At 41.7% G+C, this 142,065-nt stretch overlaps 9 protein-coding genes and 2 long non-coding RNA genes across 21 annotated transcripts in view; 2 read left to right on the top strand and 9 right to left on the bottom strand.

Annotated features, from left to right (window-relative positions):
- tll1 (tolloid-like 1) overlaps positions 1-42,147 on the bottom strand; it is a 47,732-nt gene extending 5,585 nt beyond the window's left edge. The window contains exons 1-19 of the mRNA XM_047579573.1: positions 41,912-42,147; positions 40,043-40,528; positions 22,819-22,941; positions 22,533-22,613; positions 21,151-21,324; positions 20,944-21,061; positions 18,673-18,851; positions 17,524-17,629; positions 16,537-16,661; positions 14,984-15,099; positions 14,751-14,853; positions 13,669-13,785; positions 13,284-13,429; positions 11,782-11,977; positions 11,555-11,680; positions 10,459-10,619; positions 10,174-10,354; positions 4,853-4,978; positions 1,743-1,870 (exon numbers count right to left, since the gene is read on the bottom strand). Of these exons, the coding sequence (XP_047435529.1) occupies positions 1,743-1,870; positions 4,853-4,978; positions 10,174-10,354; positions 10,459-10,619; positions 11,555-11,680; positions 11,782-11,977; positions 13,284-13,429; positions 13,669-13,785; positions 14,751-14,853; positions 14,984-15,099; positions 16,537-16,661; positions 17,524-17,629; positions 18,673-18,851; positions 20,944-21,061; positions 21,151-21,324; positions 22,533-22,613; positions 22,819-22,941; positions 40,043-40,223 (2,487 nt within the window). The 5' untranslated portion in view covers positions 40,224-40,528; positions 41,912-42,147. The remainder of the gene's footprint in view (positions 1-1,742; positions 1,871-4,852; positions 4,979-10,173; positions 10,355-10,458; positions 10,620-11,554; positions 11,681-11,781; positions 11,978-13,283; positions 13,430-13,668; positions 13,786-14,750; positions 14,854-14,983; positions 15,100-16,536; positions 16,662-17,523; positions 17,630-18,672; positions 18,852-20,943; positions 21,062-21,150; positions 21,325-22,532; positions 22,614-22,818; positions 22,942-40,042; positions 40,529-41,911) is intronic.
- A 4,625-nt stretch (positions 42,148-46,772) lies between these two features.
- LOC125004651 lies at positions 46,773-53,011 on the bottom strand. The gene is made up of 5 exons (XR_007112371.1): positions 52,898-53,011; positions 52,300-52,328; positions 48,895-48,992; positions 47,805-47,860; positions 46,773-47,012 (listed from the first exon to the last, which is right to left on the bottom strand). It is a non-coding gene; the product is annotated as an uncharacterized LOC125004651 (long non-coding RNA).
- A 1,101-nt stretch (positions 53,012-54,112) lies between these two features.
- cpe (carboxypeptidase E) lies at positions 54,113-69,660 on the bottom strand. Its single transcript, XM_047577498.1, has 9 exons — positions 69,256-69,660; positions 60,210-60,406; positions 59,837-60,004; positions 59,223-59,340; positions 58,668-58,850; positions 57,887-58,026; positions 56,958-57,057; positions 56,603-56,721; positions 54,113-55,271 (listed from the first exon to the last, which is right to left on the bottom strand). The coding sequence occupies exons 1-9, from the start codon at positions 69,494-69,496 to the stop codon at positions 55,173-55,175; spliced, it is 1,365 nt and encodes a 454-aa protein (XP_047433454.1). The 5' UTR covers positions 69,497-69,660; the 3' UTR covers positions 54,113-55,172.
- Positions 69,661-70,853: 1,193 nt separating this feature from the next.
- Positions 70,854-75,812, bottom strand: msmo1 (methylsterol monooxygenase 1). Of its 2 annotated transcripts, none has more exons than XM_047577499.1 (6): positions 75,670-75,812; positions 74,634-74,927; positions 74,389-74,537; positions 73,118-73,244; positions 72,837-72,991; positions 70,854-71,687 (listed from the first exon to the last, which is right to left on the bottom strand). In XM_047577499.1, exons 2-6 carry the CDS (start codon positions 74,886-74,888, stop codon positions 71,498-71,500), a joined length of 876 nt encoding a protein of 291 aa, XP_047433455.1. In that variant the 5' UTR covers positions 74,889-74,927; positions 75,670-75,812; the 3' UTR covers positions 70,854-71,497. The 2 variants fall into 2 exon arrangements, with proteins under 2 accessions (XP_047433455.1, XP_047433456.1); XM_047577500.1 differs by lacking the exon at positions 75,670-75,812 and adding an exon at positions 75,487-75,616.
- Positions 75,813-76,464: 652 nt separating this feature from the next.
- On the bottom strand, positions 76,465-88,940 carry klhl2 (kelch-like family member 2). The gene is made up of 15 exons (XM_047579567.1): positions 88,537-88,940; positions 86,645-86,764; positions 86,452-86,558; positions 86,215-86,336; positions 84,117-84,279; positions 83,801-83,910; positions 83,595-83,711; positions 82,013-82,162; positions 81,789-81,906; positions 80,384-80,581; positions 80,176-80,277; positions 79,863-79,991; positions 79,561-79,701; positions 79,331-79,474; positions 76,465-77,980 (listed from the first exon to the last, which is right to left on the bottom strand). Exons 1-15 carry the CDS (start codon positions 88,602-88,604, stop codon positions 77,952-77,954), a joined length of 1,818 nt encoding a protein of 605 aa, XP_047435523.1. The 5' UTR covers positions 88,605-88,940; the 3' UTR covers positions 76,465-77,951.
- Positions 88,941-90,929: 1,989 nt separating this feature from the next.
- med28 (mediator complex subunit 28) lies at positions 90,930-93,883 on the bottom strand. Its single transcript, XM_047578603.1, has 4 exons — positions 93,670-93,883; positions 92,034-92,100; positions 91,828-91,940; positions 90,930-91,517 (listed from the first exon to the last, which is right to left on the bottom strand). Exons 1-4 carry the CDS (start codon positions 93,868-93,870, stop codon positions 91,314-91,316), a joined length of 585 nt encoding a protein of 194 aa, XP_047434559.1. The 5' UTR covers positions 93,871-93,883; the 3' UTR covers positions 90,930-91,313.
- A 656-nt stretch (positions 93,884-94,539) lies between these two features.
- Positions 94,540-100,978, bottom strand: lap3 (leucine aminopeptidase 3). The gene is made up of 13 exons (XM_047578460.1): positions 100,775-100,978; positions 100,434-100,549; positions 98,238-98,292; positions 98,054-98,159; positions 97,816-97,975; positions 97,571-97,735; positions 96,531-96,689; positions 95,890-96,014; positions 95,713-95,801; positions 95,525-95,627; positions 95,313-95,392; positions 95,099-95,211; positions 94,540-95,006 (listed from the first exon to the last, which is right to left on the bottom strand). Exons 1-13 carry the CDS (start codon positions 100,865-100,867, stop codon positions 94,820-94,822), a joined length of 1,551 nt encoding a protein of 516 aa, XP_047434416.1. The 5' UTR covers positions 100,868-100,978; the 3' UTR covers positions 94,540-94,819.
- A 560-nt stretch (positions 100,979-101,538) lies between these two features.
- Positions 101,539-105,168, bottom strand: clrn2 (clarin 2). The gene is made up of 3 exons (XM_047578876.1): positions 104,664-105,168; positions 103,493-103,672; positions 101,539-103,345 (listed from the first exon to the last, which is right to left on the bottom strand). Exons 1-3 carry the CDS (start codon positions 104,914-104,916, stop codon positions 103,077-103,079), a joined length of 702 nt encoding a protein of 233 aa, XP_047434832.1. The 5' UTR covers positions 104,917-105,168; the 3' UTR covers positions 101,539-103,076.
- A 1,514-nt stretch (positions 105,169-106,682) lies between these two features.
- On the top strand, positions 106,683-118,856 carry tapt1b (transmembrane anterior posterior transformation 1b). The gene is made up of 14 exons (XM_047578238.1): positions 106,683-106,906; positions 108,342-108,472; positions 108,567-108,685; positions 110,158-110,320; positions 110,412-110,547; positions 112,029-112,126; positions 112,203-112,272; positions 112,460-112,540; positions 112,737-112,846; positions 114,543-114,602; positions 114,956-115,024; positions 115,128-115,204; positions 115,303-115,475; positions 116,629-118,856. The coding sequence occupies exons 1-14, from the start codon at positions 106,729-106,731 to the stop codon at positions 116,880-116,882; spliced, it is 1,719 nt and encodes a 572-aa protein (XP_047434194.1). The 5' UTR covers positions 106,683-106,728; the 3' UTR covers positions 116,883-118,856.
- On the bottom strand, positions 118,554-119,816 carry LOC125003963. The gene is made up of 2 exons (XR_007112295.1): positions 119,678-119,816; positions 118,554-119,444 (listed from the first exon to the last, which is right to left on the bottom strand). It is a non-coding gene; the product is annotated as an uncharacterized LOC125003963 (long non-coding RNA).
- An 80-nt stretch (positions 119,817-119,896) lies between these two features.
- On the top strand, positions 119,897-141,029 carry prom1b (prominin 1 b). 10 transcript variants are annotated; one of them, XR_007112287.1, is made up of 29 exons: positions 119,899-120,463; positions 127,832-127,893; positions 128,206-128,232; positions 128,338-128,543; positions 129,487-129,607; positions 129,695-129,758; positions 129,867-129,956; positions 131,023-131,046; positions 131,265-131,482; positions 131,569-131,643; positions 131,742-131,805; positions 131,918-131,926; positions 132,068-132,227; positions 132,410-132,562; positions 132,976-133,099; positions 133,258-133,361; positions 133,462-133,546; positions 133,640-133,786; positions 134,813-134,884; positions 135,052-135,144; positions 135,463-135,480; positions 135,653-135,706; positions 135,805-135,885; positions 136,744-136,812; positions 136,932-137,021; positions 137,946-138,061; positions 138,818-138,915; positions 140,012-140,046; positions 140,156-141,029. XR_007112287.1 is itself a non-coding variant. In XM_047578237.1 (28 exons), the coding sequence occupies exons 1-27, from the start codon at positions 120,193-120,195 to the stop codon at positions 140,031-140,033; spliced, it is 2,619 nt and encodes an 872-aa protein (XP_047434193.1). In that variant the 5' UTR covers positions 119,899-120,192; the 3' UTR covers positions 140,034-140,046; positions 140,156-141,029. The 10 variants fall into 10 exon arrangements, 2 of the variants coding, with proteins under 2 accessions (XP_047434192.1, XP_047434193.1); XR_007112288.1 differs by lacking the exon at positions 131,918-131,926 and having other exon boundaries at positions 119,898-120,463; XM_047578237.1 differs by lacking the exon at positions 138,818-138,915.
- Positions 141,030-142,065: the final 1,036 nt, after the last annotated feature.

Below are 142,065 nucleotides of genomic sequence, written 5' to 3'. Positions count from 1 at the left end.
TATGAAGTGAATTTAAACAGATTCATGATCATATTTAAGGTATCATATATAATTATTTACTGAAACTCATGTTCTGACCACTTTATATTGAATTTGTCTGCACTTTTTTTGTAAGAATAAATAAATAAATATTATTTAGGGAGGCTAAAGAATATTTTAGGAAGGCCCTAAAATAGGCCGAACGACGGCAGTGCTGAGTACAGGTGTGAACATACTCGAGATGCATTAACTCTTTAAAACGAAACTGATTGCCAGGGTTTTTGAATTAACTTGTAACTCACAGTTGTTTGCGCTATTGACAAAATTCAAAGAGTGGCTGAACACTGGGAAGTTGTGCTTTTGTCTGGAAGACCTCTGTGACATCTCAAGGGTGTAACTAACTTCGTTTTTACCAACAAATTCCTCCAAACAACTCTCCCCAACCTGCAGCCGACAGCAGCGGTGCGTCATCATTACCACCACATTATTTTTTATTTTTCAGAAAGCACAACTTCCCAGCGTTCAGCCACATTTTGAATTTTGTCTATTTGTGAGTTACGATAATTCAAATACCGCAAGCTTTTTTTTTTTTTATCCACGGACGGATGTTTAGATCTTCTAGAGTTAAAGAGTAATTTCAGATCTCACTGTTCAGGCCACTTTCAGAGCAGAGTTGTGTTACCTATGACCACATCCTCATAGCGGTACCTATGGTGGTGTTAAAGTGTCTCTTAGTCAGTAAATGTTTTGTCTGCTATGGGCTACCGTAGAAACATGCTGGTGAAGAATCTGTGAAAGAGGACCCGCTCCCTACCCATAGGAATGAAAACACAGTCATGGAAACGTCTTTGTGGATGCTGCACTAAACATTTGCCAACAGATCCCCCAAAGTTTGAGGGCTGCCATATTCCCAATTCTCGGATATTTAATCGACACAAGTAATAATGAGTAAATGAAAGAAAAAAATAAACACACAAATGCAATTGCTACTGAAAATAACCAAACCTTTTACCTATTAGTGTTTCTGTGGAGTGTAGCTGTGTGTTAACAACGACAATTTCACTTTTGTTTTCTCACACTTGTTCTGTTTCCTTTCGGCTGAAATGTTAACACTTGTTAAATATTACCGCAAAGAATGAGCACGCTCAGCTTCAAGTACAATATTTAAATCAACGTTGAAGTGCATATGTGTGTGTTTGTGTTCAGACCGCTCGAAACAACTGAACGCGTCTGAGTCAGGAGAATCTTTCTCCGCATCAAAGTTAAAGTACTTTTAAGCTAATTTACTGTCAGACGTTTGCCGACACCTCCTCTATACTTTGCGGGTGTCTCGGCATTGGACGTGTAACCACGCAGATCTGAGTTAGAGCTCATTTAGCCACGGCACCTCAACTGTAAGCGCGTGAAGTGATATGTGTAAACGCACCGAAGTGCAACGAAATGGAGAATATGGAGACGACTCTCGCACACATAGATGCATGCAGAAAGACACGAGGACACAGATGGCCACTGCCCAAGGCCTCTTACTAACGCATGAGCACACGCTCGCAATTAGCCCGACTATATGAACGTGCGCTTCCCCCCCTGACTCACACTTGGGTTTTATAAGTGGAACATGAAAAGGGAGATCATCGCGCAGGAAGAGGGGAGAGCGGCCCCGCGGCTCCTACACACAAGACAAACCAACACACACAGAACGGTGCATTGCCAAGAGGGTGGGAGACAGATAAACATGTGTAGCCTGCTTCATGCGAGGCACTCACAATCTTGACTCTGTGGCCCGGCGTGGCCGTGATGTCCCAGGTGCACTCCTTACGGCTGGGGTACTTGTCCGGCCAGTTGGGGCTGCTCAGGGTCCCACTGGGGCTGTGGATCTTGTGCTCACACTCGGCTAAGCACGCACGCACACACACACACAAAAACACACACACACACAAGGAGGAAGTTAAAATCATGGCTGCACAGGAAAAAGGTCGGAGGAAATGGAAAGGGAACAGGAAGGAGAGAAACAAGAGAAGCAAACGAGAGAGAAGATTTCAAAGAAACACATCCTGGTCACAAGTTCAGTGTGAATTTCACATGGAGGCCGCACGCATGCTTTGCACTTCACAGACTGCAGTCAGGACGCCGTGCCAACACTGACAACATCTTAACACAAAAACAACGACACGACGAGATATAAGTCACCGCGACTGTGCATCTGAGGAGGAATAACTCAATAAATACGCATTAAGTATTTAAAAGGATTTCTCCGTTTTGCCTTTATATGCAGCCGGTGTACACAGACATGTCCTCAGCTGTTCCTACAGACAAGTATTTGCTTTTTAGCGGGTTAACTCTGAATAAAGTCAGTGGTTATGTTTCATTCCTCTTCTCCAAACCAGCAAACAATGGAAAAAGTAACTTCTTTATGTCTTTATTATTATTATTTTTTTAACTTCTTTATTAGGTTTTGGGAGAGTTACAGTTTCAAGCAGTTTGGAGCGTCCACAGTGTTGAGTGACAGGGACAGAAGTCAAGCATTAAAAACTCACTGAAATGCACTTAAACACATCGTCTGATGGATGTTTAAGTCGCCACTAAGTGAACAGCTCTAACTTCTGCCCCAACACTGTATCCTCTGTGTACAGCATCTCCTCTTCCTGGTGTGTGCCTCCCACTCTGAAGATCACATTATCCCACAGCAGCCCTCTAAGTCACACATGGCATCTGCGTATGGCGCGATGGAGGCAGGAGGCATGCACAAGACAAGATGTGTTGGGTGAAGACAGCTTTTATTTCTCACACAAATCAAACCCACGTACAGGATGAAATTAATGAAATGGATGTTTTTTTTTTGTATAAAGGTGGGGTTTCAAACAGGCAAGGTATGAAATACAGATGTCAAATTCCACACACAATAGTGTCACAGAAAGTCTATTTATATAGATTTACACAGATATAACCTCTGACATCTTTTTCATTATCATCTTTTACATGGATTTGCATGACTCTGCAATGTCACTGGGTGAAGCCGGCCTAACGCACATGTAAACACACACACAAACACATACACACAGGAAGGCAGTGCTACATGCAAAGCTTTCAGGGTCCCAGATGTTTGAAACGTGAGTCTCTTTATGAGCGGCGCAGGGAGCCGTCAGTGAGGTGTGCATGTGAGTGCCGACGCGGTGTGTGCGTACATGTTCAAAAGTTCAACTTCAAAGGGTGCAATATGTCACTTCAACAGTTTTCTCTGTGTGTGAGTGTGTGTGTGTGAGTGGGAATGTGCATGAAGCTTTTAACAAATAAAGTTTTGTGACAAAGTGAGCCCTCTCTGTCCGCATCTCTCGCACAAACAGAAATCAAAGCGAACACACAGCTTCAGTAAATCGTTGGTAAAAAGTGAGTTTTAGGCTAATCCAAGACACCAAGCTATGATTGATAATGTTAAGAAATGTACACAACATTTCCTCCGTTGTTTATCTGAAAGTACGCATGAGGCCTGTGTTGCGTCTTCATAGCTTTCAGGGAAGCACAGGTCAAGCAAATCATTTGAGACAGTTCCAGGTAGGAGTCTCAAGAACAGGAAGTCCAAAGTCGTAAGTTAAATGAACGAAGTCACAGCGACTAGGAAACAGAGCTGTTTTTAGGTTTTTCAGCCAAAGTCAAGTTACAAGTCACTGAAAACAAACCCACCCAGAAGTAAAGTACCCAGAACACCTAAAGTCTTAAAGCTGGAGCAGGAAATCTTTTTTTAGCATAACTGGGAAAAACTTGTATGTTGTAATTTTAAGTGGTGTGAGAGCGAGATAGAAATCTGCACTTTCTCCTCGGTCTGTTTTCAGGCTTTCGGAAAAATCTACCTTGAAACCAAGCCATCCTATCGGTTGCTCTACAAATGCAGATGTGCCTGCATGGAAGAATGTCGGACAATCATGTAGGAACAATGTGCTATGAGAGCATTAACCTACACTGCAAAGCAACTCCTCAAATTCATATACTGTCACGTTATGACATCACAATTACGATCGGGGCGATAGTGTCTGTGTGCGCATGCTCGGAGGGACAAAAAATGCGCTTTTACATCCTGCGATTTCATATTTTATCTGTTCCAGCTTTAAGGTCTTTAGAGTAAGTCTTAAGTCCTTAAGGATATTACCTAGTCCGCTAAGTTACCTGAAGCAGGGAGAAATCAAGTGACCAGATCTATAGTGAGTAGCAACCAGATGTCCTTTCGGCAAAGTAAAAAAGGAGGTTTAATTCATTTTTAGGCTTTCTGTGCGCAATAAATCCTCAAAATACGGGGAAACAGAACTGAAGTTCTTCTGTGCTCAGTGAACGTAATACAACAAAATAGTTAAAAAACTAAATGGACAAAAAAGATTGAAGTAAGGTGAAGTAATAGGTCTTAATAATCAAATCTGCAGTCAACATTTGAAAATGCTGTGCCAGGCCTAAAAACTAAAATAATTAGTATAATTCATTATTCAACGTAAATAAACCTGCCTGATGGTTTTATTTGGCTGTCTTATGTATTTCTACACGTTGTTCTAGTGAATCACCAGGTCAAAGCTTCAGTGAGCCAAGTTTCACACCTTTCAAGTCAAAAACACATGTTCAAATCCACAGGTTACAAGTGTATGCAAAAAAAAATCAAACAAAAAACAGCGATATCTATCTCTCTCTCTATATATAAAAAAAAATATTCAAATGTGGAGGGCCAGTGTGTCGTCATGTGGGTGTGGGTAGACAGAGTGCGGGCTGTGCGACGGACGATGACCGTGTTTGTGAACGAGCGCATGCTTGTGTGGGTGCGTGGCGGCGTGCAGGTGCGCTCCTCCGGTGTTTTTGTGCCAGTGTGTGTGCCGATGCGAATGTACGTGGAACCCACCTTCCTTACAGTCATGTTTGTTCTCATGCAGCACAAAGCCATGGCGACACTGACAAACGTACGAGCCCACCGTGTTGATGCACTCGTGCTGGCAGCCGCCGTTGTCCTTGCTGCACTCATCTTTGTCTGGTGAGAGACACACATGCAACACGGCGTCACTCGCGTGGATACATCAGAGGGTCACGGTGGAGGGAGGAGGGGGGAGGGTGGGGGACACGAGGGGGTGGAGAAGACGGACAAGGAGGAGATGTGAGGAGGAAAAAGGAGGGGATGTGACAAAAGGGTTAAAAAAAAGACAAAAGATTAACATGCTCAACTGCAACATTATTTAGAAGTTTTCATTACAAGGCGGAGACTTAAAGCTCAGCCGGAGCATTTCTTTAAGTGAGGTAACAGGAAAAGAGAGTTTAACATATTAAAATATTGTTGAAGCTTTGTTTTATTAGGCACCGAGAAGAGTAACACCCAACAAATAGTATGACCACTTCAAATGGCCTGAAGTTTGTTAGTGTGTGTGGGCCCAGAGCTTTGTGGGACAGGTTCACTGCCGCTATGTGGTCACACCCAGCCACAGCTCTGGAACTCCTCTGACCAGAACAGCAGTTTTCAGATCAAATCTCCAAAGAGTCAAACCGCTGCTGCTGCTGCTGCTGCTGTGTCTGTCTCATGTGTGGACCAGAATAGAAACCGTATCAGACAAAACATTCTGCAGGCCAACTGGTTTTTAATGCCCCCCTACATTAGCATGGTAGTTAAACTGATGTCAGGTTTTACAGATGAGTTTTTAAGTACGCACGAGGGCCTTATTCACTTTATAGCCACGTCTGTATGTTAAATATGTACAGTAGGTACGACCTGCAGCCAGCCAGCTTAATTAGACTGGAACCAAGCTCAAACAGCTGGCCGAGCATAGGCTATCTGCAAAACAGCTGAACCTCTAAAGTCAGGACATCAGGACACCCAACAAACCGCTCTGACACTATCATATACATTGATCAGCCACAACAATAAAACCACTGACAGGAGAAGTAAATGACATTGACCATCTTGTGACATTAAAATGCTCTAGTGGGGAAACTTGGATGTTATTTATATATGTACCACCTACCTAGACCAGACCGCAAACCCCCCATCCCATAGCAATCACGCTACTTGATGGCAGCAGCCACCTCCAGCAGGATGCAGCCTGACACAGACACACGCACAAAAATGTAACAACTCAAAAAAAAAAAAAAAAACTGAAAAACAGCACAAGGTGTTGACCTGGCCTCCAAACTGACTAGATCCCAAACTGATCAAGTATCTGTGGGATGAACTGGAACAAACCTGATCCCCTCAACCCATAGGACCCAAAGACGCCCACTAACAACACCCTGTTAACAGACCATCAGAAGGACCATGTCCATTCTCTGATGGGTCACAACTGTTTTAGAGGCACAAGGTAGACCTATACAATGAGTCACAACTGTTATTTAACAACAATGTTTATTTGTTTTACTCTCAATGGGCTACATATTGTGGTTGCTATGCTGTAGACATGGATGTAAACAAAATAGTTTCGCTAAAAGATCAAAATTGGTAGGAAATGTAAACTTTATCCAATTTTAAGAGCGTTCAAAGTCAAAAAACAGCAAATTCTCTCAATTTCTTCAGTTTTGTCAAGATGGTATGCTAAGCTAAGCTAAGAGTCAATTCAAGAAAGTAGCAATGATCCTTTTGTTCTAACTCTCAACAAGAAAGAAAAGCCCTTATGTCTTTAACAAACCATTGTCACAGTATCATGTACATAAGCTTCATGATTTTTAAAAGACTGTGTGTCATGTTTATGTATTTTTTACTTATGATTCATAAGTGAATTTATCCTGCATAGTTCATAAAATTACGTGATGAAGTCATTACCAGATCACAGACTTCCACTTCCAGTTCTTCTTTGACGAGTGCACATTTTCTATTTTAGGGCACTTCTGTTTCACCTGGCAACGGCAAATGCTATTTCCTGATTGGCTGATCGGTCGCTGATTATTTTCTGATTGGTCTATGGTTGAAGCAGCGCAGTCTGCCTTCGCCTTATCTATTCATAGATTACTAATCTCTTTTAAAGTGTTTGTACGGCGAGTTTTATCATTTTTCGGCGTGAGAAAATGTGATGTGTGGCGTTACACTTGAGAGCCCTGGTCATGTGGCTGCACAATTCTGTAAAATGCAACTACAGGTCTATTATACTATTTCACATACAGTTCATCCGAACTAGAAGTGATGTGTTTGGCATCTCTAACATTTTTTTTTAGGGGTAGATTTTAGGGGTCTGAGGAATGTTTGCACAGATTAGCCTAGCAGCTGGCTAATGGGTTTAAAAGTCTAAACTGTTGTGCGCTTGAAACAAAAAACTGAACAGACCAAAACAATCACGGTGTTATCTCACTTGTAAATCATTTCTCCTCCTTATCCGCTAATTTGTGGCTACTTTAAGCCACTTGGCTTCGCCTCCGAATTACTGGGTGATGACAAAAGCCCTTTAGCGTGGCCAAATACTGGGGCAACAGAGCGGATCACCGGGCGCTGGCGGTGGAAGGAGCGGGGAAGATTTGCGCTTGTGTGGGGCTTCAACACAGACAACAGTGACAGTGTCGTAGGGACGGAAAGAGGCAGGAGTGGTTGGGATGGACAGATGACCACACAGGAAGACAGAGGATGTACGGGGAGGGTGTGGGAGAAACAGATTCCCGGGAAAAGATGTGAGATTAGACACAGGCGCTGAGTCTTACCTCGGCACAAGAGAGTGTGAATTAAACTAGATCTGCTTTTAATGAAACCTCCAAATCCTCCTTCCTCTCGTTCTGTGTGTGTGTGTGTGTGTGTGTGTTTGTCTGTGTCTGATGTGGTATTACGGTGCTATTGTGGGCTCAGTCTCACCCTATCACGGGCTAAGAAGCTTTGCGGTCGATGCTACACAGTGTTCATTGTGGCCGTCTTCAGGTCAAGCACAAAATGTCCACACGCTTGCACATGCACGCACGCACTCACATGGATTAGTAGTATGTGGGAGGCTGCAGGGACCTCCCTAAAGCTGCTGGCGTCTCGCCAGCTAAACGCTATCCCTGGAGGCATCTGACAATGGTTGAGTCACACAGCAACTTGCAGCACGCCCACAGATAATCATACACATTGTCTTTATTTTGGTAATTCGTCCACAGCTGTGCTTTGAGATTTAACTGTGTGTCTGAGATTTAAGTCTTTTGCAGGTTCCTGAGATTTGATAAGCTTATCCAGATGACAGCTTAATTTGCTCCGAAGCAGGAAGTAGCCAAATCATGATTTCTTCGCCCGTCTTAACTGTCAGGATCTCCCCTTTTAGTTGTTGCTCTAAAGTAAATGTTAAAGAAAAGAGAAATCTGGATCTGTTATTCAAGAAAGCTTCCTAAAATTGTTATTATGAGATGTTAACGTCCAACAAATTCATCCCTGCTACAGCCAGTGGGGATATTTGTTGTATTTTTAGTGGAAAATTGTGACCGTGTCCCAGTTTCTTACTCATTAAACAAAAGCTACTGTCGTGTGTTTATGAATTGTAACAGTGTGATGACGCATACGACTAGTTGGCTACAGATTCCAGCAAATAATATTTTACTCATATTTTACACCTCAATATTCACACAGCCTTCACAATAAAAGCTAAATAGAAAATCTGAGTTGTGACTGAGATAAATTGGTGCATTGTGCTCTGATGTAGTACATACATTTTTTGAATGCAGCCAAAAAAATACTATTAAAAATACTGCTAAACACAAAAACATATCATAGCATGAAAAATGCAATAAAAACACTAATTTCTTGATAATTACAGCTCGTGTTGAGCAAGTCTGTAGAATGATATCATGCTGTAATGTTCAGATTAATTATCCGACATGATACTGAGTGCTATTAGTATTTAGTAAGAAACTGGGCCACAGCACATTTCCCTCTAGAGGAGAATGGATTAAACAATGATCCGCGTCATTAAAACAGGATCCATCCATTCCCCCGTCTCACACGTTGGACCAGAGCCAATCAGAGATCCCGATTGCGAGGTCATTTTACCTCTGACCTTCGACGAGGTTGCCAGCTTGCCGTTGACGCGGCCACGAGTCGGAGAACGGCCGCGCTTTTTGTCCTGGCATGACTCAAACACAAACATACGCTCCTGACACAGAGCCAGTCTGTCTGAGGGAGAGAGGGCAGAGCGGAGGGTGGGTGCAGGAGGCCGGAGCCGCCGTGGAGGCTCGGGGGACACGGCAGGACAGAGACACACAAACAGCTACACACACATACTGCACTTTAAAAGCAACCACAAAATTAGACATCTGTTGAGAGTTTTAGAGCATCCTATGGTTTACAAATCCCGAGTCTGCGCTCAGCCAGTGCCATCGTCATGTACTGTGATGTTACACTGTGGAGGTCAGTGGCTTTAATATCAGCGGTTCCAGCAACATTTTAGTATCATCATCATATTTTAAAACCAAGACTATGACAACAATCCTAATCCTAAAATTGTGATTAAACTAAACCAGGGGTGGGTATTGGCCAAGACTTCGCGATAGGATATGTATCACGATATGATACATTATTGCGATATTATGATATTACTTACATTACAATATTCTACATTGTTCACTGATGCATGTATATAAGTACATCAGATGACTTGGATAATTCATTGAAAAAATTGTCCATTTCCAATTTATTGCACTCCTCCAGAAAAGTGGATCGAGTTTCTTGCTACTTGAATGTCAAAACACAGTTTGCAAACTGCATACTCTTTGTCCAGCTTACTGGTTCCCTGATCCATTTGAAAGCCAAAGTGCCTCAAAACATCAGCTTCAGTGCTTTAGTTGCACAAGTCGTTCACAATCGACCCAAACGATCGTGATAAATTGCCATATTGATATTTTTCCCACCCCTAGCATAAAACTAAATGAATCATTGTATCTAAATGTTTTGGACTAGTAAAACTTGAGCCCCATAAATGGATATTTATAACGGTCTAATACAAAACTCTATGGATGCATGAGACCCTACCAATGCACTGGGGGAGATGTAATGTCTCCCATATGCGTATCTCATGTTAAGAGTGACTTTCTAAAAAAAAATGTGTCTAATTAGTATAAACACATCAAGACAGAGTTTCTGGCAGCTCCAGTGGATTCTAGTGGTACGGAGCATTTAAAACCACAAACCACCCCTGCACTACAATCCACTTCTCTCTGTACACTCTGGTTGTTCCAATCAAAACACACCACTCCCTCCTCCTCCTCTACCAAAACAAACAGCTACACATGTCTTACCTGAGAAGAAGTGAGCCTTGAAGCCTTTCTTGGAAACTGTGTTGTCCGACTTAAACTCAATCCTCATGTTGTTGTACTGTGAGGTGATGACCTCGGGTACTTCAGTGCCGCAGTATTTACCATGCAGCTTAGAGTCGGACGAGAGGCCACTCCTCACCTCAACGTAGTCGTATTTACACACCTGGACACACAAACATGGCTCTTGAAAGGCACGTCTGCACGGCGGCCGCTACGCTCTTGATAAAAATGTGCGTTAAATAATATCACACAAGAGATGACGCTGACCTCGTTGCCCTCCAGCTCAAAGGCCTCAAACTGCATGGAGATGCGGTACTGGTTGGGAGCGACCACCTGCCACACACAGTTCTTGTTGGGTGGATACTCCTTCGGCCAGCCGGGAGTGCTGATGGTCCCGTTCAGCTTGGACAGGAGGCCGCCGCACGCCGCTGCAAACACGCAGATGCATATTAAAAAACATGCAAATAAAAAATCTGACATTTCTACGCGAATGTATGGAAGTGATTTGGAATTTGTTGATTTAGTTTACTGTCGATTTTAAACTTAAGGGGTTAACAGAAATGATGTACTGATGAAGGACTGATTTCTCAGATGCAAAGAAGTTAATCATGGACTGTGGAAAGCTTTTAATTCATCAGATCCCAGCTTAAATATTTATCCTATCGCTGCCAGAATCAGAAAAAAGGACACAACAATATAAATATTGTTTATAAAATATTTGTACAGTAAATTTTCATATCAACGGAAAAAAGCGCTTTACAATGACATAAACTTTTGTAATAAATGTGCACAGAAAGTCAGTGCAAAAATCACATTTCAAGTCTAAGTGTAGCTCTTCAGCTTCTTATGACAACTAGGCTCATTGTTATGAGCAAAAACTGAATTTGAAACTCATACCAGTGGTATTTTGGTATTTCTTATCAACCTTGTACAGCTGGTACTGGTACATAGAGACTTTATACTTTGTTTTCCCACAAATTAAAACACTAGGGATCTAAAGTAACAGCAGCTCTTCTCAATAATTAGTGTAAACCCACAATTTGGATATTCTCGCTCTGTGTGTGTGTGTGTCTCACTCTGCCACAGAAGTGGTTCGTTCATTTGTTTCAGTATGTGGGTCATTACGGGTAGTTAATCTATTTTGTGGGATTAAAGGACCTTCATGGCATGCGTGGCACCAGAGCAACGAGGAATGCGGCTTTGTGTCAGAAAGATGTTTTTTCCTGTTGATGGAGGTCGTTTCGGATGTTGCTGTTTTTCTGCCGATTTCGACTCACATCCTACACAAACACGACGCGGCGCACAGAAGAATGCGCATACAGACGTTAACGCAGCACACGCAGACTCATGCACACACTGTTACCTTCACAGCTCTTCTTGTCTGGGGCTAGCTCGTAGCCCGGGTCGCAGGCACACTTGAAGCTGCCGAGAGTATTTACACACCTCTGTTCACATCCACCATTGTCTGGCTTGGCACACTCATCTTCCTCTGGGAAACACACCGCGTCACATCAGGTTACTAATGCTTTAGTCAAATGAATATCCAAGAAAAGCACCCACGCGGCTTCTTTCTCAGTCACACCCACACACCTTTGAAAAAGTTGGCAGCAAACCCGGCCTTGTTCACCGTCCCGTCCGAGACGAACTTCATCCACAGCGTGTGCGAGGTCGAGCGCACGTCCTCGGGTTTGTCGTAGCCGCAGAATCGGCCGATCAGAGGGCTCGTTTCGAGGGGGCCGTCCCGGACCTCCAGGTAGTCATAGGCGCAGCTGTCATGCCTCTCGATCTAATGGCGCACAACAGAAACAACTGCTATGAATATCAACTTCCACATATTTATATTTATAGTGTAATATGTATCTTTCTGCACCAGGAATCCAAATACTGGAACTCTCCTCTCACCCCAGCAGGTCGAGGCAGATGTCAGCCCACCCTGAGTCTACATTTACCAGAGGATTCTTCTTGTTAAAAGGGGATTTTCCTTGATGCAACTGTGGGATATTATCTCAGGATAAAACTGTTGACCAAGCTGGAACCTCTGGGTCTAAAGAATGCTGGCAATGAGGTCCAAAAAAACTCGAGGCTGGCTCCAAAACCGGGTCATGCCGGCATGTTAAAATCCCCAGCCTTACAGCAGAAATAAAGAGGAATGCGCTCAACTGCCAATTCCAAAATGCTTGCCTACTTTGGGAACCGATATGAGTACTTAACAAGTCTTTGAGGCAGCATTAGGCCAAGGGGGGAATGTTCAATTAAACAATTATGCTCGATAACCGCCACAGCAGGAAGCCTTCTCTGAGCCACAAACAGCCGGCTAACCTGCACCTACAGCTGAATGCTTCCTCAGCTCGGAGGTACGTTACTGCTACCACCTACCTGACATAAAATCACAGCGGTCGTGAGAAAAAGGAAATGTTTCCAGGTGGTATCACCTGAAGAAGTGTTGGATGAAGCTTGGTGTTTGTGCAGGCTGGTGCAAAACTAGTTTTGGTCTTTCGAGCAACTGATCAACATCCTCATACATGACAACTTTTATAGTACTCTCTCTTATATTTATAAATTCTACTAAGGCTTAAAGTTATGGATCATTTGGGAGGTGGTCACTTTGAGGCTTCACTCCTGCTTAGGTGTTAGTCACTGTATAGATTGTTAATGGTGTAAAGTTAACATAATATATGTAAAGGTTTGTTGATATTATAACCGAATTTTATTAAAATTGAACTGAATTATACAAACCCAGAATTCCACATTTATTTATCTCTGTGCTTAATAATTATTGGGCATATTGCTTTCTGTGTTAGAGCGCCACATTTCATCAATGAAACAATTGTGCCCACCTGTGTCTCAGCCAGATTGAGACGTTTAGCACGCTGACATTTTTACAGAGTTCCAACTATGAAACTAATCCTCACCTGCCCGCTGTGTGGATCTCTACACACACACAGATGCACACACCACCACCTTTATTAAGTTCCTAGCAGCTATACGAGCGTGAAATTTGACCCAGACATTCCTAAGCACACACACACACACACACACACATAGAGAGAGCTGGCAGAGGCACACACACACACACAAAGGTGGTGAGTCACCTCAAAAGCCTGGAAGCTGAGCCCGACATTGTATCCTTCGGACACCGCGATCCTCCACACACACTCTTTGGAAGGCCTGTAGTCGTCAGGATAGTTGGGAGACTGAATCTGGCCCGAGTCCTTAGTGATTTCCCCTCCACAGATCGCTGCAGGAGATTGGAGACGGAGAGGAACAGGATTACTTAGTATCAGCCACGCTGACCGAAGACACCTGAAACACATTCTCTGTACACTATAAATAATGAAAGCCACAAGGGGACGTCTCACAAAAGTCACAAGGTCATGAAAGTTGGAGCCTGTCTGACTTATTTCACAAGTTAGAGAGTTTACAGCGTGTGGATTTGTAAAAGCTGGCGATTCCATTTGATAGACTGATTGGTGTTACCTTCGTAAACGGCAGCAAAGCCTTTCCCCACCCAGTTGCTGCTGCTGCGGAACTCGATCCACATTCGGCTATCGGTTGAAATCAAGACGTCTGGGACTTTGTCTCCACAAAACCTGCCTGTAAAAAAACGCACACAACCAACCAAACCCCTTCACTCACGGTGCTTAACGACTGATGGCGGAAAATAGTTTCTGATGTGTGATGTGAATTTACTAGTTAATGTGGACGGTCGGTGCTCGGCCACGAGCCAAACAAATCCACACATTCGATTCAATTCAAGATCACTGCAGCTGGCAAAAAACTGTCTGTGCCCGGCTTCAGGTCTTTACATCCCTCCCTCAACATGATCCAGACCACTGTTGCTATGCAACCGACCAAACAACTGGATCACCTTGGACACCGTTTTGCTGACTACTTTTGTAAATTTGTTAATAATGCTAATTCTGTAGGTATTTTGATTACCCTATTTTATTTTACTATGCAATACGTATTTTTATTTTATTTGAATCTAATTATTTTATTTTATCTTTCATTTTACTTGTGGTTTCTAAGAGTGTTTCTTTTATGTGCAGCCCTCACGGATGGCTATCGTCTGTCTTAGTCAGAGTCTAAGTCTAAAGTCATCTGGCAACACTTTGTACCGACCATGGAAATACACACAAAAAAAGGAAAAAACTGCATGTAAAAAAACACTGAAGCACATGTTCTAATTCTACTGTTTACCTTGAAAGCATCACGAGGAAGAGATGCACAATTAAAAACAGAAGTCTCACGAGCCTGCACCGGTTAGCGCGTCTGTGTTTACACTTACAGTCACTATCTTCTACGCGTCAGGAACAATTAAAAAGACACTTTTAAATTAAAACTAATTAAAAGAGAGAAGCTTCCTGCTTGTTCATTAGAATCCGCTGAAACAGTCTGAACAGTGAGATAGTGTGCAGTCACAAAACTAAAACCAGGCTTTTTTTTCTTTTTGTGAAAAGTTGAGATTAATGTTTTAATGCAGTTCAAGTCTTCTACAACAATAAGACACAGGCTGGCAGAGAGATAGTCGGTCCTCCTCTTGTGTCTTCTGATCTTACCGAGCAGCGGCGCTTTCCTCCAGTATCCGTCCCGGACCTCGATGTAGTCGTACCAGCACAGGCTGCTTTTATACAGATCCATGGTGGTGAAGTTAAGAACGATCTGGCACAGCGGAGGAAGAGTGTGTTAAAACGGAATCAATAAACAATCATTTTGTCAGCGGTATCTCACGTTTATTGGCCATAAGTGCACGTCACTGCCGCAATGTGTGAGTCTGTGTGTGTGTGTGCACCTTTTCTCCGGGCGTAACAGATATTCTCCAGACACAGTGTGTGTATGAGGGGTATCCGTTGGGGTAACCGGGGGATGAGAAGTTGCCCGTTGACTCTTGGAGCGTCTCCCCGCACGCTGCAACACACACAGATGGAGTTACATTTTTGTGGTGGGTCCTGCTGTTGTGTGTAATCCTTTCAGCTGTGCACTGATGACTTATTGGTACATTATGAACACATGGCACTCATGGCTGTTGTTATTTTTTTTACTCCCAATCTGCACCGAATCCAAGTCTTTTTACTGCAGTGCACCAAAAATAAACATAAACACAGCTTATGTCTATGTTAACTGATCTCTCCACATGGGAACCGTTAGACACCTATTTCTAATTTAGAAAACCAGAGAAGGAATTAAAATTACTCTCCCAAACAAACTTGTGTTTCATGTTGCCTTTTGGCTCCTTCCAGTTTCTCATGTAGCAGGCTACAGTATGCGCGTGAGGTCCGACCTCAGTCACGAAGCCCCATCGTGATTGAGCGGTATTAAACATTCCCCAGTAGCTGAATCATTTAATGAGAGCGGACGGAGAGCGGAGGGCTCTTAATTCATCTCTGCAAAGACATAACAAACACAGCTGACGAGTGTCGGTGGAGAACGATCACACGATCGTCGGGAGTTTAACGCTGTCGCTCCCTCTCGAAAGGAGGTTAGCCAAATGCGCCCCTCCTATCCCATCATGCATGCTGTTTTCCCTCCACACTGCCCCACGGCCGTGTTCATCTGTCAGTGAATATGGTATCACTCAAATATGTCCTTATACGGTTGAAGTTGGATCTATTTCCAGCTGGGACACACTTCTTCCTCTCTCAAACGGATATTGCAGGATAAAATGACCACATATATTAGATAGATTGACTTGTGTGTGTGTGTGTGTGTGTGTGTGTGTGTGTATTTATTACGAATAAATACATTTATCTTTCAGTATTTATTAAGGATAAACAGACACACAAAAAAGTATTGAAATGTTATTCTGGTGAGTTTCATAAGACAAAACTTGCATGAACCATTTCATCTGTTTGCCTCGTGTTCTCTACGTCGTGCGTCCGTCATGACCAACAGTGTCATGTGTCTGTGTGCGCGTGAGCCAAAAGCCAGCGTTTGCGATCATAAACCTTTTTGCGATGTTACAGAACAGCCCAGTCAGAGACGATCATGATCACGTCAGAGCCGCTCACCAGAGACCAGAGGAACGCCAGAACAACTCGGGTGTGCGCAAAAGCTGACTAGAAAAGTGTCTGTGTGTGTGTGTGTGTGTGTGTGTGTGTGTGTGATGCGTCTGAGACCCCGAGAACACAGAGGGAATCATCACGCGGAAAAACAAATTACTCAACTTTACCTCTGTGCCTCTGGGAGCAGAGGGGCGGGACAATTATACGCCAAAGATGCGAGCAGATAAACAGAGGTCATCTTTTGTTTCATGGGTATGATGACAGAACAAACACACACCCACACGAAGGCTCGCACAAACACACACACACACACATTACAATCTCGTAGTAAATATATCAGTACCTGGACATCTATACAGCTTCCTTGCCTGTGCAATGTCTCCTTTACTGAGCCTGGTCCGCTGGCCGATCGCAGGCCGGACCCCGTTTTCATCTCTGGACGGGAGGATGGTGTCGAGGAACATCCCGCTTCAGGGAGAAACAGAAACTGAGCATGACAAGAACGGACTCTGATCTCAGCCAAACGGTGACCGTCCCACAAGTTTCAATATCAGCTAAGAGAGATTCGCATGTTCAAAAAAAAAAAAACAAAGACAGGAACTAACGCAAAACAAAGATGTATAAGAGTAAAAGGTGGAAATTTATGGACTTGTTTAGAAAAACTTTATACATTTTTTAATTTTCCCCCACAAACTAAAATTTCTTTGAATGCACATTAACATGAATCCAACATATTTTAGTAAAGGGATAAGGGACAATTTAATACTGAATGCAAAACAAGTAAAAATAAGCAAAACATAAACCACTTACAGTAAGTGTTTAAAATGATGCGCCACAAAAGTCTATCCATAACATGTTGCCCGAGTGAGACATGAGGTCAGCATCTGTATTATTTCCTGTACACAGGTGTTGCACACCTCCTGAACAGTAATTACACATCTGTCAAGTCTAAAAATGTTGTTCCCCTATAATTTAGCACGTCTACTGCGTGAAGAAGAGCAGTTATACAGTTATACAGTACTGCTTGTTGTTGTTTATGCATGGCTAAATTCTGATTGTGAAAATATTCGCTTGGTAAAACTATTGCCTAGTCACTTCAAAATGTTGCACCAAAGTCTTTATTTGGATGAAAGTTGGTGAAAAATGCCTCAAAAACTGCTCCCATGTAAACACACTGAACCAAATTTCAACACAGAGGAACACTGACAAATCCATCGGGGTCACTTTTTCTTACATCAGTTGAGTTTATTGTTGAGAAAAATGACTCCTGGCAGATTGAGAAGTTGTAAATTCAATAAATATCAAACGGCGAGAGGTCAGGGCTTCTTACCGTGAGAAGGTGTTCCTGGCGTAGTGCATGATGCTATCAAAATCATACGGCTCCCCAAGAGAGTTCACCTCCCCAGGCTCCATCTTGAGAAAGTTATACTCCTGGCCTGGAAAACATGCACATTTTATTTTTTTCTAAAAAGATACTGATGCAGCAACATTTGAGGGTTTATGGCACATCAACAATCAAGAGCACAGGCCTTCAACTGGGGGTCTGTGACCCCTAGTGGGTCCGTGGAGGTACTGCAGGGGGGGGGTCGCAAAATCTTTGGTTGATTAGACATTTCTTAGATATTTTTTCTTAGAATTTTCCTTCATAATTAATTTCACTGACCCAACAATTGGCTGAGAGCGTATTCAGTCCCCAGGTGATAAACCTGATGCACGCTGCAACATTAGCAGAAGAGAAGCTAACAGTGCAGCTCATGCCCATCAGCCAAATACTGAGGCCAAATACTGGTGATTCACTGTCCTTACTACATTTAGCCATGTTTAAAGTTGAAGCTTGAATCTGTAAATATATGTAGCATAGCATTTAGGTAGGTTTATGTCAGGTATGTTTAGGGCAGTTGCATAGCAGCCCACCTGCTGTACATGTTTGAAATAAAAAAAAATATATATTTGTCTATTATTGGAATATTGAATGAAAAATGATAATAATAATAATAATAATGTATATTTATAAATAGCACTAGTCCGAGTTTAATGTAGAACACATATAGTAGCATAGGGGGTCCCCACTTAATCTCTCCATCAGTTCTGTTTGTGTTAAAATGACAAAGTCGGACCAGAACTGTCATTTTAGAAACATCAAAATACTCGAAGTCAAAATAGAGCGGAGTTGCTGAAAGCTCTAATATGTTTCTATTTATAGTCGGGGTCTGATGGCCTGCTGTGTAATTTGATTTAACACCTGTCAGGTTGCATTGTGCTGCAGCAGTAGGAGTGTGTTTGTGGAGGCCTGACAGACAGCGGTGGCGGCAGTCTAGGTGACTTCACAGTCATTAAAAGGCTCATTCACACCCGCCCACAGCCAGACGGGAGCGTGAAGTTTGGTAACGTAGAAACGTTAAGTGTCGTCACTCGTCTTTGGCTAGAATTGAGCCTGAGCGACTCTAGCAGGGACCCAGGTGCTATTCCTGAGCCTCACCTGGTTGGATGTTATCCCGGATGATGGTCACATGATCGTCACGGTCGGGCCGCGTGTGCTCGTGCCAGAAGCCGATGACGTGGCCCAGCTCGTGCACCACGATGCCGAACTTGTCGCAGTTCTTTCCGATGGAGATGGCCTGGGGCCCGTTGCCACGGCGACCCACATAGGAACAACACCTAGTAAGGATTAGTAGGAAGATGATAGCAGGGAGATAGGCGATGTTTACTACACTTTTGGCAGTGGAAGAAGGCTTTAGCAGCGTTGTGTTCAACTTACAATGAACACGCTCACACACACACACACACAAAGACACACAACGTCTTTCAGGATTTCCTGCCCCGTACTACATCCAGCAGAGGAAAAGAGGCAGGATTTATTTACATACACACACTCCGATAACGCTGCAGTTTCATAACCTAATGTGAATAAGCTGTGAGAATTCACGTATCGCTGCTCACACACACACACACATTCATTCTCTCCTTTTCTGGTTAGCAGAGACATCCGTGCCAGGCTAATAAATCTGATTAAAGTTATCCAGGGAGCTGATTGCATGGTCAGGATCAGGAGTCACTGGAGTAGATAGAGTCTTTTCTTGCAGCATTTTGTAGCGCCAGGATAAGTAACTTTATACACACATGCACACAGGTGCCGCAAACTAACCACGGGCGTGTGTATTTAATACAAGCCTCTCTTTCTTTGTGGTCTCTTTCCCTGTCTCCTTTGTTCACAAACACTGCAGAGCCAAACTGCAGGATATTTATACATCGGCTTAACTGTCTAATCTCCGATGAAGTCTGCCTATCGCAGAACTCAAGACAACTAGCATCATCTGTTAACATGCAGATCTCCAGCTCACCTAAAGGTCTGCTGGTATTAACATTTAAAGATCAAATACATGTCTGAACTCGTCTTGCACAACTTGTTGACTAAAAAAAGCATGAAAAGAACAGCAACGCATATTCATCATCTTTACTATCACAGTTCACACCACAAACCTTCCATCAAGTTTGTTAAACATTTTGTTGTCACACAAAATTCGTTTACTGTTGACTCACACATTTAAGGTTATGAGCTCTATTCAGGATCAAGATGAAAAAAAAATATGCTGCCAATACAATAGATTTCAGAGTTCCTAGAGTCCAAAATATAACATGTTATAATTCACTGCTTTGTGCACTTTAAAAACTTGAAATGTTTGTATCTGTACAACAGAAAAATGACCTGTAGTTCCTCCAATGGCCACTTGAGGCAGGATCTAAAATTTTGTCAGTCCGCATAGACATGTATGTTAAAAAAAAAAGATGGTTGTGTGCAGATTATTGACCTCTATAACTAGACTCCCCATTTCTTTGGGCTGAATTTTTACAAAACTCACCAATTTAAATATTATTAAAGCTTAAAAAGTACAGTTTTCTTTCATTTGAGCCATTGCTACTGCAAGACACTATTAAATTTAACCTCACTCAAGAACATGTACAGTGATATCCTGCATTTAATCCTGCACTGTCGATATTTTAAAGTAAATTTACAACAGTTTCCAAGAGCTGCAAAGGTAATAGGTAAAATCCAACATGGTGGCAATTAGTATAAATAGGAATAGAAAAAAAAAAAACAAGGTACAAGGAATGAAAGAAAACTTACTGGAAATCAAACCGCTTCTTTAAGGCAACCCATGCTCCAGTTTCCTTTTTTTTTTTTAGTAAGGGGGGAGTCACGTACCAATGCCACCCACACTGAGCTTCAAAATTGCTTTTAAACTCAATAACGGTGGTGTGATGTGGTCCATGTACAGTCAATGGCTGGGAAAAAGAGCGCCGAACATTTATCGAATGTGAATCACCGCTTTTTCACTTTCTTTGATCAACACATTACTCCAGCAGCAACGCTGCAGATTCAGACGTAGCTGGATATCCTACTCTTTCAACCATCCGCACAATAATATCTTGGCCACTAAAACATCACAACTTACAACAAAGAGTCAGTGAAGTGTCACCACTGTACAAACACACTCTGACCCCACCGTGCTGCCACTCGACAGAACAATGCACTTCTGCAGAGTATGAAGAAAAAAACTGCTCGAACATACAAACACTTAAGCCGAGCGGCGTGATTGGTGGGACGGGGAAACAGGAGCAGGACAGGAAGGAAAGCGCGGCCATTGTTGAGTGACCGTATCGTCGCTCGCCGTGACAAGGTCACGAGTGAACTCTAGGTACACACACACGCACACAATCACAGAGACGCACAGGAGCCTTATAAACTCACCCGCACGGTCTGTAGGTGAAGACTATGTAGCTTTCTTCGTCGGTCTTCTCGATGAAAGTGACGCACGTCTGTTTCTCCCAGTGACGCATGGCCTGCTTGAACATGGCCCTCTGACTACCTGAAACACACACATTTTACATCCCACTTTTACACAATCACACGTCGACTGCTGAGCGGTACGGGCAGCGGTCCAGCGGATCTGCTTACCAGTGAAGTTTCCTCCTATGACGTAGGGGATGACTCCTCCAGGCCATATCCTCTCAGCTCGGGATGTGGCCGCTCGAGGAATACGGCTCTTCGCAACCTTCCCGGTCTTCCCGCCTTTCCCGGCCGGGGTCTTCACGCCGGCATCTCCCTTGCTCTCATTCTTTGGGAGTAAGTCTGAACAAGTGGTGGGAGAAGAGAAAAACCGCAATTAAATCTAGCGGCACAATAAACGACAGGGCTGTTAAATAAGACAAATATCAGCTCGCAAGTCCTCAAATTTACACGACCTTTTACAGTGTGCCCTGAAATCAAAGAGTAATAAAACTCAAACAGAAATAGCTCTGTCAGCACGATACGCACTTTGATTAAAGATTTAATTTAAATACGTTCATAACGTATGATGGATGAGCTGAGTGATAAAAAAGTAAAGCAAACATTTTGCCGCTCTGGATATCATTGTGCTTCCGTATAATATAAGTTGTGGTAAAACTTGCAGCATAAAGGAAAGCAGTCTTTCTATGGTCTGTTGATGCACTGAATACAAGTTCGTACTTTAGCTTGTGGCTGTTGTTTTATGTGGGTTGGACTTTTTTTTTTTTCCTTCAAGAAAAATCTGACAATACAGCAGAAATCCTAAATATATTGGTGGTTTGTATAATTAAAGTCTCGTTCACATCACAGCCGAAAGACAATGCTGTTATGTTGCGAGTACAGTACCACTCGGGATTCTTGAGGTTGAAAAAGGGATCGGCTATAAACCGAAAGGACGACTTGTGACGTCGGGAGATTCAAAATGCTTTTCTGCAACAAATTTAAATGCTCTTCTTGCCCACCAAATGTCCTCCAGTAAATTGCTATTCTTTATTTGCATTCGGACGCTGTACATGAATTCACCCTCAATCTTGGTTTGAAACTCGGCAGCATTTCCCCGACTCATACGTGAGAGGAGGACAGCTGTAAAACAGCTGTCAACCTTTCTGATAACATGAGCACATATTTGGGATATTAACTGCAAACTGCACAGTTTTATTATCTCACTTCACATTATTTCATTTCTCAAATCATTTGAGAAACTTTGCAGTCAACCCTTCATTTTGGCACATTTCACTTTGATGAAATTAGTTTGTAGATTTTAGATTTTTAGATTTTAGTTTAAACTTTCTTCAGATTGTCATTTATCATAGTGAACAGTTTCTGCACATTTTGCGTGGTTGCATTTGGAAGATGGGAGTAGGAAACCTCAGTCCCGCTGGAATATTCAGTCGTAAAATGCTTTGGAAAAGCGTCTCTAAGCTTTGACCTACAAAGCCAATGGTGTGATCTCCATAACTGTGTCTTCAGAAGCAGAAATCAAAGCATGTTGTGAAGTTCACTTTTCTTACCGAAGCCAAATCTCCGTATTCTTTCCAGCAGCAGATATAACGAGCCTCTCTTCTTCACAGTTTCATGTTCTTCCAGGCCACCTGACACACACAAGAGCCAGAAAATAAAAAAATAAAAAAACAAAAAACAGTGCATGATAAATGCTGATATCCAAAAGTGGCTTCCTGTCAACTTTATTTCTCTTCAAGACGCCCTGAGCTGCAGCTGCTGAGCAATGAAGCAGCTTCAGTGGAAACAAAAAGGGAAACGGCTACAGATTAACAGTGCAACGCTGAGTCCACTCACCAGACGTGTGGCCCTGTCTGGAGTGCGAGTGCATGTGTGTGTGTTGTCTCAGGTCTATCGTCCTGTCGATCTGGAACATGCGCAGGTCCTCCTCGTCTAATGCGATGTCGCCCCAAAATACAGCTGGAAGTGAGACAAAAAAGACATTTTAATTATCGCACATCAGCCTTTATCTGTGTCATCGTTCATCAATCCTGGAAACAAATCTTCATACTGGGAGCGATGTCAATGATGAAATGTGTGTATACGATTTAAACTTATTGAAACTTCCTGAACAGTGTAATGTACCTATGAGCCTCAAAGTTCTTCAGTCCAGATATGAGCCCACTGGTGTTAACCGATCTCCTCCAAGACTTGTACCACCTAATAAATCTCTTACACTCCTTCTCATGTTTATCCGTATAAGAAAAGCTAAACATGCATTACACTGTACTTGGTGCTGTGGTTAACTAAGAAGTGTCCACTCTGATCCAAACTGGCCAAATTGGAGTCAGTAAAGTTAAACAGCTACTCCATCAGAGAGCTGCTCTTCTACTGGAGCTACTCAGTCCTACGCGTAATCAGGCTGCGGCTCCATGTGTGAATGTGTGCAACTCCATCGCTGTGATCAACAACAGCGGAGGAACCGTAATTAAATAAAACCGTATGAATCGCCGGGGGCACGTTTGCACAAGTGCACTTTGTGTAACGGTAATTACTGTATGTCACGGTTTGCGTTGTCGTAAAACATTTCCAACAGTTTCTGAAAGCTGAGTCGTTGCGCTTCACAGCCAGTGTAATATGGTAATAGCACTCGCGCCGCTCCCAGAAGGTTATTACACTCTTCATCCAGCAAATCATCAACTGTGATATTGAAGGTGCCAGATTATTCTGGAAAATGGGCTAAAGTACTTACTGACGGGACATTTTCTGATGTTGCTAAAGTTCAAATAAGCAAACATTTTCAGGTTTACACTGAGAGGCTTAGGTGTCTCAGGGTTAACACTTCAAGACTCAACTTTAACGTTCAAGTTCAAGTTGTCTTAACTTCCTTTAATTAGGTAAATACAACAAGCCTTTGAATACTGGACAGCAGGCTGCAGCATGAAGTGAAGAGATCACAACAATAGCAACACGTTATACAACAGCAGAGTTGTAATTTCACTCTAGTCATGCATCTGTGTCAAACTTGTGTTTGATATTTGTCAGATATAATATCAGAAGATGCGTAAGCCTTTTTTTTGTGACACTCCCTCCTCTGTGTCCTGAACTTTTCCCTTTGGCTCTTCCATCCCTGACGTCTTCTACTCCTGCAGCAACTGTCACTCATTACGCTACTAGCTGGTCCACTCATTCACTCTGTTTCTAGTGGATGTAACGAGATCCTTACATGACTCCAGGTTAAGAGATAAGAGGACAACATCAACGGTGCTCATTTCTATTGAAATGCATTGTACACTGAATTGCCTTAAGTCATAATTGAAAGGTGTAAACCCATGCTTAATGTATACATACTGCCCTGAGATCAAAACAAAAAAAAGAGTCTTTACTGGAAATACAGTCTGTCAAGATGAAACTGTGGGATTTGAAAGAGACAAAAGGGGACAATTACAACAATTAAACAGCATAAACAGCATATAATTACCATCCGTCCACCCATAGACACAAACTGACTGTCACCGTCAACACTTATGTTTCAGTTTTAGGTACAGCTGTTAAATTGATTTTTTACCAAATCAACATCAAGAAATCCAAAATCCTGATTCTTCTTTGTCATTGTTGAGTGCAGACTGATGAGAAAAAAAATCCTTTACATGTGTTTTCTGAAACAGAGCAAAATGTGTTTGTTGTAATGTATAGTATATGTTGTATAGTATGATATGGTGCGGAAGAAATGAACGGTACCTCAACAAGGAAACGTGGCACTTAGTGCAACAGGAACAGTGTGTCAACTTTAATTCCAAGAGTTAAATGCAAGGTGTACAGGCAAGCTGTCATGACAAAGGTCATAACCATAAGTGACCTTTTCTAAATTATGCCTCAACAGCTTCAACCCTCATTATCATTTATGACTCTGTCACATCACCACACCACAGTCTGTGATCTATGTGTTTTTATCACACATAGCATCAGACAAAGCTCATATTGGGTCCCTTGTTCACCCTGTGTTTTTTTCCCTCCTCCTCTGTATCTACAGCAAAGCATGTCTGCAGCTTGTAACAATGAACAACTGAACGATAACCATCGCTAAATGATTAGCTGAGTGGTGTTATTGCCCTCCACGGGGATTCAAGACACTAATACGTTAACAATGGCATGGGAGAAGCTCGTCACTTAGCTAATCAGGATTGCCGCTAAAGGAAACGGGGGTCAGGATGCCATTGTGCTCAACTCTGCACCATTGTTGGAGACAGGAGCAAACCACAATGACCACGGGTTTCAGATACAGACGGTGGCCGACAGTGGTCCGATAGTTATGAAGATAATGTCTGGGTGAAAAGTTAAAGAAGACTGATACCAATCTGTAGACTAAAGCATTGCATAAAGACCGGGAATAGGATGGACATTAAGCGTCTCTAGTGGCTCTTACAGGTAGCAGATGTTTGGCCCCTTGATCAGAGCTGTTTGCTTGCTCTAAGCTAATAGATGCATGAAATGTTGTATTATCTAAGTGATCAGTTGGATCAGTAAAATCAGTTGGTCTTTAAAAAGTCTAAAGAGTAAAGGGTAAAGTGACACATTCATTGATAAAGTAAATGGATCAGGTATGTGCCGGCGAACACACCTGTGTATCGGCCGATACCAGTAAAAAAAAAAACGTAAATAAGCCGTAAACCCGGATATATCGGTTCGGTCGAAGATATATTGGGTTCATGCTAGTCAAAGTAAACGCAGGGGTTTGGGTTATTTCGTGAGAAGGTACATCGTCACACAGCATCAATTAGAAACCGGTCAAGCTTATTAGATTTTAGTCGAGTTAAGTTAAGAACCATATCAGCAACCGGATTTCATTATATGAGCGATGAGTGAACAACAAACTCTGAAGTAAAACTACATTTTTTTTCTTCAGCTGAAAAATGGAGCACTAAAAAAACTGACGCATACATATAAAAGAGGTTTTAACTGATGCCAAAGATGCTGATCTGAAGTCACGAAACATTTACACAGTCACAAAAGTAACACAATTATACAAGCACTTGTTTTAAGACGCGGTCTTAACAGGCCTGTTACAACAGTCAGACACCAAATTGCACTGTGGGCAATTCCAGCTGACACTCCCTCTGGGGTGTCCCAAACTGACATCATATTGAAGACCAAAACAGGAGCAAATACATGAGCAGAAAATCCATTTACACCTAGAGAAACCGCCACGTCACTGGCAAAAGGTCACTGTGAGAATCCTCGTATCAGGGATAACAGGGTATCGCATTGCACCTGCAGTAGAAACGACACTTCCCCCGTTGCTTTTGTTTCTATTTCTGCGACGGTGAGTTTGTGACGGTGTCCTGAGTTCACACACCTACTAGTTTTGGATATTACAGGACAACAAGGGAAACTACAAGGACTTAAAGTTTCTCCAGCGAAAACGAGCTGACACAAGCAGAGATACGAGGCGAGGAGAGGAGGGAGAGTACAGTGATAGTAGGTACGGCCCATTGATTGTTGGGGTCTTGTTAATCCATAGAGATATCCATAAATAGCACAAAGTCAAGCCAGGGGGCGAGGAGGGGTGAGGACAGTGAGGCAGGGAGATGCAGGAGGAGAGGTATTGATCCAAAAACTCCAGGACGTCCCCGGAGACCTACACGATGCTGACCATGGCCTTACTGTTCGCCCTTCAGGAGGGGCACTGCAGCAAACACACACAAAAATGAATGCACCAAACATAAACTGAGAGGAATATGACGGTCACGGAATATCCCGCCACGCTGGGGAGCAGGCCACATGTGTCGTATCGTACCAGGAGGGGTTGTACTGATCAAGTTCTCGGGTACACAGGTCGGCATTCGACATGCTCATCGTCGTACAACTGGATGGAAACGTGATTACAAGCGTCTACTTGGCTTTGGTTAGTTTGGTTGGTTTTATAGGGCAGATGCACGTTTCTTTCCAAAGAGCAGTTCAAAAAAACATAGAGATTTGAATCTTTTGTGAACTGCACCTTTTAATATAACCCATCAATAAATTGCTAAATTAGCATTTAATTAGCATTCAAGTAACACACAAACAACTACAGGCCGGGTGCACTAGTCAGCCAATTAAAAATGCAGTAACACACAGGTGCCAGAGATGGCAGTAGCTACCTACAGCAAAGCTCCTTAGTTAAAACTCTTGATGTGAACTTCAAGGAGAAGGTTTTGAAATATACCAAGGAAAACACAGGAGAGGAAGCTAAGAAACACTTTAATATTGACATGCAAAAAAAAAAAAAATATGTTGTTACCCTCTGGTACGCTATGGCCATTTAAGTTGCTGTAAAAAATTCCATATGTATATTGTACCTTTTTTTTTAACACCTTGTCAATTTGCTCAATAAATGGACCCTGTTTATTTTTCAAACTCTTACAATGGTTCATTTATTTGTTCGTCAGTTATGACCACCCGCATTTAGGCATTTATTATCCTGCCCAGCTGCTGTTGCGTGTGTGGTGTAACTGCTAAAGTGAAAAAATAAATAAATAAAATAATTTTAAAAAATAGCAGAGTAAATAAACTTTACAGGTATGTATCCCGCTAAATAAAGGCCTGCCTATAATAACAGCTGCCTCCAATAATGGCCGGGTGTTCTGGGCGGCTGAGTAAATAAAGGCCCCGGCCACTATTAGAGGAAATACGTTATTTAAAAATCATTTTTCTTGTACTATTCTTTTCACTTATTCATACACAATTTAATCTCAAAGTTTATTGGGCATTCCCATTTGTTTTCCGACTGTCAGACAGTGTAGGCTGGTTTCTGTACAGTTTTGTGTTGCCTTCAGTCTTTTATTATCAGTTGTTGTCATTGTGTTAGTCTGTTACAAACTCTCTTAAACCACCCGACACAATGTGAGCATTGTTAAATCTGGCAACATCCAGACTCCTTTGCTATAAAATAGTTTGTTTTATCCGTTTGGATATGCTCTAATTAATGAGGGTTCCTAAAACTGAACTGGTCACAGTTCACAGGAGACACGAGGAGTTGCCATGGTTACATTTAAATGCATATATTTTGCAAAGCGCGATAGCACACTTTAGACTTGAACCAAACTGTGTCGAATGATTTCTGGTGCTACTATTTGCTATAAATTTTGAGGATTTTGCAGTTCGTCGTGACATTAACAAACACCACAGCACAATACAGTAGAGAATTGTGCACTGCTGAGCACTCAAGCTGCACTCACTGGGGTGTATCTAACACAAACACACACACACACACACACACACACACACACGCCTCACTAAGCTCCTCATTAAGCAAATATAAGGTCACACTGTAGGTGGGCTAAGATGTGTGCGTGCATGCGCGTGTATGTATATGAGCCCTGGCACTTGTGTGATATTGTTGTATTGTATATAGCTGCTGCTGTGAGCGTACTGTAATATGAAAAAGAGATTATCTCGGCCCTGTTTGAGGATTTTCTCCAAAAGTAATTATTGTGCAAGCCGCTTGATCCACCTTAACCCTTCACCAGCTACAGCAGGTGCTGCCGTTTGAGTTTACTTTACGCCGACAGGGTTGAAGGCAGTTACAAAGAGGCGAGGTCCCAAAAATGTAGGCTGCAAAGCTGCACAGTAGAGCGCGCCTTAAATCTGAGAGAGACGTTAAATTACTCCATCCCTTAAAAAAAGTATTTCGTGATACAACAGCTGGAAATGTGACCATAAAAAGCAGACTGGGTGGAGGCTGTGGTCAGCTTGGATTTACAGCTAGTACAGTATTCAGCAGCGTAAAAGAAAATTTGTCCCAAAGTGTCACAACATTCATCCCAAACAGCCCTTTTTATCCCAATAATATGACTAGTTATCTCACAACTGCCCCAGTCCTGATGCAGCCCTGTTCTTAACTCATTTTTTTCTGGGTTCATTCCCTAAATGGCCTTAATACCTTTAATAAAACAAAATGAAAAGTTGATGAAGAAGAGAACAAGATAAAATCAAATGAGGAAAATGGTGAAAAAAATAACAAGAGGACAGAATATTACATAAATAGACATTTTAAACTTCCTTTGCAATAACTACCGTCCACGTTTACTAAGGAGCATCGGATCGCTTTCCTATGGGATACATAATATGGCTGTCCCGAAGGCATTGCCGTGACCACACACACAACAATAGAAATCCTACAGACGAGGAATGTCTGAACCCATCGCTCCCACACACTAGCAACCTGGGCTTCAGCATCTTGACTAAGAATACTTCAGCACGTGGAGGAGCCCTGTCATTAGTGGACAATCCACGTATAAGCTGAGCTACGGCTGCCAAATCAGAAGAGGAGAATGGAGACATTTAGGCTTTTTTATTTTATTTTTAAATTTCTCACACTGTATCTGCAAATGGAAACAATGGAGAGGTTAAATGGGGAAAAAAAATCATGCTATTAATAATGAAAGCAGCTAAAATATGTAACCTTATATATGACATTGCCAAAAGCCAATTGTAGGTAGCATGTGAGAAGTATGTGAAGTCTCCTCCGTGTACCACCACAAAGAGCACCTTACCCTCCGACTCGACCGTAAATCATGAAGTGTGGTAATTTGTAGGGACACTGAGCTGGATTATGCTGCATGACTTGTCTCTACGGATGTTTTATCACTACTAGAACCCAAAATAACTTCTGTGAAACCAAGCCGTCCACAGCCTCCACTGTCTGCCGTGGATCAAACTTCAACTCTAAGTTGCACTTTAAACTCAGACAGACATTTCCAGTTTCCTCTGTGAGACTTTGAGGTGGAATAATGATGAGCTACTTCACTTTGCAAGGCGTGGCAATGTGAAGAGATGCTGAAGCCCGTGTCGTCACTGGTCAAAAATGCAGACGCTTGGTCCAAGTCCATAACTGTTCCCCAGCCCCTCCCCTACCCTCCTGGAAATATGTCTGTGAGAAAGAGACACTAACTTGGAGACATGACCTTAACTTCTGTGAGATAAGATAAAATTATCATGAGCAAAGTTTTTTTATGTGGACATGGGTTTTCATGTAGGAAACTGAAACCACGGCCACTGCAAACATTTCAAGTCACCTGTAACGCAAACAGACTAAGACTGCTGTGTTGGACCTATGTGACCTCATAAATGTCCATACAAAAACAACCACAGGCACACTTTAATTACATATTTGTACCGGCTTAAACACAGCCCCGGACAATGACAAAGACCTAGTTACACGCCACATCGCTGTGTTTACCCTCCACCACAGTGTGTCTGTCTACAGATTACAATAGGAACCGTTTCTCCACGCATGTACACAGCTGAAAACAGATGCTGGGTCAACGAGGTGCACATCTGGACACCCGAAACGACCCGAAAAACGAAGGCCCAGACTGGTGATAAACAAGGCCAGTTAACAGCAGAATACTGTCCGGCTTTCATCGGTTGCCAAGTAGAAATATTTATTTTTACTTTTTGATGGATCTAATGAGCACCAAAAAATAAAAAATAAAAATCAACCCAAAATGAAATGACTAAAATGACTTGACATCTTCTGTGTCCATTGCTGTGCAATAACAGCATTCAATTTCAGATCTTTATCTAATTCAGAGCGAAGCAAAGGGAACATTTGTGAGCTCAAAATAACCGAACACTTACAAAGGCCACTCCAAGTCAAAGTGAAGGGGATAACAGGCAAAGAAATGCCTGGCATGAGACAGAATAACATAATATCATATGACACACACACACGCAGAGCTGCTGTAAACCCCTTAATCACTTTACTGTGACACTGAGATTTCTCTCCAGCCGGTCATGGGTTTGGCCAGACACCGTGACGAGACGTGATCGTGGCTCGGTTTACTATCAGACTGTCCTGGGGTGTGCACCCAGGGCGCATATGGCAAAAAAATGGAGAAATCTTAAGAGATGTTATGCAACTGAGAATCATTTTGTTTTGTTGACGATAGGCAGCCACACACCCTTTAAGTCCTCTAGTTGTTACATCAGACGTAATGGCACGGCTCCAGTAAGGAGGACTACTACCATGATGAGTGAGTTTCATAGATTGAATACATTGAATAATATTGAATTTAATTACACTGAATAAATCACATGGAATCTGAAAAAGGCGGGCTCATATTTAAGTAGCTTCAAACTGATAGTTTAAATAGTTTCAAACTGTTTTAAAAAAGGGGATGATGAAAGTTTGCATCTGGAAAGATAATTGCTATGTACACAGGCACTGGACTTGTCGGTCAGTTGCTTTAGCTTTCATTCAAAATACAACCAATTTTACTAATCGGATTCATCACACTGGTAAAAAAACACAGTTATTTCAAATGTAGAAGTAGACCGTGATCAAGTGATCCATTAAGTGACCAATCCCAGAACCATGAAACTGAAGGATTCTCAGTGAAACGCTTCAAAATATCATCTCAGTGAGATGTTCTGTCACTTATCCAGGTGAAGGGCAGGATAATGAATGGCCGATGTACTGATTTATGTGCTGAAGTTTGCTGTGTAACCTTATAATAAAAATAACAAGAACCATAAATGTTTAACTATGACATTAGGGGAGTGAAAACCTTGTTTAAAAGTGTAAAACGTAAAATGAAAAGGTAATTCTTTTGATTTTGAACAGTTTCTATGTCAGCAATTAACCTAATCACGTGAACTCCGAAAGACAAAGTGGTACCCTTCAACAAAAGTATGCATGCAGACGGATTCGATTGTTCAAGTAAATCATCCTGCAGCCACAGTTCACCTGTTTTAAATATTACTTTGGGTCAAGTTTCCAGCAGCTCACTGCATATTTAGTTCCATTCAATTTTGTTTAGTATAAAACAATAAAAACGGTCTCAAAAAAACTTAACAGAACCCAGAGCCTGAAACCTCCCTAAGCAAGCACAGGAGACGGAGGAAATAAAATAAAAAAAATAAAAAAATAACTGCTTTGGAAATGGAAGAAACCTTGAGAAACCTTTGGGGACCCATCTGTTTGAAAGCTGGCCGGGTAGAAAGAAAAACTAAAGAGGTGGGGACCGAAGAAAAAGGGAGGAGGAGGTGGAGGAGAGAATCAGAAGCGACACATAAATTCATACATGTGTCAGGACGAAGCGTATTAGCATACGTGTAGCATAAATATATGGTCCAAGCTACATAGATGGTGCAATGCAGCACTATCAGCAATATGTGATGTGACCTGTATGTGATGTTTTAGCAGCTGTTTCATTGTGTGTTTCATTAAACTCGAACATTATTAAAAATGGACAAAGGAGGATTCTGTGGAAATACTTTCTTTCCAGCCATATATCAGGGGTTTGTCTTGGTTTATCTGTGTTTTTAGAGAAGCCAATTGAGTCTGGAAATGAATTAAGCCACGGTTAAAGTCAAGTAGGACGGCGATACAAAACGACAAACAAAACACTTTTTTGCATTTTCCAGGCTGGGTGCAAGAGTGTGGTTTGCATATTTTTTGAGAGGGAAAAATACTTACTGCTTACTGCGGCAGGATAATGACTCCAAACACACAACAAAAGAAGTTTTGACCCCACCAACCTCAGTGGATCGTGCTGAGGTAACATACTTTTGGAGTTCATGCAGCTTGACTGTTGATGTCTTTAAAGAAAGACTTTGAGACCCTGTTATACATAATGTGAGGCTTACATGTACAACCAGAAATGTTCTCTTTCTTTGGTTGCTGGCAACACGGCTCTTACACTCAAATTCCAAAAATGAGTAGATACAGAGTAGATACAGATACCACACCCAAGTTTGGGTGTGGTATCTGAAACCAAAGACCACCAAACCTGATTTGTTTGTGTTTTCTTGACATTTCATCCAAATGGCTTTTTTAATACTAAGTGGGGAGTTTAGGGTTTTATTTGGAACATCTGTGGGTGTTGCCAACCCGAGACTCATATGGATATCTGTTAACACAATACTCCTACTTGGAAGAAGCTGTTTAGATTAGCCTGCGTGGTATCTTCTTGGCTAAATAAATGGTACTTTAACGGCCTATCAATGGCCCGAAACTTCCCGCACACAAGGTGTGATTGAGGTGAAACTTCTTGGAGACTTATGTTAAGACTACCTCAGTCTTCCTCACATGTCCAGGGAGGGGTTTTCCAATTTACATAAATATCTCCCTTTACGCCTCTTTCAAACCATCTGTCTCCTCTGGTTAAAACGTGTACATTGTTGTACAACCACCTCACAAATGCATGACTTTTCACAGAGAAACCAGTTTTTTAGCCACTTTTACCTGAATGATATGTCAAGATCCAATGAAGATCCAACGAGGGCTTTCTGATCGCAAGTGGCCGGAACATGCTGATCACAGACCACAGCTGAGAGCTCTGATCTCTGACCACATTTGGTCTGGGTGGCATGTGTCTGCATGTGTCTGCATTCCTTTGGTAGTGTGAACGCAGTGAGTCCTGAGTCACGTTAAAAATCTGCTCTACTCACCCTGCATCAGCAGAGTTCTTCCTCATTGATTCAGAATAAAACATACGCCTGTAGCTGTTAACAGCTAAAAATAAGTGAGGACACGAGTGTGATCCTGTGTTAAATTATTGATGCGGCCACGTTGATGGATGAGGAGCAGCGTGTGGTTAAGTATTTCTTAAAGCAGCGATGTCTTTATTTATCTTTATTATTGGAGATAAACAGGGGCGAGTATTAGCAAGGACTTCACGATACGATATGTATCACGATACTTGAGTCACGATACGATACATTATTGCAATATTGTGATATACTGCAATATTCTACTTAATTAATCTAAATGACTGATTTTCAATTATTGCACTTGTACGGAAAAAGTGGTGGGTGTCCTTCATGATTGGACCAAAATAAGACTTCTTCTTTTTCTTTTAAAATCAATATTACATCGGAAGAAAAAATATTGCAGTATATTGTCATATCGATATTTTTTCCCACCCCTAGAGACAAAGGTGCATATTGTAACTTCCATGGTTGGAGCTATATTTCTGAGTTTTGTGTAGGTCTAACCAACATCACACCAGAGATGAGTAAATGAAAACTTAACGTATGCATCAATAGCCATGATGCACACACATAACACAGTGCTGTCCTTGGTTCTAGACCAGGGGCCGAGATCCATTAGAGACAACAATTGTTCAAATATTCTACCAGATGATGTCGCATCTTAATGTCAGGTCTGGACACATAACCTACCTAAAGCTGGTCACTTGCAATCGTATTACTCGGATCGGATCCTAATGCAAGGTCTGAATAGGTCAACAACGTTCCTCCTTGGGGTCGTGGCCCAGCTGGGTCAATACTTAGAATATCTAGTTTGACTGTAGGAAAAGTGTGGCTTTTTTCCTCAGACATTAGTGTGACTCTGTGAATAATTTTCGCTGCTATAAATACCACCAGGAAAAGCTAGGTGACATAAAAGCACCTAGACTTTTAATAATTGAGCGATGTGTGGCAGGTGGGCGGAGTGACGGTGGTGCTGACTCATGGCTTCTGCAGCTCCAGGAACAATGACGCTCCAGAACAAACAGCCGGCTCTCTGCACGGCCACGGAGTTTGTGCTGAGGCGGGAATCCTGAGGAAGACTTCGGAAGCTCAATGGCAGGAGCACTCTGCTCGGGAAAATCCTGTTTAATATAATATGAGTGAGACCACTTGCTCCCTCGCTAACACACACACACAATAAAGCCGCGGTGTCAAACGCACACATACACACATTGCTCTAGTTTCCTTCCTACGGAGGAATGGGGGAAGGGGTGAACAGTAGCTGCTGCCCGCTGTCACGACATGGTAGGCTTCACTCTTGAAATGAAAAACTCAGCACACACACACACACATACACACACACACACAAGATAAATGGGAATGGACGCACACATAAACCTTCCTTTGAGGTGGAGGTGTGAACTCTGTGGTGGACGTGCGGCGCCGCTGCATACAGCGGAAGACGGGTGCATGTGAGCACAGCAAGAGCTGCAAAAACTGAAGCGCAGATGTGAATATGTGAAAGTGAAATGAGAAAAAAACAGGATAGTTTCACTCCCCAAAGGTGGCCTCTGCTGCAGATTCATTATCACTGATACAATATTCCAGATATTTATACATCAGACTTATGCGCCTTTGTTTGAACACTAAAATTAAAGTCTGCATAGCGGCCTTAATCATCTGCCCTTCATCACCTAATGTTGTGTACCGTTAACTTTTCTTTAAATCTGAAACTACCAGTCCACACAATGTGTACTGAATCATTGACCTTGCATCTGGAATAGGGAACAGGGTGCAGATGGTCCCACCAATGAGAAAATCGGCATGCAAATTGTGCAATTCATGTCACTTAAATACTGCACGGTTCCTGTTAGGAGACAAGTTTGTATTTCTTCTGCGAAATCTATAAAAGCAACAGTTTAGTCAATTTTTTTTTTTTTTTTTTTTTTTTTTGCCAGAAACAGAGCCCAAGGACACAGTACCGCTATTCCAAACTTTTCTCCTCTCATGTATCAGGGACTTTTCCCATCCTACTGAAAGTTCTCACAAGCAGTCCGTAACCTCTCCTGTCGATTCATGATGGATCTTCAACATCATGACACGAGTGGCATAACGTGTCCCTTGCTTCTTTCTGGTCTGGTCTCGGGAAAATGTAACTTCCCGCGCCAATTCAAGCCTCAAGGCAATTTAAGACAAACGGGAAAAAGCAGAAGCGCGTCAAACGATGCCTTCACTGCACGACACGCCTATCCAGTTTAAATTATGTATACAGTTTACACAACCTGAAAGTAAACCAGACAATGTGCACGGTGGTGATGCAAAGCTCTTAATTTTTTTGTGCAATAGATTTAATGTTGTGCATATCATAATTACATTCTAGCGTATTTTATTTGATGTATTAATCAAGAATGTGATGTTAATCTACCAACTGCCCATTATGCACCAACGAATGAATAGGTTACGGTCACTGTGATGCATCACTACTGCATTACCAGAAGAGAACAGTCATACGGACACTGGGATCCCTCCCGAAAGGAACAGCCCGCAGCGTTCGGACTCGAAGGTTTGTTTAGCTTTCACTCCGTGTGTGTGAGGATTTTATGAGAACAGTGATTTGGAAGGAAGCATGAATGACTCTTGAGTTAGCGTAAGAGGGCGTGCGCGTGCGTACGTGTGTGTGCGGGCGTGCGCGCGTGTGTGTCATCTCCAGCTGAGTGGCAGGATGCAGACAACCAGGAAGAGATAAGCGCGGGTGAATGGAGGGAGCCTTGCAATGTGTGTGTATCGAGCGTGTGCGCATGTGTGCGTGTGTGTCCGCGTGGGGAAATCACTTCACAAAGGCCTGGAAGTGTGTGTTCCCCTGTCTACCAGCGCGGGGACTCGGAGGAGATAAGCAGACAGCCAAATATTCCCCTTGTGTTTTCCCAGCAAAAACAGGAGGCGGAATACCAACCACTCAGACCGATGCCACAGGGTCAGGCCTGGAATGAGTCGCGCTTCCACTACTTACAAACTGAGCACACAAACGCACAACCACCAGCTTTTTTACGCGCTGAAAACAACGAAAATAATCTGTTGATAAAAATCGCGATCGTGATTGAATTACATCATGGTTTGGTCCAGAAAAAACTCAGAAAGCATGAAGGTTTGACTTGGATCTCAGCGTACATCACAAATTCATGCATGCATGTGCGCGCATGCAAGTGTGGTGCATCTGTGTATCTGCATTTATTCGTACAGTCAGGGTCTGTGTTTGATTGTGCACACGTAAACGTTAGATACCCAAAAGACAGCTACAGTCAATAAGGTTGTATAGATGTAAAGAAAGAGAAGAAGATTTAATTTGGTGATGTATTCACAAAAATAGGCATAAACACCCAGCCCAACTTTCCAAAGCTTAACTGAATGTGAGACGGTGTTATCAGCTTTTAACTGCTTATTAAAATAGTTTCCAATCTTAGCTTTTAGTTCAGTTTCCTTGGAATAGGTAGTTTGAGTTTCATTCAGCGCTATCAATCTGGCAGCGTGTGCAAACCTGAGATGAGTTAATTTTCCGTCATTCCACCAATCAAGCGGAAACTGTGTCATCACAACCGAATATAAAGGAGGAATGAGTGAAGTGAGCGAATCCTGCAAGTCTGGGGGTCTAATGACAGAGCAATATCTGATCCAGCAGAACAGAGACGGCCTGAAATGACTCAACTGTCACATCTCCAACAAAAACTAAACATGGCGTAAAGACAACATTACACACGCCGTTAGAAGATTTGTTGAAACGTGACACACGAGGTTGTTAAAAAATGAAAACAGACATTATTATTGCGAGCGCTAGAAATTCTCTGAGCGCGCGTGTGTGTGTGTGTGTGCGCGGGCAAAGGAGAAGCAAGAAATCTGACCATGTGAGTATAAAACATTCTTTATGTACATTGACATTTCCAGCAAATAAAAACATGTGGCTGTGTTTTCTCACTCAGTTATTTTAACCTATAAGAGTCGCCCAGTTCCTCAAGCGCACTGCATGTAGACTGACTGTCTCCCTGTAACCTGCCGGGCTTCCATCCAAACACACGCACGGTGAGTTGTTGGCATAGCTAAAAACCACTGGGATCGCAGGATCAACATAAAAAAAAACTCAAAAAAATCACACACACAGATCAGTGTAACATGCACATGAGCAAACACACACGTAGGCACACACACACACACACACCGCCCAGTGTCCAGGGTTGTCAGGTTTGTGTATTCGGTATGTGAGGAATGTGTGTTGGTCAGCGTTTGGACGCTCAGTGTTCTAGGTGGAGTTCTTATCAGTCCGACGTGTCATCGCAGACAAACATCGTGTATCGTTAAAACACATGAACGTACTCGCACACAAACACATGCGCAAGGAAGCACAAGGTCAGGTGGATGAAACCTCAACGCAAATCTGGACTTTAACTGGAGAGGAGAGGAGAGGAGAGGAGAGGAGAGGAGAGGAGAGGAGAGGAGAGGAGAGGAGAGGAGAGGAGAAGGTTCCTCTGCCCCATCTTCAGGGATGACGCTTGTAATGTTACAGTAAAACAAAAATCCAGACTGGACACTGCAACACTGGCTTTGCAGGTCACGACAAAGACTGTAAAAACCCTTTTAACAAGTGTGGTGTTTTTATGTGGTAGTAAACACGAGTGAAATAAGCAGTCAACACCGTGGCTAAGCCTTTCCATGCCATTTCCAGACGAGCAGGTTTTCCTATGAAACCAGTGCTAGAGCTTCCCATTCAGGCATCTTCTGTATTATACTTCCACCGTTTTCTGGACAACGTGTTCAGTTGCACGAAGTTGCAAAAGAAAAAAAGAAAAAAAAGATGGCTGTGAGCCATCGTGTATTACCAAAGGGTCTAAAAATCTGACAACAAATGGGTGCAGTTTATTTGGAAAGACTGTTTTGAAAAATTGACCAGAAACCAGATGGGTTTTGCCACTAAACTCAGATTGAAGTCTGAAGCCCCTCCATCAACATGTTGTTCAACTGGAGCAGTTTATTTTCTTGCGGGTTTATCCGACTCTGTCCAATGTGTTTGCCGTATAGCTGGATGTAGCTATGAGGATTTACGCCAAAGGTCGTTTAATATGACTCTGTGGTGTTGATGGAGAAAGTTGCAGTTTAAAAAAAAAAAGTTTGTTAGTAGGTTGATAGTCAAGTGCAATGCAAAAGATGTGGAGAGTGCAAATGTGCATGGTGTATTATTTCAATGTTACAACTTGTCACTGTATAACCCGGAGCAGTTTGACAGAGTCTGAGCTCACAGATCTGCACACAGTTAAACGGACAATGTGTCTCGCTATATCTAAGCTGATTTAAGGCAGAAAAAAGGATTGTATTTTTGTTTTTCTCAATGTCGGGTGCGACGCTTTAAAACCAGAAGACTGGAACGAAACTGTTCAGTGAAACTGGCTCTTCTTCGTGCTGACTTACTCCATCATCATATCATTCCTAAACCTGCAAATTAAGATTCTCGTTGATTAGGCAGTTAAATGCCAAAACAAAATGGGCTTATTATATTTAACAGTATTTGTTGTACTGATCTGAGATACTGGAAACGCGTTCAGTTTCTGTCCTATTATTGAAACTTGGGCATTGCATTTGTAGCAAAATTGAATATTTTCTATTATATTCCCTAAAAATGATAAAAAGCAGACACACACTAATTAATACTACACTCAGAGCTAACAGAAAGGAGGAGGGACCGTTTATTAGAGTGATGGTGTAACTTTTCAATCTCCAGACTTTGTGGAGAAACACTTTAAGTTTAAGCGAATCACCCAAATGAACATGAGTTCATTTGGGTGGAATGTGGAAAGACACCACAGATAGAAACACACCCCTATAAAAGACCCATAAAACACTGAAGACCAAGAATTTTATATATTCATTCGTGCATAAAACTAACTTTACAGTGTGACAACTGCTCCCTGGCACTGGAAAAAAAACAACTGCTGATTTCACTGCACACACTCCTAATTTCATTTGTGCAGAAATACCTCATGTCCTGTCAGAGCAAACACGGTTGCAGTTGTTCCACAGCCCAGCCTGTCATTAAATGTCCAACAACATTTTTTTTTCTATCACTGTGGTTGTGTGTGTGCATGTAACGGGGGCCTGTGTTGGTACAGTTGGGTCCAGCTGTTTCTCATCTTCACTGCCGCTTGATTTAACATCTGTAGCAGCGCAAAAAAAAAACGCACACACAGACACACAAACGCTCTCTCTCTCCCATCCATATGCGCGTCAACGTTTTGCCAGCATCAGAAAAATGGTAAAAAAAATAAATAAATAAATAAAAGGGTCCGAGCGCGTGATGCGCGAAAGGAGAAAGAAACTGGCTTAGCGGGACGATCGCCGGTCTGCACGTGGCATTCGTCTGATACCGACTTATCGGTTTTCAAGGATAGGGGATAGAGGGGCATCTGGACCAGCGCACGCATAGCTACACACGCGCGCGCTGTCATCGCTCATACACACGTACACGTGCCACCTCAGGGCTAGATGCGGGGGTCGCTGTGACCAGAGCGCAAAAAAATAAAAAATAAATAAAAAAAATTCTTCCTGTGTTTTGTGTTAAAATGAAGTAAAGAAAGCGACTCACCAGCTTTGCATGGGTCCTTGTAGTCAATGGCCTCCGCTTTGTCCTCTTCATAGTAATCATAGTCCGGCTCCCCGTAGTCGAAACAGTTACAAATGGACACTTTGCCCCAAAAAGTCAAGCCGGCAAGCACCAGCGTGATCCAGCGCATCTTAGCGGCCAGTGCCGATGGCACTCGGTCCATCTGAAGACTGAAATAAACAAATAAAAAGGCCCCTCTGCTCGTCTCCTCTGCCGCACGGGGATGTCAATCCAGTCTCCAAAGAAAGCGACGGCGGCAGGAATTTATCGGGTCATCGCGAAGATCGGCTTCTTCTCTGACAGTCTGGTTGTGGATACTGTGGGTTGCGGCGGGCTACTCTAGCCGGCTCTCTTCCATGGCGAAAGTGCGCTGAGGTGTCTGCCTGTCGGGTCCCGGTGCCTCTCAGTCAGCAAAGTGTCCTCCGAGGAGCTCCTCTGTCCTCCGCTGGGGCTTCGCAGGTGAGGCTGCTGTGGGACAAACGAGAGAGGGAAGCGGTGAGGGGATCGGAGGCTGAGTGATCTCTGAGCGTAAAGACGCACGGCTGTTTCTGTGTCTGCTTCACACAAGCTTTCACCTCGTATATTTCAAACCAAGTCTCTCTCTCCCTCTCCCTCCCTCTCCCTCTCTCTCTCTAGTGTCCGGTGGTGGTAGCCTACTGTCTCTTTCAGCCCCAGTCAGCGCACCGCCCTCACACACACACACACGAACACACACACAAACACGCACACACCGACTCATACCTGCACTGTTTCACATCAGTGCTGCAAAACCAAAACTTTTTTGTCTTCTTTCGTCTGTAGGCTACTCACTGAGTATAGACCACACACACACACACACACACACGCACACACGCACACACGCACGCACGCACAACCCAATAAATACACTAGAGGCTTCCTCTGAAGTTGGGGGGTGCGTATCCTCCTACCATTACAGGTTATTGTAGCTCACTCGCACAGATCCGTTACAGTAAAAACCGGTAGCGGTAAAAGTCACACGGCAGCCACAAATTTGCCCGTGGCTTTAAGTGGATGTTTTCTGGTTATTAAGGCAGGTGCCAAGTAGGTGACAGCCAAACCATAAAAACGACTAGGATGGCTTTATAGTCAGTTAAGTCAGTCTCTGTGCAGCCTCTTTACTTTACTGTTTTCGGTCACAGATAGGGATAATTGAGGGGAGAAATTTTAATTGGCAGCATTGGCTGCAATTTAAAATGTAAAGATTAAACCGACTTTGTGCGTAAAAAGAGGCGCAGCCCAGAGGCCACCGGCTCGATTCAAGCGTGCTTTCCATTGCATTAGTTGCCTAATTATTTATTTAGAAAATGATTTATTTCTGTTGATTCAGCGATGTAAGATGACTCGAGACAGATTCATAGGTTCACCTATGATGTCTTCTCTAATCGGTCATAACCTTGCCAGCAGTAGGTCGGTCAACAGCAGATGAGTGAAGCGAGTTCACGTGGGTTCATGATACTCCGCTGCATCCTTGTCCACACACACACACAGTGGAGCAGCCTCCACGCCTTCTACGGGTCTTTGTTTGTGCGTGTGCACGAATATCCAGCACTGGGGGTTTTAAACTGAGCTAAATTACATTTACAGTCATTTTAAATTTGCGTCTTTCGTCCCTAAATTTCCACGCACTGTAAAGTTGTCAACAACCACCTATAATCTCCCCGGTGCAGCCGATAGGCCCGAACAGACTCACGCATACACAGACAGGCAGTAAAAATAAAACAGCAACAGTTGTTGACAGACAAGCATAGAAGCCTGTGAACACCTTGCCAAGGTAAATCCTCCTGAGACGACTTCACCCTGCGTCTCCACCGCTTTACCTGCTGCGTTTACCTGCCAGGCGCGCGTCGGTTTGTTGCGGCGTCGCGAAGGGACCCATCGTGCTCCAAACGCAGGGACCTTCTCCGGGGGATGTCAGGGGTCCCTGCAGCGTCACTCGGTAGCGGCGGTTCTGAACGTCTCCCCCATTTATTACCGGGAGATTACCGGAGCGCTGCCTCTGCTGCTCCAGACTAATCCTGCCCTCTGGGAGAGGTAGCGGCGCGTTGACGTCACGCTATCAATCCAGCCGCAAGCTGTCCACCATGCACGGCCCAGGCCGTGCACACAAATCCCTTGCAGGCAACACGCATGGAATTAAATTAGTGTAGGTCAACACACTCCTGATTTTTCCCCCCCTCAACGCAAAATCAGTAAAGGTCTAGTTCAGATATCAAGAAGGTCTGAAGATTTAATTCCAGGTCCAGCGCTGGTGCAACTTGGAGATAAGGTCACAGATAGGGTCACAGTTCCAGGGCAAGCAAACTCACACTAATGCCAGTAATTTGGTTAACATTAGAGGAGTGTAATTAAAAAGCAACAAATAAGGCGTCATTGTGAGTTAGTAAATTTGAGTTAATTTTTTTTTTATGTCTAGAAAACATGAAACTCAGCAGTTGCGCTTGAAATCTCCTGCAGTACACAAACCTTTACTATGTCCATATTTGTTTGTTTATTTGTTGCATCAATTAGGATTGTGACGATTATTAATGTCTGCACAAAAGTTGACGGAAATCCATTCAGTATTTGTTGAGATCTGTCTGGACAGAAGAGGTTAACCAACTAAACAGCAGTATTACACACGGTCCGAAAAACTCTGGGCATTCCTAATGACAGATAACAGTAAACAGAACAGCTTAGTGGGTAAACAGTGTGGTTGTAAAGAAAATAGAGGAGCACCAAGGCGGAAAACTGGTTCTGTATGCAAATGGTGCATAACAAGTGTTAAAAATGAACAGAAAAACATTTAGTGATATGAAATTCACTCCTAAACCACACTTCAGTTGATACTTCAGTTCACTTGATCCGTTAAGTTTCAGGTCATTTCATCATTTTTAAATTGCAGAAAAGAAATAAAACTCTGTGTTCAAACGGTTTTGTGTATTATCACTAATGTATTAGATAACAATGTTGATTAGCATTTTACAGCTGTGAGTTATATCTGGTGGAGTGGTCTGGAGTGGCCGTTTCCCTTTCAGCCATTCCCACGCCCCTGGTGGCGGAGCAGTCCTGGAAGATGCTAACCTTCTATAAGGAGCAATCTCAGTTCAATTTCTTGCACGAGGACAGGTCAGCATGCAGAGGTCAGGGATCAAACGGCAAACCATGACTTCAGCACACATTTCAGTCTGTCATCTGGTGTGTTCGTGTGTGTGCGTTTGTGTGCATTTCCCTATTTGTGGTCTGGACTTCCCTTCAGACCAGTGGTTAATTACCCCAGGGGAAAGTCACTGAGTGGCGTTTTGCGCCTCTCCAACTACTTATGGTACATCTCTGTGGTTACCATCCAGCCAATTTATTCAGCGAAATGCCTCCTGCTTAAAAAGGATCCAGCTATTGAAATTAATGCTGTGTGCAGGTATTTGTGTCCCTATTTAAAGCATTTATTGATTCGAGAAACTCTCTAAAAGTACCTCGCCAGCATTCTGACCCAGCACAATGACCACCTCCACAGCCCCCGCTGAACGAGCACACACTCTCATATCCAAACACACGCGCACGGGCACACAACTAACAGGAGGAACCCTCAAACTAAGCAGCAGCCCCTCGAGACTCTCCCGAGTGCTGCGGTCTGCAGGTATTGAAGCACTATTTTAAGCTTTCTTTTCCTGAAACACACTTTCCCATCAATTCTATATGCAGCGGCATTGAACTCGGCAAGGTTTGCACTGCACCTTAAAGGCACACGTTGCCAAAAATCTAAATGTGGTTTGGCAGCGATTTGCACTTAGATAGCAACTGTCTATCTTAGTGGAGTTGCTATGTAATGTGCCCGCCGGTCATCAGGGGCAACTTCTGGTTTAGTGTCCTACTCAAGGACAACGTCCAAGGTCTGTGATCGAACCATGAATCCATGCAAGCAAATCCCGTCCACTGCGAAATTCACAAAAGATGCCACATCTTTTTTGTACTTTTATCTGAATGTGTTTGCTATAGCTTTTAAGCTTTGGCGTCCAAAATCTGGGCTTTACATTATGTAAAGTAATGTCAAACCCAGCCATCACTGCAGTTCTACTCAGTTCTATAAATTGTTTTAGCATCTTTTATTTAACAGTTTTGGCTTTGCAGCGTGACCGTCGTCTTACGGCCAAAGTCAGTATCAGATTTCGGAATAAACAGTCTAATAAACCAGCAAACCCACCTGACACAGCGGCGGTGGTTGAGCATTTAGCAGCCGAGGAGGTAGATGTCTCTATCGGGAGATAATGGAGATTTAATCAATGATGGTGCTCCAGGTGAATAAAAACACACACACAGCCTGCTCCATCTGTGAAAATCACTGACAGACTCATATACCCTCACATATTCACATCTAGCAGATTCCTCACTGGGAGAGTTGTTTTGTGCTTTCAACCCACAGCACCAAAAAGAAGGACTGTTAGTATGTTCAGGTTGCGTTTAACGTTCCCATATCAACAAGTGGTTAAAAAAAATAAAATAAAATGACATGAATCTGCCTACATCTATAAGAACGACTTGAATTGAATTGCATGAATTTTTGCTGACCTCCAGTGGTGTGATCTTCACTGTAACATCACTGCTGGCTGTGGTTACAGGTGCAGCACAGAGCCTGACCACGCTTTGGATTTGGTCGGAGGCAAAAAGGTGAGAGGATGAGAAAACGCCTTCGCTTTTCGGTGAAATATTTATTTGAACTTTACAGCTCAGATATTTGATTTTCTCGAAACCCTGGAAGGTCTAACACGATTTGACTTGCAGACGTTCAAGTGTGAAGTTTTTATACCACAGTGATAATAAGTGTAGCAAAGCAGTGGCCACTGAAACACTTCTAACTTCTAAGAACAATGCTTTGAGCTGGACAACATCATTTTAAAGGTCGGCACCAAGAAAAGACTTGAAAACATCTTCTTCGTAAAGACCTGACATGATTTGGACTTTCAGATTCAGATTCAGATATACACTAATCAGCCACAACATTAAAACCACTTGCCTGATATTGTGTAGGTCTCCCTTGTGTCTCCAAAAAGGGCCTTCTGAGGGTGTCCTGTGGTGTTCGGCATCAGGATGTTAGTCCTGGGAGCCTGTCTTGTGGGTGCTGTTGTGAGGTGCCTGGTCAGCAACAATGTTTAGATGAGTGACAAATTAACGTCCAGGCTGAAAGGTTTCCCAGCTGCCAGTGGTTTTAATCTTGTGGCGGATCCTATTTTTCTGAACACTCACAACTTTCCTTGAAACACTTTAAACATGACATGGGGCTCCTTTAAAGAATGCTTGGCCCTTGACTCTGACCTCCAGTGTGTTTAGCTCTGTGTCGTATTACCGCCTGACTCAGTGTTTAAGAACTTACAGAAGAAACGTTGCTTTATTTTAAGTTCTTGCATAGCAGAATAAAACCGAGCCTGTGTAACATTAATACTTGTGGTCATAACATGGTTGTCAAATACAATTTTACTAGACAAATATCTGAGGCCTGAAACACCACTGGACCACACCGGGAAGCCACAACATTATGACCACTGACAGAAGAACTAAACAGCAGTGACCATCTTGTGACAATTCAATCTTCTGCTGGGAAACTTTGACCTGGTGTTCACCCGTGTGCATGTGACTTACTGTAGACATGTACCGCCCGCCTAGACCAGGCGCCCCCGCCCCATAGCAGCCTGGAACGGACACACACACACAAGAACAGTTTAGGAGAAACTAAAAACAAAACAAAAAAACATGAAAAACAATGACCTGGCCTCCAAATTCACTAGAACCCAAACTGATCAAGTATTTGTGGGATGATCCACAGAGGCCCCTCCCCTCAACCAATCGGACCCAAAGACCCCTGACTAAAAACATCCTGTTGCCAGACACCACAGGACACCCTCAGAAGGTCCACGTCCATTCACGTCCATGAGTCACAACTGTTTTGGAGGCACAAGGGAGATCTACACAGTATAAGATAGGTGGTCATAATGTTATGCCCGAATGGCACCTACAATAGTCACTTCACATGCCTCTGCAGGAAAGAAAGTCGGGGGAGTCAGGGGAGGCAAAACGAAGACAAAGCTAAAAGGATAAGAATACCTGAGGTTAAAAAAAAATATTATGTCTTCTCTGAGGCCTGCTGACTGTGATAGCGTCTTAAGTGTTTTTATCAAATTCCTCCAGAGGGAGCAAAGAGGTGGCCAGAGACATCCATCACCTTTTTGGCTAAAATGCCACAGGAAGACAGTCTGCTGACACCACAACGGAGCACAGCAGAGGATGATAATGCTTAGATATTGTTCAGTGGCTTCAAAGAATGTCAATGCAGTTTCATTTTTGCATCACTTTCCCTGCTTAAATCTGATCTCACCTTTAGGAGGGAAGAAGGATAGTTATAATTGGAGCCAACTTCAGGGGAATATTGACCTTTTTTTTTTTTTTTAAAAAAGGCAGTCGCTGAATAACACCTGCAGTCAGCACAAGAAGAGCCAAAGTGAAACTTGGGAATTTAACTTTTAAGTTAAGCTTTGATATAAATGAGTTACTTGAGAGACCATACATATGCCCAAAACATACAAGACACACAAGCTAAGTGAAGTAGCCTCCACTTATGTAAACAGAGAGAGCGGAGGGAAGACGAGGTACAAGGAGGAAATCCTCTGTTTAAATGCCAAGCTGTGCGTGCCATTCTTTCTCTCCCCTGTTCTTATTTCCTCTTTTCTGCGTCTCTAATGGCTCACATTCTGCACCTTGATCTCTTCTCCGCTGCCCCTCTCGCGCGTTTCGTGCGTGCGTTTCGTGCGTGCGGCCTGTGCGTGGGGCCTGTGCGCGCGCTGGTGCGCGGCGGTCCAGGGAAAGATGACACGGGCCACTTTTGTCTCTGCGCCACCAGAATTTGCCGACGGGGGAGAAGAAGAATGAAAGCAGGATGCATGTTGGTGTGAAACTCTCGCTGCAGCTGCAAGGAGGCACAGATGGAAAAACATAGCGAGGAATAGTGGAAAAGGTGAGACGGTGACCCGGTGTCAAGTATATATTATTAAAATATACACGCCTCTCTGTAAAGTGCTTGTGCTCACTGAGGCTTAGGTCATTCGCCTGCACAGTGAGCATACACTATACTGCTTTCAAACTTCTTGTCGTTTTACATCACTGATGTATTATGTGTAATAAGCCTGTGCATATACGATTATACCTGCACTTGTCCGCACTCTTATTAAGTAGGCAATTTGTGAAGGGCAGCTTGAAATAGCAGCAATTTCTCTACAAAAATGACAACTTAATGGTCACAAAAAGTTGCCCTTTTATCGGAACATTTCATCAGACTGCCCACCTCTAACAGAAGACGTACAAGAGGGAAAACGAAAGTCAATAAACTTCTTCGATGCACTGCGAAGTGAGGCTTCGCTGGGACACGGTTCAACTAAACTCACCAGCGCTGCAGGTTTTTTAAAGACTAAACACAAAAAAATGTAAAGAGGAGGATGACATTTGGATAAAAGGCCGATGCGTTGGAGTGCTGAGTTGGATTTAATGAACTGGAGGGCGACAAAGAAGTGCACTGAGTGAGCAGCAGCAACTCCCTCACAGAATGAATCCTCCTGTTCGCACCACCTCACTACTCTGAAAGCCAAAGATGCTGAAAGTGTGTGCGTAAATGTAAACAGTAGCGCCTCGCTGACTTAGCACTTCTTCAGGAACTTGAGTTTGTGTGTGTGTGTGTGTGTGTGTGTACAGTTGTATTACTCACGTTGTGGGGACCTACGTGTGTTCACACAGTCACTCTTGGGGACAGACAGCGAGTCTCTGTAACGTAAATCATAACATTTTTAGGGTGAAGGTTTGGTTTAAGGTTAGGGCGAGGTTAAGTTCAGCAGCAGTGAAGGTAAGTCTCCAAGAACTTAGCGTAAGTCCGTGTAATGTCCTCTGAAAGGATGGAAACTCAACGTTGTGTGAGTGTGTGCCTTGGCCTCTGCACCCTGCAGATATGCTTCCTTTCAGAAATAAGCAGCAAAGACCTCCTCTATCTATGAGTGCGTGCGTGCGTGCGTGCGACTCGAATTCATTCCTGCAGAAAGACATTTCGGCCGCCACAAGCAACTCAGGTGCATTGTTAAAACCGGTGTCTTTCTTCAGTTCATAATTTGTTTTCTTTGCACATGTCGCACAGCGCTTCCTGGAAATCACTGACAGACTCGCGCACTGACACATTCACGTTTAGCAGATTCTTCGTCAGGGGTGCCGCTTTATGCCTTTCAACCTGCAGCACCTGTAAAAAACACAAAGAGCTGTCGAACATGCACGTACAAAGAGAAAGACTTGTGCTCGTAAGCCTGAACCCTGTGGGTGGGTCGAGCAAAAGGATTTACAAACTCTTAGGTCGTCACACGGCACATGACAAAGAAGTTCATCTCCAGAGCCGCGTGTTTCCAATAACTGGCACTTTTATATATCGCACTTCTTCTATTTTGCATGAATCAGAATTGAAAGTCACTGGAGTAAGATTAATTCATAATTAATTTAGGCTAATGACGCTACCAGATGGCTCACAGCACTGTGGCAAATTACACAGATATAACACGCAGATTTTTTTTAACTCGATTAGTAGAAGAGTTGATGTGGTTTCAGTCAAACAAGACTGACCACAGCGCTATATTTTGCAAAGCGTCTTGAGTGAGTCGGTTTGCCTGGAACCAGCTAATGAATAGACACGGCCTGTGTTGTTGTATTTGAGGTGAAAAGAGCCAAATTATATCAGCTACGAACACTGAAGATGCTATGTTGGGAAAGTAAACACACACACAGACTTAGCATCTGCTAAAAATATATACATAAATTACCGCCAACTTTATCCTTTGATGATTTGTGTTTTCGTGGTGCCTTCTCTGTGTTTGTTGGCCGGTTGCCTGACTGGTCCTTGGCCTCGCTTAATTCTTATCTGAAATGAAATAGAAACTCACAGAACAGAGGAGGGGATGTTTTGTGTGTTAATGTTACCTAATGATCTCACTGTCCGTGACTCCACTCAGTGCACTTTATCCTAGACATCAGATGAAAAAGATCATACACACTTTTTTTTTTTTTTTTTTGCACGAGCGCTGTTTTCCCTTCAGATGAGGTTTATTCAGTCGCTTTGAACTTCTGAGAGTCGGTGGGCTCTGTGGGGGCGGGGGTGGGGGGGTAAACCACTCTTTTAATGAGGAACATTCACAGAGTCCATAAACTCCACGACTAACAAGAACCACTTCCTATGATGAAAGAATGAAAGAGCTTCGCGGCCGCGACAGTGGATTCTTATCGAAGGTGGTGGAGGAGACCTCGGTAGAATACACCGAAAAAATTCCCTTCAGTGACAAAATCCTCTCAGTGATTGTCAGGTCATCAGCACGATACTGTCATCTGCAGGATTAAAGCCGTAATGACAAAGATGGATTTCTGTCGCACTGGACACACGTGCCACCATAAGTGTGAAGCTACAAAATAGCTACCTTCGTGGACAATCACAAGAAAAATACTTCATAGATTTAAATGCAAATGCACATGGCTACTGCTTAGACAGTAAATTATGTTAAAACTCAACCCGGTAAAGTTTTTCCTCGAAAATTACTTTCACTGATTATAAAAACACTAGCTTATTAATTTTCTTTCCATCATGTATTAAACAACGCACTTGTTTCAGCACTAATGTCGACACTCTTTCACAATTTCGCAGAATATTTTGAGTTGATTAGTAAAACAACACCTATTGTCTGAAACCTGACCAATGTTGACCGTCTGATTGGATTAATGATCTGTTCCCTCTCAGGTAGGTCTCCTCGGTGTCTCACCGCGTCCTGGGGCCAGAGCAGCTTGATCAATCGTATTGATGCGAAGATGCTAATAGCAGATGCTAATAGGGCCGGTATGACTAATAGACCGAGGTTGCCATTGATCTGCCGAGTTAGCATCTAATGCTAAAACAGCTGATTCAACCGCATAGTTGGGCCAAAAGTGCCACCGTTGCTCAGTGTCTGTGTGTGTGTGTGTGTGTGCGTGCGTGTGCTGGGTGGTGAAAACTTAAGGGAGCAACACATTCCTACTTAAGGCAGCCCTACAGTAAATCTTAGCTTCATGGAGTTTACAGTGTTCAGCATTTGTTTAAAATAACTGAGAGAGCTGTTGATTCTACTGTGTTTTCATGATGGAGGCTGTGGTTTGTAGTACCTCTGAGCTATAATGCGTTGTAACAACACATTTCTATTATTTTGACAACCCCATTTTAGTCAGTGGGCTGGGCTAAATAACAGAAGCACTTAAGTGTCTGCTTCAATCCACAGCGCCACACACTACATCCTCTAAAATGATCTTACACTGTTTCAACCTAAGCTGAAAGTTGCAACAGTTATAAAATTAAAATTTAGTGCAGGACTTATATATTAGAATACATTTCCTTTCACTAGTGCAATTAATGTTTTGGCAAGTCAGTGTAATTGCACAGTATGTGGAAGTGAAGAGTCGGGTTTCAACTTCAAAACTAAAGTCAAGGATCTTTCCTTACGCGCTGGACATTCAACGTCCTTTATTCTTTATGAACCGTAACATATTAGAGTTGGAAAGTAAACGGCAACTCGCACTTGAGAGGCCCTTTTTCACAACAAACATTAGTCATAGTAGACGAGTAGACACAGGTGCGGACACACGTGTTACTAATAAGGTTAACGATGGCTCTGTTCTTTTCAGAAATCCAACAGTGTGTGACAGTGTGAGAGTGAAGCAGCATGTACCAGACAAATGAAACTAACACATCTAAATGGAATTCAACCATAATACGTTTTATCATTTACACCTGCTCTTTTCCTACTTTTGCATGAGCTGCTTGCAAATGGAAAAAGTCAGGTCGTCGTTACTATATCAGAGGTTGTGTATAAAACTCAGAGCATAGTGAGGATTTCCACTTACGAGGCTGTGAATACCGCAGTGGGCTCTCATTCATATAGACTTGGTAAAACACGGTGAACAAGGCAGTTATATTGTTTGTGAGGAAGTCATACACTGCCTGTCCAAAAAATTCAAGCCTCCTATTGGAAAAAATGAACCTCCTATTGGAATATTGGATAATTACTGCATGGGCGATTATCTTTCAGCTAGCAACAAGTTATTTGATGCAATGAGTAGCTTCTCATTTCTTAAACAACCATGTTGACAGACACATCCTGTGGTCGTGGAAAAGATGTTGGCCTGTTTGAGAAGGGTCAAATCATTGGCATGCATCAAGAAGAGAAAACATCTGAGGAGACTGAAGCAGTTGGGTTAAGAACTGTCCAGCACTTTATTAAAAACGGGAAAGATAGTGAGGAACCATTGTTTTCAGGGAAGAAACGTGGTCAGAAATAATCCCATCAATTGATGGTGATCGAAATGTTTGGTGAAATCAAATCGAAGAAAAACAACAGCAGAACTCCGGGCTACATTTAATAGTGAAAGTAAGAGCATTTCTACATGTACAATGTAAGAAAACCACTAATCAGTGAGGCTAACCAATAAAAAAAGGCTTCAATTACCCTAGTGTCTACTGTTCAAGCCTGTGGGGGCAGTGCTATGATCTGGGGTTGCTGTGGTTGCTCAGGTCTAGGTTCAATGACCAGGTTATTATATCAACAGAGTTTTTCTACCCTGATATCATGGGCCAGGATGACAATGCCAGGATTCATGGGGCTCAAACATGGATAGGCCACCACAGAGTCCAGACCTGAACCCCATTGAGTATCTTTGGGATGTGCTGAAGAAGACTTTGCACAGTGGTCAGACTCTCCCATCATCAATACAAGATTTTAGTAAAAAAATTAATTCAACACTGGAGGGAAATAAATAAATTGTTACAGAAGCTTCTTATCGGAACAATTCCTCAAGGGAAAGGCGGTCCAACAAAATATTAGAGAGTGTGACCTGTTTTTCAGCCAGGCTATGCGTTTTGTGCATTCATGGAAAGAGTTCATGTTGTTCTACTTATATAGCATATGGTAAGGATTATGTAAAGTTCTTTCTGAGCAAAACAAGCAAGAAAAGTTTGTGCTATTGAACTCAGCTCAACTCAGAACGTACTCAGAACGTGCATCCTGTTTACGCATTTAATCCAATGTGCCACAGGTGTAATGCTGCCTGCGGAATGAAATAAACAGTCCACACGTCACAAAATGTCCTCAGCTTCACGTTCTATGAATAAAAGTAAAAAAAGGAATGAAAATCTACAAGGATATATAATTTACCTTGATCCCGGTCCCTTTAGGAGAGTCACCTGGAAGATATCCACAGTGAAGAAGTGTAATTATAGCATGGGGACAACAGTCAATTAGCTTGACTTTATATTTAACTCAGGACAGTGAACCTCACACTGACCTAATACAATGTGTGTCCTGTAGTTGTAGTCTAAATAGCTAAAAATGGTGGCTGCAAATATTTTAAACTCCCACAGCCAAGAAACACAAAGAAACCACAAAGCCACAAGATCATGCATGTTGATTAATATTACGGACAGGGATGTATACCTTTCACATTGTTATTTTTTAACTAACCACAAACCTATAATACCACTTTCACCAAAATGTGACTTGGAAGTCTGACTTGGACATTGTCATATATATATGTGTGTGTGTGTGTGTGTGAGAAAGTCAGACTTCTGCAGGACATGTACTCTGAAATACAAAACTGTCTCAAAGTAGGCTAATGTTGTTAGCAGTTAATAGTTCCTAGTCATGCAATTTGTTGTGATGCTGTGGCTAGAATAAAGGTTTAGGCCGGTAATTATTACTTATCTCAGTGGGAGGTTCAACCCAGAGATAAAAGAAGAGATGACGTTAGACTTACACTCCGCTGCACAGAACTTCAATCTGCTTTTCATCTGAGCGATGTCTAAGTTGACAACCATGTGCTAACGTTACCCATAACAAACCTGAGGGGTTGGTTTGTTTTGGTGATTTTTTTTTATTTTGCCCCCTAGCGGTCAGAGTCAGAATAAACATTTGTCTGATAAAACAGAGTCGGGGAAAGTCTTTAATTTTAGAGCCGCGATTTTAATCAGCTAGCCAGTTAGTAAACTATTTGAGAGTGTATGTTAACTTACACCTTTTTTTATTATTATTATTTCTTTTATACCACATTCAACTGCGTCGTGTCAGTGACGGTCACTGTTGTAGACATTTAGTCCTCATTACCCCTGAACATAGTTCATTCACCATTAATTATTCTGAGGAGTAGCTACTACTGGCACAGGTAGACGTATATAAAAGTTGTTTTTGTTTTGTTTGTTTGTTTGTTCGCTTGCTCGTTTGTCAATATCTAACTTAATTCCGGATGGGTTTGCATTGACGTGCTTTCGTCATAGGATACGTCACCTGTTGTTTACAGCTCACCTGGGTTAGCTAGTCACAAAGATGTCCCCACAAAACACATGGAGTCAGGAAACACTCAGGAAACACTGGTCGTGCTTTCCGTGGAGAGAAAACTAGTGAGGAGGAGCTGCTTTAAAAGAGAGTCAATATAGGTGGGTAAAGCAATTAAGGGAGTGAGTTATAAGCTGCAAATATTGTAGGCTATAGTAAGTAGTGTGGTTGAACTACAAATGTTTTATTGCACATCATAGACCTCAGTGTCACTGCTCACAAGTCAATTTAATTTTCATTAATGCTGAAGTAGTTGCCTAATAAATGGAAGCCATCCATTTGTGGTGGTTACCTTGTGGTTACTGTTGATATTGATACTACTGGGCTGAACATCAAAAAAATCAACTTACAATGCAATGTGATGACATCTGGTTAGGCCGCTATTAATTTACTGATTTCATGGGCAGCTGTAGACATCATGGCGACAGTTGCCCTCAGTGGGAGATGAAACTGGGGAGCAGTTGTCTTTTTTCTTTTTTTTCTTTTTTAAAGAATATACAGTATATAACATACAGTGAGCACCAGCGTAATGAGGCCTCGTCGTCATGATTGCGCTTCAACCAGTCACATTAACAAGGAAAACACACCATTTAGAGTGACAGCATTCACATAGATGAGCAAAAAGGAACAAGACGGCAGGTTGACAACATAAAGAGGGGATTTTTTATTCATCAGTTCATTCTTTGCATTTTGAGTCAGTTTCTATAGCTATACATTCAACAAATCATTTCCCTTGTCTCAAGCTGGGCAAACTGCATCCATACAGTCCTTTGGAGATTAGTGTTACAGTTATTTATCTTTGAAAAACACCTCCCGCCACGGTTCCTTATGTATTACAGTATTTCCTGTATAGTGCTCATACAAAGGAATGGCTTTGGGTAAACTGAGGACATATTTCTACATTTATTTTATGGCCTTATTTTCTTTTTCTTCTTTTTTTTTGGTTACAAAAACCACACATTTCTTGCTATACTTATTTCATAAATACAGTATATATTATAACCATTCATCTTGTGCTAAAATCAAAGCTGTGCTGCAGTTTAAAAAAAAAAAATTTCAACATCAATAACGTACAGGGAAATGAGCTTGTCTGTGTAGCCTGTTTACAATATAATGTTTACAGTGATTTTACAGTGTTTTTAATGTCCCTGATGATCTCAGAACTGTTGCATTGTTTTACTTTATATTACAGGAAAGAGGTGAAGTGAGTTTACAGTTAATCGAAAGGGCGTGAGCTATTGTGTGCACTGGGGTTGTTTGTGTATTTGTACTAAAGCCCGGAGAAACAGAGACACTTAAAACAGAAACAGAAAGGATTCTTATGTGGTAATGAATGACATGAACAGCTCTTTTACATACAGAATTACTCGGTCATTCATTGGTTATATAGATGGGTGCCATGGTTACCAATCACGTGTACGATAAAGAACACAATACCACGGAAATCAACACCAATCTCGCTGCCAGCAAACTACCTGCAAGTTCCTCCTCGGTCTTTCGCCACGTGTGCAGGATACTCAAACTATCTACAGGAGTGTGAGGCAAACCATTATTAAACAAATTAATCGATTAAAAATAATGACGGAGAGAGAGAACACAACCAAAAAGAGACGGTATATTCTTTTTAGAGTGGACGGGCACACAGAATGTCGACTATATTACATCGATGTGCGGACGGTCCGATCATCGAGACAAACGCTTTAGAAGTTCAGTGTCTCTGACATCATCTTCCACCAGTCCATCAGCTCCTCCCGCTCCTCCTCCTTCCTCTCCATCAGAGACTCCAGCTCAAAGTCCACCTGAGACAAACAAGACATGTTAAGAAATAAAACACGCAACTGCAGTACCAATATTTGGTAGAAGCGTCAAGACTAGGGATGTAACAATGTACCAAGAGACAGTTAAAAATCAATACAAATGTGTGACGATTCAAATCAGCCAAGATGAAAAATTAATCGTGATACACTTTGTAAACAGCAGAGGGCGTAATCTAGTTTTGAGTTCACTTGCTGACAGAACATAAAAAAGGGGCCATCTTTAATTTGTTAAAGAGAAAATATATCTAAATATATATGTTTTTTTTAAATGTGCATTCATAGAATCTGAGAAATATTCAAAATGAATCTTTTTGAGTCATAATTTTTCAGCAAACTCATTCTGTTAAAACAAATCGTGAGAAACTTGTATGAATTAACCCAGTACCGGGTTGTAGTGTGTATTGTTGTCGAGTTGTAGCCGACGCGTTTCAGGCTACAAGTGCCTCTGGAGTCTTGACTGGACTAATATTATTGTTTTGACTTTTTTGACTCAGTTTGTCCAATGCATTATCACTGTCATCTGATGCACATATATGCAACTTGTATTTTAAGCTGCATTTATTTCACTGTAGACTATTGCAATATATCGCAATATCGCAATAATGTATCGTATTGTGACACAAGTATCGTGATACGTATCGTATCCTGAAGTCCTTGCCAATACCCACCCCTTTTTAAATTGATCCTTCAGTTTTGGATTAGCATGTGTGTTATAAAATAATCCCAGATCCCATGAAAGAAAAGGTGACCTCATGTAATGTGAGTGTGGATCACAGGTTTCGCAATGATAATTTATACACATGCAAATCAAATGTTTCTTGAGTGATCCGACCGCACTTGGCCAGCCTTAAGTACAGGTGTGAACACAATGAAGGACACATTTGAAATCGGATCACGTCTTGTCCTATCACACGTCTTGATTAAATGATGTGGCGCTGTGTATAATTGTCCACTTTGATCTCTCCGCAGTCATCTGCTGACTTCTGGCCCACTGACTTGGATGGTGTCAAAGCCATCGATCAGGATGCAGCGCGTAACCAGAGGAAGAGCAACGAGCCCAACCACATCCTACACTGGAAGATGTCTTTAAATGGTAACGAGGGTTTGACATTTCACCCATATAAGAACATTTGCTATAAACAAGACAGAGCCAGTATTGATTTACACTGGATGATTATACAAACATATGTATATTAATGTTTATATTGTACTTTATATACCGACTGATGAATAATGCTTCAGTTATGTATCTTGTCGGGCTCGAGTCACCTTTTATGAAGTGGATGTGAGGTTCACTGGTTTGAGTGTCTTACCCTGGTTGCAGGGCTGTAGGGAATGGCCACCTTCTTGATGACAGTCAGGTACCCGGGGGCAGAGGCTGCCACTTTGTAGTTTCCTGGAGCCAGCAGGCGCCAGTAGTCTCCGTCTTTGGCTAAACACATATTGTTGCATATTAATACATGTACCAAAGCAACACACAAAGCAGATTTAATTATTCATTACGACCTCTGGGTTATGAAGAGATGGTAACAGAAGTGGTGCAGTACCCCCCATGTCCACAGGATAGAGACATTACACCGTTTTAACATATTTCTAACTCTTGTGTACTGTGTGGTGTAACGGAGTGTGTGTTACGTTTTGTCAGGATTGTGAGTTTGCATTGCCTACCTGTAGTGATGTCATGGTCAATACCCTCCACAGAGATGGTGGCGTTAGAGATGGCGTTTCCTTGGAGGTCACGGACAAAGCCCTTGACTCCACGGTGAACCTACACACAGACACACAAAGCGGCACATTAACTAATATGCATTCACGGAAAATAATTTGTTTGCGATTCAGCAGAAGAAACACTTTGAAGACGATAATAATAATAATAATGCACTGGTTTTCCATTTTTAGATGCTCAAAGCGCTTACAATTGTATGCATTATTCATTTACTAGCAGTCACACCCTGGTGGTGGTAAACTACCTCAGTAGTCACAGCTGCACTGGGGCAGACTGACGGAAACGTGGCTGCCAATGTGCGCCCACGGCCTCCGACCACCAACAACATCACTCACTCGCAATCATACACCAGGGAGCATACACCTGGAGGCAAGGTGGGTTAAGTGTCCAAGGAGGACAACCACTCTACCTCCTGAGCTACTGCCACCAAAGAACTGACTGCTGAAGTAACTCGTTTATTTTTTTATTCTGTCTTCTTGTGAGCCTGCTGAGTAGCAAAAGTGGAAGTAGTTTGATGTGGGAGGTTTGACACTATGAGACTGCAGTTTGTGTCCCAAAATAATCTGCAGTTAACAGTCAATATTACTTTTATCTTTTATCCCGATCAAGTAGTATTAGCCACCGTTATTGTAACTCAACCAGCCAAGATCTTAAATAGTGTCACTTTTATTTTTGGGGACAGCCAGAGGGATGAGTTCAAGACAAACAAGCTAATATGAGTCATTTTTCACTGTCTGCTCAACTTTTATTCACTGGAGACAGCACGTTTGGTCTATTTCTGGGTCGGTCACATCCAGTAGATCAATGAAAACAGATGAGAGCGTAGAACGTGATGATTTATAGACCTCTGCATTTATAGTTTGCTGTGTACCTGCTCGATGTAGCTGACGAGGGAGTTGCGGTTCTGCTCCCAGTAGTTCTTAAGCGTGTCTTCGTTGGGGAACTTGTCACAGCTGAGCTCCAGAGTGATCTCGAAACAGTTGCTGCTGAGGTAGTTAAAATCCTGCATTCCTGTAACGGGTTAGTTAAGATAAAAGATAAAAAAGATTTAAAAAAAAAAAAAAAAAAACAGAGGTAAGAGAGCGATACTCATACGAAAAAGGAAGTAGTAGAGCAGGGATCTTCAATATTTTTCAGGCCACGGACCCCAAACTGACAAAGAGATTAAGTAGGGACCCCCTACCTACTTTATGTATTCAATATTAAACTCGACCTAGTGCTGTTTATACATATACATCATTATTATAATATTGCATTCAATATTAAGATATTCAAATCATACACACAGGTTCAAATATTCATGTGCAACAGTAAGTGGCCCTGCAATGAACCCAACCTAACTGGCATATATAATTGACAGATAAAGATAATAATTTTAACTTTAATGATAGCTAAATGTAGCAGGGACAAAAAATCACCAAGCTATCTGATGGCACACATGCTCCCTGATGGGAAGCAGGCAACATCAGCGCCATATGTCCCCTTAAAAGTGAATCCAAACTAGATTCCATATATTATAATTATCTGAGTATTTTCAGGTCTTGTCCCGTTTCCGCTTACCCGGCTTATCAGCAGCTAAAGCATAAAAGATGCTGCATTCATGTTAATGAATCCCTGCAGTATCTCCGCGGACCCCCTCGGTTGCCTCTTACCTCCTGGGACACTGTACCACGCCCCGCCGTTAGTGATGCCATCTTTGAAGCTGGAGTCGTCATCGTTCTTGCGGCACGGGGGTCGGTGAGGGTCGGACATGACGGGGTTGTACATGGAGTAAGCTCTGGCCAGAGACTTGAACATCACATCATCTGGACTGGCGCTGTACTCATGGGTGGATCCTTAGAAGAGGAAGGAGAGGGGAAGAGGAAAAACAAGTGCACATTGTTTAGACAGCGGCTGTGATAAAGTGTCGGCCCGAACGCCTGCATCTGCAACGCATTAAACGTGCGCCTGCACAACACATTTTGTTTACGTTGAATAATAATGCAGAGGAAGCATCAAAGTAAACATATCCCATCTGATTTTAATTCATTTTACAACAGTCTGGAAAAAAAACTAATAAAAAGTTTATTGTTTATGTTAAAGCTCAGATACTTGCTTCATTAAATCTGGAGAAACATCCTTAAGTATTTATATACGGTTTAATAACCTAAACAGAAAAACACATGGTGTACATGAGATTGTGAGTTCAGGTGTGTATATGCACGTACCAGTGCGGGTCTCATCGTATGGATAGTTGGCCACGACATCTCCGCCGTGCAGGTTGGCTGAGAGGACGAAGGGGATGTCCATGATCCAGTGGATCACAGCCTTAGTCTCCGGAGCCAGCTGCAAAGGCAAAAACTTCATTTAAACTAAATTACAACCACTAACACACGCTCCTACAAACATGTCACTTCCAACCTGCATTGACCAGATTTTTTTTTTTATAAAATAGTAGAAGGAAGCTGCTGGCTTGGGTGAACATTTTTTGTTTGTAGGTTCATCTGTGGGTACATCAGCGACTACACAATCTGAGGAATACTCCCAGTCAGACCAAATATGCCTCATGTAACACCTCAGTTAGCTTCTTGGATTGGGATGTGTAGTTTAAACCTTTGGTAATCCATAAAATAGGATAAAACTATTAATCTGGAACATATGCTAAAAGAGCAGCCAAATCTTTAAGACATTAAGACATTAAGCATTTGGGATGCTTTATACGTATGTTTTTGACATACTCAGTAGGAGCTGCACGGCACAGACTGACAATCCACAAACTCATGTATTTCTCGTTGATTAACGGACCAGCCCCCTCCTTTAGTCGCTCATCCTGTGTCCGTACCTTGGTGTTTTCATCCACAGCCTTCTTCATGTTCTGTAGCAGGTGGTTGTTGGCACCTCCCTCACGCTCGTTGATGTAGATGATGCGGTCCAGGTCGGGGAAGTTGCGGTTCAGATCCACTCCCTGTGCGTTACTGCGCCCCACAAACCAGTCCTTGATCTCCCCAGGCTGCACAGCAAAAATCAAGGGATTGTTCGACCAGATTGTTTGTTAACCTAGACAGCATCTGGAGCTCTAATAACTACGGTTCTTGGTGTGTATGTGTAATTTAAAGCAAGGTATTGTGGTTACTAATCAGTGTTTATAGTCTTGTGATCTTAATCTGTCTGGTGTTAAATCCTTGGATCAGGTTTATCTGTTGCTATGATCTCACCTGCGAGGCGGCCTTCTCAAAGCCGTCCGGGTTCATGGAGGGCATGAGGTGGATGCGGGTGCTGTGGATGAGGTCGATGATGGTATTGTTGCCTTGCTGGTACTGGTTGCACAGGTACTGAGCCAGGTAGATGATCAGCTCCCTGCCCACCGCCTCGTTGCCGTGCATGTTGGCGATGTATTTAAACTCAGGCTCACCTATGGGGAAAAAGAAGCCCCTTGTTGTGTTACCATGTCACGGAAACACCAAGGATTTCACGGGACTCATAGTGAGAGAGGCAAATCTGAATTTGAATGAAGCACACATATTTCCAAAACAGGATTTCAACGAGATTAGCAATGAATGCCCCTTTGACTGGCTCGACCTGAACAAAAGAAAAACATCGCAATAGCGTCAGCATCCTCGTTAGAAGCAGCTACTTCAGTCAGTAGTCATGGTAACGACCCTTTATCTCCACGGGTCCAAGGCAGCATCGCTGATACAGAATTCCCATTTGTCACGGAGGTTACCCTGGACACACCGAGCTTTGGCCCAACTACAGCACAGGATGCACACGCACGCACCAGCAATGACGACCACGCTGACTCCTCAGCCGAGAGGTCAAACTCAATTTAACACCGTGGCTCAAAGTTCAATTTGGGGAGTAATGACTGAGACACAGTGGATTAGGGAGAGGCGCTGTCACAGTTTGTTCCGGCTAATAGTCGGCGCAGATCTGAGATCAGATTCACGGCATCCTCAGTTAAACCTGCAACATTTAAGATGTGGGGCGTTTTCAGGTTCATTCAGCAGCGAGACAGTATTTTTAATTTATCATACGCACTGAGTCTCCAATTAGTTTTGTTTTGTGAAAGTCTTCCAAGGCGCTGTGACTGCACCCACAGATCATTCTCCTTCTTCATTATTAAAAATCTGAAAAAATTGTCATCAATCTCCAGATCCCAAGATGTCACCTTCAGATATTGTTCAGCACTTCTGAGCCTATGAGTCATTTAGATTATGGCACCACAGTTGATTGCCATTGGTTCTTCCACTATTTTGTCAAAGTACATAGATATATTTTTCATAGTTGTTGCACCTCCTCCTTATCTTGGAGCATTATCTCTAGGCACTGCTTGTATAACATCTGGATTGTAATTGTTAAGTTGAACTTTATCAAATGAATTTCCTGCTATTTGTTGAATGCTAATAAACTAGCCACAAAATAAGCTGTTGAAAATCATCAGAAAGAAATTAGGTACTGACATGTAGGGAGATGAATTGTATGGTAAATCCATCCATCCATCCATCCATCCATCCATCCATCCATCCATCCATCCATCCATCTGTCTATCTATCTAGAGTTTTCCCTCAGCCACCAGCATCTCTAGATTTTCTTTGGGATCCACCTCTGTGAAACTTCCAAACAATTACCTTACACATTCATGTTTCCTCAATAAATATTCATTCTGCACGCAGACTTGATTACCTCCTTTCTAAACCAGTGACTTTCGTCTAAGCTCCTAGCACAGCGTTGCTAAATACACAGCCAAAATAGTACTTTGTACTTTGGGGATTCTGGTTTCTTCATTACTGTATAATTAGTGACACTTTCAGGTGATTACTGTTTACTGCAGTTGCGCAAATGCCAGCAGTAAAAAAAAATTTAAATTCAACGTTTATTGGGAGAGTTTTTAGCTCTCTGCACGACCGAGCAGCACCTTCTCACGTTTAGAAACCTGAGAATATTCAGATTTATTCCTTGACATAAACAAGCAATTGAAATAAAATGCGTAATCATCACTTATTCACTAATGAACTCATCTTTTCACAGTTACCTTTAATACACTTTGTGTACATTTATACACACTGTACCATTTGGGGGAGAGATCATTTTGGCCATGTCAGCTTTTTTTCTAAGGTGACAGTGCTCGTCTTACATATAAGAGCTATTTCTATGATGTTTATTCTAATGGTTCTTGATTCTGCCATCTGTTTGTACGTACCAATTAGTCCTTCCTTCTGTTCACTCAGACTCTTCATCTAAACAAATATATACACAACAACCACGACAAAGAGACTCTTAGAGGCAAAATAAAGTCCTTTGACAACATGGTGAAAAGGGTGGCTAAGTATGAGCTACAGTACGCTGCACAGACTCTTTTGATTAACTACAAAATAAGCATTAATAGCTCTCAGGGGCTGTGTGAGAACAAAGAGACTAGCTTGAGCGTTGAGGGGAAAAAATGAAAATAGTCTTTTGTTCCAAACAGTTACGAGTTATGAAATGTAGCTCACGATGGGCAGATGGTGAGGAGTGTGTGTGTGTTTGTGTGCGTGGGTTGGTTGGTTTGTGTGTGGGTTTGAAGCCAAATCGCCATAGGGGTCCTGATCTTACAGGGAGCTTTGGGTGTGTGTGCATGTGTGTGTGTGTGCACATGTAGAGATATCTTTCTGAGGACCAGTTTAAGGTTTACACCATTGGAGTGAGGACGTTTGTGCAGAGTGAGGACTTGGTTTAAGGGTAAAGGTTACATTTAAAATAAGATAAGATAAGATAGTACTTTGTTGATCCCCATTGGGGAAATTCCAAAGTTACAGAAAAAAATGAAAGAATTAAAGACATTAAAAACGACAACAACATTAAACGGGACAACAGGCAACAAACTGAAAAAAGTACTGTACAAAAAGTACAGTACACAAAGTACACAAAGTGACAGGGTTATGGTAAGGATTAGGAGGGTAAGAGTTAGGATAAGGGGCTAGGGAATACTTTATGTCAATGAATGTCCTCACTAAGATAGCTGTACACATGTGTGTTTGTATTTTTGCCCAGATTTGTCTCTTTCACTTCATTTAAATTAATTTTACGACTAAATTATTGTCTAGAAATAATGCTTTCAAGATGTGATTACATTTTAATCTCCCCTTTTTTTCAATTAATATTAGCTGACTTCTATTTGACTGTTTGATGTGTTTGCGAAGTAATGCCGGTGGCTTTATGAGTGAGTAGCACACACACACACACACACACACCGCCCAGCGCACATCTGGTAGTCAGGTTATTTTTAAATACTCAAATGTGGTTCCTCTCTTGAGTTGCTACTAATGATTTCAAGACTACAATTAACTCTTTCTGCTCTGACGTTGGTGAATGGGTTTTACAGGCTTCTTGGGCCCGACAGAGCTGTCAAACACACACATACACACACACACACACACAGTTTGAAGTCCTGACAAAGTGAGTTACTATGATTCAAGCTATTACACAGATGCTCGGTATCTGGAGACCTTTTCTTTCTTCCTTAAGAAACATGCTTTTCGGCTGTTGGTACCCGTGTTGGTGTGTGACAGACTACAGAGCTGAGCATGTTTTCTTTATGTAGAACACATACAGGAACCATTGTCGGTCGTCTCAGTTATGGATTTCAGATGCGTTTGGGTAATTCCTGCTCACGGGGCAGGAGGAGGGGTAATAATGATTCACTGCTTAAATTCTGCATCAGCAGTGACGATTAATGTGGTTATTTGTATTCATATCATTGTCATCTCTGCACATCCACTCAGCTCAGCTCTGTTTGTCACTTCCTCTTTATTCCTCATCGTTTTCAAACTGTCTGTGCTTTTATTCTTATCGTATGGACACACAAAACATAAAAGTGTAAAACTACAAGGCCAATGTGTTATTGTTTCACATATGAAACACATGTGTCTTGTTTTTTCAGAGCTCACTTTGGAAATTTAAGACGCTACCTGGTATAACAATAGTTTCATGTCATAATTCAAATAGTACAGTGGTGTTTTTTGTACAGTTTTTGTGGTTTTTGCAGATATAGTGGGCATCCATCATCCACAGTAACAAAAAAAAGACTTAGCACCTCAAAATTAATCACACAGTGTTTTCTTTCATCTGTCTTTCACGTAAACAGAAATAATGGATATTTTGTATCACATGATGACCTAATTGTAGGTCAAGTTTTACATATAAATGTGACCTGCAATTAAGTTTTCCGTTTTTTCGTATCTTCTTTTGTCTCCTAAACAGTCTAAACTCCAAATATAAAAGGACCAACTAATCTTTCCATTGTAGAATGATTTAGATACTTGGTGAAAAATTATTTTGTGGAAGTAATTGTTTAATATGGCCCTAAGATATTATAAAAAAAAAAAAAGAAAAGAAACTTGAGTTGATTTCTGCGTCCAACCTGTCAACGTTACACGCTGGACTGTGGCAAAACTCACTGCATCATCCTACGTCCGTCACAAACGAGCAGAGTGTCTGGCAGGTCATCAATACGGTCTCCTTGGCGACCGCGTAGTAATGACTGCGGCTACAACGTCATTTGGGAAGCACCGCATTAGAGTGCTCTCAGTCGTCGTGGCAACCCTGACAGGGGCAGGTGCTCGGAGGAGACAAATGGACTGGGACATACATCAAGCGAACGCACTCTCGCCCCGTCTGCCCGTCTCGTGTACACACACTCCCACGCTCGTACAGGAGCAGTTTGTTAGCTCGGGAAACAAGTGCCATCTCATATTACTGACGGCGATGCTTTTGAGTCACACCGTATGTATGAACTGCTGTATTACAAGCCTTCAAATTAGCTGTTACGTAATTAACAAAGACCTGGATTCTCCCTCAGCTTTTTACTTTTAATTAGCTTCCTTCTCAAACTGTTCTGGTCATTTCAGAGTCATACTCTGGGCACAGATGTGGCCACATACAAAAGTAGTTTAGTGCACAGAGTCTGGTTTTATTTAGTTATGTTTAACTTAAAGACAATCAATGATGAAAACAGCATCCTGAAGAATTTCCTGTTGAAAAATTGAATAACTAATTGTTTCTGCTTTCACATGATGCTACGCTGGTTCCCATTTAACCAGACTGAAAATGCAGCAAAGCCTTGTGGGACCTGTGGTTACTGATTGTCAAGGTGATTGTCTTTGAAATAAAACTACTTTTTCGATATCTTGTAAAATTACCTGTGTTAGGAAAAGCTTAGAAATAGACAGAAAATCCAGCAGTTTAAGAAAATCTTATGAAAGATACACCACTGTTGTCTGGAAACCACTTAAAATTCGGAGGGAGGTGCACGTTGTGAAGTTAAGTGTGCAAACAACACAATACTAAGAGGAGGAATAATAATAATAATAATGATAAGAGGAACATCAAAGAAAGAATGGCAGTAAAAGGAGAAAGATAACTCAGAGAACAGTGCAGTGAAGGCGGAGGAGGAGGGGGGAACGTGGCTGTCTGATCTATAATAAATGACCCCTCGCTGATGCCTTGGCTTTTCTCTCGTCCTCTTTCCGTTTCTGTCTCTTCTTTATTCCCTCAACGCCCCTTGGCCCCTCTCCTTCACACTTGTGCCCTTGTAACGTTTCCCGTTTTCTCAATCATCATTCCTTTCTTTTTTATCTGCCTCTTTCCATCAGCTCCTATACTCAGCTGTTTTTCCTATCTCTAAAGAAGCAGGATCCTCAAAGCGAAAACGTACAGTCTACCAGATTTACATTTTATTCTCTTCCATTAAAGCGGCCTCTAATATATTCCATTTAACAGACATTTTATGTGCAATAGATCATATGACACTGAATATTACTTATTCAGCAGTGCATCTGGCTGCTATATGTTTTAACCTGGCATCGGTGTGCGTGCTCACCGGGGATTACACACTTCCTCTGTCGCCTGATAAACCCGTCTGCTGTGGAGTCTTATGACGGTCTCCATCTCATGAGATTTGTTTGCAGCATAGTGGACGAAGCAGAGCCTCATACTGATTTTTTTTTTCACATTCAGACAAAGCCAAACCTATTACGAGATGGGGTTTCAGCTTATATTAGAAATGTTGTAAATGGTTCCAGACACGAGAGTCGAAAGAGTTTAGCCAGAGCTCCCCTCTTTTTCCCCGAAGAGAAGCCCCTCTTCTTAGTCCAAATATGAGCCAGCTGCGGGAAGTAAACACCTCCTTCACATGAAACAAAAAAAATGTCCTCCACGGTCAGCGCTGGAAATATTCGGGTCCTTTTCTTAATTACGGGAACATAATCACTGTCACCAAACTGCTCCTTAGGTATCATAAGGGACAACTTGGTTACCGTCTGTGCATGGCATTAGAAAAGGGTTTCCTCACATGTTTAAGTAGGTTAGATAAGGCAGATACTTTATTTATCCCGTGGGAAATTCAGAGTCCAAGTAGGTTCATCACATAAACAGTTATTTAAGTTATATACTAATACCAACGTACAATGTTATGATGCCTGACTGTAGTGTCGTGTAGAGGGTTTAATGAAGTAAAAAAAAAAAGTACAACCTCCATTCACAAATGCAACAAATAAGAGAAATGTACTTAAATGTACATTAAGGCTTAAGTTTGACATGTTTTCTCCTCCAAGAAATCAGGCTAATAGCAGAAGCTTGTTAACTAACAGACGCCTACGTGCACATCCAGCAAACTCTGAGCACAAAATCAAACAGTGACACTCCTTGTACCTCCATTTTGGTCTCCACCAACTCCGGAGAAAAGAAAATCTAGCAGCAATTAGCCGCTAGATGTTTTCCATACCGTGGTGCAGCAGCTAGTTTGCTAACTCCACTGGGCAGGTGTTAACTAGGAATGTTCTGCAGAAAATAAAGCTACAGTGAAAACAACATTATAAGAGTGTAGAGAGAATCAAAACCAAATTACTAAGCTAGCTGTCTGCCCATGTGTTAATCCATATGCCTTGACTTCACCTCATTTTTGAATCGTTAGCTACAGAGTGAGACCCCGACAAGATGTCAAAGTCTACAGCAGTCACACTAAGCTTCATTACCATGCTACATTGTCCAACTTTATGCGCATGATCACCTTTAGCAACACTTGTCTCATAAGAGTGGTCACGCGATTCAGTACAAATGAAAGAATAAGAACTTCAACAGCAGACTGTGTGAAACCAGTTAGACCGTGCTTCCCTTGTGTTCCACGCAGCACTCGCTTTATTTTAATATGTAACCAGTGTTGACTCTAAGCAGTTCCTGTGCCGTGGAGTATAACAGATGGCCGCTTGCAGACAGATGCATCAGCTCAGGCCCATCGTTCTCCGGTGCTAGTCGGGCAGCCAACCACGAGCTGCCAGTCAGCTCAGTGCACTAAGCCGATCTGTTGCCCCGGCAACTGCTATTTTGGCTCCACCTTATTTTCAAGACGTTGCAGGGTCAGATCAAATATTGATGGGACACCTTAAAGGAGATTGTTGCAGGTTGCAGGTCTTATTTGTCACGGCCACATATTTGCACCTTCCCTCCTGTTTCACTCTCTTTCTCCTCTAACGGTCTCCAGAGCTCCGCTCCTGCTTCCCCGCTGCGTTTCGTCCCGCTTCCTTCTGGCTGTTGATGTTTTGCTCGGCAGAGATGGGGGGGGGGCAGAGGAGGGCGGAGGCGCTACCCCTGTTGGTGGAGCGGCGGCTTGGAAACTCATCTGGTAGTAATAAGGGTTCCACATTGCTACTGTGACTCATGGCTGCGCACGCCCACCGGACTGTTACAGGCTTATTTAGCATGTACGGCCATTAGACCCTGCGACCATGCGAGCTGAGCTGCACACAGAGCAGAATGCAACCGCAGAAGAAAATACACCTTAGAGCTGAAAAGCTGCATGACACATGCAGTTAAAATCCCACAAGGTGCACCACTATATGCAGTAATTACAGAGTCTTGTCTTTATTTGAAGGCTCATTCTGAGCACTACCAAACCTCTAAATTAATCACCTCCTGGAGTCTGCCACAAGTAAAGCCTCTGTTTGGAGAGCTGGAATCACTGAACCGTTCCCAAATATTCATTAAAGGTTAAATGTACTACACACTAATCTGTTACTGTGTTCTTCCCTCTGTTTTTCACTGTGACAGGTTTTTCAGGGTTCGGAAACTGAGTTTTGGATTAAAGGATTATACAATTATATAAATAAGAGCGCTATATTTGTTAAGTATAATATCTCAGACCTCGTCAAGGATTGAAGAATAAATCAAAGTGGAATTACTTCCATCATTGTCCCTGTTGGTTTTAAAGCCCGCCGAGCTTTATTAAAATAAAAGCAGGCATACACATCCTAAAGCTGAGAAACAGAATAACATTCTCGGCAAAACACCATGAGGATGAGTTTAAAGGAGCATTACAGAAAAATGTGAACCTCAGTGTTTGTCACGCAATCATTTGAGGCACAAACTGTTTCTTTTTGTGTGAAAACTAGTTGTCAAAATACTGCCATGACTCTCGATTCAATTCCAAGAGGAGATCAAAGAATGGATCTAAGTCATAAAGACATCAAAGTAATTAGTTCCCTCTCTTACCACGCATGATTTTGGAAAATAAGTAGTGCGTTGCCCTCATTAGTAGTTCTCGTGCTTTCTGTGCTAAAAATCTCATTACTTGTGGTTTCTTTCATCCTGCAGTGTAATGTGGCTGGGATGGTGGCAGTATTCTTAGTAATGACAGCTTCTAATTAACATCTTAGCTGTGCAGCCCTATAGGGACTTAGCCGCTCATTTAATATTCAGTCAGAGCTTCCTCGTATGAACGCACATTGATCAGTATTCCCTCACATCTTGTGCCACATTTAATGTGCTTTCTAGATGAAAATATCTCTGATTCTAAACGCATCCCAATGAGCCGCGGATTTATTTACCCATTCGGGGTGTTTTTCCCAGAATCACGACACAGGATAAGCACGGAGAGATCTTATCAACCAGCAAAATGGCGGCTTTGCGAGGCTGATCCAACACTCTGTCACCTAGATTCGTCTGAAGTGATGGAGAGGGCCCTGCGCTCGCCGTTTTACGCACAGCACCGCACACCTGCGCCCTTTCTCTCCCGCTTTCCCGGGACACGGCGGCCGCACTGGTAATTTCTGCACGGCAACCCTCGCACGAATCGAGAACATCACCAAGCTGCTATGCGCAATAGTGCGTGATGTGTTTGTGTTACCGCTGCGTGTGGCGGTGACTTCCCAGCGAGGAGGGGGAGCGGGGACAAAGGGATCGGGATGGGGCGCATGTTCAAACTGGACTGTGTGTATGCGTAAAACTGACCAGGTTCGTGCGTCCCGGGATTGTCGGTCATCTCCAGCACCAGCAGCTCGCGGCCCTCGAAGCTCTCCCCGATGGTGTAGATGCGGGTGATGGTCGGACACTGCAGCCACACCGACACCAGCGCTTTCCGCAGCTCCTCATAACGGTGATACTCGAAGGAGATCTCGCCGTCGGTACCGGCTGCGTTGGCCAGGGCGACGAACGCGGCCCCGAACAAAACTGCTGAGAGGAAGTGTCTCATTTTGAAGCGTCCTCGATTCACTAAGCCCTGTCTGCCTGCGGCTTGGTCCCAAGCCTTATCTCTGTACTGCAGCCTCGCTCTAGGCTATAAATATCTCTCCCTCTCTCTCTCTTCCCTCCGTGAGTGTGATGCGCTGCTGTACCTGAGCGCAGACTCCCCACCAACCTCCGGTCAAGCCAAACGCAAGACTCACACATCCGGTCTTCGAAATTTTTTGTTTCAATGATAAAACGCAGCGGACGATAAGACTGTTTGCCTTTATATTGCATTTGCGTAAAAACAAACAAAATGTGAAGAGAGGAAAACAAGCCACTTGAGCATTTGGGTTTTTAAGTTACCATGAGTCTATTTGAACAATTTAAACCAAAAACTAAAGCCAACTAGTGTAGTTTTTGGTCTGCACTTTTAAATAGAAAAAACTAAGAGTCAGGGGTCCAATTTCAGTGCATGAATAGTATTATCTTGTTTAGTTTTTCTTTTTTAATGTTTTGTGTTTCGTCATATTTTATATGCAGCAAACGGCATTTAAACGTTGCTAATTTTACTACCTTTCTTTGCCAGGTTATCATGGTGATTTGATCTGTCAAAGCAAATCCACTTAGGTTATTATCACCATGAAGAAATGTCACTCAGTCATTCAGGTCACTGTATATCCAAAACCGTTTAAAAACAAACAAACAAACAAAAACGGCAAGTGGACTTTTTGAGAAGACGCTTTGCCACTCATCGAGTAGCTTCTTCAGTTCTAAGGGACCGGTGGGGAGTTAGAGGTTTCAAATAGGGACATCTGTGGGTTTAACACATTAGAAATTGTATCACTTGCTTTTTGGAAATCAACACAAGTCGGTGTTGTATTTACAGAGATATTCCAGATAAGAATCAGCTCAGCTCAACTGATTATTTTTTCAAGTCAATTGAAGCATGAATTGCAATCAGTTCAATCAGTTCAAAGTAACATTTCAAACATTTATTATTATTAGATAAAATCTGTTTCTTCATTTTGTCTGTTCACTAGTGCCCTCCTTCCATGTCCTTCACAATAAACTGCCTCACTTCCTGTTCGGTGCCTGTTGCCGCTGGATGACTTGACGCAGCTGTGTGGCGCTGGATGGTGCTGTCTCTGTAGGGGTGTGTCCACAGTGCAGCAGAGGTGATATGCATTCATCCCATATTCCCTCCCAGTATATGTCGCTTTCCCTTCAGCCCACTCTTACAGTGCCTCTCCGCAGACGGATACGCTGACAGAGCAGGTTTAGATTGTGATGTAAATCTTTGACAAACTGGCTACAGAAACATCTCCACGCGCCAAGATCCGATCTGATGGATGCGAGTCGAACCAAACACAAGCAGAGTCCTGTTAAATTTGTTCACAGATTTTAATCCAATACAAACAGAAAACAGTAAAACAGTATTTTGTGTTACAGCCTTAAACACAACAGGCCTGGACAGCCTGGATGTTCCTTATGAGCCAATCTCCACTTTCCATCAAAAATGGCATACAGGGATTTGCATCCAACATGTTGGACTTCTTTCAGAAGCCTGCACACTGAGCGACACGGTTAATCTCAAGTAACGGCCGCGTCACTGTGACTCGGGTCAACTCAACAGGAAATGCTAAAGTGCTGAGACATTCAGAGGTACTTTCACAAGAGAGTAATATGGTACAGCTTTTTTTTCCATTTGATGAAGAGCACTGCAATAAATCAATATTAGGGTTGTTTTTTTTTTAATCAGCCAGCAGCTGCCGACGAAAGCAACAATAAATCTTTATTAGAAAGGCACGGAAGGCAGACTAGAGTCAAGATGCAGTCAGATTCAGGATCAAACCATAGTGTTGCTGATTCATTTTTCGTACACCTTTAGTGAGCTTCATTAAGTGTACAGAGGAGAGAAGCAGCGCTTGTTTGTGTGCTCGCTGAGTGTCTGTACAATTCGCTGCCTCTTACCCCCGCTCCTGGCAGAGCAGGCGTGTGTTTCTACGAAACGAGAGGCTCGAGTGGATTACTGCTCCTTCTTGTCTCCCTGTTTCTGCATGTATCTGTTGTACTGGCTGTCTGTGTTCAGCAGCTTGTCCCACCAGGTGAAGGTGGAGGCGTAGTTGCCGACGAAGTTCATGTGGTGGAAGTCGTGGAAACGCGTGCCGGCGTAGAAAGGGATCAGGTGGAGCGGGTTGAGAGGGACGTCGTAACCGCTGACGGGAACAGGAAGGAAATGGACAAATATAAGTGACAATTAATAACAAAGATAAACATTTTATCAGTCCAAGACAAAATGCATTTCATCGGTGCCTGATGACAGAGCAACACGCTATGAATAATGTGAACGTTGAAGATATGAAGTGTCAAACAGATGCCTGACGCTAGAGGTCTGACATCATGTGCAACCTATTATAAAGTTGAGCTGGTTTCAGTATTTTTTTTTTTTTTGGATGTTCCAAAGGTGCGTTGGCAGGCGAAGGAATCAGATGTTTCACAAATCAATGTTTGGAAGACGACAAAAAAACATTCATATTTATGGCTTTTTTCACTTCAGCTCTAAGTTTCCCATCTCATATTTTGTTCCACATTTTGCAACTTTTTTTATTTTCTGTATCTGATATCTTAATATTTAAGAAAGCTTATGAATTGCAAGATGTTCAACTTCACTATAAGTTAACATACAATAATCATATTGATTACAATTTATCACTAGAAATTTGTTTAGCTCTTCAATAAAAATCTTGTATCAGAGAAAAATAAAATGTGAATAAAGTTTGCACACAAGGTTGAATAAAACCTTTTTATAGCAGCAGTGTGTGCAGGTAGTTCTGATTGTCCTCCATGTTCTTTACAGTGAATAAGTATGGAAATGTACAGCTCCTCTTTAATTAGAATTTTACATTGTGTAAGCATCATTTATTTTTCTGGCAATTTTTTGATAATTGATCATTTTTTCTTTTTAATGTTTTAGTGGGTTCTCATCAAAAATATTTCTTTTAATTGTGGCTTTTGTGTTGCTGCTGAGTTATTTTAATATATTAATTAATTTTAATTAATAGTATTACACAGAACACACTCGTTTTAAAGAACACGTTATATAAATAATAGTACAAAGACAAATATTAAAATGCAGTTCTAGTAGTAAGCCCATGTTCTGACAAACTGTAAAACATCTCCATTGCCCTCTAGTGGTCGGTGTTACAAGTTACAGAGTTCACATGATAAGGAACGTGCAGTTTGACATGTAACTATCACCCTCTGTTGTACAGAATGAGGCCGCTCTGTTTCTTGAATCCTTTCAGTAACGTAATAAGAAGAGGCTACAAGAAAGTGTGTATGCGATAACTGTTTCTGTGTCCCACCTGTGGACATCAATGGTCTCCAACAGACGGAAGGCTACCCAGGCCCAGAGTAAGAACACGTGGTTGCAGAAGATCATGATGCCGATGAAGAAACCGGCGCCCAGGATGATGGTCTCTGCAGGATGAGCGTATTCTGCCTGCATGCCGAACGGAGCCTGAGGGGACAGTGGGGAGTCACGACGTGTCTGTCTTCATTTGCACTGGAGCTGCAGCTTGTTTAATGAGTAACTCTTCGGTAAAGAGAGTGGTGTGGTGTTTGTTTATTGATCCGTTCTACTCACAGTGAACTCGTGGTGGACTTTGTGGATGTATTTGTAGACCCGTTTGTGGTGAAGCAGCCGGTGGAGGAAGTAGTGCCAGGTGTCCTCGACGACTGCACAGCCAAAGCACTGAGCCATGAGGTACGGCCTGGAGGAGAGGGCAACAAAAAGACGAGGTAAAAAAACACTCCTCACGCACTTCATGAAGCAGCACTGTGTAGGGTTTACTGGCAACAATCAAAAAGGTCGTAGCAGGAGAAAAAAAGAAGCTGAATAATGCCCCATTCAGACATTCAAATGTCTCATGAAGGAATACTGAGTTGGATTAAGAGGGGCGGTGTCAACCTTAGATAACAAGTCCAACAGGTAAATATCCACACCTAATGATCTCATAAAGACTTTATCCGATCTTTTCTCACTGGATGGAATAAAACATTTTTCTCTACATTTTGTCCCCGTGGGGAATAAACATCAGGTGATAACTAGTTTGTGGGATAGACAGAAACGTGTCACATCACTAATAATGGCATTTGTAGCATGAGCTTAATGAGATTAAGCCGTGCAGAAAGATACACAAACGTCAAGATTCTGATACTGGGAGGTTTCTGGTTCCGTAACCTGGCGCGACACAACATTTGGATTTCACTGGCGTGTTTCAAACCATACAGAGGAAAAAAGTATCTGCATGGAATTGGATAATCCTTCAAACAATCAAGAGCCATTCTGTTGTAAATTAACACCGCGAGGCTCTGTCCATCGCCACATAAAGCCTAAATGATAATAATAATGAACTCCCAACGGAGCGACTCCCGACTCTCCACCACAAGAACTTTGGCTTTCAGGCACCAAAGTTTTGAAAAGACTTAATCAAAAAAAGCATTTGGTTAATTGCCAGAATATAGTCTTTGTGGAGAGTAGAAGAGACAGAACGCCCTGACATACTTTGTCTGAAAATAAGGAAAAGTGTTACATATGTCATTAAATATGTCACGATTATGTTACATGAGTTCAAACCAGCTACTTGTGAAACCTGTTCGTACGTGTCGCCTCTAAACTTTGCGTCTCCAGTTGCTAGTCAAACTGTGAACTGTGTCTCTCTCTGAGAACACGAGGTCCTGGCCTGAATATCTGTTATCCATATATGCACAGGCTACACCAGGAACCCGGAAGCACTCGTCTTTGCACAAGACTCTGTGCTCTAAAGGAATAGATAACTATAAAAATCATGTGATTAATCAGCCCTATTAACTACTCTCTGTGTGTATGAATACATGTATCGTTCTTCCACTTACCAGCGTGGCATAGAGTCCCAGTCATAGGGGATGTTGAAGAACTCTGTGAAGTAGTACGTCCCACAGATCAGAGGCAGCTGGATGCAGAAATGGTTGAACAGCAGCATCTTGAAACATCTCCACTGCTTCTCCCAGGTCTCTGGCTTGTCCTGCAAGTCCCGCAGAGAGGACAGAGCTATTTAGAAAATGTTTCCTCCGACTTAAGAATTTAAAAAATGAACGAAAAAAACATGAAAAACACAAACCTGTTGGATTTTGTATTTTTGCATGAAGGGCATAAATTGGAAGAGGAAACCGGGCAGACAGAACAGGAAGTAGATGAACTCATGGACGATGAGCGACCCCCAAGTGGCAATCTGAAACTTGGTGTAGTTGTCCAGCATGTAGCCCCAGGCGTGTTTCAGGGAGGGCTGGAAGGGGTTTTCGGGCAGAGCAGCGTCTACGTACTCCACCGCGAGGTACGCAGTGCTCAAGATGTCTGCCGTGCCGTTCACCGCCATGATGGATGCTGCAAGGTGGCTGCAGGTCTGGAGAGAAGACTGAAAGATTGAAACACAGAATTATACATATGTACAATAGTTAAATGTCATATTTCAGCCATATCAGAGGAATCAATTTGAGGAAAAAAAATATACATATATATGTATATAAATTTTAATAAATAAAAACTTTAAAAAAAACTATACAGCTCGGAAATATTAATAATTAATAACTGTGTGGTTATACTAAATCGACAGAGAACTTGAAATGTAAGATAATAAAATATATTATCCCATTACCAAACAGTTCAAGTCAGTTGTTAACACTGCATTACTTTTTCTCCAAATATAAAAATACAAAACACATTTTACAAAGTAAATTGTGTTTTGAATAAATAACACAATTATATAATAAATACCTAAAACACCAATGAAATTAAAAACCAAATTCATGTAAGGAGTAAAAACAACAAAATGCAGTACACGAATAAGCATAAATAAGCATAAAAATAAGCATAAAAGTAACAAAATGAAAAGACCCAGGTAAAACTTTAGATCATTATTTACGTTCACGTATGATCCATGCGTTAAAACATTTAAGAATTAAAAGGTATTTTACCGGCAGGGAGATAATATACTACGACTCTTCCTGGTTTAGCTTCTGCTATGCTACATAAAATTAGCTCAACCTCCAGCCCGCATTCGCCTTTACTAGCCTAAATGTCCAACAGGCGTTTAATTTCTAAGTTTATAATTCGGCTAAATATCCCGTTTGCAGCTGACAACAACATCAAACCCTCACCTTCCGCGGTGCGTCCCGTCTACCTGAGCGAGAGGCGTCCGTCCGGGAGAAGTACGCTGTCACCGGAGAATCCGATTGGCCGAGAGGAGAGGAGACTGACGTCAGAGGGACGAGCGGCCGCGCTGATTGGTCCGAGGGATGGAGTGATGATAGTCAGACTGGAGGTCTCTGCGGCGACAGCCAATCAGAGGCGAGCTCTGCTTTCATAACCTTGGTCTGTATGCGGTAGAGAGATGGGGTGGTGCGTCCGGATAGCTTTGAGTCACACATGAATATCTGACTTTATAACACGCTCCGATATCAGTTTTAACTTTTTCAGTGCCGTGGACCTGAAAGTATATTGTACTATTAAGTTTTTGCCAGTTCAAAATTACTTTTACACTCAACTTTAGACTATTTAGGACACAAATTCACTGTTTCTTTACACATGTATCTGAAATCTTTTTTTTTTTAAAACTGTTTGTACCAGAACCAGACTTAACGTCTTCCTTTTAGAAATTCAAACAAGATTTTACAGCTAAAAAAATCTTAGAAGTTGAAGAAGCATGCAAATCCTCTTTAAGCCTCTTTAAGTAAAATTAACATTGCCATCAATAAAATCTACTAACAGCAGCAAAAGTACAAATATTTATGAAAGAGAATGCAGCAGAGTTAATTTTAGACTTTTGCTAAATCTCTAAACAAGTATTGTACAAGACAAAATGGGCTAAAACTTTAAGCTTTAAATTATGACGGCTCAATCCGTGCAAAGGATATAGTTACTGCAAAATCATTAAAACATCACACACACACAGCTTTCCATTTCAATGTTTTACTGATTTGGCAAAGTTTTAAAAATGGGTAATATCATTTCACAGCTTTAAATACAAGAAGCATATTTATTAATGATAATATAAAACAAGTAATTAAACATTTTCAAAGTCATTAGCCTACGCAACATTCCTCAATACACTGACAAGAAACAGCGATACCAGTTACTATTATAGCGAGTTTCAATATAGCAGGAGAAGCAAGAGAAAGAGACTGAAGGAAAAAGGAAATCAAGAGTAAGTTTGGTCACTTTCCAGAAAGAGAAAACAGATTAGTAGAGCAATAAAGAGAGACGGAAAAACGAAGAGACATATTAATTGGCACATTCATAGTACGTCAGGGTGTGCAGGGAGGGACGGCAGGTTAGAGACAGGGGACCATGCAGTGAGCTCAGGCTGCTGTTGTCATTAGTGGCTACAACCACGGTAAATATGGCTGCCAGGTGACAGTAAAGCACTGATACATCCAACCGTTTTCTATCTCAAACAGCTTCCACATCTGGCTGCCAACGTCAATGAGTCTTCTCCTTGATCGGACGTCTTCCGCTGAAAGTCTCCAGAGTTAATGCACACGATCAGGGTTCCTTCAACTGCTTCTCACGGCGCCGTCGTGAATTAACGCGGGCTAATGCAAGTGTCACAACACTCCCGGGTCAAAATGTGTTTGATTTATCCCAGAACAGCGAGTCCAGCTGTGCTCCATCGATTAACAGTACTCAAGGCTTAACATAGAAGAAGTAGAAGAAGAAGAAGGAGGAGGAGGAGGACGAAGAGGAGGAGGAGGAGGAGGAGGAGGAGGAGGAGGAGGAGGGAAGCGGGGTGTACTTTGACACTCAGGCACTCTCAACCAGCCACACTGCAACACTGTAAAAGGTCAGAGGTCAGACAGTGCATCCGTGCGGCGTTGGACCTGGCGTCACCGCACGCAGATGCGCACAAACACACACATCCTCACATGTGCAAGCACCTTTGTACGCTAGCACACACACGCAAATACACTTCTCAGGGGGATTTAAACGAAGGTGAACAAATGTCTGTCCTAAGCGGTCCTTGCGGGCCTTCCTCTCCCATAGAATCGACCAGTGGTCTCCCTCAGAGCTGGTTCATGTCAACATTACTAACGTTAAAGTAACTTTGCAGTTGTAGTAGCTTCAAATCAGTAGCGTTTCAGTGGCACTGCTGTGGCACAGTGGTGCTTCAGACTGGTTTGTCCAGTCGCTGCTGCAGTCCTGCCAAAAGGGGCTTACAACACAGGTTTGATCCTCTGCTTTGTTACAGCTCCCCCATTCAGGTAAGTGCAAAAATCTTCATCAACATCATCCCCAACAACAACAATCTTGTCATCATCTTCATCTTCGTCAGTGCCTGTGCTAATGCTGCCCAACACTGAAGCATTGGCATCGTAGACAGATCCAAGATCAGTATTCAGCAGAACACACTCTGCTCCGAATCAGCGGCAGGTGTCAAGAGCAGTCATAAGGGCTTGTCGATCACAGTCACACCTGTAGGGAAATAAATAAATAAATAAAGTCAGATGGATCACGGACATGATCACATTGGCGTTTTATTCATCAGAGACCACATAGAAAGTCAGTCATATATTGTTACGTTAACTTGCTACGTGTAAAACAAAGAAGAAATATTTTATCTCAAAAATCTAAACTTAAAAAGTTCATTTTAGTTGTATTCAGACATTCTGATATGTTGAGGTAAAGCTGGAGTCACACTACACAACTTTCACAGTCTGTACAGATATCGATAGATTAGAGTACACAATAACATAGGGCTGGGCGGTATGACCAAAAATCGGGGGAAAAAAATAATTAAATGTTATCAAGATGAAATCAATAAACATGGACAATTAGTTTCATTTATTTTGCCATATTTATTCATATTTAAACATATTTAAACTGCTTTATCTGTAATATCAATAGCAGCGCGCAACATTTTTTTCAGTCATTCATAGAAAACTAAAATTGGGGACATTTTTGGGGACAGCTTTAGCCAGAAATTGGGGATGTCTGGACACCCTAAAAGCAGCTCTGCCGCTTCATTTTTCAGACCTTTCCATCTTCACCTCGCCTTGCAGCGATGCAGTCGCACCACAAGTGTTTAGAACTGCTACACTGAAAATGGTCCGGTCTGAAACAATGTCTCGCAGTATGCCGGTATATTAAAAATTCGTATCATAACATTCGCTTTGTCTCAACTCTCTCCTGGTTTTGATATTCCAGCTACTTCCAGTCGTCTTCTGACACTACTTCCTGTGTCCCACCCTTTCCTTTCATTGGCTGTTGGCAGCATGTGTGCAGTTCGGTCAGTAATTACTTCACACCACCGGACTCTCTCTGGATTCGGCTCAAATAATTCAAAAATGTTTGATTGACTGCGACTGAGGTCGGGTCGGGTTTGTTCCCCTCACACACTTGCAGCTTTGCATTTTCACCCCCTCACAAGCTAAGAGATGTTTGTGCTAACTACCCATGCAGACTGTCTCCAACCACTGCAGACTTTGCCCAACTGGAAATCGAGGGTAAAATCTAGCAAAAAATCTTGTAGTGTGTCCTCAGCTTTAATCTGGCCGCAGCTACTGTTAAACTGTTACAAACATCAATGCATTATAATTATGATATTGTTTTTCTTGTATAGGACCTTTAAAACAAAGTTTCAAAGTGTTTTACAATAAAAAAACAGACAGGGCTAAGTCTCATGACCTGGACCAGATCAGACACTGATGCATAAACTAAGTCTTAACTAAGTGAAAGTCCCATATGTTAAACTGACCACTCTCACATCAAAGGTTTCTAAGCGCTTAAATCAACCTCGTGCATCTCAGCGTGTCGCGTACTCGCCTGCATAACTGCGTCCCGTGCTCATGCAGGTCGGCAGTAGCGTCCACTTGTCAGAGTTTGGATTGTAGAACTCCACCGAGGCCAAATTGCAGCTGCCGTCATCTCCTCCCACCACATACAGTAAGTTATTTACAGCGCACACACCTGGAAACACGGAGCAGCCGTTAATATCAGACGCATTAGAGAGAAGGTCCCGGTTGTGAGGTGGGCACACCGCGCATTTAGCGTACCTGCGTTGCGTCGACACATGTTCATGTCAGCTACTTGTCGCCAGCTGTTGGAGGCTGGATCATAAACTTCACAGCTTTTCCTCACCAACGGGCCGTCGTGCCCCCCCACAGCGTACAGTAAACCTTTTAAAACACCCACCCCTGAGGGAGACATTGCACGTGTGGTTAGTAACAGTTTCATTAGGTCATTAATTACACCACAACTGTATCTTTTCCTTGCTTCTTCTAGAAGTCTCCAAGAGGATACAGAACAGAATAATTAACTAAACTACACTTTCTGACATATCGTCACACAAATGCACCTGCTCCGCTGCGCCTAGTGCCCATCTCTGCAATGTAGCTCCAAGCGTTGCTTTTAGGGTTGTAAGCTTCTACCGTACTTAAACATTGCCTGGTGGCTCCGTCATAACCTCCGACAGCATACAGGATCCCTTAGTAAAAGAAAAAAAAAACAAAACTTGAGGGTTTAGTTAATTAACACTTGATAAATCATGAGCCTCATTAAAACTGTATTTCCTGCAGAACTGTAGCACTGTATTGTTGGGTATTTTTGCCAGTGTGTCCACCTTTTTGTTCTATTTCTGACTTCAAAAGGAAACTGGGAATCGTATTCACCATTGACAACACCCACTCCCACACTGCTGCGTCGGGTGCTCATGGGTAACACATGGAACCACTCGTCTGTCTTAGCGTTGTATGCCTCAATTGTAGACAGACCTGCAAACGTACACACACAGAAAATGGATCAAAAACCGCTGACATCTTATGATCTGACACAGTCACACACATTTTTAGAGCTGGTGTTAGCATTGCACTGCAGTACCTGTGCTGCCGTCGAACCCTCCCACAGCGTACAGGAGCCCATTGAGAACAGCAGCTCCGAGCGTTGACCGGCGGTCCTGCATACTGCTCACACTCGTCCAGCGGTCCATCATCGGGTCGTAGCAGTCGACCGTGCGCACACGTAAAGACCCATTGAACCCGCCGACAGCGTAGACGCAACCACCGACATACACCACACCTGAGGGAACAACACAAAGATAAAAACTAAATATATGCAAAAACTAAATAGCTGCAGGTGTCCTGCCCTTCCGACTGAACTATACTGTTTCTGGACAGTGTCCAACCAACTTGCCGTTGTTGTCCTTATCATAAACTCAAACTGATTTCCCTCTGTCCTCTATCGATAAGGTGGATGTTAGTCAGAATTAAGCCACCAGGGGGCACTGTAAATGAATAATGCTGCTTCTAGGAACATCCAAGAATGTGATCCACTCTCTGATCAAGTCTATTACACTTCTCAGTGAGGCCCTGGTTCAGATCTGGGACAAGATACCCCAGGACACCATCCGTCATCTCATTAGGAGCATACACGCAAGTGGGGGCCATGCAAACTACTGGGTACCATTCTGAGTTGCTGCAATGACATTTCTGCAAAATGGACTAGCCTGCTGCATCATTGTTTCACTTTGATTTTCAAGGTGTCTTTGAATTGAGTCCTCTGTACATTCATCATTTTCATTTCCGTCAAACGACGTGGCACCCTTAGGTTTCTACCACTTATTTTCTTAATTTATTTGATTTTATTTATTTCAGTGTAGATATCCAGTAAGATGTTTTCCCCTATTCAGATCTGATGTGTTTTCTTTTGACCAATGTACTTTAATATGCCCTTGCAATATAGAGTACACACTTCTGAGATCCAGAAGCAGGCTGGGATTTTCCAAAGTAGTTTTTATAGAAAACACATAAATAAGTTGAAACAAATAGGACGACTATCTAGTGTTATACAGTGAATACATGAGTGATGCAAATTCTCTGAAACACAGTCTTGTTTTCCTTTAGATTCGTTTTGTTTATATTCTTTGTGATTCATACAACCTCATAAAATCTGGGAATATCTCACAACTTCACCATATTTGAAGTGCTGTGGTTCATCAGTAATGGATGAACAAATGGAAATCTAAAATAATTAAGCGTTGTTGTTATCAGTACATGTTTAAAGTACTGCATACTGAACACTTTTCAGATTTTCTGCTGTATTTAAGCTTTATTTACTGTTTCACTGAGAGAGAAAAAAGACAATTTGCAAATTCACGAGCATCCCCTGAATGCACCCTTTGTGCTGTGATTCTAAACCCACTAATGCTTCACCAGGCGTCGTGGGGTCTTTAAGATCCTGTTATGAACCCAATATTGTTACAATATTGTTACTGAGGGTTTCCTACCTGCTCTACACCTCCTTGTTGGGAGTTCAGCCACTTGGTACCACCGCTGCTCCTCAAAGTCGTAACATTCAACGCTCCGGATAGCCTTGGGGGCCTGACCCCCGACCACCACCATAACCTAAACGCAACAGCAGCACTAACGTAAGAACAACAGTTTGAAACCAAATAAAAAGTCAGTGCAAGTGTCTCTTCTGCTCTGGAGACACTCAGAGACATATTGTTACCTTGGGACAGCAGGCTGGAGTCCTCATGCGCGTGCGCGCCGTCTTCATTAGAGCTCTCTGGTCAGCTGGCAGCAGGTGGTACTTCATGGCCTCGATCAGGTAGTCTTTACATGCACTGCTATTCTTAATAAGAGACTCTTCCTCCACCCGCTGACACAACAAAACAGTGAGAGAGGAACCAGTGAGCTGGCAGTATTTACAAAACACAAAATTATAGAGTACGCTCAAATGTATATTTGAATTAAAGTCAAATGTATGGGAGAGCACGACTCGAAAAGTCTAATTCCCAGTTAGCAGTTCTGTTTAACGTGAAAATCCTGTTTCAGTGACAAAGTACCTAGACACATGGCTCACTTTGCTCTGTTTGCTTACATCAGTGTTTGACCTCCGTGGATACACAACAATCAGGATATGATTAATTGATTTTAATTAAATCCTGCTTCCAACATGCGGTGATGACTTTGGTACCGCTCTCTTGTCTTGTGTGCACTTACATTTTATTGATGTTCATGTTGTTCATGTCTGTAATAAAAATGTGTAAAACAACTGTTCTGAATCCGCTGATATATCTGCTCTGTAAATGTTCCTCCTCGATCATTGAATTTTTTGGGAACGGACGACACCACCTAACAAAAAGCCCACTTTAAATTTGGACCAATGATACCTGGGAAGTAGCAGAGCCAATGGGAAAGGCTGACAGTAAGTGGTCTACTGTATCTCATGCCAAGCAACAAAGTTCACCTGACTTTATGCTTCTAGATGTCATAAATACAATATACTGTCAAACATTAATGCTTAAAAAAAAAAAAACATTGCTGCTGCTACTGTGATATTTCCCAGTTTGGGATTAATAAAGCATCTATCTATCTATATACTGTATGTGGTGATTAGTGATATAATGACAAACCACAGGCTGTATACAAAAGGTCGATGTAGCCACGGTGACAACACGCAGGATGGTGGTACAGTTTTGAAGGTTTTTTTAAGCCATGCATAGCCAGATCTGGATGAGAGCGAGGAACTGGGGAAGAGTGAGGGGTGGCTAAAACTGACATCCAGATCAAGACAGGCACGCACCTGAACGTCCCTCTATTTGAGGCTCAATATTTACTTTGTTAAGGAAGTGTTTTCAAATTGACTGCTAGCACTTGGATCATAGGTGAATCTAACTCATGACATCATAATGACTTAAAGTAAGGGTTAGGGCCCATTTAGAGTACTGCAGGACAAAGACGCCATGAACTACGCACATAGCCAACAGTGGTGCAAGCCATTTATATTGGCTCGGTCTGTAACAACCCAAACACTACTTCTTACTCTATCTTTTTTGCCAGTCAGGTTCATTTCAATGTCCACTTCCTGCTTCACTTTCAACAGTGGCGACTGAAACTTTTGCCTAAATACCGCCAAAAACAAGTCATTCAAATGCTTCTAAAGATTTTCTGGAGTAGTGACCATCAGTGGTATGGCACAATTCAACATGTCCTGTTAAATCTTCAAAATGTAACCCAGCCGCCTGGGATGGCGTCATGTGGCTACTGAGTGGACTCAAAAGCTCCGATAACAAACTCACAAACATTACCTGCACCAAGTATTCTCTGGAGAGAAGCGGCAGGCGGACGTGTTCCATCAGGTGAGCCAAGTGTTCCTGGCGGACATCTTTGTCGTGGTTGACCCAAGCTATCACCGCTTCAAAAACCTACACAGCAATGTAAAAGCACACGTGTGTCGTCATCTGCTGGTTGTCGTGTCATGCCTCTTTGTAATGAGCAGGATGAGAGCGTGTACCTTCTCCTCTGTGGGAATCGTGAGCTTGTCACTGGCGATGAGGCTGGACACTTGCTCCATGCCCAAATTGAGGAACTCCTCGCTCCCAACCACCTCGGTAAAATGTTGCTCTGTCAGCACAAACATAAAGTGTAAGCAGCTGCACACAAACACACCTACTTTCCATAACTGTGTTTGTCTCTGAACTTTAATTAATTACACCTGTCCTCATTCTGTCTCCTCCGCTGTCCTACATCCTCCAGGATACACACCGACTAATTTTAACAGAGCAGCAAGATGTGCCGCCGCGCGCACGCACATAAAAACGCACACTCACCTGCATAGCTGTTCGCCTGCGCGAGGAGCTGGGAGCAAGCGTGCAGGTCAGCGAAGGCTCGTATTCCCAGACAGTTGGACGGATGAAGCTGAGAGCTCAGGAACTCACAACAAGCCTTTTTCACCTCATTCAGCTGAAGCAGTCCTGCTGCAGGCAACAGCGCCTGACAAACCAAAACACAAGGTTCACACACAGGTGGAAGGTTTAGTGCAACATGATACTGACTGAGTAAAGGGCTGACATGGTGTACGGAGACACAATCGTGTAATTGTATTGTATCGTGTTGTATTAACAACTTTTTATTCAGGTTCAATCTTAGAGGACTGTTCAATGGATCAATGAAATAATTTTTACTTTTTTCTAAAGTGTAAACTTGCACTGAGATTGAGAGAGATTTAAAAAGACAGTCTGCTGTATTTACACCAATCAGCCACAACATTAGAACCACTGACAGGAGAAGTGAATAACATTGACCATCTTGTGATAATACAATGTTGTGTGTGCATTCATGTGGATGTTACCTAGACATGAACCACCCACCTAGACCAGACCAGGCACCCCCAACACATGGCAGTGACACTCCTTGATGGTAGAAGTCATCCCCAACAGGATGCAGACTGACACAGACACACGCTGAAGTGACTGAACAATGGTTTAGGAACGACTTAACAATTTAAATTCACTAGATCCCAAACTAGTGGGATATCTAGAACAAGCTTGATCCATAGAGTCCCCTTTCCTTAACCCATAAGACCAAAATGCCTCCACTGACAACATCCCTTTACCAGACACCACAGGACACCCTCAGAAGGCCCATGTCCATTCTCTTGTGTTTACCACAACTGTTTTGGAAGCACAAGGGAGAGCCACACAATATCAGCAAGCTGGTTTTAATGTTATGCCTGATTTGTGTATCTCGACACTAGTATACCTTCAATAATCAGAATAAAAATGCGCTATTCAACCAACTCTATCAGTACAGACTGGCCCGATCAGAAGGAATTGAGAGCGGTGATCTGAGCACCATTAATCTGTAAAAGCTTTATCCGATGACTTCCTTCCCTGTGTGTCTGAAAAAGTTAACAAACCCTGAATCACTGTGAGCAGTCCCTCTTAAAATGTGGCTCTGTTTTGATCATCTTCTTCAAATGAATAGATTCGGTGATGTCAGTTAAGCTGTAAGAGGATAAAACTTCTTCCTCTGCTGTATTTCCAGCCGATTCGATGACTCCCAGCAGGCGAAACCACTTTGTTGCATGTCAAAAAAGTTCTATTCTGACTGAGGTTTTGTGGGATGTAAATACATACAGCATATCTCGTGAGGCAATATTATTCATCCTCCATATAAACAGCTACATTTAGGACTCTTTAAGTTTCTTTCCTGCCCCTGCACAGGATAGATCCGAGCAGGAAACGTACTTTAATACTGGCAGAAGGTTCCATTTATTACTAGTGACACAAAAAAACTGGCAGTGGTAACTACAGGGAGACTAGAATGAATATAAAAGCAGAAATTATAGCATTATTTCATTAACAGAAATTGATTTTAGTCTTAACTGGCTGTTTGGACAATTGCTTTGGTTGGGACACTGCAAGAAGAACCGTAGCGAGGGGAAATGGTCAGGAATTCACTTGTTTGATGTTTCAGTTTTTCATACAAGTACAAGATTAGATCATCGCTAAGAGATTCAGTCGTTCCAAAGATATCAAGGTACGCAAATGGCACACACTAAGTATGCATTACTGCTAAAGTCGTCTTGTTAGTTTTGAGTAAATAAGTCTCATTATTAATCCTCTCCTGTGAGCTTGGATTTGTGAGTAATCACACTAAAACTGGTTATTAAATGTTCAACCTTCAACGTGACATGAATAAATAGAGTGTTTCTGCGTGAGGTTAATACAGCTATTGATTTGAATGAGCCTCAGTGAATGTGCCCAAGGCAGCCACAATGAAATAAAAGACTGGCAATACGACAGTGATTTAGTCCTCAGAAAAAAAAAAAAGGAAATGTAACATAATGTTCCTGCACAAGTCAGATCAGATCCTGCAGAGAATCCACGAGTCTTTAGTTAAGAAAATGCATGTGTGCGCGTTTACCTGCACATTGTCCTCTGTGACCTGTATCTCTGCTGTGTAGATGTAGTCTACCAGCAGGCCCAGAGTCCAGCCATCCATCTCCTTTATCCTCACTCGTTTCGCCCTGCTCTCTGCCATCTCCCCTGTTAGCACACATGCACATATCAGCCTTGCATCAGCGAACTAGAAAACAAACAGGCACCTGCCAGAAGTGTAGCTGCGAAGACGAAGAAGAAGAAGAAGAAGATGGAGCCTTACCCGTGAACATTGCATGGAAGTACGGGCTTCCAGCGGCCAGGACCACTCTGTGAGCGGCGATCTCCACATCCTCCGCCACTATGGTCACGTCACACAAAAGGCTCTGGCTGCGCACAGGAAAGAGAAAGTAGTTCACACAGAGAATTTGGGGGATGACGAGATGACAAAAAACCGAAGAGAGACTGTGCGACACCTGCGCAGTTCGTTCATGACTTTGAACGCCTTCCTCATGTGCCGAGGGTTCAGGGTGACGGGACCCTGCCTCTCGACTCCGTCTTCTTTGTCCAGAGAGTGCGGACAAAGTCTGGTGCACCTGAGAAGAACAGCACAGGCACATTAAGGACAAAACACGCAGATATAAACAGAGAATAATGAAGCCACCCTGATACACAATAGTCTGTGTGGTACATTTGAACATTTCTTGATTTGATGATCAAGAACCTGTTTACTTACAAAAAAATTAAAAAGAATAACATGCACTCAGTGCCCACTTTATTACCTCAAGGATTGATTTTCAATCAGGAAAAGCAGCAACTTCCCAGGAGACCAACCAAGACCCACAGGTTCGCTGCGTGTCAGTTAGCTTAGGTAATTTGATTAACTTCCAATTTGTTTATCAGCTGTCCATCCAGGCCTGCAGGAGTCTCGTCTTAAGAGCACGCTTATTAGTTTACACTGACATGGTGAATATTCTTAAATAAAGTGGTGTTTGGTTAAGTTATCTCAGACTGACTGCAACACAGTGGGGCTTTGCTACAACGTCAGGGTTTATGGAGATTAATATGAAACTCAGCTTTTATTATTAAATGCATCCGGGACTCGTTCTCAGATCATTTACGTAGTAATACTATGTGAGAATACCGCACTACCAGCGGTTAATGCGTGTCTTGTCAGCACAGTGGAATTAGGAGAAACCGCATTCCACACCTCTGTATGTTTTTTACTAACGTACCGTTGAAGAGACAATAAACACACACTTGCACGTTAAAGTAAAAGGCCCTCGAGCGTAACATTCACTCTAAGTGACATTAGATGAACATTATGAGCAGAGGACACTAAAGGGAACAAAAATAAAAAAGGGTGTTTTAGAAGAGAAGTGTCGCCCGTTTCTGATATATTACAGCATATTAGCAAACTCATAATGCTGAAGCATTCAGGAGCATCATGGACAAATGTTAGTCCAGTCCACTGGTTAGGGCTCTTATTGTCGGGGCCACGTGATGAATCTTGTGAGAAAGAAAAAAAGAACATCTCCACGGATCTTTTTAAAGTTTAAGTAAACGTAGTGGATGCAAGCCAAATGTTTCCAAAAATATCCCCCCATAAAAAAAAAAAACAACAAAGCTGAATCAAAGGCAACTGGTTGAGACTTCTTGATCCATGACCCGCACTGAGAACCTTCACAGACATCTAATATTATTTTTAGTAATATTCTGAGTGTCATATTGATTAAACGTTTTGCATGCAAAATCTTAATCTGAATTGTGTATTTAACGTTATGGGGTAAAATGTGTATAATTTGCCTGTGATCAGCGCAGCACAGTGAAGCAGGGGAGGAAAGCATGTCAGGTGAATACAGTAGTTATGTACATGTTCTTTATAAATCAGCACACACACACACACACACACACACACACACACACCTGCCTTCTCTCTTGCACAATAAAACAAACGACATAATTATTTTTTACTCCTGGTGAAATCACGTGTCCCTTGTTTTCTGTCACAAACACACCCACACACACATGTTTGTGTAGCTGTTAACACACATCACCTCAACAAACAAAAACACCTACGTTGGGCCAACGAACACAGCATTATGCGTGCGTGTATGGACATGTATATATATGTATATGTGACAACCGGGGAGCCGTGCAGCCTGCTCCTGCACCGACGGACTCGGTGATCTGGTCCCCGGGCATCAGCGCTCGGTCTCCCCGGTCAGCGAGCAGCCACACCGGCTGGCCGCTGTCTCTGTCAATGCGGCACCATCCGTCAAGCAGCTTACTGGGAAACGTCAACACACACTCACACACACACACAAAGACACACACACACACGGACTCAGCAGCTTTTTGCACTTACAGCGGGTGACTGTCCATGATTCCGGGGTTTTTCAGAGGCTGAAAACTTGGCCCAGCGGCATGCACCATTCCATATCCACAGAGGCGTCTTTAGAGGGTCTAAATTCAGGCGTGAATCACGGCGATCATCTGTCCAGAGGCGGAGAGACGGGCTGACGGCAGCCCCATTAAAGCAGCCTGCTTCACATAAACACACAGCCCCGACTGCGGTGACACTCTCCACAGACACGTTGCGATTGAGCCCGGCTGCTGAAGCCCAGAGGACCGCTCCTTGTGACGGCCCAGAAAAGCGCGCAGGAAATGAGGCCACCGCTGTGACAAACGGGGTTTATTTTTACTCTGTGTCCCCCCCACCCTCCCTTATCTTTACTCCTGGGTGTTTATGGGTGCGAGAAGCGGACGGACAAGGCTACCTGTTATTTTCCAATCGCTGATTAAAACGCACAAACAAGGACATGCCTGCAAAGACGGTGCTCGGAGTGGCCAAGGCGTCCCAGAAGAAAGCGCAGTCTCCCTCTAGCTGTGGAAGACTGAGGAGGACGCACGGACTGTAGTAGTCAATGGAAACACACACGGTAACTCTGGGGGAACCACTGTCTGGACATATGGACGTATTATTATCATATATTTATAGAGTGAATTGCATTATAACGGGTCAATGTTGCTTCACGTTGGCCTAGTAATTAAACGTGACTGATTACTCTGACAAAAAGGATCAAATGAACAAAATTACAGCAACATTTCAACTGTATTATTATTTTATTTGGATTTCAGAAGTCTGTGGACTCTTAATGTTTCTATTTATACCGGATGACAATTTTTATAGCATTCCATTCCCATTTTTAATTAAAATTATTTTTTAATACTGTTTCTTTGCACTGTACAACCCGTGTTCTACATTCTATTCTATTCTATTCTATTCTATTCTATTCTATTCTATTCTATTCTATTCTATTCTATATTTTTTAATGTATTTTTTACTTCCCAAAAAATTGATTTGCATTCTCATGATTTGTCCCACAATTCTTACATGTCACCGCATACATTTTATTTCAGTCAAAACACTTTACACCTTTAATTTGGTTGTGTAAGATTTTGACTTTTAATTTACATAATTCCATAACACCCTGAATTAGAGGACGTTATTCAGGTTAACCTGGGTGGGAATAAAAGGTCCATTAATGGCCAGGATGTCTAGACTGGAGATGAGAATGGGGTGACTGCCTTTTGAGTGGTGTCTCAGAGATGTCCTCCTTTACTCCTCTTTTGAGCCACCTCTTGTCTCCAGTTAAAACGTGTGTGTGATTGTCCTCATCAGAGTCCTTTATGAATCTAATCTCATAATTTCAACATAGTTAGAGGAACAGCAAGACATGGACCAAAGCTTTTGTGCAGCACTGTACAGTTTTGACTTAGTTTGCTTCAGCATTTTATAACCTTGATCTGGAAACTGACAATACTAATATTTTCTCATAATTAGATGATGTATGATTGTGTCTTATAAATTTGACTTGTATAACAATTTATTCATTCTTTTTACAGTGTACCTTTCCCTCAGTGATTCCCCACAAGAAAAGGGCATGGACTAATCTAGAAGATACATAACTAGCTAACTCAGTCCACTAGACGTGATCTCAATTAGAGAGAGGGTTATTAGTGACCTAATAAATAATTCACAATCCAGGTTTCCTCGTGTATCGACCACAGACTCCTGCTTGGTGGAGAGCTTTGTCCCTGGAACCCATCTGTGAGGATTTTAGTCTGAATGTAATGTCAGTGAGCAGGCGAGAGCTGCGAAGCCGAACAGAACAAGTCTGTTATGGTGTGAAAACGCTGAATACATCAGGGACAGCAGGCTGTCAGGAGGCTCAGTCTTCAATCATCATTCCTCTGTCATGATTTAATGCGGGTGATGTTGGCAGGTAGTTTTTTTTTTTTTTTTAACCATAATGACGAGCTTAAGCTGTGATATTTTATGTAAATACAGCTGATATGTCTAAGTAATAACTTTGTAAGTACTCCAGCTACTACTGGAACAGTGAGTGATTAATAGGGCTTGGAATTGATTTAGTAGATTTGCATAAAATCAGAGGAATGAAGTGTCGAAACCTGAAGTAAAATCCTTGGCCATACAAATTAAATGGTGCAACTTGATAGCGTCAGTTTGATCTTTTCACTTTGAGACACCCTGTAAGCTTCATGTCCCACTGTTTGTAGCAGAGGTTCAGTCAGAGCCGAGATAACCCTCCTGACGTTATCAGAGGTCATCTTCTTAGGAGGTTTTATACATCTGTTTTCATGCTGAATAGTAATCATAGTAAAGGAATGCATGCTTCAATAAATCAGACATTGTTTTCAATAACATATATAAAATGTATAAGGCTCAAGTCCTGGTTCAAAATACACAAATTTTATTTTTACAGTAAAAAAGTGAGCAATGGAAATATTTACACAAATCAAAATACAGAAGAAATAATAAAACTATGCCATTATTTCCTGGCAGCAAACTGATCCTCAGCTGTGTCAGATATCAGCAGTGGGCAACACGTGAGGTTTTCAAATACACTTCTGTCCCACAAGTCTCTATTGTTCCTCCCATTTACTTCAAATAAACCCAGATGAATGCATTTCCTGTTTTAGCCTCCAACCAGCTGTGGCACACGCTCAGGTCAGAACATCAACCTTACAGATGTGAACACTGTTATGTGGAGAAACATTCTTAATTATTCAGCCTGGGCGTGGGGAAGTTTCTACTAACGTGACTGCACCTTTATTGTGTTAGTTTGGTTTTAAAGGAGCGGGGGGCAGACTCGCGGAGGCCTGCTCCAGAAAGGCCAGCGGTCCGGGAGGGGGAAGGTCTGACGGTTTGCGATGCTGAAGGCTCACGTCCTCCAGCACTTGTTGCCAGTGGTGCAGCTTGGTCAAGTGCTTCTGAACCAGCATTTCTTTCCTCTGCAGTTCATTACGCAACTCTGACACATCCTGAAGTGAGAAAAAAGAAACGTTCTTGAGAAGAGAGAAGGCATACTGGCAAATGGAGAGAAATAAATAATACATGAGTGGCCATGTTTAGGATTAGCCTTTACGGAGAATTCAAGGATCAGGAGTAGATTTTACACACAAATGTTAGGAAAACAACGGATAAGATGAGGAGTTTGGAGAAAACCATTCTCGGGTTGGTAGAGAACGACATTACTTTTCCAGTCATCATTAGCAATGGAAATGTCGATTTAAAGTGGGCGGTGCGAAGTGGTTTAGAGGTAGGCCTTGTATGGAAATCCGGCTACTTTACCTCTTTCACCACCTGCTCTGGTTTCTGCACAGAAAGCTGAAGCCTTTTCTGTAAAAAGAAGCACTCCGTTTGCCGAGCCACATCCAGGAACTTTTGTATGCACTGGTCCACCCCTGGAGTCATCAGACAGAAACTTTACATACAACATCAGAACACACACTGCAGCGTAAGACACAGGAGAAAATAACATACAGGGCTTTACTCACCAGTTCGTATCTCCTCCTGGTCCGTTCCATTAACATAGTCCTGGCTTACCAGGGATGCAAAACAAGCCTAAAGAATGAATGCACAAAAAGTCTTTAGCAAAGTAGATCTGCTGAAGAGTGTGGTTTAATATCTTACCAAATTATTAATGAATAAGGATAAAGAGATAAGTGAGCGAGTCTGATGTTGTTTAATTAGATGTTTCCAAGTGATGGACAATCAGCTTTGCAGCTTTAGTCAGAATCTACTCTTTGAGGGACGTACCAAATATATTTGTCTGTGATCTTGCATGGCACACAGTCTGTGAAACAATTACTTCCTCAGTGAGTAAATATATAATTTTTTGTGTCACGGTCCCTTGTCTAAAGAGTTACACGAAACCAAAGGTACTTATCAAAGTGAGAATTACAGATAGGCCCCATTAACAAACGTCATTCTTCTGGGAAAACTGTGCGGCTGCAGGGATTTAAACTCGCCACTGATGTTGGCTGTTCCTCATATTGGTTTTGCAGTTTATACAAGTACACACCTTGTTACTCAAACAGATTTTAGTGTCGTGCCTTTTTTAAAAAAATTCTTTTATCTGAACTGGTGATATTAAGTTATTAGTTGCTGTCTTTACACTGACACTTATAATCACATTGAGAGTAACTAACCTTAGATAAATGGCTCAATTGAAAGATATTAGAGACTAGTAACCACCAACACTTTCTCTCAGACTAGAAACATGGCAGCAGACTAATAACAAGTTGTACAAATCAGTGTCTGAAAAGCTGAACAAAGCTAAAATCTATGTGGACGTTTTTTCTGACTGAGTTCTTATAAAACTTATTATGTTTTATGTCCAGCAGATTCAACGCTCCACAGCGGCAACACCACCTTGTAACGTTAATCTAATGAGCTCATTTTATTTAGCACCCATTAAAGTAATTAAGTTGGATATGAATGGTGGAAAGCCAGTGTTCACATATTTGTTTGCATCCAGCAAACTTTGAAAACCAGAAACCAGAAATAATTGGACAGAGCCACTCCTACTGTGTATGTATGTATGTGCACACATACAAGTACAAGGAATTTCACTCTGGTCACTTTGCTCTCTTGTACAGAAAACACAAAACTTAAATAAGCATAAAACTTTACAACATAAATTAGACTTTAAGTAAGAAATAAATAAATGAAAAACAAAGGCCAAAAGCAGATTATATATATGATGTGGTACATTACTGTACATGTGACAAAATCTTATCTCATCTTTTTGTAATTGTGGGTCAAAGTGTTTTGTTATAATATTGTTTATCTTTGACATTGCCTGTGTCTTTTCTTGGTTTATTGTGACACTGTCTTCCTATGTCTGTTTTTGTAATTGTCTATTGTATGATTTGTAGTAGTGAGGTCTTCTGTGTAGTGTAAATACCTGCCTTGGGACTACGACTGAAATTTAGCATTTGTGCTAGGTCCAACGCATTTATACTGATGTCTAACACGTAATGTTGTTAATGTGCATTGCCCCAATTCAGTAAACTAACAAATGAAAAATAAACAGGCTGCAGTGCAGCAACACCAGTTTATGACGCCCGCTAAGGCAGCTAACAACAGTTAGCACGCACGGCTAATGGAAGCTAACACACCGCCTCCTACCTCGAAGGAAGCCTCCAGTTCATCCACCAGCGTGTTGTTTCCGTGGGGCCTGGCGGCGGCACCGGGGAAGCCAGGTTGACCCGGTCCACCGGGACCCCCGACATTAAGTGCACCGGGCGGTTGCTGGCCGGGAAACATCCCACTCATGGACGAGGCCATCTTGACTGAGGTGAGTGTTTCCTGTCTCCACAGTTCGCACATGCGCACATGGAGCACGATGATTCCCGTTGCATCCTGTAGCGACCAGTATGTGGACTCTTAATCCACATCTTGTTGTTGGGCTTGTTCAAGGTGTTTTTTTTTTTTGTTGTTGTTTTTTTTTTTTTTAAATAACACATCACGCAGTTATATTTAGATAAAGTTCCGGTTTCAACATTTTTGGGATCCCATAAATAACTATGGAGTTTACCCAACACATCTATCCAACACGTCATCTGGGAAAAAGGAAACATATGCCAGGTGCCAACTCCAATGCTGTGCAGAGGCAGTCCTAGATTTTGAGGGGCCCAGGGAAAACACGTTCATATCCTTCCCCAATACAAACTAGTGAAATTTATCTTGGGATAGATAGAAGAGGACCCCTAAAGAGGATTATGAAATATGTGACCGCATATTCTGTGTTTTTTTTTATTGCAGAATATGTCAAGAGGTTTCCATCTGCGAGCTCCTCTGCTCATTTTTTATCCATGGGGCCCAAAACAATGGCTTGGTTTGCTTGTGCTGATCCTGTGGAGAAAATCCATGCAGCCAGTCCAAGTTTCAAAGTCTTGTTCAAATTACAATAAACGAAGAGTGGACGATGTTAAAGCGGCATCTTATTGGATGTGAGTTTGGGACGAGACATTAAATTATCACACCATTACCCCAGCATTTATTAAATACGTTTTATTTACCAATTCATTTATGTAACATATAAATGACTAAGTATTAATAACTCACAACCAGTTTTTGGGACAGAAAGGGGAATTACACAAAGCCTAAAAACTTTACAGAATATTTATTTTTTATCTTTCTATTATCAGTTCTTCCAAGGAACTGTTCAAATATAGATGGACGTTGACCCTTGACGTATAGCTCTCCGTCGTTGTCATATTTGAATCTCACTAGAAGAGTTATTCCCAAGCGTCTGATCAGATTTTCTGTACATCTCTCAGTCACTGTGGGCCAGCCCGGCAGCAAACTCCACCAACGTACGTGTTGGTCGTCCGGACATGCCTTTCCTCAAGTAAGGAACTTCATCTTTGTTACTCATCACACCAGCAATGTCCAGATGAGCCCAGTGAGGAGCTGTGACAAACTCCCTCAGGAAAGCAGCTGCTGTGCAGGCACCACCAGAACTAGGGACAAATCAACAGACACCAGTCAGATACCAGGAATCAGAGCCTTGAAGAGACTCGAGGGTATGCTGCGTGGTTACAAAGCTACGTACCGGCTGTACTTGCCGATGTTGTTGAGGTCGGCCAGCTGGCTGTCAGTCACCTGTTGGGTGTAGTGCTGGAACAGAGGCATCCGCCACACTCTGTCACCTGTCACAACACTGGCCTACACATACACACACACACACACACACACACGCAATCACGCATATGTCAACAGAGGAGCTGGGAGGCTGAGACACTGTGTTTGTTGTGTATCGGCTGTACCTTGTGCAGCTGCTCCCAGAGCCAGTCAGAATTTGTAAATACTCCTGTTGCCGCCGAGCCGAGAGCTACATCCATTGCACCTTAAGAGACAGAAGAAGCAACCTTTCATCATATTGAAAATTAGCTTCATGATTGAAGATTCAACTAGAAAATTAAAAATCTACTAACGTGATGTAAATTTTATGTGAATGCATAAATAAATTACTTCCCACCTGTTAGCGTAGCAACATTGACAATGGCTTTGGGGTTGAAGGCGTGTCCATAACAGAGAGCATCAGCGAGGATCAGTCTGCCCTCTGCATCTGTGTTATCAACCTGAACATAGCATAACAATAAAACCTTTTCATCTATACAAGCACACTCTGGCAGCTGTTTGAACTCATCACCTTTCACCACCCACCTGAATAGTTTTTCCGTTCTTGGCCGTGACAACGTCGCCTGGTTTGGTCGCCTTTCCGCTGGGCATGTTCTCACACAGCGGGGCCAGACCTGAGTGTATTAGTTAGTCAGATGTGACGGCGCTCGTCTGTGCACCAAGCATGAAAGAAAACAAATGGTGTTGGATGAAGAAGCTCACCGATGATGTTGACCGGCAGCTTCAGAGCCGCTGCCGTGACGATGGCCGCGCACACGGTGGCGGCTCCGCCCATATCTGCTCTCATTGCGTCCATAGAAAGCGAGGGCTTCAGAGAAATACCTCCACTGCAGACACAGACAAGAGCGCCGCATTGTTTTAATAAAATGTTTCATTAGATGTTTATAATGGACACCAGCTGCATTTCCATTACCCCTTCGCTAAAAGCGATATTTCTGAAATTTCACTAAGCTACAATTGTTCTTTGTACGTGTTTCCATTGAAAAGTGTGTCACAAATTAACTGTTACTCTCATTTTGCAATATCCAGCAATCCACCAAAAAACTTGTCCCGCGAGACTTCACCTTGAGGAAATGGACTTCAAATTAACTGGTCACATGACCTCCTGCATCATCTCCGAGAACGTCGGTGATGGGGAAGTGCAGAAAAAGTGTTTCCATTGCACTTTTGCAATACACTCTTATATCAATATCTCTGAAATATCACCTCATAGGACATAAAAGTGTTCTTGCGAGTTTTTTTGAAATGTAGGTGTTTTCACTACCAGTTTTTTATCGCGATATTTAGGTTTCGTACATTTCTAGGGGTAATGGAAGTGCAGAAAGTGTGACGTCATCGTTTACCTGTCAAATGTGATGCCTTTGCCCACCAGCAGCAGCGGTTGCTGCTTACTTTCAGCTGAACCGTTGTAATGTAGCTCCAGGAAGACAGGGGGCTCCTCTGATCCTTTAGACACACTAAGGAAGGCTCCCATCTGCTGCTCCTCTATCCAAGCCTGGGATCTGCAAAAAAGATTTATTTATTTATTATTCAGTGATAAGTTAGTTAGTCACATTATGTGAGAGTGGGTCTAATAGTTTTCTGGTTTACGGGTAACTGCTGAGCAGATTCCCTCAGTGAACCCTGGCAGCCCGTGAATCTCTCGCCAGCTCACTACTTCTTCGAAAACATTTGATTGGTACTGACTAAAGCAGACTGGAACAGTTTTAGAGAAGCATTGGCACAGTCGTCTAGACATTCAAATTTAGTCCTTCTCAAAGTTGCTGAAATTCTTCCCGTTGCCCAGTGTTTACATGCTTCTTAATATACGACACATACTGACTAAGTGCCCTTATATCCAGATGATCAGTGTTAATCTTGTCATAATTATTACAAATGTGTATTTGTGAGATCACAGAGACCTTTCAACACCCAAGTTTTAATCAGCACATCCTCGAGTTTGAAGAAATTCCCTCAAGGTGTTGATCAGATACTACGTTCATACAAAGTTATGATGTTGGAGCAGAGGAGGGAATTAATTTTCCAGATAAATTACTATTAGTGATTCACTATAAATTAGAGCTAAATGTTCAAAAATGTTCAATTTATACATATTTCATGAAGGCAAGCTGTTCTAACACAAGAACATAGGTGTCTAACAAGGAAATAACATAGGTCACAGTTTGATCAAACGGGTGTCTCACAGCAACACGTTGTCAGACACACAGACACACACAGAACAAGTACACAAGGTAAAAATTAAAATACTTCATGTCTTAGTTTCACTTATTCCAGCTGACCAACAATACAAATGACAAATGTTTACACTGTGTGTATATATATATATAGCTTTCTGGCTAAATGAACAGCAGTGATGATGATTAACGATGAAGTAAGCACCAACCTCTTCTTAATTGTGACTCGCTCAGAGTGTGGAGCTAGTTTCTCTTCGATGGTGTTGGCAAAAGCAGTAGGAGTTATGTGATTGGCCGGAGCTTCCATGAGAAGTCGGGCCAGGTTTTGGCCTTCGCCATACATAACTCCTTTCTCCCAGCCCACTTTGTCAGCACTAAGAACACACAGAGAGAAACTGTTACTGCTCGTTGTACATCAACTTTAAACTTAATAACCTCCAGTTTGTTGCTCTACCTGCCGTGAAGCTGTGTCGTTACTTTGGTCTTCTTCTTGGATTTGAGTTGGTCGTACTGAAACAAACCCAGAGTGGCACCTTCTGCCGCCGCCTGGTTGTTTCCACAACCGTCCACCTCCACGTGTTTCACCTCCAGGTCCTGAAGTAGCCGGCAGCCGGCTGAACACGCAGAGAGAAATACACAAATTAGCCACAAATTAATATAAACCCACGTGAAAATAAAGGAACGTCCTTTACCCGACACTGCCTGCCTGATGTTCTCCTTGCTGGTGTCCCAGTTCTCCAGCCCACAAACACCAGCATTGTGTTTACCCAGCCCCACTACTGCCACACAGGGGAAGTCCTGGGGATGACACGGGGGAGGTCACTGTAAAGTCGTCACATGTGAGGGGCTTATGAAGCTAATGTCACACCTGGTTACCTTGTGAATCCCATAAAATATTCTGCTTTTTCCTTTTTTGAGCACAGGTCCAGATCTGGAGGAAACAAAACAAGAGTTTATCAGCAAAACAGTCGACAGAATGGCCACTGATCTGAAATAAGTTAGTCAGACACAGGGTACGTCTGGTATGGAGTAGTAACACACTTATTAGAATATTAACAACACAACAAACAACACTGTTTTAACTTTCTAAAAATGAATTTCAAACAGATGCAGAGATGGAAAACAGAAGGTGATGAAGAGAAGATGATCACAAAACTCCAGTAAAAGGAGAGTAACAGGATCTTGGCTGCAGATTGTTTGGTGTGTTTAGAGTGAAGAATGAACTCTGAAGAGGTGTTGATTCAACTGTGAATTGATGACAACAGGTAAATAGACTACATCAAATGTAACAATGATGAAATTTAGTTCTATGAAAAGGACTAAGTTAACAATATAAGCTAACCCTTTAGTCATGCAGCGTGTTGCTATAGCTGAGTTGCAGGACATGACTATACAATCAGCCACAACATTAAAACCATCAACCTGTGAGGTGAAAAACACTGGTGGTGCCATGTGTTGCCTAGCTACACTACGCTTATGCAACCAGGCAACCACATCATGTTAAAGAAAATGTGATACATCAGACCAGACCACCTTGTTCCATCACTCTGTTGTCCAGTTATGTCCAGTCCAAAAGTGGACTGGGGTCATCGTGGACACCCTGGTTGGTCTGCACCTCCTTACAAACCAAACTGTGAAACAGTGTGTGCTCTGACATCTTTTTACTAGAACCAGAGTTCTATATTTTTTTCAGATATTAAAGCTAAAGTAGCTTGTCCGTATGATCAGACCACAGGGGCCAGCCATTGATCTCCATGTCCATATATGAGCATTAACTGTCCACCACATTTTGGTTCACACCTTTTCCTTCTTTGCACCATTTCGGAAGCAGACCAGTAACACTATAGTTTGGAAGATGCTCTGATTCAATCTTCTAGGACCAGTTGTTCAAAGGTAATCTGATCGGATCTTGGTCATTGGATTGGATCAAATTTTGAAAATGGGCTGTTCAAAAGGGACAGAATGAATCTGAAATCGGATTAGATCATTTAATCCAATCCTAGGCTTAATCTGGATCAAACCTACAGTTTGTGTTGTTCAAAACTTTTCAGCTGGATTTGGAAAACTTTGATCCAAAAAAGCAGGGTTATCCTGATCCCAAAAGAGGATTTCAGGAGAAAAATGTAATAAAACTTTAAAACTGGTCACTTAGTGTATATACTTGTACTCATATTTTGCACTTGACTTGTTCAACTATTACAGTGATAAAGTAGATAAAGTAGACATAGGCTACCAATTAAGCCTTTCAGTATAGTAAAGTTAAAAAAAAAAAAAAAACATGTCCCCATGAAATAATCACCCCAAAAGATTTCAATAACAAACAAAAATAAATATATTATACATCTTGAAAATGCTGGTCTGTCCTTCTCAGATTAACGCAAAACATTCTTTATTTTGTTAACTATTGGACCCCCCCCCCATCTTAAATGTAAGATGATGTATTTTTTTATTATTATTTTGTTATGGCCCAAGGTCGTAAAAAATATATATAAATGGAAGTGGATGTTTATGTTGTTTTTGTGTTTTTGTGTCTTAAAATAAGAAACACAAAGTGACTCCATGTAGGCTCTTCTACCTAATCTTGAAAACTGTGTATCTGGATCAGGGGGATCCAATCCAATGTTGTTTTGAAAAAAAAAAACAGAATAAAACTAAGATGGATTAACTGATCCTGAAGAGAAAAAAAAAAGAGATTTCCATATTCGGATAATTTTGATCCAGATTACATTTAAAACTGGTCCCTTGGCATCAAATTTCTTCTTGTTAGAGCCGCTTGGATTCTTCCAGTTGTTCATTTGTCCTGCTTTTACCATCAACTAAACATTGATGTTTACTACTTCCTGCATACTATATATAATAAACACACCGACTGGAGTCAAGATTCAATTGACCAGTCATTGAGCATCATGTGATGGCTGATTGGTGTATGTACCCATTAAACAAACCAAAAAAATAAAAAAAATAAATGGTGTGTTTCTTGCAGGGCTGCTACTGAGTTAGGTTTGCATTGGAGAAGCTAATAAACTGAGGACTGTTTTCTGAAATCAACACTGTCAGTTTGCAGAGACTCACATTTTCAGCAGTTCTGACAGTTTTCCAGACAGAGTTTTATCAAAACCTTCTGCCGCCTCTGTCAGGAGAAGGCTGCCCTCCTCTCCCTCCTTCTCAAACACTCCCAGCACCAGACCCTGAAGACACACATGATGAACACAGCAGTCTGTTACGGAGGACACAAACGATGCAGAGAGGCTGAAACACTCAGAGACAAACACGCCCACACACTGATGCTCTCAAGAGCCAACACACAGCACAAACTCAGATGGATTAGACCCTCTGACACACAGTGCGAAGTGTGCATGAGTCACTGATGTAACTCAGTGTGTTGTTAGTCAGCCAATGTGAAGTCTACTCACTTTTCTCTCGTTCAGGTGAGTCTGAGAGGTGGAAAAAGACCTGCAGTGATTTGTCCTCGCCGCCGTCTGTACGGCTCTCCTCACGAGAAGCATTGTCACCGACTGGACATAAATGAAGACGAAATGAAACACTGCTTCGGTTGCTTAAAGGTCGCTTACCTCACATGTGCAAAAGGAAGGCAAACGACCTCAGTGCGTCGCGTTGTTATTTCGTCACAGACAGGCGACAAAGACGGGCCTTTGTCGCCACCTAGCGACAGATAGAAATACATGAAACCGCATGTTTAAAATAAATATTCTGCTAAATCGATTGATATTTACAAGGATGTAATTAATTCTTGGCAGATTTGGACTGCCACAGACAAGAGCCGGCTTTATACACAGGTTTAAGTAGAAATGCGCTTTATATCGTTTTTAATCTTTTGTTGAGGCAGCAGAAAAACAGCCAGTTGCTGAATCCCATAATAAAAGTCTCTACGTAAGAAGTTGATTTCTTCTTATTATTATCATCCTGTTTTACAGAACTAGGCCTCATGCTATTAAAATGGTGTACAAACTCTACAAATATAACACAACTATATATGCTGCACATAAAATATACTTAATGACCTGTACTAATTAACTCTATTTAAACCACACACATCAATGAAAGTCCAGTTAACTGACATCTGAGATCAAGTCAGCCTTATTTTGAATGTGTTGAAGAAGAACAAATCTACAGGGACTTATAAGGTCATGCAATTGAAAAATAAGCAGAGGGCATGTGTTTTTGTAACCAAATGTTTATTTGGTGTCTTATCTATGCAGCAAAGAGGAATTGGTTGGACTGAACCAAAGTTTCTCTGAATGGGAAGAAGCAGAAGAAAATCAGTAAGTAGTCATGCAGTTAACTCGGTGAAATGCACAAAAATCTTTTAATAGTGACCTGCATACAGACCTGTGTATATGTCATATCATAAAGGAAAAAAAACTTTCCCACTTATGCTGGGTTATGCATTAGTTTATTCACCTTGAAAAGATATTTAAATGGATCAAAGATAATCATGCAAAAATAAAAAATGAAACCAAAAGACTTAAGATGCTGCAGAAATGCCTTGTACCAAATACTTCAGACTTCATTCTGGTTTTACTTGGTCCAGTAGGTTGTAAAGTGACATTTTGAAGTGACATTCCATAAACATATTGGAAAAAACTCATTGCTCATATATTTACATAAGTTACTACATTGCAACTGATATACACTGCAGGAGGTTTAGTTTGGAGTGGAAGCTCAGAGGTCTTTCCAGTTTGTTCAGTCTTCTTTTGCCTCTGCAAATGTCAGACAACACAGAAACAGAAAACAAACATTTGGTTTTCATCTTGTCTCAGCATCTTCTGTCACTTGTGACAGTGTCTGAGGACTTAAGTTTGGTTTTGACTGGAGTAACCAAGAACGGAAGTTACAAGTCTGACCCGTCCACATTCTGTCTCTGTCAGGATGCAAAGCAGAAACTCCACTTTCTTGTCCTTTGCTGACGCACATCTGCAACTACTTGGCGTAACTTGAGAGTAAAATATCAGGAGGCAGCCTGACATTTTTGGACATTTTCACTGTGTCTCAGCCGTTCAAACAGAAAATCATGTGTGTTTTCTTTGCAGGGGTCCAGCCTCCATCTGGACTTGGACACGTAAATCTCTCTTCTTGTCTTCTTTGATTCATTATTTTCACTCCAAACTTTGTTTTTACATATTTGTGCCTGAAACCTATGATGTTATGCATTTAATGTATTTGTGCTTTACATTCTTGACATTGTCCTTCTCTTTCTTTATATTGTCCATTAGCATTGCTATTCCTTACTATTATATCTTTTACTATGCCGTTTTTTTGTTTGTTTGCTTGTTTGTTTGTTTCTCATCTTGAGTTTTGTCCCCTTCTTCAGATGATTTTTTTGTTTGTTTGTTTGAACCAAATGCTGTTGAGTAGACATCATGTGCATCAGAGTGTCCATTCAAATACTTATCTGACTGGACATTTAATCTGAAAGTGTTGGAAGCTCATAATTGGGCATGTGTCCTCTGTTTTGTGTTGATTTCATTAGTAATGTTCTCAAGAAACACTACTAGTTAGTAAGTGTCACTTAGTTACCTGAACTTCCTGCCCAGACTCGAGGACAGAAGCTCAGAGAGTCTGTGATTGAGCCTGCAATGAACCTTTAAGTGAACAAAGCCTAGAAAAGTCACTGGCACTATTTCGCTGTGTTTTCAGCCTTTGTGTTTGCCCAGTGTCAGACATCACTGATGGAAATTCTCCCCAACCAGTCTCTCAGTAAAGCAGGTCCACAGCAGAGACAGTGGGTGCTTCAGGTTTCTTGATCTCTGGTTTGGGCAGCTTGATCCGACTCATGGCGACCACTCCACAGACAGCAAAGTGAGTCGTGATGCTGCCCACGCCCAGCCAGAAAGACCAGTCCAGACTGTCGTCCAAGACAACGAGGACAAAGAGGTTCTCCCGATAGTTTGCCACCCGCTCGGACAGACCGTGGTGTCGGACTGCAGCCAGGAAACACAGAACGCCCAGCGTCCCGAAAAGAGCTGGAAACAGAGGAGGAGGGAAATCAGAGAGGCCAAATATTCTGGGAGAGGAATGAAAACCACACAAGAGGGACTGGAGGAAATACTGAGAGGACAAGTTATTAGATGCGTGCAGACGGAGACACACACACAGATGTCTCCACATACCAGCGATGAAGTTCCACAGATAGAGTCCCTTGTGCCCTTTAATGCTCTGGTAGGGAACCTTGCGTGCATTGTAAATGCAGAAAGAAAGACTGACCAACGCGAAGCCCACGGCCACCAGCAGGAAAAGAATCACCATCACGTGAAGCCCACCATTCAATGTCTTCACAAGCTTTGGAAAAACTATGGCAGGGCAGACAAAAAGAAGACACACTCAAGCAGCAGTCAGCAGTGTGAGCTTGACTGAGGTGGTAACTGAGGTCATGGATGGAGTTGTTCAATTCCGTCATTTATGGAATTGAACAACTTTACGTGAGGCATTTATCAGATGTGTAATCAAATGTGACAACCTTTAAGTCAAAAACCTTTAGCCTAAATACTAAAACTTTTAGCATATATTCCCCTGAATTTTGAAGGTATTGTGGAGAAAAGATTTAAGTGAGTTTGCACTAAGTTTGAGAGCACAATGTGGCAATACTTTCTGCATTGTACATACACCTCACAAAAACTAAAACTTAAACCTGTAAGAACAAACATTTTGTTTATTTGATAATAATAATGATGTATTAAGAAATAATGAAAATCCACCATGGGTTATGTCCAAATAAAAGGTTAGGGTTTCAACATCACCTCAACTTTCTTTAATAATGGCTAATAAATTATTATTATTATTATCATTATCTTGAAAACAGTTTAGTTGAGTGTTTCTGTTTCATACAACCGTCTTATCCTATATATTATACCTCTGTTTTCACTCCACTGTGTGATTTGAATGCAAAAATTAATCACTAGTTATATTCAAGACAACATTTTTTGGACACTTCCTATCCACAGAAAGGTATGAATATCCAAATTAGCACAAACTGCTGCTTCTACGTTGTAAATACATTTAACTAATAATGTTTGCAACATTTTTAATGCAATTTGTAGTGGAGTATTGCTAATTTTATTTCACTAAGGACCTGAATATTTCCTCCACCAACGTTATGGCTTAAAATAAACAAAAATGAAACGAAATTAGATTTCATCAGAGGATGTTGCAGTAAACTTTACATCCGCTCGCTTTGTTTGAAAGATATTTAGGCTATTGCATAATGGCTTTTCTTATTTTGGTCATGATTACACCCAAGGACTCCATTGCAGTCTGGTGAAGAGCGTGCAGGCTGTAACTTACTGTAGATTTTGGAGCGCCTGTTCCCCAGCCCGCAGTTCTTGGTCTTGCCCCCCTGGAACAAACCGTAGTAAATATCCCCGATGAACTGCTCCAGTTCAGGGTGAGACGCATTCACTAACTCCGCGCCAGTTTTGCACAAGATGCGTCCGGTAACCCACCGCTCCGTGGACAGTGCCACCACCAAGAGGACCACCGAGCCGACGCAGAGCACCGAGGCCACCGAGAATGTTATCCGTTTCCACAGAGAAGGCATCTTACGAGCCCATGGTGCCCCGAAGAAGGTAACACGAGGCCGGGTAGCGACCGCGGGGCACGCTCGGCGACCACCATGAGTTTATTCCACGGTTTAAAAAAGGAAAAATGATCATCATCGACCTAAAAAAGCGAGATGTTGCACGTTATGGCCGTGTGTGTCACAGGTTGGGAGAAACTGAACCTATGACGGTCAAAGGGATCCCTTACCGGGAGAAACTCTATCCCCGTCCCGGGCGCCTGGTTTCTGCTCCCTCTCTATCACACACACTTCTCTTTATTCGTGGGATGAATTAACCTTTGCAACGTGGCCTTTGAATGCAGAAATCTAATTGGTGACCTTAAAGAGGCATCTACAGTCGTAAAATCATGTAAGAGCGTTTAATGATGTCAGAATGACAAATGTGGTTAATCATGAAATCCTAAAGGTCAGCTTAGACCATTACGCTTTTTGACAGCTCCACTTATTAATGGCTGTTTATCTACATAGACTCTAACACTTCTTCAATAGTATGCCCCCATATATGTGAGCAGTCACATATAGGCTGCCTCTCTTATATTTAAGGACTTACATGAATCATAAACATTTAAAACACAATCTGAAACATACAATACAACAATATGAGTAATACGGCAATATGATGACATCTCACACTTCCACAAATTTAGGTGTAAATAATCAACATAATCAGCTCCTACATTTTGAAATTCATGTTGCAATATTGTAATCAGTAAATAACATTGACCATCTTGTGACAATACAATGTTCTGCTGGCAAACCTTTAGACCTGGCATTCATATGGATGTTACTTATACATATACCACCCACCTAGACCAGACCAGACACAAAACTGTTTAGGAACAACTCAAAAACACATGAAAAACAGCGTTGACATGGCCTCCAAATGTACTAGATCCCAAACTGATCAAGTATCTGTGGAATGATCCACAGGGCCCCCTCCCCTCAACTCATAGGACCCAAAGGCCCCCACTAACAACATCCTGTTACCAGATACCACAGCACACCCTCAGAAGACTTAGACTTACACTTAGACTAACTTTATTGTCGTTCTATATGCACATGGTGTATACAGAATGAAATTTCGTTGCATGTGGCTCAGGAAAAATGTAATAAAATTACAAATGTATGTAGATGTAGATGGATAGGGTGACATGTATCATAGTGCAAAAAATGTTTAACACTGCAAAATATCAGTGCAGAGAATAACAGTATAAAAAAGTATGTTCAGTTATGTACAGAACTGTGTGGAGTAGAGTCTAGTTAAGAGTTCAAGTCCAGTTATGAGTTCAAGAGTTCAACAGTCTGATGTCTGCTGTTGCAGAACCTGGTGGAGCTGCCCATGTCTATTTTCTGATGAGTCACAACTGGGATAATAGGCATAAGTGGGACCAGTACAATATTAGGGAGGTGGTCATAATGTTATGCCTGATCGGTGTATATATTGGTATATTGATACATTATTGGTTGTAGGACCCTGTTAAACTGTTGTGTCTATGCCTGTGTATACACATTAGATTCAGTACAGCAGGTCTAAAGACTATAAGTGATTAGGTTGAGACTCTGCTTTAGCATATTTATCATTTTAATTCAATTTAACTCTAGGTTGTGCATATTTACTGTATTCATTTTTATATAGTCGTTGGTCTGTTGTTGTGAAATGCGCCGGACGTTTTGGAGACACCTGCTGGTCAGTTGGCTAAAACACTGTGCGTGAGTGCGTCAGAGTACGTCCGAGCGTGTGACGCAGTTGTCAGTCTCCCAGGCAGCGGCTGAGGCTGAGGTTTGGTGAAGATGGCGGATTCGCTGTCGACAGGTCCGGGAGAGGAGAAAGAGAAAGAGAAGGAGGGCAGGGAGAGAGACCGAACAGCTGCCACGACAGAGAAGAACAAGGAGAAAGACGGACTCACGGAGACTTTGGGGTTCAACGATAAAAATGGCGGCAGCAAGAGCAAGAAACGCAACCTGTCAGGTGAGGGCTAGCTTCGTCTCCACAGCCACCGGCCCCCGGTTTGACAGGGCTACCTAGCTGCTGAAGTGACTGTTTTATTTATTTGATTTGTTTGGGGGTTAGATAATGCCTTTGTGGCGGTGCATGTTCACGCAGCTGAAATAAAGTGTGAGTCTGTTGAGCCTGTGCAGCTTTAGCCGCTTCTCCGAGTTTGCACTTGATCTGTGGACGAGGCTAACGTTAATGTTACCTCCTGCGCCACCAATAGTTGAACACTGAGCTATGCTAAAGTGACGCCAGTCTCCTAATTTACGTTATATGCATGTGAGTTATGACAGTGTGATAGTCCTGCAGAGAGGTCCGAGGCCAGTTTGCTTCTCTGTCAAAGTAGACGTGCTGTTCTTTGCGCAGGCGCAGTCTGGAGTGCTCTTCAGTGGATACATGTTGTATGAGACCAGAAGTATATAGACACTACTGTCCATATGCTAGATTGTGCATTTTTTTACAATAGACATGCTTGGACATTATAGTAGGAGATTAGGTTAGATGAGTGTCTTCTACATTAACCACCTTAATGGAATTCAGCCATGTTTCATTTTCTTTACACAATTTATTGACTTTACCTTTTAATGCAGCAGAGCGTGTAATTTCATAATGCAACCCAATCTGGCTTTTGTTTGAGCCCTTTTGCCTTGTAAACGCACACAGCTTCTGAACTATAGTCTGTCGGGGAAATAAAGTCAACGGTTAAAGAATAACTCTGACCGGTAAAACTCCTCCAGGCCCACAAAAATACATGTAAAATGTCTTGTACTGGTAGATGTTAGATTACGCTGACCTCCACGAGCATAATACAACTATGATTGAGCAGCAGACACACAAGGAACACAGGAGACTGAATAATCCCCTTTAGAGTTGATGTGAGCATTGATGAAAAGGACTCTTGGCTCAGCTCTCAGGTGACTGATTTTATCTGGATAAAATTAAGAAAGAAAAAAAAGTCATAAGAAGTAAGATCAGTGAACAAAGCCCTTAGCACATACGATGACCTAAATGTGCACTGCTTGGGGAAAATTAGGAATGTAATATATGAACAGGCAACTTATTCTGAAGCTTACGGGTGCTCTTGTGGCATGGGGAGCAAATCCTTCAAATCACTTTCTAACTTCAAGGTGTCATCTTGTGGAACGGGTTTTTAGTAGCAGCAAGTTTGTGCGCATGGTTTTGGTCTTAGTGTAGCTAATTCTGTTGTAATCGAGTTTGGTGAATGTGAACATAAAATAGCTCGCACATGCAAACGACCACTGCTAATCTCAAAGTTATGTGGGCAGAGAGATCATTGGAAGGTAAAGCTTATCAAGCCAGCTGACCGAGCTCAACGAAAAGCTTAATAAATGATTAGTTTCATTTGTAATACTCATTTGTATCCTTCCTCTCTGTTCTTGTGCACATCCAGACCTGTCTCTGGTCAGATTTATAACCACTGAACTCACCAGAGGCTATTTCCTCGAACACAATGAGGCCAAATACACGGAGCGCAGAGAGAGGGTCTACACCTGCCTCCGTATCCCCAAAGAGCTGGAGAAGGTAAACACACGTTTGACATTTAATTTAGACAAATATTAAGACCTATTCACAGATCAATTGATGTGCTTTTCCTTTCTCCTTTTTTTTTATTTAGTTGATGACATTTGGCTTCTTCCTCTGCCTGGACGCTTTCCTCTATGTGTTCACCTTGTTGCCCCTCAGGGTCATTCTGGCCCTTTTACGTCTCTTCACGGTGCCGTGCTGTGGCCTCAGGTAACGTACAGTGTATGTTTAGGTATTAGGGAGGCGTATTTAAATTAATTTCTTAACCTTCTCACTATAAGTTGACATTTGACTAGTTATTGATAAGGCACAAAATCCTAAAAGATTTAAATCAACATCAGATGGTTATATTTATTGCAGAGATTATATTTGTTAGTATCAACGTACGCTGTTGCTCTAAAAGTTAGCCTGAAGTTATTTATATTATCAGTCATCCTGCCTGTTAATAACTGGTTTGTCAAGTCATCTTCAAGTCCTGAAGACAAAGAGTATCCAATGAAACAAAAACACCTTATTTTGAGTATTTTTTTATTTATTAGTGACCCCGTTGTGCAGCAATAATAGCAACTAAATGTCTGCCAGTAACTTTGTCTACAGCGGCCAGGAGGGATTTTAGCCCATTCCTCAGTCTTGGACCGCATCAGTTCTGAGATATTAGTGGGATTCCTCACATGAACTGTTTGCTTCCAGCCCTTCAACAACATCTCTGTTGGATTAACATCTTGACCATTCCCGAAACATTAATTTTGTTCTGCTCTGTTGTTTAACCTTTTGTCTTTTGTAAAACAACTTGTATTCTTGGTCTCTTTTTCTTGCTGCATGACCCAGTTTCTCTTAAGATTCAGCCCCTGAACAGATGTCCCTATATTTTCTTTTATAATTCGCTGGTATAATTCAGAATTCAGTGATGACGGGCCCTCCTGGCCCAGATGCAGCAAAAGAGACACAAACAAGGACATAAACAACCCCACGTTTCATGGATAAGATGAGGTTATGATGTTGAAATACATTTTTTTTTTTTTAAATCTCCAAACATGAGCTTCTCATTTAAACCAAATAATTCTACTTTGGTCTCATTTGTCCTCAAAATATTTTCTTCTGACTCGTCCACGTGATGTTGATCAAACGGCAGATGGACAGAAATGTTCTTTTTGCAGAGGAGTAGCTTTGTTTTCACCACCCTGCAATGCACACCATTGTATTCCAGTGGTCTCTTGATGGTAAATTCATGAACATTAACATTCAGCAGCTTTAGTTGCTTAGAAGTTACACTTTCTGACCTCTCATACTATTATGCATCTTGTTTTTGGAGTTCTCTTTGTTTACTGTCAGGACTTGTCTGGTGTAGAGATTGTAGAAAGTTCTGAGGGGTGCAAACACCTTTTAAGTGGTATCTGTAGTTTTCCTGTTTGTGGTTTCATAACCCGAGCAAATGAAGACGCACTCGTCTTCTCTCGTGTTTTATAGTTGTGACAGAAAGTGATTAAAATTCATACAAATTACGTGAATATCTTCACAAATTTGACAACAGTGCAGCACTCACCTCATCCTCTGGAGGGCGGTAGAGCTCTGTCGGATTTTGTTCAGATACAGACTCAACAGATTTTAATAAACCGCGTTCTGTTCTTGTTCTCTGTGCTGTTCTCTTCCGTCACTATCCACAATTCGTGATTGTGGTGTAGGGGCTCCCGCTTGCTCCAGCCCGCCCAGGTGTGTGATGTGCTGAAAGGCTTCATCATGGTGCTGTGTTACTCAATGATGAGCTACGTGGATTACTCCATGATGTACCACCTCATCAGGGGACAGTCTGTGATCAAACTCTACATCATCTACAACATGTTAGAGGTACATCCAGATAACGCTTGATAGTCTTTTTAACTGATCCATTCACCGATGATGCTGTGCAGTCAGTCACCCTTCCCCTTTGCGTCGTCAGGTGGCCGACCGTCTGTTCTCGTCATTCGGCCAAGACATCCTGGATGCTTTGTACTGGACCGCCACAGAGCCTAAGGAGAAGAAGAGAGCGCACATAGGTGTGATCCCCCACTTCTTAATGGCCGTGCTCTACGTCTGTATCCTCTCTGAGAAAACCTGTGATTGTAGAATCAAACGTTTGAAACAAGGCCCTCTTTAAAAACTTAAATGTGTGCCATTTTTTACAATATTGTGACCACTGTACCTTGTCATCAGACTGGAGGTTTATAAAAAATAATCCTGATATTGTAGAATGTGCAGAGCTATGCCGTCTAAAAGCCACCAGACTCCACTGGCAGCAGTAATTTTACCTCTCAGAAACTTTCTGGTTTGCAGCTGCAGTGATCTCCTTCCTTTGTGTGTCGTTAATTCAGATTAGAAATAACACGTTAAAACACCAAAGATCAGCACCTCCTGTGTTCTGAGAAATTAAATTACTAGTACACTATTAGTGTGGTGGCATTGAAGTAGCAATATGGTAATTTCAGTTTCCCATCAGTACACATCATGTGCACCAGATTTTAGTTTTTTAAAATAATTAAGTATATGAATGGTGGGCACCAGACAGGATTCACACTGTCAGAAAGATAATTTCTAGTTTTATATTTATGTAGATAATTGGAGAGGTAAGTTAAAAAAAAAAAAAAAACAGCTATCGCCTCCCTACAAAATTAACACCACAAGGAAACCAAAACCAAAATCAGTTTAAAGTGCACCAAAGGTTCATTACAGCTTCAGTTCTCAGATCAGTCACATTTCAAACAAATATATATCAACAAGCAATTCACCTCAAGTTCAACCAAATTAAGATTATCATGAAAGTAAAAGTTAATTCTCAAGCAAAATTATGAACAAAACGGCTCAATAAGTCCTTTAGTAATCAGTGAGTGTGTGTGTGTGTGTTTAGGTTAGAGTTCAATCCAGTTCATGAAGATGAACGTGAGTGTGTGTAGAGTGCAGTTCAGTTCACGAGGGTGTGTGTGTGTGTGTGTGTGTGTGTGTGTGTGTGTGTGTGCGTGTGTGCGTGCGTGTGTGTGTGTGTGTGTGTGTGGTGTGTGATGTGATGTGGGAGTAGAGTGAATGTTTGGTGCGTAGTGAGTTGGGGAGAGATGATTTTGGCAGCCAGATGGAGAAGCCTGCAGAATAGGAGGGGGGTGGGGGGGGGTTTGCTGATTCCAAACAGGCCTGAGACTGTCTGCCTGTTTAACGGAGCTCAATCCTCTTCTCCTTAAATCAATCCTTTAACGTGCCACCTCCAGTTCACTCCGTTTATCAGCTCTTTATCCCAGTTCTGGTTTCTTTTCCTTCCTCTCCTTGTTTCACTTCTCACACTATTTCTGCTTCACCCTCCTTTTTTTTTCCTTCGTTTGAACTTTCGTCCTCTCACTTATTTTTTCAGCTGTGTCTCTGATTTGTAAACTCCCCTCTCCCTCCTTATGAGTGATGTCACTTCCTATCCACTTTACTTCCTGTGTCCTACCTTGCCGCAAACTGGTAAATATTACAATCAGCTGTATGTTGTTGTTTTTTTTTACTGTCGTCCTCCGAGTGTGTTTTTCCTTAGTATGTGTTTATCTAGTCCTTCATGCCATCCTCATCATGGTACAGGCCACAACTCTCAATGTAGCCTTCAACTCCCACAACAAGTCTCTACTCACCATAATGATGTCAAACAACGTGAGTACAATGCATTTTAACATCAAACAGTATTTTATTCCTGCAGCAGAAAGTTCAGCCGTGATATTTTTTGCAGTTTGTGGAGATCAAAGGAAGTGTATTCAAGAAGTTTGAAAAGAACAACCTTTTCCAGATGTCAAATAGCGGTAAGTGGTGAATTATTTGTAACATACAGCCAGATATGTTCCACAAAAATCACATTTTTTTTTCTGTTGTTGGCAATGTTTTGTACCTTGTACTACGGTTGAATGTAAGGTGAATTTCTGGAATCGTGCTCAGCAGCAGTGAGCACAAAGTAGGTTAATCCGGGATTGATTTGTTTATTTCCCGCAGACATAAAAGAGAGGTTCACCAACTACATCCTCCTGCTCATCGTCTGTCTGAGAAACATGGAGCAGTTTTCATGGAACCCGGGTAACTAATGCAGTGCTTTGCAAATAGTGGGATATGATTGTCATATTGTCACATAAATACATGTACATTCCCTGAACAGGTACATTCCCAGATCCTTTCAGTGCAGCCCAGGAGTTCATTTCTCTGACTCAGTCTTTGTCTTGTACGAAATAGTAACACTGATTAGCCTTTGACATTTGATATGTTTTGATTTTAGACCACTTGTGGGTGCTGTTTCCTGACGTGGTCATGGTGATAGCCTCTGAGGTCGCCGTGGACGTTGTCAAGCACGCATTCATCACCAAATTCAACGACATCAGCGCTGATGTGAGTTCTCTCTGTGTACTTTTACAAGCTATTAATTTGTGGTCAGTGTCTAAAGTATGGCAAGAGATAGTCATCCACAAACAGCACAACATAATCTGGCAAAACGAATTAACTACTAGTACTAGAAGGCATTAAACCAGCCCTGATCCTTTTTATGTACAAAGTGTTGGGTAGTTTAATAATGAGTTAGGACTTAATACACACTGTTTGGGTAAAACATGTGTAAGAACCTTTTTTAAATAAAAAAAGCTTATATGAGTTTATATGTCTACAGTGTTGAATGCCAGGGAAATATTTGGATATTAATGGGTAGAGGTGAATCATTATTAGGTAATGGTCCCCTGCTTCAGTTCAAACACAGCCTGTAGAGAGCGCTGTAATTAGACAATAGCCAAGGAACAACAATTTAACAGGATTAGATTAATTATTTAATGACTGCTGATGAAGACAACATGTGAAAGTGACGGACTATAGGTGAGGCACCGCTAGTTGGATAATAGACTGATCTTTAAAAATGCACCAACTGAACATTAACATTTACATCTTTTACACATTTACGCCTTCATCGTCACCTGTATGTGAAAACAGACTCGTACCAAAGGGCGCACAGTTGGTGTTGGAGAGCAGTGCAACGCAAATTAAATTAGCAGACACAACAGAGCACAGTTACATAATGTTTGGATTTTGATCTTCGCTTAAGCCGATATCGATGCATTGAATGATCGCGTCAGGACATCTCGAAATACGACTGAGCGCCACCACCAGAGCCTAAACCCTTAATTCCATTGCTGCATTTTAAATGGCAAGACACATTCATTAAAACAAAAGGCTTCACAATTCAAACTGTGGGAACCATTTCAAGGTACCAGTGTTGGTAGTTTCTTGCCTTTCCTGTTAGGGGTTTAAAATGGCGTGCGCTTTAAATCACTACGTTATACGCACCTCTTCACCGTTCAGGCTACGAGTCACTTTCACTGGGAGGCGGCAAAATGAAGCTACCCAAGTTCTTAGTAATAAGGGGGAGATTGCTGAGGAGTCCTTAGTTATTGGCGCTCTTTAGATTGGTTTGTTTGTTTGACACAAGTCTGAGCTGCGAGATGCTCAAGAAGCTCAGGAACAATCTCATAACTAGGCTTTAAGTTATGATCATATCCAAGATATTTGATCCTCCTAATTCACCAACCTACGCCAGATCCTTCATTGTCTCTTTTTCCTCCCTTTCTCTTTCACGCTGTCCACCCACCCACTCTCCACTGTCCTCTGTCAGTCTGCTGAGCTATTATCTCACATTTCATTCTGGCCGTATTAACTTCACACCTCCTGCCTTCGTGCGCTGTCTTCCCCTTGAATTTCTTTCAAGAAGTTGGAACCAGGGTTATGTAACAGAGACCAACCCCCACTGGAAGGGATTACCCCCCTGCATCTCTAAACTGTGAAAGCTAATCACACAAACCTCACTCGTGTTGTTAGTGTTCATGCAAAGAATCCACGCTGGTCCTCGTTTAATCCACAAGAGCACAGTCTTTTTTATACTGACGTTATATATTTGGCTCTTATTGTGCTTATAATGGGAAGATAAAGTTATTAACGCTTATTACATATTGTCATTACACTGTAGATGCTCTCTATTCACTGTGTATGTATTTGAGATGTGTCACTGACTGATGAATTGTTGTGTTACTCTGTCATTTCTCAGGTGTATGGGGAATACAGAGCCAGCCTTGCCTTTGACCTGGTCAGCAGTCGACAGAAAAATGTGAGTCAGAGAAGTTCATAATTCAGCTGTGACTCCACCAAACTTCATATGGTTTGATTTTCATAGTTTACATCAGCTCAACTAACCAAAATGAAGAACATCTAGGAGCAAAAAACAAGACGGTTAATAAAACATTTTGTTTAATACATTCGTGCAGCTTTATCCACAAAACACCCATCGATTATCACCATGTAAATAAAAAGGCTACATCACTGTTAAGTTTATATGGTCTCACAGTAACATGAGGTAACGATGCTGCTAATTGTTAATTATGTTTCATAATTTGATTAAACATGTTATTGTCTGAGTTGTGCTACTTGTTGATGCTCATAACGTGTTAAATCCGTCCCCAGGCTTACACAGACTACAGTGACTCGGTGTCCAGAAGAATGGGCTTCATCCCTCTTCCTTTAGCGCTGCTGGTCAGTTATTCTTTCTGAGTTTATCCACTGTTGCTGAAACTCTTTATGTTCTAATGTTTCCTGCGTATAGAGAATAACTCTGATGACATGGTTTTGTTTTCAGCTGATCAGAGTCGTGACCAGCTCAGTGAAGATCCAGGGTTCGCTCTCCTTTATGTGTGTGCTGCTGTTTTATTTGGGGTAATTCTTGAACATACGTATTCAGTGTTTTTCACTCATGCTTGTTTTTGTTTTCAGACTTGTATTCAGACATGTTTTGTGTGTCTCTTTGTGCTCAGGATGATCACGCTGAAGGTGCTGAACAGTATCGTTCTGCTCGGAACATCGTGTGTGTTTGTCAAAGAGGCCAACATGGAAGAAAAGCTCTTCAACCCTCCGCCCTCTGTCGTGTCAAGCCGTGCAAACTCCAGAGCTCACCGGACCAAACATGTTCACACTTCACCACAGCAAGGTAGATCACTCGCTGTCTGTCTCCATGAGGGCTCGGCAGTTGAATATATGTATTGCATATATTGTTCTTCGCTGGCTACAATGGCAATTTTATGCTCCGCTCCCTTGAGATTTAAACCTTTCAAATAATTAACCTGTATAGGGTAATTTAAATTTAAATCTTCTTATAGACCCCTTCACAGCTTGTAAACACTGTGATGTTTTTTGAGGGGCGGGGCTTAGCTGGAGGCAAAGGATTTCAAACGCTGTGGCCTGTAAACGGCGATTAGCATCTTTTAACGGATTGTTTTGTCAACGAATACACAAATACACTCATTCCAAGACTGAGTGTTATTTAAAAAGTTGATGCTGACTGATGGGACTACATTCACCGACCCCTACACTTAATCAAGTGAAGCCTCTGTCACAAAAATATTACAAGAACTAAGCGGAACCACTGTGGAGGGTAAAGTAGTAAATGCAACTTCTGCTTGGACACCTCCGAAACACGCAACTAACTCTGCATTAGCTCACAGTTAGCATTAGCATCATTAGTATCAAGAATCCTCCAAATAAGTATTAACTTAACATCTAAATATATTTAGATATTGATCTTACCTGATATCAAATGCGTGCTACAAACAGTGTTGTCTCCAATCCTTTCTTTTAATCTCGTTCAGCCAAAATTGTCTACGACTAACTTCAAGTTGGTATTTTTGCTTTTGGCCCCAAAAAATACAGCAACACGACACTTTCCCAGTTGACACTGACTGTGTTTGCCTCAGGCTTCCCTCTGATTGCCTTCAGCTAACGTTGTGACATCACAGTGATGTAGGCTGTGAAAGGGTCTAGAGGAACTGGGAGTTTTAATTGGGCCTCGTTATGAACATTCTTACTTTTTCACTGATTTCTATCACCAAACAGAAACATCTGAAGTGTTGCTTTGTGAGAGATTGATGCTCAAAAGGAACAGAAATTTATAAATTATGTTTGAAAAATATACCAAAAAGTGTATGTAATTTGTAATTTGTATACTCTGACTGTTTCACTTGTTGGATGAACATTGGGCACTGGAAAACTTTTACATAACAATTCCATCTATTCCTGATTTGCTTAATTGAGTTATTTCTGTTTCATTCTTTGTACAAACTCTCTGCTCTCTCCTTCTCCAACAGAACCCACACCTGACAAGGGAGGTGTATCCCTGGCATCAGACGTTTCTCAGCCCACCAACGTAGCAGAAAGCGCTGCTCCCACACTCCCAAACAGTGACTCAGACACATTCCTGACGACGCCAGACGAGGAGGACGATGATAAAATCATCAACACCGACACTGGACTGGATGGAGACGGACTCAAACCCAGAACACCCAAGAAAGACTTGCTGGAAATCGACCGCTTCACCATTTGTGGGAACCGGATAGACTGAACGCCATAGGAACAACCTGTGTCCCGCCAGCACAGCACAGTTCAGGGATCAGACTCGGGTCACGGAGCGTGCTCAGACCTGACTTTTTTCTCGTGCACCTGACCCCTCAAGTATTTATTTATTTATTGCTGACAAAACCAGCCAAGGCATTAAGCTGTTACTGCAAGCATCAGAGGCACTTCAAATGTTTCCAGCTGGTCCTGTTCGTGTCCAACGAACCACGTGGACTCGGAGGCAGTGTGATGTCATGGCAACACGCAGATATGGTTGCTACTGGAGACGATGATGGGGGGGGGGGAAGCGGACCGCAGAGACAGAAACAAAACCGCGTATGTGAAGTCATGTGTGACCCTCGGAGCGTTACAGCTGGACTGTGCAGGTGTGTGTTCAAAAGCACAATCATATGTACAGTGAGAAGTTGTTTATAGAAAGAACAAAACTTGTCAATTTTTACATGTTTGTTTTTTTATTTCAAAATATCTTGACAAATTCAGATATGTGAAATGACGTTTTTATGACCAGTCTCAGATCTTTTTTCTAAATCGACCGTGTTCAGCTGGAGGACGTTGAACGCATAGTAGACGCACCGCCAACACACATTTACAGTGATCCAGATGCTGTTCAACGTGTTAAAACATGGCAGCAGTGACACTAAGATAAAGTTAATAATGGGTGCCTCGTATTCAGTTATGTTACACAGTCTGGCGACATTTTGCAAGATTCAGCATGAAGCATTTTATGTTACTACTGAAGCTCTGATGCTGAATGGTCAAGGCGTGTATGCGTATTTTGAAGTGACCTCTCAAGCCATGCTGATTTAGGAGCTATTTAATTTAAATTTTAAATTTGTCCCCTAGTATTTCAAACATGTACAGCTCACAGAGCCTACAGATGGCAACAACACATGCTCATAGCATTTTTGTATGTTGGACTTTTTTTTTTTATGATGGAAACTGAACTGTGATCTGACTTTTAGATTCATGGTGTGTGCATTAATTCCTCACTGTTGTGAGTGGGAGCCGTATGCAGATAAACTGTTGCAGTGCTGCTGTATTGGTGAGACACCTCTAATCAAGGGGAAGTAACACAACAGCATCGCAGCCGCAGTCAAACAAGCAGATTCAGTTGTAAAGGAGAAGAGAAAAGTTTGCTTTTAAAAGTTGCTGGTGTCGTTTGTGGATGTTGGCTTCGATTATTGGATTAGGGTCTCGCTTCAGTAGATGTCTGCTCATTAATTGGCCTGAGTTGATGTGAAAGCCGATGCGTAATCAATTAAGCATATCAAGTTCAGCTTAGCTCCAGGTCCATCCTCTCGTGCTATTTTTATTTATTTAATCCAAATGAAGATTCTCGCCAAAAATGGCCGACGGTCTTTGTTTAGTTCCTCCTTTTGGCAACCTGAATATAGTAACATACACATTGTATTTTATATCATCATATTTTTTCTATACAAAACATAGTTTTTATACGTGTTTGATTTAATCATTTATTTCTGACCCCACTGAAAGGAGATAAGAGTTTCAGCTTTGGTTTAATGAGTCTCTGACACCATGATGTCTTCGCGTGGCGCTAAGACATCATGGTGAAGCCTAGAATCTATTTCACTTACCAGAGGAAGAAATTTCCAGGTAATTATTGTTTTAAAAAAACAAAAAAAAGGAAAAAAAAAGATGCTTTGCTTACATTGATATAAAAGTAACACATGAGATGAGCAACCAGGTCCAGCTGTAGGAACACAGTCAATACAGTGAAATACGGTAAATAACTGCTAACATGTCAAAGAAGGATGAAGAGTGTGTGTGTGTGTGTGTGCGTGGATGTGTGTGTGGTGTGTGAGGTGTTTTGTGGATGGATCTCACCATCTAAAGACAAATGTATGAATCAGATATTTTGTTGTTTTTTTTATTTTTCATGTACAGTCTGTAAAAATCATCTCCTGTGGCAGAGGGAGAATAAACGAGACGTTGTTTTGTACGACTTTCTGGTGTGATTTGAATGCCCATGTGTAAGACTGGGAACAGTGGCGGTTATTTCAGGGAAAGGAGTCACTGCGGTCTCTGTTAACAGAGGAAACACTGCAGTCCACTGTTCGTCCTGAATGGACATGTGGAGGAGGCGTCTGTCATCACACACATTCACACACGCGGGGATTTTCTTTTTTTTTTGAAGGTCCAGACGTGATGAATAATCTGGTTGTGGACACATGACATTCCTGATTATGTTGAAATACGTTTAGTGTAGAGTTGTGTGTCATGTAAGGTGCCATGTGACTGAAAGGGGGCATTGACATATTAAAGACTTCAAAGACTTTGGTTTCACAAGAGCTTAACCAAACAATAATGTTACTTTTGAACTTAACTGTGTTTGCCAAACTTTTAAATTATATAATTTAGCATTAAAAGTAACAACCAGAATAAGTCTATATTCAGGAAAATGTGTTATATTGTTATGTGTGCCATTACACTAATGAGCAGGTTGAGCACGTTTGAGCTTGTGTATTTTAAAACGTGATTGTATCAGCCATACGTACCAAGTGTAAATCGTTTTCCTCTCCACTAGCACCTGTAAAAGAACAGCATAAAAAAGGCCAAAATAACTTTAGAAATAAGGTAAATTGCTTAAATTTAAAGTGAGAAATAACTAAAAATGAGACAACCACAAAATGAGATGCAAAATGATCAAGATTTGACTAAAAATACAAACACAGATGTAAAAGGACACCCAAAACATAAAAATCAGACGTGAAACCACTGTGGCGCAGAGTGAGCGTGAATGCAACCAAAAATAAATCTCACCTGTGCTCCTCAGGCTTCGACAAACGTGCAGGTAAAGAGGTGTGTTGAGGTCAACCCGGTAAACCACGGCACCTGAATGCACCTTCAGAGAGACAGAGACACAAAGTGTGTGTAGTGTCGCGCGCCACAGATGCGTCCGGCGAGCTCCCCGCGAGCACGAGCCTACTTGAGCCCTTCCCGTGCACGCGGGATTAGGCTCCTCTTAGCCGTCCCGTGGGCCGGTGAGAGTTACCGGGGAGAGGAGGACACCGGGAGAAACGAGCTGCCGCTGCTGCCCCTCTGAGATGCCAGTGATGAGTCCTCACCGGGAAACCAGGCGCTAAAAGCTGCTGCAACCTGACCGCTGGATGCTTGAAAGTTTTTTTTTTTTTTTTGCTTCTTTACTGGATAAAACCACCGAGAGAGAGGGACAGGTGTCACCCGCCCGTCTCCCCCCTCTTCCTTCTCTGGTGGACTGTATAGCACTCTACTTTTCTTGTCTTTCCTTGGTGCACAGAGCTGGACTTCTCTGAGCCATGCTGTGGACACGGTGGCTCGTCCTGCTGCTCTGCTGGGGCACCACCGGCGGAGAGCAGCGGCCGGATGAGAGGGACGCCGCACCGGCTGTGGGCCGGTTGGACTCCCGCAGGCAGCGCTCCCCTCCTCCGGTGGAGCCGCTGGATTTTGGGTTCGTACCTGCGGCGGTATATAATACCCACGCTTACTACGAGCCAGGGAGCATAGGGGTCCTCTTCCACATGGTCCACGCGTTTCTCTACGTTGTTCAACCCAACTCCTTCCCCAAAGGTGAGATTTTTTAACGTCCCCCACCCTCCTCCTCGTGGTCACTGCTCTCTATCCGTCAGGCTGCCTGTACTGAAACCATGTAATTAAATGGACAAACACACATAACACACACCACACACACACGCATCTTAAATTACAATTTACAACAAGTGCTGCCTTAACAGGTGTTACACATCCATTTTGGATATCCATCCCATTTAATTACCTAATTAGAAATGACATCTGCATTAACACTGCAAATGATTTTGTGATGTCCACACACAGTATTCTGGTATTTGAGCCAAACTGTGGCCTCAGAGTATGTGACATATGCAGTGAGGAATTAAGGGAGTTTAATTAATCCTGAGTTTAATTATGAAAGTTTGTTCATGCCTCACGTACCTGCTAAATCTAGAGTATGAATTGATGGATGACTTGTTTTGAAGTTGTGTTACTGAATTTAATAATAATGTTACATGTGGTCTAATGAATTCCCATTTAATTAATGCCTTTATGCAAATTACAATCCAATTATGTATGAGTCATGGCTCTTACCAATTTCTTGGGAGCTGTTTCACATCTAAAACCACAGCTAACCTGGATTTGAAGACCCACACAATGAGTCACAAGTTCCCCATTTATGTATTTAGTTATTTATTTTGCATCAGATTGAGGGATATTTTCATGTCTCCAGGTCTCAGTATATCCTTCCATTGAAAACTCTGCTCACGGCTCCACGTCCACAGTGATGGCATTACCCGTGTCAAGGGGTCACAAGTAGCCTTTGCTCTGTTTTCACAAACCTCTGGCCTTAGCGTAACAGAATCTGATGATCCTGATGTACGTCACAAACCAAACAGCAAAGTCCAAAAAAACACTCGGAAACTTCAAAGACTCGGCTTGTGGCAGGGATGATTTGGGTCTGTGCTTTGGGTTAAAAGAGCGTGATCGTGGCGAGGCTACATGCAGTGGTGGTGTGTGCTTGTTGAGCCTATAAACCAATGTTACGTGCAGATTAATGGGATCAATGGCCGTCAGAATTGATATGTGATCTTCTGCTGTTAGCACTGAGGTGATTAATAAGTGATCAGATCTGCCACGCGATCAATATGTATATGTATATGTATATATATAGTGGGCGGTTATCCACAGGGTTTAGTCCAGTAACCTAGTGGTGGAGCCACAAAGCATTAGAAGTCACTCGTTTGTGCGTTGTATGTATTGTATGGATATTATGAGTGGTCACGTTGGAGGATGACAAAGTGCAATAGGATTGAAGGGTTTAAGTTGCTGCCATTTTGGTGTCCTGGGTTAGGGCCACTGGCTGGGTAATCAATTAGCAGATCTGCGATTAGAGGAGGCTTTCTCAGTCACCTGCATCACCGCGTAATAACTTAATCCACTGGACCATATGCTGCCACTGCCATGGACTTTACGGCGTGCTTCACTGTCACTTACACGCACAGGTAGAGCCCACCCCCGAAGTGTTGTTCACAGTCAACAAACACACGGCCAGGCCTCAGAGTCCGCTATTATATATATCTACCTTCACTGCAAGGTCATTTGAGCGAAGAAGAAACCCATTTTAAAGTGGCACCAATGTTTACCTAGAAAGCCAATAACTTATTTTTTTAACTTTTTGCGTGCAGACACATGCACTTCAGTTATCAGTAATTATTGCCCTCTGTTGGTAATGTAGTACAGGCCGGGGAAAAACGGTATCCAGATATTATTTGTGGCAAAACGTTATTTATACATGGATCAGTTTAACATTTCAATACTGGAATAATTAAAATACTTTTAATTTTTTTCTGTTTTTGGTTTAAATAAGTATTTTTTCTTTTATTTTTTGTGAGATCCTGCAGCAAGATGACATCTGAAATGTTGCAGAAAAAAAAAAAAAAAAATATATAAATATATATATATATATATATATATATATATATATATATTACAGACATGATGGCTGACCTCACTGATGTTAATGAAGGATAATAGATCACAACATCTCACAATGTTTCTTATATCAATATTCAGTATAATCGAAGTAATATAGACGAGTGAAGTCCAATGAAAAATACCCAGTCCTGGCTGGGTGTGTGTTTACATTGTGATAAATGATCATAGTAAGATCTATAACTCTTTTTTGATACCATTAATTGTAATGTTGTTGATTTCTTTACAACTTGATAATGCAAGAGGCAAATGTGGCAAAAGTCAGTGAAACAGCTCTGCTGTGCTGCTTAGTTTGACATGAACTTATAATGACAAAAACTAAATGAAGAAGTAGAGCATCAACGAAACAGATTTGATTTATTCTTGATTGATAAAGTGTGTATCTTCTAAAAACTTTGTTGGTCGCCCTTTTCCAAACATAAAGCTAGTGTGTATACATGGGGATAAGAATGTATACATGGGGATAAGAAAAAGGGACGTCCCAGCTTCATGGGCAACAGCATTTTTAAGTTAATATTTGGATACTTTTGATACTATTAAACAAAATATTAAATAATTAATAATAATGTTTAAGGAAAAAAAAGGAAGGTGAATGGCTGGAGCTCTACTGGTGTCCCCAAACCAATGGTGCACTGGAAAGGGAACTAATGACTGAAGGAAAATGGAAAAATCACGTGGAAAAACGCATAAAAAAATCCACGTCCAGGCAGTCAGATGGATTTGAAAAAGTAAAAGGCCTTTAATTTAACGGGCTGGAGTCATTAAAACAAACACCTACGCATTTTGATTTGCACTTCATGGACACAGTGAAACAGAGTAATTATAGTTGCAATAACCACAGGTGTGTTTTCTATATGTTTGTTGACAAATTATTTGTACTTTACAAGTATATAACAGCAACAACTTAGATCCAGACCATAATTAAAATATAACCATGCACACGTTGATTTGCTGTATGATGCAGTTTCTTTCTTATTTTTAAATATAAATCACAACCAATTGTAGAATTTATGATATATTTTGATCCACTGTTTTCACCTAATTTATCAAAAACCAGAACACCTGAGAAAACCTTAATTAATAATTAAGTAATTATTATCTATGGCAATAAAAAAACTGCATCAAGCTTTATTATTAATAATCACAATTTGTTTGCTAATCAAATATGTAGTAATTCAAGGTGATGCATTTTTTTTCCACTGACGTTACTGAAATGACGACAAATAAGTTTTAATAAGGGTACAAAAGTGTTGTATGCTACAATTCAGTACACTGGGAAGTGTGGGTCTTTTGTTAGTGGTACAATATGTTACATTACCACAGTGCTGGCCTGTCACACAATGTTTCCTGTATTGCTGTTTTCACATCATAGTTAGCTGTGGGAAAGGTGGCAGATTTGTTTTTTAAGTTAGAGTCGATGTTGAGCTACAGATAAATAATAATAATAAAAGTTTATAATGGAGCTGATGAATCCGTATGAATCTGTGCAGTTTGTTAAAATTTCCAGTTTTCCATTTGAACCGCTCTCATGTGAACGCCAACATAGTACGACAGAGGTGAGAGTTTCCGTTCACTGATTCTTGACCTACGCTGGCTTTTCTTTCAGACTCACTTTTTTACAAATCTGCCCGTTGGTTTGTTTTACAGCGAAGAAGCATTTTGGGCTCTTTCGCTCACTAAGACGACATTGCCTTATCCCTCTGATACACACAGGGTGGATTAGAGGATTAGCATCCACAGGGCTAATGCTAACACTGCTGCTACCACTGCTACAGATGGCATTGTCACACACACAAATGTGCAAACACATGCTGCGCAGGCACACACACAGAGGCACATCCTGAAAGTGGGTCATAGTCGTGGTGTTTGTTAATTACTGTGATTGGAAGTGGACAGGTTGTTTATCAGGAAGCAAGTGTCTTACACTATATTCAAGAGAAACTCATGTTAGAGGAAGATAACTAACACAAGGGCCGAATTCCTATAAAACACACAAGTGCATCTTACACAGAACACTTCTATTTACAAGCAAAGCTCTTATTTCCACTAATATTTAGCTTTCAGTTTGTCACTTGTTATGGTGATGGTGTACTTTGGTTGTCTCTTGGTCTCATTAGTTACCAACACAAAATTAAAGTCTTTTTTTGTTGTCATTTCTTTATTTTATTAATCAGTCGTACTAAACTGATTTAAACACATACATTCCTTGCCACTGTGAAGATTTCCTGGTGTCCTGAGACTTATAATAGTAAACTAACACCATTTTAACATTAGTCAAAACCATCAGTTAAACTTTGTCAAAAACAAGTGAAGTTTCGTAGCAGCAGCCTGAATTTCTCTACGCAGCATTATTCATATAAAAAGTAAACATTTAAGTCAATGCGACGTCTGTCCATATTACATCCAATGAAAACTTAAAACAGCTGTTCCCAAAGCAGAGGTCAGGATCAAGGAGTCACATGATGAATCTGGGAGGTCACGAGACTAGACAGGCTAGAGAAGAAGAAAAGCACGTCTGGGGCTATAAACTTTGCTTTTCTGATAGTTTTAGCTCTGCAATACGAACACAGTGTATGAAGGCAGTTGACTTGTGTTCAAATACGACCAAACTGACAAAGACTATCCTGGTAAAGCCAGACTTAAGTCTTATCTTGGGTCTGGTCCTGGGTTTTATTATGGGATGTATTTCAGCTGAAACATACGCATGCAATTGGATAGTCTCAAAAACAGATTTTCTGATTTTCATTTTGTCGTGTATGACTACATCCCTGTTCCGTCCGCCAACCGCCCTCTTTGCTGCATCAGTTCATCAGTTCCAGACCAACTTTCCACTACAAATAAAAGTTTAGAGATTTTAGAGCACTTCAATTTCATTTAACAAAATACATTATTTTCTCGCACATAGTTTTAGATTTTAGTACTGTAGTATTACAGTTTTGGTTAAGTACTGCATAATAAGCTTCGTAGGAAGTATAAACAACTATCTCATCAGAGTTATTACTTCATTTACAAGGGTGACCAGCCAAAACGTGGCTGAACCACTGCCTGAAAATATACAGAAAATATAACATATTTAACTGGACTATAATGTATTTCCAATGTTATATGGGTGAAAGCCAAATAAAAAATAAATGAAACAGTAAAATAATAAATCATGTTAATGAGCTCATTCATTTAAGTCCAAACTGCAAAAAATGTTGTGGTCCATGAGGTGAGCTGGTTTTTACTGTACTTCACACAGTGGGAGGCTTTTCATCTAAAAGGCAGCGGAGGTGGTGGTGGTTGGGTTGCATAAGACTTTGTTCACACCTTCCGGTAATCCCTCAGAGCAGGTCATCGTAGAGGATTGTGCCAGGCTATATTTACACCCATTACAATAATAGGGTTGTAGGTTATGACTATATATATGGTTACCAGATGTGATGTGATGTATGTCGTTACATATATATATATATAGAAAGAGAGAGAGAGAGAGAGCACCACACACCGGCAGCAGTGTTTGACATGATTTGTGTTAATTTTTTTGTCTTTCAGTGATTTTAATGGCTGTGTTTTGTCTTTTTCCTCTTTCAACATTTGCTCCTGTTTGTCTATTATACTTAAAAAGTAAATAAATGATGAAATGCTCACATTTAGGCCCAGAAAACATCTTATACTTGATTAACAAAAATGACTGCTCAGTCCACTGAGCATCACTGCTGTGGAGATGCGAGTTCATGTTGGTCTGTTTTTCCTTTCACGCCCAGTACTACTAGTTGTTTATCCGCTGTCTTCCTTTCATTTCCAGTAGTTACCACTTATACTGGGTCACCAAACTAAGCTGTATAAGCTTAGCTGCCCTTAGTGGCTAATGCTAACTAAGCAGCTGAGAAACAACAGGTGGCAGTGACACAACTCCAATGTGCACATATGCTGCATCTGCAGAGTTCATAAACATGGATGTCTTCACCCTATGTGACAGTCTGACGTGTTCTTCTGCCAGTTTCATCCGCATTATCATTCAGACACAACAGCTGAAGAAATATCAGGAGGCTCCCTCCCACCACAAGAGGGCGATAGCGTTGAGAGGATTATCCATATCTTCAGCCACTGGTCCTCGTAACTTCTGAAATCTATAAATGTTAGTTCAAAACAACACTTCATTTAGAGATGTTTGGTTGAAGCCAATCGTTTAACAATATTAAAAACATATATACAAAACTTGATACACTCTCAGTTGTGAGCACTTCTCAATGTAAGTTCCCACATTTTATAAGCAACTCGATTGATGAATCTATAAAGAAAGCAGCTATTACTTACAGGGAAGTGTGAGCTAATCAAGGTTTTGGTATCATCAGCATTTTAAGTCACATAATTTACATGCACAAAAACAGAAGGTTAGACACAGATCTAATCCCCGTGCAGTACCTTTCAGCTTTGTGCGCTTTTTCACCTCACCTGAGGGTCAGCAGGTGTTCGAGCAGAAGGTAGAACCAGACACTGAATGTGTGTACGTGTACTTGTATTGGTGACGTTGTGGGGATGTAGATCTGTTCGTTCAGTCTTGATGTGGGGACTCCACATAGAAGTCCTTGTGACTGAAATTGTAAAACTATGAAGACAAGCTGAAAGTTGCTATAAGGTCAAATGTAAATTAGTGTTAAAATAACGTGATGAGTAAGGTAAATGTAATAATCTGGGTCTATTTAATGTCCAGTCTGAGAAAAAGACTAGTTGTGTGACAATATTACAGTACTCAGAGAAAAAAAGATATATTTTCTGATCATGATCCTCCCATAATTTCTTTTTGGTTTGATATTAAAGATCTGACAAGCTAATAACAAATAGTTTAAACTGGCTATGCAATTTGAAGCAACTTAGTCGTAAACAGTTATATGATGTTCATTTGTGTGTGAATAGGGTTGGACAAATTCATGTTTATTTCAGTTTAAGCAAGTCGTTTGATTCCATACCTGCTTTACATGCCAATGGATATACATACATGTAATCTGTATGAGTTAGTGAACGTGTGTGCAGGTGTGTGTGTGTGTGTGTGTTCACCTGCCCAGTAACCGTCTGGGTGAGTCACGGTGCAGGTAGGCTTAGTGTTGCCTGACCTATATACCGCAAACACACAGACAGCTGGACTGATCTGAAGTTGTCGTTGGCGAGCTACGCAGCTCAAAACACACAGCTGTCAGATGTACTGTATCAGGGAATACACAATACTGTCCTCGGAAATGAAAAAGTGATTCCACGTAATCTGTGTTAGCGTCTGCTTATGAGCATGTGAATGGATTCATTTCCACCGCAGCTTTTCTCGTCAACACCTACACACAGATGAACTTCCTGTACATCAAAAGCTGCACAACTGATTATTCATTTTGCAGATTTATCCTGTTTTGTATTTCATTTCTGTCGTTTTATTTATTTTTATTTTTTATTTTTTTACAGATCTTATTGTTAGAGTCATTCAGCAAAACATGGGGGGAATCAAAATAGAGGAATGGAGAAAGGTACGTTACATTTATAAATGATGAATTACCACGTTATTGATTGGTCTGGAGCTTATAATTGAAATACTGTGTTTCTTATAGATAATTCAAGTGTGAGAGAAATTACTTTTTAAGAATATTTAGTCTTTACAGTCTGTGTCATTAACTGAAATTATAACACAAATCACCTTTTTACTGCATGTAATTGTTTTGATACTGTGCAGCAAATGTGATCATGTCATGTTATAGAAATTTGAACTTGGGTGCCACACTGATCTGTTTTTGTTTATTTTGCTGCGTGTGTGAATGTGTGTGTATGTTGTGCGCATACAGCCAGACAACGTCGTCCTGTTGCTACAGGTAAACTCCTCATAACTGACACTTGTCAATGCTCCGTATAATAACACCAACTATGTGAAAGGCAAAGAGTGGACTCTAACTGCATGCACGCTCTCCCCCCTGCAGTGGATCTACTACGAGGCCGGATTCCTTGTATGTACGACCATCGGCGTCCTGTTTGTGGTCCTCACCCCCATCATAGCCACGTGTTTCTGTGTGTGTCGGTGCTGTGAGAACTGCGGAGGGGAGATGCATCAGAGACAGAGGAAAAACGCCGACTGTCACCGAGGTTTCTACACCGCCTCGCTCATCGCCGCCTCTATCTTCATCACGTGAGTCAATGCAGCCTCCGATATCGCTGAAGTGCAATGAGTTCATTGTGACTTGTGTTAGTTCTGCAAAGCTCTCATATACCTTAGGTGTCTGTACTGTCTCTATTAAAGGACACTAACATGTTGAACTGACTAAAAAAGTCATTTTATTGTTAAACTGTTGATAAAATGCTTTATAACACCAAATCAAAGCATAATTTGTATCATTAGAAGAACTTTATGGAATAATATTCTCCTTCAGTTGTCTCTGCTCACACACACACACACACACACATACTGTATACAGGTAGTGTACCTGCTGTGTGGATTAGACAGGTGCACAGAAATACGATCCAAACTGTGCAGGACAGTTAGGTGTTACTGATATCGCTTGGCTGACCGTGAGAGGCCTCGCTGTCTGAATGAGTCCTTTCACATCAAAAATATACATGCTCACTCGCGCACAAACACACACATGCACATATACACCATTTACAAATGCAGAGATATGACTTTTTATAATAGTGTCTCATCACTCAGAGTGTTTTCTATTAATTTGCCTTGTTTCTCCCTGTGTTGGTTTTTCTCTTTTGCAAGTGAAGACTTTTTATGGGTTTATTGTTTTAAAGGGCAAATATCTTGTCTGTGAAGTTCCAACAAACAAAACTGGTCATTACAGACCCGAGTCATGTGAGTTTCAGGTGCCACAAATGTTCATAATATAACCCCAATTCCCCACCAGCCATTTAACTGGAGAATAAAACTGAGATGTAAGCTGAACTTGAATAGTAAAGGAATAGCTCTCACGTCCAAAACACAAAGCAGAAACAAAAACTGGATTTGTAGGGTAACTGAAGGCACTTCACAACTCTTGTGTAACCATGCCGCCCTCTGCTGGTGAGTGTAGTCACTATGTTTTGTTTTGTTTTAATCTTTACTAATTCTCACTGTATTTGTGTTTCAGCATGGGAGTACTCATTGCTTATGCAGCCAATCATAATGTCAGCACCCAGATCAAGGGCACTCGGCGGCTCATCAATACCAACCTGAGAGACCTGAAGATATTTGCTAACAACACACCTGCGGTACGCCCGTTAACGTACACATCTACATGTACAAGATACGTGCATTTATAACTAGGGTCTAATGTTGTTAAATGTTTCCTCTTGCAGCAAATTGAATACCTGACAGCCCAGTACACCACAGCAAAGAACAAAGTCCTGTCAGACCTTGACAGTAAGCTGAAACAACTTCCTGTTTACATACAGTATTTGACCAATGTCTCTACCTTTTTACATAACTGTGCTGTTGCCATACAACCTGATCCGATCTGTGTCCTTCCAGACATTGGACCTTTGCTGGGTGGTAGGATCCACAGTCAGCTGGAGAAGGATGTGATTCCCTCTCTGGACTCTGCACTGCGTATGGCCGGAGGTAACACATTCGCTGTATTAGTTTTGAATATTATCTCCTGTTCAGTTCACAATACATTGAGACATTTTGCCACAAACTAATGTAGAGGATCCTTAACCTCCCGAGATCCAAGCTTGGTCTGTATTTTTAATTTCTTGGTATTAGTAGGAACTAAGACGTATAAAAACTAACCATCATCTTTCAACAGGAAGTAGTTTTGAAAAAAACGATGTCCTCATATGTGGACACTGGGATTATTTCATTATTTATATTCTAATTAACTCTCCCAATGTGTAACATGATATAAAACTGCTTATTTTATTACCTGAACATTACTGAGCACAGACAGGACAATGAAGTCCCAACGTCCTCATACGAGTACTTGCTACTTGCTAAACCTTAATAAGCATAAATAAATAAGTTTCAACCGTTAAATTTTAATGAGGTCTGCTTTTGTCTTCTGATCGTCCGAAGAATGAATCCGATGAAATTTCCACTATCATGTTTTTACACCGACTAATATATTGCCTCTTTGCTACCACTGGATGGCAGACTAACACGTTTAAATGAAGCACAATAAGCTGTGATAAAACCTAAAACTTAATGTCCTCATATGAGGACATGGGGTCTCAGGAGGTTAAGCTAAAACACTTCTCCGGTCTCTTTGCTTCTGTCTCACCCAAAAAATTTGTTCTGATGAAATTATAGTAAAGTACAGTTAAATGTCCCAGAGGGTCATGTGTCAAAAAGGGATCAAACTACCTCCATTGTTCTGTCCGAAGACAAAGTAATACACGTATGTTTTAAATATTTCAATAAACTCGGATTTCAAGCCTCTTTTGTTCATGCTGCACCGAAGCGCATAATAGTGCGACCCAGTTCTTCCAGCCTATTTAATCTCATCATGAATTTTGTCATTTGTTGATGCATTTATTTCTGATGATTGTCCTTCCTGCTTCCCTTCTTATGGGTTAGTTACTACACAAACGTGATATGTCTTTTAAGGGGAAATCCTAACCAAACATCCTAACCATGTTTTACTTTCTTCTTTTCCCTACGATTCCTTCACATTTCTTTTTATCTAAAGCAAAAGTTGAGAGTGCCATCAAAGGTAAACGGAGCTGATCTGGACCCAGTGGTGCAGTGCTTGTGACTTTGTGTTAGTGGAAGTGTCCTGAACCACTGTGTATTTATTGGAAACCCTCTGTGGGTTGTGGCTCTGTGGTTAGTGTAGTCAGTGACACCAACCCCTGTGGTTAAACAACACACCATTGTGTCAGAAATCAACAAGCTTCTGATTCATTTTCATCCTTTGTGTTTTCTTTCCAGCGATGCGGGAGACCAAAGAGGCTCTGGAGAATGTCAGCTCCTCCTTGGAGGTGCTGCAAGAGGGGATGGGGAAGCTTCAGGCCAGTCTCTCATCAGAGCGCGCCTCTCTATCTAACACCCTGTCTGACCCTGCCTGCACCAACGGAGCTGTGTCCCACACTTGTAACACCATCCGCTCTACACTCGCCCAGCTAGGAATCAGCGCTGACTATTCCAAGGTAATGAGGACCTTAAAATAAATGCCAACTCAGCTTTTAATTAGGGCGATATCTCTATGTTTACTCTGGTTTCTTATTTTTCTCAGCTTCCAGATGTAAGTCATGCTTTGGGCAATGTTAATACCGTCCTGAGAACAGACCTCAGCAACATTGTACAAAAGGTCAGTGTCTGTCTCTAGCTCATTCTGCTCATTTCATGAGTTTCTGTCTCAACCTCATCTTCATCCAGCTCTTTCTCTATCTTTCTTTCCACCTCCAGGGTTACTCGTCCTTTAATGACACTCCAAGACTGGTTAAAGAGCAAACTAAAAACATTGTCTCAGGTATTTAAATGTGTGTTTGTTTCTCAAATCCAGTGTCAACTGATGAGATTAGAACGAGTCTGACTGTATGTTTTACAACTCTTACATTTGCACGCGTACAACGAAACCACAGCTCTGCCTCGTAAGTCCTATTTTCTGATCTATTACACCCCGCAGCTTCCTTCCTCCTCTCTTTAGATTTTGTTACTTCCAGTCTGCACTAAGCGCAAACCATGCGTTCATTTGCCTTCCGATTTTTCTTATTTTTGCAATTCTGCTTCAGGCGTAAAAGGCATGCTGGATAAGATTGGAGCAGAGATCACCGGCTTCTCCAAGATGTTCCCAGTGGAAGCCTCTCTAGCCAACTTCACTATTTTCCTCAACGAAAGACAGAGGAGCATCGAGGCCCTTTACCCACAGATGGACCAGATGGATTTCTACAGGTTTGTGCATGTGTCCGTGAAAGTGTGTGAGGCTTGTCTTGAATTTAAAAAATCCTGCATACAAGGTTAAGTGAGTACATTAGACAGTGGGTCATAATCCTGCGTTAGGATTGCGAATTAGAGTGAACGTCCACAGATATGATTAATTGTTCTCACATGTGAAAAATCTGTGTACTTTTCAGGTGGATCGGATGTGTCGGGGTGCTCTGCATGGTCGTCCTGGTCCTGGCCTTCAACATTCTCGGTCTGCTGTGCGGCACCTGTGGCTACGACAAGCAAGCTACGCCCACAACCCGCGGCTGCATGTCAAACACCGGAGGAAACCTGCTGATGGCGTAGGTCGCCACAACAACACTCCAACGGAGAAACTGCAGAAATAGTGCCCTTTTTTTATAGCATATATCTGTAAACTTTTCATTGTGAACTCTTTTACTTGACGTAACAGGTAACTTTGAATGTGGCTGCAGTATATTATATTTAACTTGGGTCAATTAGTGGTAGATACGTTACAGAAAAACAATTCATGAAGTTTAGTTTTTAAATAAAAATAATCAGAATGTTTTGATAGATAATAGATAAGTCAGCAAATACACATCTACAGGTAGACTCTGGTAACTGGTGAGTTTCTAATTACGTTTAAATAGTTTGGACATTTATGTGATTTGTGCAGAGACTTCTGGCATCCTCAGAGAGTATTTCTTCGTCTGTGATTATGAAACCACTCTTTCTCCATCTCTTGCTCCTCCAGTGGGGTGGGCTTCTCATTTCTCTTCGCCTGGGTGCTGATGGCGTTAGTCACTACTCTGTTTGTGGTTGGCGGCAACGTGGAGAAGCTGATGTGTGAACCTCTGGCAAACCGACAGCTGTTCAAGGTACTAAATACAAATTCTCTTCCCTCTAGAAACATCTTATTTTCTCTCTCCTCACTGTTTCTCTGTGAGTTTATCTTGCCTGAGCAGATCTGTATTGCATAGAGGACTGCTGCTCTGTGCTGATGTGTGTGTGTGTGTGTTTTTGTGTGTGTGTGTAGATCATAGACACACCGTTTCTGGTCCATCCCGAAAAAAAGAACTTCCTTCCTGGGATGCTGTTTCAGAATCCAAACATTGACCTGACTTTGGGGAGCATGTATAGGTAACAAGCTTACAGCTGATGCACACGTACCATAAAGCTCATTGTTTTGATAAAAGTGCATGGATGTTCAGTGTGTGATCATAGGGTATGTGTCTCATAGGGACTGCTATGAGAACAACGGTCTGTATCACGCTCTGCAGCTGGAAACCATGTTCAACATTAATTCTTTCCTCAACAGAACTGTGGTAAGTGACTCTTTACTGTGTATCACCTACTGATGGACATGACTGAGAGCATGGACACTTAGGAGTTTATACTGTACGTGTGTTTCGCAACAGTACAACAAGGATCTGGCCAAAGTGTTGGAAAGTGTGCAGGTGGATCTGCAGGACATCACCCTGCTGGAGCAGAGTGGCAGAGACAACCTCATCAGCTTCGCCAACTCTGGAATTGGACAGATTGACTATAATGCTTATCTTGCTGAGGTAATGTTTGTGTGTTTGTCCTTTTGCTGTGTGACATTTAAATACATACTACATGACGTATGGCTGCAAGAAGTTTTCTTAAGGCACATTTAGAGTACAGCAGGACATAGACGCCGTGGCTGTTGCACGTAGTCTACAAAACAATGGTGAAACTTTAGTCGAAATTTCGCAGTCATCAAAAGATGAGTCACACAGTTAACCTTTCTCCGATGTGTTACGTCTTTACTGTTCTAAAACTTTGGACCAAAATTGATGGAGATGGAGAAGCAGCCAGAAATACTAAAGCGGAAACTTGATGCTACGGGGGTTGTCAACGTTTTTCAGGCCAAGGGCCCTCAAACATAAGTAGGGACCAAAGACCTACTACATGTGTTATAAACTTGGCCGAGTGCAAATTACAAATATACATCATTATTATCATTTTGCATTCGGTATTAACCTTTTCAAATGAAACACAGGTTCAAATATTTATTTTATTTATTTCTAACATGTGCAACAGTAGAGTCTTTGAGGGGAAAATTAAAATATATATATATATATAAAAAATCCCTAATCAACCAAGATTTTGAGACCCCCCTGCAGTACCTCCGTGGATCCCCTAGGGGTCACGGACCCCCTGTTGAAGACCTATACGCTACTAGCAGTCACAGCTCTTGAGGCAATGTACAGTGCTAAGGTCTGCGTACGATCTGCACTGTCATCATTGCTATGGCGTCAAATTGACGCAGAAACCTAAAGAGGCTATTTAGGGTTCAGACTGGTCTTGTTTGAGGTAATTAAATTCACTCACTTTCAAGTGGTTGTATCTTTGTAATTGTTTCTCTTCAAAGTTAAGAAAAAAGCGACAGATCACTACTATACGCATAGTTGTTTAAAATGTTATATAAATGCAGACATAATATCTATGATAAGATATTTAATTTTGGGCTGGTGTTATGCATTAGAAAACTCCTAAAAGCTACAATAAAAACAAACAGAAAACCCCCCAAAACTAATTAGATGTCTTTTTTTTGTGCATGCCTTCAGGTAAATAAGGGAGTCACTCTTGTAGATCTTCTGTCCTTCTCTACTAACCTGGAAGATCAGGCCGACCAGCTGGTGAGTCCTACCATTCGTATGCCAAAAGCATTACTGTTATTGTTGATGAGAAGCCAAAGTCAAAGCCCGATGAGCCACAGACACAAGACAAATCATGTGTTGTAAGTTTATTGTGAGAATTTAACGAATGTGCGACTATATCCTGAACTCTTTGTGTTTGTTCACAGCCACGTGGTGCTCTGGAGAACGCACTGAAGGGTCACGCCAGCAGCATCAGAAACATTCACAGAGAACAGGTTGTGCCCATGGAGCAAGCAATGGTAATTAACTGTCCCACAACACAAACAACTCTAATCCCAATTAAACACCTATACAGACTGTATGCACACGTGATAAATACAGACTGTTCCTCTATCACCTTTTAAGCTCACTTAATGTCTTTAAGAAACTCCACAGCAGCAGTAAAGCTCAGCACTCACATGATTCAGGCCACCGTTATTTGGTCATCTCCAACAGCTGCTGTTTTAATTCGCTGACATGATCGTTAATGTCTGAAGCTGTCCATTATTGCATGTGAAAGACATAACAGTTCTAAGAGTGTGTCCTTTTCCTCCTTTTCTTTGGTTAAACGGGGACAGAAATATGTCAAAGCGCGGGTAAGCCGCTGAACAGCTCTGTGTGTTTTTTTTAGCGTGTGTTTGTTAGCAACGTGGTTCGTGTTGTGAGAGCAGTGGCGTGAGGTCATATAAACGTGTATGTAAATGAGCATTCACGCATTTAGACGTGCATTTGTCTCATTTGTTTGTGTGTTTGTCTTCACGTGAGCAGAGCACGCTGAGCCAGAGCATCAAACAACTTCAGAGGACTTCCGGTGATCTGCCAGTGAGTCCCGACTGAAACTGTGAACTATGAACTAACCTCAGTTATTTATTTACTCGACTCACCCAGTTCTAATGGATTTACATCTGTCTTTCTTTCAGGTGAAGGTCACTAATGTCCTGAGTGCCATCGATGCAGCAGAGTACCTCATCGTTCATAACGCCTCCCATGTGGTGAAGCAGGTACCTAGACTGTATCAGCTTTATAGAACTGTGAATATATAATCTGTTTTTAATCGTATCAGGATTAAAAACAGTTCCTAATGCTTTGTGAATCTAGATTTAGATTTATGAAAATACACGCTCATCCGCAACTGAAATAATAATTTTATTAAATTTAATTGAATAAGGGTTTGTCCCGAAGATTGGGAGTGTTTAAATGTTCCTCACAAAAAAGAAGGTAACATTTGTAGTGATTTAAGGAGAATATTAAAGGGTGGGACTTGAAAACAAGGCAAACACAAAGACAAGTGAAAAGTCTGAGTATCTCCTTGAGTTCTAAATAACTAACAAACTAATTTTAAGTGTCAAATGCCCACATGAAACTCACGCAACTCAGGTCTGTTTTCTGTCTGTCTGGGTGACGACATCAATGACTAGAAACTCAGAATTTAAGGTGTGATTTGGGGCAAAACGTTTTTTTTTTTCGGGAGAAATGTCTAAACTGTGCTGTTAGTGATTGATTAATCATCCACTCAGTCCATCTCCCTTGTTCAGAGTTGACTCTTCCAGTTTTACTGCTTCTTTTTCTGGTTATTTGAACTTATTCTCTGTTAATTTCCACATTTGATATTTCGGACGTAACGAGACAAGAAACACACGTTGTAATGAATTGTGAATTGTGTTTTTTTGGTCTGTGTTTTCACCTATTGAACTCACTTGATGAACATATTATAAGCTACTTTTTCAGCTCAAAAATAATTAACCAAGAATGGCATACACTGGCATTTTTATTTATTTTTTTTATCAAAGCAATTTGATAAAATATTAAATTTCAGATGACAAACTCCTAACCTTAATTATCTTTTTTCTGACTTCTAGGAAACACAGGGCTACACACAGACCTTAGCGGGATACTTCAAACAGTACACGGAATGGGTTAAAAACTCGGTGAGTATTTTTCCTCTTTTTTTTTAAGGTCAGTATTCGGTTGCAAGAAGAAATGCATTTTGAAACAAGAAAAGTGTTCATGCAGCGTGTGTGTGTGCATGTGTGTATTGTGCCTACAGCTAACTGCAGAGGTGGCCCAGTGTAAACCCATCAGCAACATTGTGGACAGCATGGAGATAGTAGCATGCAGCTTCATCCTCGACTCCGTGGTAAGACCTTACTGCGGTTACCTCTGTGTGTGTTTGTGTGACTTGTTGGCAGGCTGCTGAGGTTTACCAATTAATTTCTCAGCTGTATGTACAGAACACATACCCTTCATGCATCTGGATGTTAACTAGAAATATAAACAGCTCTTTGACAGTTTGTTGGAGCTCTGGGTTCAGGGAGCGAAGACGTACGAGAACAGTTTGTTCTCAAGTCCCACACAAATCCAACCTGGACTGTTTTGATGAAGGGTGGGGAGGTAACACACATAGACACTGTTTCCACTCAGACCCAGAAGACTTGTAAAGATTTATTTTTACGTATCATCTAGTTTATGCATAAGAGATTGTGATGTGGGCTCAAACAAGGCGCAGACTGTGAGCAGAATAAACAGATGTCACGGGTGAACGCTTGTACATGCAGGTGTTTAGTGTCTGTGAACCTTTTGTTTGTTCAGATTTTTTGCATCTTAAGGATCCAAAGCATTTTCACTGATAATCACATTGAAAAGGAACAACAAGAAAGTTGAGAAGTGATGGAAACAAGCAGTATGTGCAGTAACATAAATTACATTTTACTTTAAATTTGTACTATAGTATCTTTCCAAAGCCTACGACATGAATCAGTTTGTTTGTAATTTATGATGCACTTTCAGTTATCCTGCATTTTGTTGAATTAGGTCCACCTCATCCAGCTATAAAATTAAAGCTTTGGTTGCAGAGTAACGCACCAATACTAATATATATATATATAAATGTGTGTGTGTGTTCTGTTATTTGTATTCGAAAAAAGAAGAAAACTTCTTCTGCCACTTCATTTGAGAAGCTAGAGTAGTAGAATTTTTAATTCATTTTTTAAAAATATTTGTTTGGTCTGTTTGAGTTACAGTGATAAAATTGTATCACTCGTAATGTCCCTTTGTTTTTCAGAACACGTTCTGGTTCGGTCTGGGAGCTTGCTGCATCTTTCTGATCCCCAGCATCATCTTCTCTGTCAAACTGGCCAAGTATTACAGAAGGATGGACACAGAGGACGTCTTTGAAGAGTGAGTCCACACAAGCATGCACACATTTTTAATTATATACATATATATATGTGTAATTTGGTGGTTTGGCTCCTAATTTTCTTCAGTCTTTTCTGATGTAGATCAAAGCAGAGTTAATTAAGAGTTAATTAATCATTTTCTTCCCTTCACTCGTCATTTCTTTTCATGGCCACTGATTCTCCTCGTATTTTCACCTCCTGTTATTTCCACTCCAGCTCCTCGTACCCGTGGCTCGTTCCTCTTTAATGTCTGTCAGACTCACGCACCTTGTCCACGTTCCTCCATGTGCCCACTTTCTTTCTTGGCACCAGAAACTTCAACTTTGGAACCTCTTTGCACCTTTCACTCTTCATCTTAAATCACGAGCGCAGCCTCTCGTCTCTTTCCACGGACCTTCCCTTCCCTTCCCTTCTCTCCGTGGACTTCATTTCCATCTCTGGTTGACTCCAGCTTTGCTTCTGTCAGAGGAGTCTTCACATTGTCTTTGTCATTGTCATCTGTCCACCCTCGCTCTTTGTGTTGCAGTATGGCTAATACAGGTAATCATGGTGAACTAGTGTGTGATATCCACGGAAACCTCGCTGTGGTCAGGTACGAGCCGTGCCCACCTAAATCTGCTAGCTTGCATGCTGCAGTGATAAACGGTGGAGGGATATTTTTTTGTCTGTATGATCAGGACTCATACAAACATAGAGTTTGATGCACAAATGTTAAATCTGTAAAGAATCCTGTGTGTGTGTGTGTGTGTACATTTAGCTCTCCCTACTCTGACACTCTGACCCGGTTCCCTCGGGCCTCAGCTCCCCCAATGTGCTCTGAATGGTGACTCACAGGACGTTTTCCCCGACGACAAGGTACTGATCAGTGATAACTAACCACTAACCCCCGTCTAACAACCTTAAGAAGAAACTACAACCATTCATAACCCACTGACCCTCAAATCATCATCAGACTCTCACTGAGATGGAGGTTTCATCTTCATCCATTTTTTTTTGTTGTTGTTGCTACATTCCTTCTTCTTCTTCTTCTTCTTCTTCTTCTTCTTCTTCTTCTTCTTCTTCTTCTTCTTCATCCTTCATTGTCACTTTTTTAACAACCCACCACCAGGACTCATCAAAACAAAGTTATCTATGAGTGACATGGCTCCTCATTTTCATCTGACATTGTCATGAGTCAGGAGTCCGAACTGTTCGTCCAGTTTTCATTGGATCACACTGTCCATACCGAGGGGAAAGTATTTAATCGTGTAATTTGTGCCTTGTAGTTAATCTTTTGTTTTAGTTGTTTATTAATACTTTAACAGACTGAAAAGTAGTTATACTGCCTTTAATTTAAAGTGATATACACTCATTTGCCAGTTCATTAGGTACACCCGTGGAAACTAATTCATTCTAATGTAACAGTCCTGCACTAAATCTTCATGAAGGTTAAGGTATTTAGTACTTGTTTAAAGTAACTGTTTAAAATAACTGATTCAGCTGTGTTTTCATTATGTTTGAAGCTCTATTAAATGTGTCATGTTGTATAGACACATGTTTGTATTATATTAACAGCCTCATTTTAGTCAGTGGGCTAGGCTAAATAAAAGAAACACTTAATTCAACCCAGTTTAACATCTCACGCAGTTGAATTCTTACACTTTCTTATGCTCCTTATTCTCATTTAAGTGCTTTGTCTTGTACCATTGAGAAAAGTGAGCAGAGTCAAATTCCTTGTATGTGCAACTTATACTTAAAGCTGATTCTGATTACACTGTTTCAGCATAAACAGTCATGAAGCTAAAATGTACTTAAGGACTGTATTAGAAAGAATTTACTAATTTTCACTAGTGAACCTAATATTTTTCCAAGTTGGAACATATCCTAACACGTTTGTAGCATCTTCTTCTTAGCGTAGATTTATTAAAATATGGAGGTTGCTTAACATCTTGTTTTATTTATGTTTTCACAGTGGCCAGGAGAACTGGAACTGATCTTCCCTTCATGGTAAGTCTGCGTACTCTTCTCTTCATCATTCCTCAATAATTTATAGAATAAATAGGGCAGTCTACTAGTCCAGTGTATTTATATCTCGCATTGCTTCTCTCTTTTTCAGGATCACTGGACTTTTCAGCTTTTCAGAGTCAGGTCTGACACTTCCGAGGACAAAAGGGAAGGAAAAAGAACAATCAGGAGCTGTGTGGTGAGGGCATCTCACCTCCCAGACCTCATTCAGGCCATTCGACCTCTGACCTCTGATGCCAGCCAACTGTACACCTATGAAGTGTTCTCTCATTCACAGCAGCATCCAGTCATTGCAGTCCCTCTAGCTTTTCATTCTGTTCAATCAACTGACTGAGCATTATTTCTGCATAGTTAGTTTTACCTGTAGAGGATGAATTTGTACCTACATTATCAGTTTTAACACGGTGACTCAAGTGTACATTTTTTACGCTTTCAAAACTTTTGAAAGTTTTATATATTTTTATTAATCTTTGTTTTATAACATGTAAGTTATAGTTTTTGTAGTAGTAGTAGCGCATCATTTTTTTTTCTCTCTTTGAATATTTTTAAAAATGGCTTGCGTCATTTTGGTTCAACAGATTGCACTGACCAGGCAGACTTCAAAGTAATGGTTTAACATTTTGGAAGCACGAAGATACCACTGTGAAATATGTACCATGTTGGATAAATACAAGCAGCTAATTAGCTTAGCTTAGCTTAGCAAAGAGACAAAACTAAGTGAAACAGTCTCACTCACTGTGCTTTAAGCTACTGCAAATGCTAATGTATGCTAACTCGCTCACAATGACGATGCTAACATGCTGGTTTAATGTCTACGTCTTTCTTTAGCATGCTGTTTAACATACTGCTAATTAGCACAGTATGTTGTAAACCAACCTAGTGAGCAGCTTGGTGAAATGACTCAATATTGGCGCCGCAAAAAGTCTGATGATTAAAACAGTTTTTTATCCTCTAAGCACTGTGAACATTTGTAGAAAATTAATTTTATGGCAGTCATGAAATTACTCCTCGGGGTACAGTCAAATATATTTATGCTTCTCAGTCAATTTGGCTGACGTTGCCCTGATGGAGCTCTTTGTTAGCATGCTCTGAATTAGTGGTTTTACAGGGATTGTTTTTGTATAATTATGATATAGCATGCCAACATTTTGTTTCCACTTTTTGCTTTAAGCTAAGCTAAGTCATGTGACAGAGCTATCCATGGTCTCATCTGAACTGGCAAGGAAGCAAACAATTATATTCTCCCTTAAATGGTGAATGAGTAAAATAGCAGCTCGGGTTTGCTCAGGATTCACATGTGGAATAAATTAAAGGATTATCTTATCTTATCTCTTACATTAAAGGAGTTTCTCCTGGTCTTTGCTTCTGCTTGAGGCAACATGCTACAAGCTATATCGAACTCACACACAAGCTACATGCATGTTTCCATGGTTTCAAGACAGCTAATACACAATAAATTGCGTCTTAGGCATTTCTTGCCAGACCGTTAGTGAGGGCCTAGTTGCTTGCGTCGAGGTCTGAGGAACACACAAAAAAAGTTGGATTTTGTGGTGAGGGTGCAAATCTGTGAATAAAAACTTCAGTCCAAAAAATGTCTGCTTTGTTTTTCTTCCACCTATTCTCTCGTTACGAGGAGCTTTGCACATTCTGTCTTTTAAACATCCTTTTCTATTTCAAACATCATAAAAACAATGAAAAAGAATTTGATGATGTATGTGAAGCAAAGTGTCAGACGTCCACACTGTTGAAGCAACACACACATATATTTAGAGGGAGCCTGGAAACGTAGGGAAACATTCAGGTAACGCATTCAGACACATGCAGGCTGAAGGTTAGCCGGTTTGCAGGGAGTGACTCAGGGGGGGGGTTGTCTGGGGCTGAGGTGGTGTGATGCTGTTGCCATCCTATCAGAGGAGAACTACTTTTCATTAATTTAGAAAAAACATTGGGCCCGGAAAACACACTTCACATGTTTTCTTTAGTTCCTGGTGTCTCCTAAAG

The sequence above is a fragment of the Mugil cephalus genome, chromosome 2 (assembly GCF_022458985.1).
Source record: "Mugil cephalus isolate CIBA_MC_2020 chromosome 2, CIBA_Mcephalus_1.1, whole genome shotgun sequence".
Classification (NCBI taxonomy): Eukaryota; Metazoa; Chordata; class Actinopteri; order Mugiliformes; family Mugilidae; genus Mugil; species Mugil cephalus.
This window is presented reverse-complemented; position numbering and strand designations above follow the sequence as displayed.

Coding starts and splice junctions, on each gene's coding strand:
- cpe (XM_047577498.1), bottom strand. CDS start 69,496: ATGAGACACTTCCTCTCAGCAGTTTTGTTCGGGGCCGCGTTCGTCGCC. Junction 60,407..69,255: donor TCCCGGGACGCACGAACCTG/GTCAGTTTTACG, acceptor TTTTCCCCATAG/GTGAGCCTGAGTTTAAATAC. Junction 58,851..59,222: donor ATACGATGAGACCCGCACTG/GTACGTGCATAT, acceptor TCCTCTTCTAAG/GATCCACCCATGAGTACAGC.
- msmo1 (XM_047577499.1), bottom strand. CDS start 74,888: ATGGCGGTGAACGGCACGGCAGACATCTTGAGCACTGCGTACCTCGCG. Junction 72,992..73,117: donor AAGTCCACCACGAGTTCACT/GTGAGTAGAACG, acceptor CTGTCCCCTCAG/GCTCCGTTCGGCATGCAGGC. Junction 71,688..72,836: donor GAGACCATTGATGTCCACAG/GTGGGACACAGA, acceptor TGTTCCCGTCAG/CGGTTACGACGTCCCTCTCA.
- klhl2 (XM_047579567.1), bottom strand. CDS start 88,604: ATGGTGCATGCCGCTGGGCCAAGTTTTCAGCCTCTGAAAAACCCCGGA. Junction 86,337..86,451: donor CTTCCATGCAATGTTCACGG/GTAAGGCTCCAT, acceptor GTGTGCTAACAG/GGGAGATGGCAGAGAGCAGG. Junction 77,981..79,330: donor CACGGGACGCAGTTATGCAG/GCGAGTACGCGA, acceptor ATTTCCCTACAG/GTGTGACTGTGATCGACAAG.
- med28 (XM_047578603.1), bottom strand. CDS start 93,870: ATGTGCGAACTGTGGAGACAGGAAACACTCACCTCAGTCAAGATGGCC. Junction 91,941..92,033: donor CCAGGAGGAGATACGAACTG/GTGAGTAAAGCC, acceptor TGATGACTCCAG/GGGTGGACCAGTGCATACAA. Junction 91,518..91,827: donor CAGAGCAGGTGGTGAAAGAG/GTAAAGTAGCCG, acceptor TTCTCACTTCAG/GATGTGTCAGAGTTGCGTAA.
- lap3 (XM_047578460.1), bottom strand. CDS start 100,867: ATGCTTCTCGTGAGGAGAGCCGTACAGACGGCGGCGAGGACAAATCAC. Junction 98,293..100,433: donor CTGTCAGAACTGCTGAAAAT/GTGAGTCTCTGC, acceptor TGTTTCCTCCAG/ATCTGGACCTGTGCTCAAAA. Junction 96,015..96,530: donor AAAGGCATCACATTTGACAG/GTAAACGATGAC, acceptor CTGTGTCTGCAG/TGGAGGTATTTCTCTGAAGC.
- clrn2 (XM_047578876.1), bottom strand. CDS start 104,916: ATGCCTTCTCTGTGGAAACGGATAACATTCTCGGTGGCCTCGGTGCTC. Junction 103,673..104,663: donor CAGGCGCTCCAAAATCTACA/GTAAGTTACAGC, acceptor GCCCTGCCATAG/TTTTTCCAAAGCTTGTGAAG. Junction 103,346..103,492: donor TCTGTGGAACTTCATCGCTG/GTATGTGGAGAC, acceptor CTCTGTTTCCAG/CTCTTTTCGGGACGCTGGGC.
- tapt1b (XM_047578238.1), top strand. CDS start 106,729: ATGGCGGATTCGCTGTCGACAGGTCCGGGAGAGGAGAAAGAGAAAGAG. Junction 106,907..108,341: donor CAAGAAACGCAACCTGTCAG/GTGAGGGCTAGC, acceptor GTGCACATCCAG/ACCTGTCTCTGGTCAGATTT. Junction 112,541..112,736: donor GCAGTTTTCATGGAACCCGG/GTAACTAATGCA, acceptor TTTTGATTTTAG/ACCACTTGTGGGTGCTGTTT.
- prom1b (XM_047578236.1), top strand. CDS start 120,193: ATGCTGTGGACACGGTGGCTCGTCCTGCTGCTCTGCTGGGGCACCACC. Junction 131,047..131,264: donor AGTTGAGAGTGCCATCAAAG/GTAAACGGAGCT, acceptor TTTTCTTTCCAG/CGATGCGGGAGACCAAAGAG. Junction 135,707..135,804: donor GGACTTCCGGTGATCTGCCA/GTGAGTCCCGAC, acceptor TCTTTCTTTCAG/GTGAAGGTCACTAATGTCCT.